Source organism: Pollachius pollachius (assembly GCF_949987615.1).
Source record: "Pollachius pollachius genome assembly, chromosome: 13".
Classification (NCBI taxonomy): domain Eukaryota; kingdom Metazoa; phylum Chordata; class Actinopteri; order Gadiformes; family Gadidae; genus Pollachius; species Pollachius pollachius.
In genome coordinates this window covers 18,756,210-18,890,746 of record NC_136946.1, presented here as the reverse complement: position 1 = coordinate 18,890,746, position 134,537 = coordinate 18,756,210, and the positions used below count along the sequence as shown (strand labels likewise).

At 44.7% G+C, this 134,537-nt stretch overlaps 4 protein-coding genes across 4 annotated transcripts; 1 reads left to right on the top strand and 3 right to left on the bottom strand.

The window, feature by feature from the left end:
* Positions 1–18,111: 18,111 nt before the first annotated feature.
* ctdp1 (CTD (carboxy-terminal domain, RNA polymerase II, polypeptide A) phosphatase, subunit 1) lies at positions 18,112–68,320 on the bottom strand. The gene is made up of 13 exons (XM_079749421.1): positions 67,830–68,320; positions 66,757–66,840; positions 65,257–65,350; positions 63,908–64,036; positions 63,412–63,562; positions 61,938–62,028; positions 60,072–60,229; positions 57,900–59,084; positions 54,829–54,970; positions 54,327–54,557; positions 50,509–50,641; positions 37,256–37,515; positions 18,112–18,758 (listed from the first exon to the last, which is right to left on the bottom strand). Exons 1-13 carry the CDS (start codon positions 68,129–68,131, stop codon positions 18,530–18,532), a joined length of 3,189 nt encoding a protein of 1,062 aa, XP_079605547.1. The 5' UTR covers positions 68,132–68,320; the 3' UTR covers positions 18,112–18,529.
* Positions 68,321–71,511: 3,191 nt separating this feature from the next.
* Positions 71,512–79,815, top strand: adck5 (aarF domain containing kinase 5). The gene is made up of 15 exons (XM_079748813.1): positions 71,512–71,638; positions 72,313–72,404; positions 72,495–72,641; positions 72,724–72,799; positions 73,118–73,318; positions 73,498–73,638; positions 73,757–73,870; positions 74,016–74,147; positions 74,407–74,490; positions 74,581–74,662; positions 75,104–75,182; positions 75,482–75,573; positions 77,723–77,975; positions 78,992–79,108; positions 79,213–79,815. Exons 1-15 carry the CDS (start codon positions 71,615–71,617, stop codon positions 79,313–79,315), a joined length of 1,737 nt encoding a protein of 578 aa, XP_079604939.1. The 5' UTR covers positions 71,512–71,614; the 3' UTR covers positions 79,316–79,815.
* An 82-nt stretch (positions 79,816–79,897) lies between these two features.
* On the bottom strand, positions 79,898–103,053 carry cpsf1 (cleavage and polyadenylation specific factor 1). Its single transcript, XM_079749094.1, has 38 exons — positions 102,919–103,053; positions 102,284–102,476; positions 102,111–102,138; positions 101,869–102,002; positions 101,569–101,649; positions 101,308–101,459; positions 100,969–101,115; positions 100,566–100,705; positions 100,011–100,121; positions 99,817–99,910; positions 98,972–99,059; positions 98,373–98,510; positions 97,136–97,187; positions 96,970–97,043; positions 96,800–96,874; positions 95,206–95,286; positions 94,220–94,315; positions 93,291–93,500; positions 93,061–93,202; positions 92,471–92,649; positions 92,112–92,254; positions 90,540–90,720; positions 90,178–90,384; positions 88,339–88,425; positions 88,092–88,232; positions 86,900–87,052; positions 86,582–86,698; positions 86,008–86,098; positions 85,810–85,894; positions 85,223–85,364; positions 84,584–84,736; positions 84,182–84,358; positions 83,541–83,607; positions 83,413–83,460; positions 83,010–83,165; positions 82,060–82,189; positions 80,249–80,387; positions 79,898–80,031 (listed from the first exon to the last, which is right to left on the bottom strand). The coding sequence occupies exons 2-38, from the start codon at positions 102,425–102,427 to the stop codon at positions 79,984–79,986; spliced, it is 4,431 nt and encodes a 1,476-aa protein (XP_079605220.1). The 5' UTR covers positions 102,428–102,476; positions 102,919–103,053; the 3' UTR covers positions 79,898–79,983.
* Positions 103,054–103,148: 95 nt separating this feature from the next.
* parp10 (poly(ADP-ribose) polymerase family member 10) lies at positions 103,149–114,708 on the bottom strand. The gene is made up of 11 exons (XM_079749803.1): positions 114,603–114,708; positions 113,958–114,140; positions 113,519–113,761; positions 111,936–112,166; positions 109,986–111,028; positions 109,351–109,563; positions 108,989–109,106; positions 104,581–105,438; positions 104,301–104,449; positions 104,038–104,212; positions 103,149–103,853 (listed from the first exon to the last, which is right to left on the bottom strand). The coding sequence occupies exons 2-11, from the start codon at positions 114,127–114,129 to the stop codon at positions 103,555–103,557; spliced, it is 3,501 nt and encodes a 1,166-aa protein (XP_079605929.1). The 5' UTR covers positions 114,130–114,140; positions 114,603–114,708; the 3' UTR covers positions 103,149–103,554.
* Positions 114,709–134,537: the final 19,829 nt, after the last annotated feature.

The following is a 134,537-nucleotide window of genomic DNA, read 5'->3' as shown; positions in this document are numbered from 1 at the left end:
CCGGCCTAGCCATGGCAATAAACCATGGCAATTTTCTCTCTGAAGTAACACAAGTACCACCTTTCAGAAACGGGGAAAGGCTGCGTCAGGTTTTCTAGAGGTCTATGTATACACGCTAATGGTACTTGTCCTTCACATTGAATGTGCTCAAACGCAGAAGGCTGTGTTCCTGTTTCCTCGCAGCCCCTCGCAGGATCATTAGCCCCGCTGCCACTGGAGACCCTAAGAGGGTGGACCCGTTTGAAACCATTATGAACTAAAAGGTCTGTATACATTCTAATGCATTGAGTTGGGATGCGAAGGACAAATCATGCAGAAGCATGCTGAGGCCTGAATGCAGGACGTGCGCATGATTGCGCTTTGTAGAGGACGGGCCCTAGCAGCTCTAGGGTCCAATGTTCATAAGAAAATAAGCATTTTTGGGTTTGATCAATAACCATGGGGAAAAGAGTTGTAGTTATACTTTCCAAGGAATGCTTCGGAATTGACATCATTGGTCCTAATTGGACCAATGGAGAAGGCCAATTCTAAAAAAAGGGTGTCAACTTTGCCAAATCTCTTTTGTATGTATTAGATTCTCCACAGCTCGATTAAGGCAGAACCCTCCAATATTATAAAGGAGCCGAGAGTGATGGTTTCTCTCAAGCTGAGAGCCAGGAGTTAAAGGCAGTGAGAAGGAGATAAGTGATCCTATTCAATGAATCCATCTCCAGAGTCTGAGCTGCTGCAACATTTCTGTCGGGTGAGTCAGAGCAGGCAAGCGCTTTCCTCTTGCCTTGATACCACTGATCATCTCATCGGGGAACTCACTGTTCCTGCCATTCTAGTAGTCATCTTGAGAACGGCCACTGGCAGTCAGCGGGCCGGTCGACTTTGAGTCCGTGCCTCGGTGTAATCCCTCAGATGTAAACTTGAGAGTGGGTTTGAGACTCTGCAGCTCACTATGCTCAGCCCCCCCTGCTGCTGTGACAACGAGCCTTTGTTTGGCCTTGGCTGAGATCAGCCTGAAGGCTCATCGCTAAGACTGATCTTTATAGAGTGACCCTGAACAAGTGGCTAACAAACTTTTGCATGCTGGGAGCTGGATCCCCTGCGGACCACCAAGGCCGTGTTTGAACACTGGAGGCCTACTTAACGTTTTCTGGACCACTTTGGATTGCACGCCCCACCATGTTAGTCACTTTAACCCTATATAATAAATCACTTCACACTTTTGTTCAGGTCTTTTCTTTGCTAAACTTATTACATTCCTCACAAGAGAGGACGTGTGGGTCTACTCTGACAGACGTCCACCATTATCTGGGATAATGAATCATAATGGCTCCCCTAACATTTACATAAAGCAGGGCTGGATGGCGAGGATTGTTCAATTTTGAATTATACCTTTTTATTTCTTCCAATGACGTTGAAACGTTCCAATGACTCTTTCAATGTGTGGTGCTTGGGGGTGAGGACTAATTCTCCATCCTCCACCCACCCACACTCCGACTGTGGCTGCAGGTATAGCTGTTGGTATCGGTGCAGGCCTTCCTAATGAATATAGAATACATAAAGAGAGAGTATAAAGATGGATATGGATTCACATTTCTATCAACTTTCTCCAATAACAAAAATTTTTGAATACACAATTAATTTTCATTTCATTAGTTAGTTTAACTCTTAAGGGCAAAAAATATGAATGATTAATGAATAAAAAAAAGCCTAATTCAACATTCTGATCCTCGATTTGAACCCCGGTTTGGAGAGTTAAAACGTCTCCGTCCTCTTTCTCCTCTTCCTCATGCTTACATTCAGCTGAATGAATCCAATTAGGTTTCAACCAAAACATCCTGCAAGAGAATTGTGTCTTTTTGTGTAAATTTTCAAATTCTCAATTTCTTGAAAAACATCTTTCAAATGGGTCATAATTACTGTGCTTGCTGCTTACACCTCGCATTCAACGTTGAGAAATTCAATTTTCCCCTTGACATGTTTAATTCAGCGAAAGAAAACGTGTGTCTGACAGGAGAAAGCGCAATGAACCTTTCTCCCTCTGTCGAGAACAAAGCAGCTGAACGCATCTGAATTCAAGGGGTAATTCCTGCTCCTTTTTAAAAGTCCTCAGAAGCCTCGGAAGCCTTTTCTTATAGAAAACACAAACGCACACACATCCGATACAATAATGAGGTAAATAATGTGATCAATCCAGAGCACGAAACGGTTGCTAGCGCAGGCAATGTGGTATGACCGAGTGTACGGTTGAGGTGACCGATGGAGTGGACGGTTGAGTCAGTGTGTGGGTGTGTGTGTGTGTGTGTGTGTGTGTGTGTGTGTGTGTATGTGTGTGTGTGTGTGTGTGTGTGTGTATGTGTGTGTGTGTCTGTGAGTGTGTGTGTGTGTATGTCTGTGTGTGTGTGTGCTTTTTGCGTGTGTGTTCATCAGATTGTATGGGCAGAGAGCCAAGCGGTGTCTGATATGGACAGAGATGTAGAGTGCCTGTCTTCAAAATGCATCAAATAAGCAAACTGCCTCAAGTATGTTGTTAGAAACAAGGGATAGAGAAATGTTTTTCTTTTTTTTCATTAATTATATTTGCATTGAAATACAACAGCAAATATACAAAACAAAACCCCTGGAAATATGCAAAATAGGACCACAGAACACGTGGATTGGAGACAAGCAGGTTGAGTCAGTGTGTGTGTGTGTGTATGTGTGTGTGTGTGTGTGTGTGTGTGTGTGTGTGTGTGGGGGGGGGTGGTTGTGTGTGTGTATGTCTGTGTGTGTGTGTGTGTTTTTTGCGTGTGTGTTCATCAGATTTGTATGGGCAGAGAGCCAAGCGGTGTCTGATATGGACAGAGATGTAGAGTGTATGTTTTTATTTTATGAAGGCCGTTTGTTATGAAGGTGTCGTGCTGAGGACAGAATCAGTTATCAATGGTCTCCAAGCAAGCAGTTTTTTCCATCCCTTCATGTTTTTTTTTTCTTCACTGAATCAGTGAGGAGGTCTGTCTCCCTCTTCCGCGGCCGCTATTACTTTGAAAAGTACACCTTTGATACGGTTTTGTGGTTTAGAAACAAAATAATTCATTTCCCTCAACATCAAGTAAAGAATTTTCCTCACTTAGGCTCTGAAGTGATCCAAAGGAGGAGGATATACTCAAATGTTTCATAAGTATGTTGATGACAATCTTATGATGACAATTATGAATGTTATTTCTGAACAGTCACACAAACTTAGCGTTGCCACATTTGAATAAAATGTGTAAACAAACAATGGCATTTCAATGTACCAGAGACCTGCACACCCCCTCAGCTGTCAATCATGTTACTCTAAAAGGTCATTGAAACCAACCCCCCCGCTCACCGTCGACTAGTCTGGATCGCTTACACTTCTACATGGAGGGAAAAGACATGTGATGTACCGTCCGTTTCGTCATCTTTACATTGCTAACAGAACAGGGTTCACAGAGAGAAGCAGCTGTTATATGTAAGGATGCATGTAAGGAGCCAGTAGAAAGAAGGTTTGCGGATAGGGGACTAGTAGAGCTTACTGTACAGGTAAATAGGACCAGTAGCTCGGTAGATGTGTAGGTACAGATCAAGAAATTCTGGAAGCAACCCCCTGTGTGTTCAACCCACCTGTAGGCTTAAGCTGTAGGCTTAACCTGTAGGTTCAAACGTTAGGCTTAACCCACCTGTAGGCTGAACCTGTAGGCTGAGCCTTTAGACTTAACCTGTAGGCATTACCTGTAGGCTTAACCCACCTGTAGGCTCAACCAGTAGGCTTAACCTGTAGGCCTAACCCACCTGTAGGCTCAACCTGTATGCTGAACCCACCCGTAGCCTTAACCTGTAGGCTAAACCTGTAGGCTGATCCTGTTGACTGAACCCACCTGTAGCCTTAACCTGTAGGCTTAACTTGTAGGCTTAACCCACCTGTAGGCTCAACCTGTAGGCTGAACCTCACTGTATCCTTGAGCAATATTCCTAGCCCATAGCCGTTCCTTAATGACTTGCAGTGTATTCTATGTCAGGTGCTCTGGCTAACAGCGTCTGATAGTTAGCAGGTAGGCATGCTCTACACTGAGGTGCTGGCATCGGCTAGTTAGCTCGGCCCTAGGCTCATATAGCCCTGTGTTCGATTGCCCGCGTGGAGGGACAGCTTGTCATTCTGCCACTTCACACACCCACTGGTTGCCACCAATTGTTGTGAAGACCAGAGCTATGGTCTGTGAATCATGTGCTCGCTTATCAACACCGCAGAGCTTGGGGAAGTCATGGACGTAGGTAACCCTTCAACTGCCAGGGGCTGGCTGATTGCCAAGCCCACCTGTGTGTGTGTGTGCGTGTGTGTGTGTGTGTGTGTGTGTGTGTGTGTGTGTGTGTGTGTGTGTGTGTGTGTGTGTGTGTGTGTGTGTGTGTGTGTGTGTGTGTGTGTGTGTGTGTGTGTGTGTGTGTGTGTGTGTGTGTGTGTGTGTGTGTGAGCGTCTGTGTGGGAGCTCCTAGCACACTGAGTACGATAAGCGGCCCCTGGCCAAGCATTTAATAAATTAGAACCTGGTGGATTAGGTGGAGGCCGGGTGTGTGAAGGACTCCTTAAGGGGTAGAGGAGCTAAGAAGGCTAGCCACAGCTAAGCCCCGTTCCATGGGTCGGCAGCCAAACTGTCGCATGCCTCACTCAAGGAGTGATTCCCCCATCCGAAGGAGATACCCCAGTCCGGGGAGAACCTTTCTTCTTTTTCCTCCCCAACCCCCTTGGTTCTGTTTGGACCTGGTTTGCATAAAGATTCCCTGCATGGGTTTAAACCATAGCTGTACTGTGATTGTGGTGTGTGGTGTGTACATTAAAGGATTGTCCTCTCTTGTGAGGGAGTCAGGCATCTCTATGTTGACTGACTGGCAGGATATGATAGCTATGATAGAGGTTCAAAACATTTATTACTTATATTTCTGTTGGAATTGTTGTTATGAGCCTGGATAAGAAAAAAATATTTAAGAATGATTAAACATCATTCCTAAAAAAAAATGATTTTTATTTAGACAAAAAATGTATGCAGGAGAAACCGAGGAAATGGCCTTTATGGTAGTTATCACATCAGAGCGACTTCAACCTAAAGCAAAGCACTGTTCTGTGTATTTGATGCAGACTGGAGTGCAAAGGGTCCTACTCTGAGTTCAGTCATCCATGTTCGCCGTACTGCCGACATAGTAGTCATCAGTCAGGGGGTTGCACTCTAAACACATGGAGCCCCCTCTTGAGCCCTGGGAGAGCAAGGCGAGAGGAGGCTGGTAATAACAGCAGCAGTACTAGCATTAAGACTGACCCAGTGCCCTCCTCCAGGGACACAATGACACCACGACATCTGTGGTGAAGGACGACCCAACGGCCCTCACTACGGTCACTACTGCAGAAGGTAAGTGGCTGACCGGAGCATAGAAGAGCACTTTGGGTTGAACCGAGCCGACACAAGGGTCAACAGGCGTGAGGGAACACCGGGTCCCAGAGCAAATCATTTTTATGAATGTTGTAAATCACATCGCCCGGCGGACGTGTTTTGATTCGGTGTCAAGTGGCGACTTGTATGATTACGCAATAAGTGGCGATTGAATGTTTCATCTGTTTTACTCCCTTTTGGATTTAATTTCATTGTATCTCTCTATTTGTATTTGTTTATATGATGTGTGCATTGAAGAAATTGTGTTTGTGTGTAATTCTGTGTGTGAGAGATTCCCTCTACATTATGAAGACTGACATCCCAGATGCTGTGTGAAATACCGATTAGTAGCAGACGCTATACCCAGCTATCTCATTACATTTTCTATTTTTAATTAAACCCTAATGATGTCTTTAGCATGCATGAATGCGATTCATTTGTAAATAAACCACAGTCAAAAAATGTAAAGGCTGACTGGAATGGAAGAGGAATAGGGCGAGCCTAATGTGTGACATCAATTATCCTACCAATTCCACAGGGATTTAACCAATCTTGCAGAAAATCTTAATTAAGAATATTAAAGAATCTTGCCCAATATTTTAAATGAAAAATATCAAAGAATCTAGCAGAAAATCTTCTAATTGTACTGCATTACATTTATTTTGCTGTCACTTTTATCCAAAACAACTTAGAATAATATAACTAAGAAATTGCAAGAATCGTGCCTGTCTTCAAAATGCATCAAATAAGCAAACTGCCTCAAGTATGTTGTTAGAAACAAGGGATAGAGAAAGGTTTTTCTTTTTTTTCATTAATTATATTTGCATTGAAATACAACTGCAAATATACAAAACAAAACCCCTGGAAATATGCAAAATAGGACCACAGAACACGTGGATTGGAGACAAGAGGGTGAAAATACTGAATACATTTCTAGAAATATTACATGAATAATTCATTATGGATGTGATATGGGAAGACTAAGGGCTATGCATAAGTATAGGGTACATATTGTGTACAACTATAGTTTACATTTTGTATTAATTTAATACTATCTAAAAGTAAAGTAATATTCATCCCATAATAAGAGGCCCTCCAAGGCAGCCACCAGATGTATCGGTGTAGCTGACGCAGGCCAATATGGTCTCATATGAAGTATTAGAGAAGATATGAGCTAATGAGGATGGGGAGTGTATTCTCTCCCCTGACCTGTCTGCCTATCTCCAGGGCAAGGTGTATGGAAGCTACCTTCTCTGCCCTCCACCACCTCTACGTCCAGAGAAGGTCCTTCCCACGCCACCAACGGTTCTCTTTTGGCTGGACACTTATTTGGATTTACTTCGTACCGTGGTCAACGTTCAGCTTAATATTGCTCTCTGCAAAGCGATGCAGGTCTAGTGTGGTTGTGGAATGGTTGTGGACAGTAAAAATGGCAAACCGCTATATATTTCAAAACGCTAGATTGAGGCTCATTTGTCTAATGCAAATGAGCAGTTGTGGAATGTATAGCGTTCGATTGAAGCTTGAACAAAGCGCTCTTCATGACAAGCGACCGGTCAATGGAGCTGAGGTCGAAACATATGAATATGGTACTGTTAGCATGCAGCTGAGCTTCACATTATTTATTGATTTCCTTTTCATCATGAAAATGAATTCATTAAATGATTTGTGTTTTGAAGATTTTGATCAATGGTCACAAAATATTAAAGGCGTGGTTAGCTATTAGCATGCTAACTAATGGATGAACGAATACATGGAGCAATTCATTCATATGTTGTAAACAAAAGTCGATTTTAATATGGTTTGCCCATGTAAGGTGTAATGTCTCTACCTGTCTCTACCTGTCTCTGCCTTTCTCTACCTGTCTCTACCTGGCTCTGCTCGTCTCTACCTGTCTCTACCTGTCTCTGCCTGTCTCTGCCTGTCTCTACCTGTCTCTACCTGTCTCTACCTGGCTCTGCCCGTCTCTACCCGTCTCTGCCTTTCTCTACCTGGCTCTACCCATCTCTACCCGTCTCTACCCGTCTCTACCTGTCTTTACCTGTCTCTACCTGTCTTTACCTGTCTCTACCCGTCTCTTCCTGTCTCTACCTGTCTCTACCTGTCTTTACTGTCTCTACCCGTCTCTACACGACTCTACCTGTCTCTACCCGTCTCTGCCCGTCTCTAACCATCTCTATCCGTCTCTGCCCGTCTCTGCCCGTCTTTACCTGTCTCTACCTGTCTTTACCTGTCTCTACCTGTCTCTGCCTGTCTCTACCTGTCTCTACCTGTCTCTGCCTGTCTCTGACTGTCTCTACCTGTCTCTACCTGTCTCTACGTGTCTCTGCCTGTCTCTGCCTTTCTCTAGCTGTCTCTGCCTTTCTCTACCTGTCTCTACGTGTCTCTGCCTGTCTCTGCCTTTCTCTACCTGTCTCTACCTGTCAGTGCCTGTCGTAACCTGTCTCTTAGCACTAACTCACTGGAGAGAGAGCCCAACCTTGAGCTGATAAAATGGAAAAGTGAGAATTACATTGCAAGGAGTTCATGTCTGCATAATTTGCCCACATAATGCAGAATTGGCGGTTAGCCCACTTATTTTGCCTTTGTCTATTACAAGGATTTCTCAAAACCTATTTGAATAATTTCCCTTTAATTTCTAGATGCAAACCTCACATAATCAAAGGCCATGTGTAAGCCAAGGATAGTGTTGTCTTCTTTTAATTAACTTTTCCCAAGTTTCCACCATTTTAGTTCTCTAACATGCAGTCCAAGGTCCATGGACTGCATGTTAATGTTCTTTAACATTAAAAAAGCCCTGTTTTTGCAAAATAAAAATCCACCTTTAGTTAAAGTGAGTGCAGTTGAGTGCAGCCTACGCCGCCATTCACATACATTTTTCTCCCATTTAGCAGCCGTGGTTATAAAGCGTCTTTAGAAAGCAGTTACACAGCTTTAAAAATGGGGGTTCATGAGTGAAAAATTATCCCAAAGGGCTTATTTTAAAAGGTGCATTTGGAAGTTTGGCACAGTCCCCACACAGCTCCCTTCGCTGGAGTACAAGCTCCTGTTGTGCCTCATGCACCATTACCACACTATCATGAATCCATAATATTAAACCACGATGGGATTTACTGCGCTGGTATTGAAGACGGAAAATAAAGGTGAGGAATGCTATAATCTCTAGTGTATACGGCCACGAGAAACTCCGCAGTAAATAACGTCAGTGCCTCGTGGATGACAGGGTAGGCATTTCCTCATCATATTTCATATTTCCGAAGGATAAAAAACGAAGATCATTGATATACAGCCAGTGTCTCCCCCCCCCGTCCTGTCAGCTAGACAACACACATTGAGCCTGCAGCTGTCCTCTGATCTATGGCCCTGTGGGGTGGTTCCCCCGCAGGCCTCACAGCATGGGGCCGAACGAGCAGGATCTAGGATTTTGGAGAGGCACAGCAGAGGAAATCACAAAGAAACACTCCTCCTGAGATGTCATTGTTTCCCCAAGTTTGCATGCCTAGGTTTATAGGCTAACCTTTTCTATAAAAAAATGTGATTCTGTGAAATGTGAAAATGTGAAGGTGGTCTGGGATTCAACATGAACATAAACGAACGTCCACTACAAGGCTGTGTCTTTGATTTATTTTGAAATTCTGTTTGAGGTTTGGCTCTCTGAGAACAAAGCCAAAGGAAACCACTGAGTGTACAATCTACATTTTAAACTTGACTTTAGTCCCGTTCTATGTATTAACATTGTTTGCAAACATTGACTCCTTTACATACTACATTCAACATTCTCCCAAGGATTTAATGCACCATTACTGAATTTATCCCAAGGAGAAAATAACATAGATATAATATTGAATATAACCGCAAGCGGTGATTAACGGGGTCCGAGCAAAATTAAAAGTCAAGAACAAACTAATGGAAGATATATAAATATAACATATAATTGTCATATTTAAGGAAAGATGGTCCACTTATAAACCTGAACTGCAGCCTCATTCACATGGTCAAAATTTCTATTGATAAGCACACAACATCCAGAAAACTCAAAGTACACATTTCTCAAGTGAATTAAGGGCTTTCTTCAAAGCATGTACCTGAAAAATCTTTGAAATTCTGGGGAAATTAAACATTTGTAGACAAGAGCACTAGTTAATGATGAAGGAAAAATGGTTAATGAAGAAGTTCCCATAATGCCTGTGTCTTGCCAGTCCGATTCTTCGAAACTAATGAGCCGGAATATTGATTGCCTGTTGAATTTCAGGTGCTGTTCAATGTTATGTTTCTTAAAGGAGTGGCAATGACACAATGTCATGTTCAGCTTGTTCATAATGCTCTAATCAGGTTTCAAATTCTCAATCTAAGGATCACCAATACACGGCATTATCCCGTTGAGCCACTGACATTCCTGAACTGCATGAAGCCTCATTCACATGGTGATTGATAATCACACAACATCAAGAAAACTCCAAGCACACATTTCACAAGAGAATTAAGGGCTTTCTTAAAAGAGTACAGATCTGAAAATTTGCACTTCTAATGGTATCCACCTAATGATAGCCGTATGGTAGTTATGCAATAACAAAATGGTCATATAGGCAAAATGGGTTGAGACTGTGGAGACCTACTTTACCCAGAAGGTAAAGGACATTAGCTCCTCTTTTATCCCTGCCTCCATCCTCCATCCTCCCATCGCCACCTCTGTCTTTACCCATTTTATCCCTCTCACCTCCGACGAGTTCAACAGAATAATCTACAACATCTAACCATGCCACCACCTGCCCCCTTGATGCTATCCCTTCCTCTCTCCTCCAGGCTGTCTCAAGTGACATCCTGCCATTTCTCACCACACTTTTCAACTCCTCCCTCACTTCAGGCATTGTTCCAGCGTCTTTCAAGACTGGCATAAAGCCTCTCCTCAAAAAACCGACCCTTGATACAACCGACATCCATGGCATCCGATGGCTCTGCTGCCAGAGCCATCGGTTCTCATTCTCCTCGACCTGTCCGCAGCATTTGACACTGTGAACCACCAGATCCTCCTTGCCACTCTCGCTGAACTTGGCATTGCTGAATCTGCCCTTTCCTGGTTCACATCCTACCTGACAAATCGCACTTAGCAGGTAACATGGAATAGCTCCTTGTCCAAACCTTGCACGCTTGAAATTGGTGTCCCTCAATGCTCTTTAATTTCATCACGGCTTTTCCTATCACTGCTATGCTGACGACACTCAGCTATTTCTCTCTTTCCCCTCATCTGACAAAGCCCTGATTGCAACATGCATATCTGAATGTCTGGCAGACGTCAGCACTTGGACAACTGCCCATCACCTGGCTCAACAAGACTGAGCTCCTCCTAATGCCAGGGAAAGATTGCCCACACATGGACTTACTGATCACTGTTGAGAACATCACTTTATCTCCTTCTCCAACTGCCAGAAACCTTGGTGTGGTACTGGACCATCAGTTATGCTGCACCGCAAACGTCCTGCAGCAAACAACCGATCCTGCAGATTTGCACTTTACAACATCCGGAGGATCCGGCCCTTCCTCACAAGGGAAGCAGCTCAGCTTCTAGTCCAATCACTGGTCATCTCCCGCCTCGACTACTGCAACTTGCTTCTGGCTGGACTCCCTGCCTCTGCGATTAAACCTTTGCAGCGCATCCAGAATGCGGCAGCGCGCCTTGTGTACAATCTACCGAAGTTCTCCCATGTAACCCCCCCTCTTCCGAGACCTCCACTGGCTCCCTGTAATAGCTCGCATCAGATTCAAGATGATGGTATTGGCATACAAGGCAGTCGATGGAACTGCCCCTGCCTACCTCCAAGCATTGGTAAAGCCACACACCCCAGCTCGATCCCTCCGCTCAACTACCTCAGCTGGACGTCTGGTACCGCCATTGCTAAGAGCAAGCAAAGGTCGATCAACAAAGTCACAACTTTTCTCTGTTTTGGGACCTCAGTGGTGGAACGAGCTCCCTGCCGATGTCAGGATCGCAGAGTCGCTCACCAGCTTCCGCAAAAGACTCATAACTCACCTGTTCAGAGTTGACCTCGACTCTGCATAGCTACCCAGCCCCTTCCGGCCACCATTGTATGTTGTACGTCCTGGCACTTAATGTACGCACTTATTTTACGCACTTAATCTACATTGCACTTATTCATAGTACTTAATTTTTTAGCATCAGCAGTAGCTGCTATCATTGCTGTACACAGGGAATGGGTTAGCCTAGCGATTGTTAGTACTTGCACTTGGTTCTATGAACATCTTTATTGTACTGACAGAGATATATTGTATATTGTAAGTCGCTTTGGATAAAAGCGTCTGCTAAATGCCCTAAATGTAAATGTAAATGTTTGGCTTTTCTATGAAATTGTGGGAAAAGTAAACATTTTTAGAGCAGAAGACCAGGGTGAAAAAGATGCATCTGATTTAAGAGATTATTATGATGAAAGAATTTTGAGTCCAAGTCAATCTCGTAAGGAGAAATAGGCTGGTTCATAATTTTTTTAAATAGCGCCACCTTTAGGTGCAGTACCACAATTTGGGTATATGAGTAGTGGGGGGTATTGGTATCCACCTAATAATAGTCGTATGTTTTTTTAAACAATAACAAAATGGTCATATAAGAAAAATGGGCTAACTGCTCCAACTTTATTGGCCAATATTTCTCATTGGCCAATAAAGAACTAAGTAAAACAAATTCTGTTCGATGATTTTTGTGAGGCTTGGCCTAAAGATTTTATTTGGCGATTTTGGTGAATTATTGATTATTTTTGTAGCCTGTGAATCTTTTTATCATGTTTAGCTTTAATATGAAATTGTGGGAAATGTAAACATTTTTAGGGCATAAGACCAAGGTTTTATAAATGCATCTGATTCTAGAGATTAATATTCTAAAATAATTTTGAGTCCAGGTCAATCTGGTGAGGAGAAATAAGACTAATTCATGATTTTTTACAATTGCGCTACCTTTGGGCGCAGTACCACAAATGTGGGTTTATGGCTAGAGGGGTTATTGGTAACCATACCTGAAAATGTCAAGAGTTTTCGACTTACGGTATAGGCTGCAGTATGACTTTTACAGAATTTGAGGGAAAAAAAAAATGTTATAGAAACAATAGGGGACCAAGCAGCTTCGCTGCTCGGACCCCTAATGATATAGTTTATTCATATAACACCTCCTATACATTAGAACACAGCTCATAGTGCTGTACAATACAGTGCACAACAAAGGGAACAGCAGTTAAGAAATTAAACTTATTACATCAATACAATAAAATCTGAGATACTAGCATAGATCAAATTCTAATTAAAAGCTATTCATTCGTCTTATAAAATGCTAATCCAAAACTTAATTGAAGAGAAAGGTTTTTAACTGGTGCTTAAAGACGATGACTGAGGTTGCTTCCCTGATTTCTTGAGGTTACCTATTCCACCGTTTAGAGTCCTAATTAATAAATGCAGCATCACATTTATTTTTAATGGTATCCTCCAATTAGCCCGCAGGAGAGAGCCTGCGTGCTCTTGAGGGCGTATGGTTGTCAGCCAGTTAGAAAGGTAGAATGGCCACAGCACATTTAGTGCTTTAAACATGAGACGACGGACTTTGAAGTCAATTATAAACGATACAGGGAGCTAGTGCAGAGCAGTTAAGACTGGAGTGATGTTTTTTCTCCTCTTCAATTTTTTCAGGAGCCTAGCAGCAAAATTCTGAATTAGAAGCAGCCTCTCTATAGACTTCTTAGGTAGGCCAGTAAAGAGTGCTTTGTAGCAGTCAGGTTTACTCAAAATAAAAGCACTGACTTAATCAGTTGGAGTTTGATTCCCAAGGCTGTTTAAAAGCATTTCCCTTTTGTTTTTGGGGTCAAGTTAGAGGATTTCAGTATCATCAGCAAAGCTATGGCAGTTGACAGTGCTCTGAAAATATCGCCAAACCGTAGCTTGTACAGTGACAATAGTAAAGGACCAAGATAACTTCCTTGTGCAACACCAAAACATATAACAGACTCATCCAATACATGATCTGCAAGACAGATATAGACAAGCTAAGGATCAGAGGTTCTTGTTATCAATCGTGTCAAATGCTGCACTCAAATCCAAGAGAACAAGAAACCAGACTTTATTAGCATCAATTATTGCTGAAGAGGTTTCTGTGCTAGACCTTAGACCTTAAACCTGATTGAAACTCTTCCAGAATCGTGTTTTCATGAAGAGTTTCATTTGATTATATGCTAGTAACAATATAGTATCTTGATAATAAAAGGGGTATTGGATATTGTTTCCAAACAGTTAGAAATAAGCCTGACTCTGGAGATGTGTTGGTGGTTTGCACGGTTTGCAAGGGTAATATGAGATGTTTAAGAGGAGAGGGGGATGTGTGGGTTTTGGATTTAGTATTTCTTAGGGTAACCAGTGTCACTTTGGCCTCCCCTGATGGTGGTGATTTGATCTTAACAATGATCTTAACAAAGACTACAACATTAAATTGTTGTAGTCGATTCATATAAATTGGGACACACATTGGTATAAATATCATACTGTATGCAGTAGAAAGGAAATTTGACGATAAAGTGAGAGCAAAGAAGCGGTTGTGGCAGCGCTGCTACACTGTTGAGCAGGGCCCTGTATTTGGGGCCTCCGAGCAACCAGTGAAATTAACATATTATCGACCTGACAATCATTTTGTAAGACTGATGTGTACAAAGCGTGTAACATTTAAAAAAGCCGTTGGTCGCTGAGTTAAGGGCCAATGTTTGCTTTTTGGTAGAGCGTTTAGCGGATGGTCTTCAGTAGACCATTGTTGGTTTCTTTGTGCGTCAATCACCTAAAAGAGGCACTACCTTGGGGTGGTGGACGAAGCAGGGATATCGTGCTTGTCAAAGCTGAGATAATAACGTTAAATGTTTCCATTGAGCATCGCAGGAGGGGCCAGCTGTCACTCACCAGTGAAGGCCAGGTATTTTATGTTATTTTATTACATTTTTGAGGTTGGCTTGGAAGCCAGCGGGGAAATAAAAGTATAGCAGAAGCTGTATGTCTGTCTGCAAGGGGATCAGCAAGCGATATTATATGGCAGCATGTAAGACGTTTGGTTTTAGTTTGACTCTGTGATCCCACTCTCCAGAAAGCAGGCGTTGGAGTTTGTCTGATGTGAATCAGAAAATGAACGAAGCGCAGCTAAATGTCTCCATCGGGCACCAGGTCCCGTAAGAATCAGCGGTGGTTCTTGAAACAGCAAGAATCTGGGAATGATGCGTTGCAGCCTTAAGTAAAGTGATAAAGACTACTGCACAATCATAGGTTCTGTGAGTTAATGTCAATTTGGGGGACTGTCATGCAAGCTAGGGATAAAATGAACAATGACAGTTAATTTGCTAAAATAAGATCCACATTTTCCTTAATTGAAGAAAAAAGCGTAACTAGTTCTGAAAAAAGAGAGCAGTCTAAACTTTAAAAAAGTTCTGCACCGAAAAACAAATGTGTGTGTGAGAAACCTCTACTTTAGGTTATGCATTAGGGGAAACCGTTGTAGAACAATCATGTTCAAATGTTCATCTCTTTTTGATAATTAAATCCACAATGTTGTTTCTACTACTGTGAGTGTACGATATTGCTGACACCACCAAAGCTCTGATTGGTCCAACTGACAGTGACAACAAATCCAGTGTGACAAAATGTCTACCCTAATGTCAGTTCTATGCAGAGCTAGATAATGCACTCTCTATGTTTGAAAATGTGCATGATTAAGAAAGGGGAAATGAAGGGAAGATAAAAGCTTTTTATGCAAGACTAAATTTGTAAACAGTAACAGCAGCAACATATATGTATTTCTCCTTCAGTTTATTAACGATTAAACTGGGATTAGAATCGGGAATACTCTCATCTCCATCATTTTAAGAGTAGAGCATTTTCCAAATTCCATATTTTATTATATTTCATTGTTTAATATTTTCATTGTATGCTAGACACAACTTTTTAGTCCCATTCTAAGAATCCTTTGAGATGTATCACACAAGATGTTCCACTGAATAGCATGCTTATGACGGGGAAACTGGATTGAAATTGGATGCATAAATGTACCGAATGCACAGGTATAAGGAGTACAATGTTGTGTTAGTTGTCTGACAAATTATATATGAGCACATTATATGATCTAATGCAAGGGGTATCATTGTATTCCAGTCGACAAAATCTAAAAATGCTATAGGCCTATATGCTATATAAACACTATCTTTCTAATGCAAATACCTTAGAACGCAATCTGTATTGTAAAGGCATTTAGTTCCCTTCGTTCATGCGTTTACATTATACATATATATGAATGACATTTGTATTGTAGCTTCGGGATGGGTGAATAATTTACATCTTGCATTGTACAACGCTGAATCAATCCATAAACCCTGACTGATCTGTGTTGCACACCATCTCTTTACGGTACCAATGTGGATCTTTACGAAAGGAGGCCTATTCTGTTTTCCCTGAACGTGCTCAATGTTGTTAAACTGCACTATAGGTACGATTTGAGAGGTATTATTTGAGATATTTGATTGAAATGTTACAGATATCCGTTCGCTATTAGTGAGTAAAATGCTCACTAATATATACATTTCGAGTTTACTTTTGCTGCCTGTTTGAGAATTTTTTAAATTCATACCGCTCACGACAAATTTCTGACTAATCAGGTGCGTGAATGCAAAACTACTCTACTAATAATATCGGAACCAAGGGAGCAGAGGAGATGTTTTACAAAATCACTCTCCTAATCTCTGGACAAAAATCGTACCAACAGTAACTTTAAACATGTCCTAATTGTGTTGGGAAAAGATGTGGTTTATGATGATGAAATGGCTCAAACTATATCATTTGAAGAGCATTATCGCAAATATGGCGCTGTGGCTTAGTAATGTTATTGAATCAAAGAAGGATTCATCCGATCGGAAGGACAACACTTTTCAACACAATTAAAGCGCATCATAAACATATTTTTATTCAATGGAAAACTATTCTTTCTCTGGTTGACATAGGAAATACAATTCCACATATTTGATATGTTGTCGAGTGAAACATATGACAGAAGAGAACTGACTAAAATTGAATTGTAAATGTAAACGTTGGTGATTGCTGGTAAAATGGTGAAGTCAAAGGCAAGGGTGACTGTGTTGGATTATGTAATGGCTGCAACCTGGAGCATAGACTTCACCTTTGGATTGTCTATCCTTTTCTTTGCCATTAACCTAAAATGTAGGTTAATGGCAATATGTGGGAAAATAACCTAGATGCATATGAAAAAAGACATTAAATCGTCATGGATTCTTGGAATGTTAAAAAAGACCATTAATATGCACAAATTCCCGATGAGAAGGATGTAATACACTAAGTCCAGGGCTTGCAATACCATACTCAAACGTCAGATTAAAATCAGACACATTCTGTGTGAGCACTAGATAATACACCGCTAAGGGAACAAGTGTGGGGGAATTCAGACATTAATTATGCACCGTAAATCTATTGGCGTGCCGTGCATTGGTCACATAAAGTAGCAGACGCGTTGGCGGTCACCTCCAGACCTCCATTAGATGAACTCCATGGCAATGACAAGACAAATGTAATTATTATAAGTCGCTTTGGATAAAAGCGTCTGCTAAATGCCCTTAATGTAAAAGTGAATGCAATGAAAACGGCTTTGCATCATATAATAGACTATAGTGAGAAATATGTGAACATCCTTTGTACACTTATTATATGGTGCATTGTGGTTATTAAGAAGTGCAGTGTATAGTGAAAACTACCATTTCAGACGGCACAACAAAATATTGACCCCAAGGTGGACCAATACACGTTTAGCAAAGGACTCCATGGCATAAATTAATGGTTTCTTCCACCAAAATGTATATGGGTTGAAAATTAAATGTGAGCAGCACCTGCCTTGAAGACCATGCCATGACTTGTAATGAAGCATGAGCACACAAACTAACCAATGGCCAACTATGTACAACAAACAAAAACACCACAATGTTTTTTTTTTTTTTAAAGGATGGCATGATTAATATCTTGTGCAAAAGCCGAATAACTCTTCTAATTGAAGTAAAGTAAACATTTTCCTGACCTAATTGTGTTTAGCCTAGGGCAGTGGTTCTCAAACCTTTTATACCATGTCCCACCTCCTAAAATATTTGTCTCCCACCCTTATGACCGATGTTATAAAATGACAAAATACAGTAGTGTAGGCCTGCGGCCCTATTCAGCTACACAGAGCTCACTCAGGAGACACATTCATTCCTGTTACTTACTTTAAACCCCATTTAATGACCTCATGGTAAATGTATTTCCATTAATGCTAGTATTTTGATCTAGTTTTTAAATAAATGTAATACACTTTTGGAGGTACCACTAAATTACGCACGCGTACCAGTTTGAGAACCAATGGCCGAGGGAAAACAGCCAGCAGGGGTGTAACATTTTTATAAAAAACAAAGCCTTGTCTTCCTATAAAGGTTAGAACAAGGTGAAAAGGTCAGATTTGCAAGTGAACCGATGATATTATGGAAAACTGACAAACATTAATGACCAAGAACAGACCAAAGTAAATGTATTTCAACACAAATTGCTGGTTATAACTTTGATCCGGGAAGATTCAAAGATTCTGAACTCTTCGAATGGACAGAAATCGAAATGACAGAAATATTTTTCTTACCCCATTTTATTGATCTTTTCAGTCATTTATATATAAATATATATATGTATATATATATGTATATATAAAAAGAAAACGAAATAGTAAAAAGCAAATTCAAGTGAAATCAAAATGTATCAAATGTCACAATAAAATGTCAATTTTATTTTCCAACCCCATCAAAGCAGCCGTATCTACCCCAATAAAAAACAAACATCTGGAAGGTACTTATTTACACAGAAACACAGGAGCTACCTTCTGTACAGTGCATCAAATGCTTACGGCAGTGCCCGTTCGTCTCACACACACACACACACACACACACACACACACACACACACACACATTACAAAAGCGAATGAAATACGTAAAAAAAATAGATTTTTTGGAAATTTAAGGGTTTGTAGGAGGCCCCTCGGGGCGTTTCAGTCTTGACTCCGCCCCCGGGTCACATGAAGTCGTTTAGTTCGAGATCCAGGGCTGCGGCCATCTCGTCCGCTTCTGAGCTGCTGCCCTCCTCTTCCTCGTCGTCTTCGTTATCGGCGTCCTGGTCGACGGGTTCGTCTTCCTGTTTGGAGGGCGAGCCGCTGGCCCCGCCCTGCTCTTCCTTACTGTCCTCCTCCTCATCCTCACCCCGCTCCTCCTCCTGGGCCTCGTCCAGCTTGCGCTTGTGACCCCTGGCAGAGTGAGACAGAGAGAGTGAGACAGAGGAGAGTGAGAGTGAGAGAGATTAGAGCAGAAAGAGGGGAGGCAGACAGATTTAGAAATGCAGCTCTCCTAGGCTTTTATCTTTTTGTGTAGTGTTGTCTTCTCAATTATTTGTTGTCTTGCGGTCTTAAATTATTTTGGTGAAAGCGTACTGCATTATGCAAGCAGTCTTATGCAAAAAAAAGAAAAGAATAATCTGCCTTCCATTTTTCATGGTGGAGTTTTAAACTCGACACTACCACTCGAGTTATATAATAGATATAATTCTTCAAGAGGTATTGAGGAGGAGCTGGGGTGACGGTTTCTTGCCAGCGATCATTCAAGACCCTATCCTTTACAAACGGCCTTCACTAAACACTGAGCCAGTGAGCGCTGCGGGACGTGCGTGTGCGCGGACAAGGTCTCAAACCGTTAATCTTGAAAGAGACGGCCCACGAAAAACAAACAGATCAGCTGCTAAATCCTGAACAAGGGACTCACGTCGAGTGACAAAAGCAAAGGGAAGAAATGACAAGAAGGAAATTCATTCGACGCGTACCCCGCCCCCACGGTCTAACCAGAGCTCTGAAGCAGACCACTGCCTTTCATATCCGCCACCAGCCCTTGTACTCTCCCCGTCTCTGAAGAGATTGGTGAGGGGGGCTCAGAGCACTGGAGACGGGAGGCCACCAGATACCAGACCTCTGGAGAGATCAGGAGGGCAGAGCTGGCTGCGGTGCCGAGCCACCAGACACAATAGAACGAGTGAGGAGACCAGGGTAAATAAAGCCCATGGCTGCCAGATGAGGAGGTGTGCACATGTACCAGCCAATTTCACAGCATGGACATTGTTCCGGAGGGAAGACCACCGGAGTGAAAGCATGACATTTCACTGCTGTTTACTTGTGAGTATAAATGATGCCCGGAGAGCTTCACATGTCTTTCCATACCAATAAATCAACCATTGTTTATTCACATGTCTCATCTACTTGAGTAGACGGGGCGGCATGTGGCTCAGGAGGTTCCGATCCCCGGCTCCTCCTAGCTTAGTGTCGAGGTGTCCCTGAGCAAGACGCCTCACCATAACTGCGTTGCATGGCTGACACAGAATGCATGTGGATGAATGGGTGAATATTAGGCAATATTGCAAGCGCTTTGACTTGCCACTGTATAGAAAAGCGCTGTATAAAGGCAGTCCATTTACCATGAGGCGCAAGACCAACAAACACCAGGGGTTTAATAAATGGACAATGGCTGCAAATAAGGGACAAGTTGCTTCACTGCTCATATTGTACCGTGGCACAGACCATAGAACAGGCTAGGACCCCCTCAGCGGACGTCTTGTTAGCACCATGCTAATGAGGCGGTCAGCTAGGGGCTGGGGTGATGGCGTGTTGCCATGGAGTGTGAGAAGGAGTGAAACCGAGGCCACACACTGCTCTCAATTGGCCTGCGCTTCCGTCTGAGATGTGGACACACACACAAGCGTGTACACACAATCCCTCCGGTTTGCTAACAAATCGACATACACACACACACACACACACTTAAAGGTTAGATGTCAGTGAAGATTGCACCCCCCCCAGTGTGATTGTGTACTGCAGCATGGACCAGCTTCCCTGGTTTCCCACCACGTGCACCTAGTGTCATACAGTCTCCCCTGAGCTAGCTGCAACAGCCTGAACTGTGTAAACTAAGATGTAAGCAGTAAACAATAAGTACCCCACATCATCTCCAGACTCCACCCGTAACTTGTAAACAAAATTAGACAATCAGTTATGAAACTGAAAATGCAGCATGTCTTATTTATGAAAGTGCAAAGTACACAGAATTAGCGCATTTCCACCGGAGGGTGTGGGTCGGTTCGGTGCGGCTTGGTGGAGTAGTGAAGGTGTGGTTTGGCGCAGCTCAGTTACGGCTCGCGTTACCACCGCCGACAGTACCCTTATGGTGGGGGGGGGGGGGGTGTCCTCATAGCAGCCCGACGCAGTGAAGCCTGCTAATAAATCCAAGAAAAAAGATCAAGGCGCACAATGAACAAAGACCAACAATGTAGGACGCCCAAGAAGGACGGCCAACTTTTCTGCAACATTTTCTACAATAAACAAAGCTTCCGCCGTTGTCCAGAAGTACCTTGCGGATAATGTGTTTGTTTGTTATTATCCCCCTGGCTCACGGAAGTGCGATTCTGTCGACCAATCAACAGACGGCGTGTGTAGCTCGAACTTGCTGGCACCCTTTTAGGCGTCTCAGTATCCCAACGGAGGAGTACAGCGAGACGAGTACGGCTCAGTCCAGGTCAGTCCGGGTCACGCCCACTTTTGGCGGTGGAAATGCGATCCATGCTGCACCAACCGACCCACCCCCTCGGGGGGAAATGTGCCATTAGTTGTCCCTGAAGAACCTGTGTATCTAACATTAGTTCTGCATTACAATAATTAAATTGCACGGCAGTTTTATTTAATTTTATACAGTGTATTCTGCGTGTAAATCCATGCACCGAACCGTGACGTCCGTACCGATTCGGTTTAATACTAATACATGTATCGTTACACCCCTACTATCGTCGCCAAACAGTCACCTGAGCAGGTTGAGGTTTCAGGGTGAGAAAGGAAGATGGAAAAAAAAAAAGAGAAATATAAAAGATAAAAGAAAGAGGAAAGTGTTTTGTGCATATTTGTCTCCATCTCTTGTCCATTTCCAAAATGATGAAGAGCCATGAAAGGAGGGTGAGGATCAGCTTAAACCTTCCCCCAAACGGCCATGTACACCCCTGCTTGTTGGAGTGGTGGAACCCGTAGGACTATCTCCCCAGAGGTAGTGGATTCCAGTACTTTACTGCATTTTCAAGGACATTACTGCACCTAAACATGGCGCCAGCTGCGCGCTGTCGGAAAAGTACAATTGTGTAGCTCAAAAATCGTATTATAACTGCAGAATTTAAGATGACCCTGCAATGAACTGTATTGCGATGGCGCAAAATAGGCCAACTTTGTGGCAAGTCCCCCCTTCGACAAACCCGAGATTAAAGCGCTTGGTATAATATACCAAGCCGTACCAAGACAAGGGTGGCCTCAGGTCTTGGGCGGAGGGGGAGAGGATGAGCACCAACGTCTTCTGAAAAACGTGGGCAGGTTTCAGCTCAGCAGAGGGCAAGCTGCGACCGGAATCATTTGCACCTTGCTCAAAGAAGGTGGATCAAAGTAGGCGTTGATCCTCGTGTGAAGTGTGGATGTGGGCTGAAAGCGAGGAGCTTGGGAGGATTGAGAGGTGGCGCTGAAAACCGTCTACACAGCGCAGATGGACAGAATGACAATGGCGGTCACAAAGGGCCACAAAACGAACAAGTGACGCAGGGGAGTGAGTTCGCTTTGTGGGAGGGTGAAGTTAGCAGAACTATAAGGAGCACAAAATTGTCTTTATTTAGAGAGGTACCCCCACCCCCCCAATTATATACATGCTGAGAGAGCGCCCACGTAATTGGACCACCCCCCACCAGCCCACACCTTCATTTAAATGTCCTCATTACCGGCCTGGAGGCCAGAGCAGCAGGCCCTAATGAACATGAGCCTCCCCAGCCCAGTGGGCCACCAGTACGGCCCTGATCCCCAACAACATTACACCTGTACTGTGCTAGTAAGCAGGTCATTAGAGACCTGAATGAATAGGCATGTGACATGCAGGCCATTGACCCACAGCCTCTCTTGACTCCTGGGGCTGGGGCTTTTAAAGAAAACGACAAAAGGAATTCGTACTTGAGTTAATTCAATCCAGACAAAATCTGTAATCATTTATTGTAGAAGACGTAATCTTCGTGTGTTATTATTAAGGTAAGTAATTAATAAACTGATTTTATTCAAAGATGTCTGAGGGCCTTGCTGAATAAACCTGTGTAGATGAACCAACAAGGTGAAAAAGTACATTAGGTTGGCAGATTCCTGGTGTCATTAAGTATAGAGTAATACCTGTAATTATAGGACATTAAACACAGTGACCTCACAACAGATATCAAAAGCAGCAAGACCAATGACTTGTAACGTCTTTTCCGATGTCAGTAAAGTAGAAACGAGTGGAAACACAGTTGTAACTGGAAAGGAGGCATTTGCAAGGTGGAGAAATCATCCAGTCAAAGTGACCACAAATCTATCAAGAATTCTTTCCTTCACTCATTCTCATAAGCACTAAAAGCAGCAGAATCACAGACACAAACGCCTCTGTCAGAAGGCCTTGTTCCAAGGATGTCGGGAAACAAATCTAATGGAGGCTAATCCATTCTGAGCAAAACGGGGGAATGCTAATGTGATGTGGCTTAACCCGATAGCCTGCCTCCATAAAGCACCAGCTTAGTAGCGCAGCACAACAGAAATTATCAGCATTTGTAATTGACTGCAATGTGAACATGGATCCTACGGGCATGGCTTCCTAATTCCATTAGCGTGATGTGATTGAGAGGAGTCAGCGAGCGGGATTGAGTTGGGGCTGCCATGGAGCGTGGGGCCGTAAACAAATAGCCTGGAGCCGGCACCCTTTTCCTCTTTTGTTTTCTTTAGCATTGCTAATTTGGGTCATTAAAACTCTGATATGGCTTAGCAAGATAGTCAGGCTACGACTACAGAAGGAGCTTCAGGACATTATTGAAACTGCTAGTCGAAGCATCACACATGATTATTGCTATGGGTAGGCCCCTGGTCTCTGATTGGACGAGCTGTATTCCTACCTGGGATTTGAATGACGTGCAAGTCTAGCAGAAAAACAACCGTTCCGTCAGGGAGACCAAAAATACTTTAAAACATGACTCAGCGGTGTCTGGAGCACGGCTATAAGCAAGGGGCTGAACCGAACGGATGTGGGGGGGAAATAAATTGCCAAAGCTAGTCATGTGTGCAGCTAGGGAGCAGGAGAGCAAGTGCGGTGGAGATAGGACACACACCACGTCTCCTAGAGGAGAGGACTGCAGAGCACACCAGGAGCCAAGGGTCCGTGTGAGGGGTGGGATCTGAGTATTGGATCTACTCTCTGAAGAATCGGGCAGGCAGTTTATAGAACGCAACAAGGTCATCTTAGTTCACAGGCATCAAGAATTTCATTCCATACAATTTAATTCATCAAAGAAACTAGTGGCCACTTTAGCAGCATCGTCTGACCCACCGATGACTCCAGTGGCTATGGGCCACTGAATCTTTTTTGGTTCACAAATTATCCGATGAAATATGTCAAAAGGCACTACCACGGAGGAGCGAATAAAGTGGACTCATTTAATTCGGCCCATGTGCCGATTTAGAGTATTCACATGTCAGGTGTTCATACATCCCAGAATCAAACATCAAAAAAAAATGAATCAGACTCGTTTATCATGCTGGAACAGGGATGCATCAACACAGATTAAACCTCCACCACGTTCATATCACTGATCGCTGCTTGGCAGTGCAGTGAAATGGTCCCCTGTCCTCCCAGAATCCTACGGTTTCCGTCAGTCATCGTGTTGGCGCGGCCGTGCAGGCTCAGGCGGTCTCAGGAGGGCCGAATGGGGAAAGGAGCGTCGGGGGAGGGGGAGGTTTTGTGCCAATTTAGGGAGGATATGACAGTGTTGCCGAGTTGGGTCAGAGAGGAACCAATAATCCCCTGGGTGTTCGTTAGGAAGTACACACAGGGGGGGCGGAGGGGAAGCCCAGTGGGGGGTCTTAAACCAGTGCCTGCATATTAAGCCTCAATTTGTTTTGTTTCTGGACATTTTCAAAAATCTTGGGCAAGTTATCTTTTCTACTTAGGAATAAAAGATAAAACAATCAAATTAAGTTTTTGAGGAGACACAAGCTGGGCGAGCGAGGAGGAAAGGAATTCCTGCTGAGACCCAGCAGGAGTTTCTTTCTTTCTTTGCTCATTTCCCTCCATCACGCTGCAGACCGTAGCTCAGAGGGGGATGGAGGGAAATGAGGAGCAGTTTGTCAGTGTGGGCTGAGATTACCGTCAAATGTCCATTAACCACCTCCACCGCATCCTGCCTACAAAGATCCTTTCCCTCTTCTCTGGCAGCACAGGGGCTTTGACTCTGAGGGGGCTCCTTTAAGGGCTTTCTTAACCTGTGCTTTGCTCAAAAAGCTTCCACCATTTGCCAAACAACTGAGACCAGGATGTTTTCAAGCTGCCTGTGACAAGAGCCAAAGTCAGTTCATTTATCAAGAAGCAGGTCATCCATAATCCCATTTGAAGCAAGTTACATTACATCTTTTTAGAAATGACTTCCATAACCAACTGAAAATGAGTTTCTGCTGGCTCCTCCAAAGAATATCAAAGTAAGAAACCACTCCTACTGCCCGCTTACTTTGTTGACACCAAATATTTGGTATTATGTATTAAGGGTAGTGGGTAGGTTGGCGTTGAGGGGCTTGTCAGATAGGTGAGCTATGGCCCGCTGTGGATGTATTTCTGCAAATATGGATTGATAAACACAATTCAAGACCTATCTAGATTTGAACACTGATTAATCACCAAATGTATTAAATTAATTCAATTATAAAAACAATAAATGATAAACAAATCATTTACTACACTCAATTGGATGAAGGATCGGTTCAACGGCATCATGATTTATGACTTGTAGGGTAATATTGATCGATGGTGCGCGCAATAAAGAACGATGGTGTGCGCAATAAAGAATGACCATCATCCACTGATAATCTCTTGCTCTTACCCTGATCGTCGATGTATAAAACACGGTGACATTTTGAGTGCTGAACCAACGAACGGCCTGCGAGAGGACAACCACCTCAGTCATTGTTTCACTCCCTCACCCAGTGTGCACCCAGGTCAGGGTGCTTGAGCTCACATCATTCACACCGTGGGTCGGTGCATGCATCTCAAATACCGCCCCGAAGGCAGTGACAGAGTCACTTCTGAAGGAAACGCCAACGTCAACAATGCACACACACACACACACACACAACTATTTCTGTCGCTGCATGGACAGATCTTTGACCACTGTGTCTGAACTGGGGCTAAACAATAGCCTCGGAACCAGACCAATCTGTGAGCTCATGTTTTATTTGCTCTGGCTTATGCATCTGCCCCCCACCCCCTCTCCCACTAAGACAGATTCCAGCGGGCCTGGCCTGGCTTGATCCCAACCGTTTGTCTAATATGGCTGGTTTACAGAGAAGAGTAACTGTACTAATGTGTACCGTCTCCTATTGATACAAAGCATTGCACCACCACTCCTCACCGACTTTCTCTCACACATTTCCTCTGTCATTCTCGCTCTCTCCCTGCCTTCCGGCGAATCAATCAGACACTGAAGCAGAACTAACAACAGAGTGAGGGCTTGCGTCACCACCCACTTGGAAGCGGGTAAAGTAGAAAGCCTTGCAAGAGAAACTAGGTCGCATTACTTGCAGTTTTGTTCTCGTCATTCAAATATACCCTCTTTGTTCTCGCCCCCCCCCCGTCATGAATCCACATCAAACCGGACCTGAGTAAGCACCGCGGCTCCGCAGAATCCTCAGTTCAAGCTCTGTTCATCAGAGACGTGGAGCGCTTCGGTCTGAGTCCTCCCCCTCTGTCCCACCGGTGCAGAGGGAGACAAAACAAGTGTTCCTGTTCATCGCCCGCCAGGCGGATCTGGGTGTACACTCAATCAAGGCAAGCACATAGATGTCGCCGTTTCAATGAGCAGGAGTCGATTTGAACCGTCCATCGCCCCCACCGCCTCCGAGCCCACCCCCTCCCACGCACTTATTGGATGTTGAACGTCCTGGCACTTAATGTACACACTTATTGTATGTCATACTTAGTTATAGTACCTAGTTGCGTAGCATCTTATCCTAGCCATCTTTGTTGTATACAGGGAATGGGTCAATCTAGTGATTGTTTGTGCTTGGCACTTGGTTCTATGAACATCCTGACTGTACCGACAGAGATACAATGTTGTTTCACCTTCTTCTGACAAATGTACTTACTGTAAGTCGCTTTGGATAAAAGCGTCTGCTAAATGCCTCAATGTAAATGAGCCAAACACCAGCCGCCCCGTGTGTTACATCAACCTCGACCGGCTCCGCCTACTTTACGCCACAATCAGACATCTCTGGGCCTTTCGCAAACTCCTCCTGACTTGGGTCAGTCGGTGAACCTCGTCAGACCCGCAAACGGTACACCTGTGCGCAGTCGAGTCGGGGGGTTGATTCAGAGCTGACGACAGGGGGTTTAAAAGGAAGAGCATTTCCACCAGCTTCCCATTGTTATTCTCGTCCAGAGAAGTTGCAAAAAAAATGAATAATCTTATAAAGACACGTTTTTCTGCTGCATGGCGCAAACCACGGCTAATGGTCGTCAGGAAAAATCAAGTGCCAGCCTGCCACCGTAACTCGGCTTTTAGGTGACAAGCTAAATTCCATTAGAGCTTGGCTTTTGCCTTCCCTCTCCCTCGCTTTCTGGTTTGATTGCAGACGCCTGCGGGAAAGGCTTGTTTGATAGAAAAATGTAATTAATCTGACACATTGCAAATGAAAGAGGGGGGGGAAATAAACAAACGCAGTGTAGCCTCAGGAGTAGACGCACGGCTATAGCCTGTTTATCTACTAGTGTAACCCCCCCACCCCAACAACTTTCATAAATGCTATTTGAGGCCTCGTATGAGAATTGCAGTGCCAGCAATTTGTTAAAAACAATTGCACATTATAAGCCACAGCCTGTGTGGGTCTCATACTCCTAAGCGGTAATCACTTTAGCAATGCTCACATTGTGAGAGGGAAGTCTAATTTCTCCGGTGCCAAACTTGTTAGCACACAAATCCCTCCAAACGTAATAAACCACCAGCAGTTCTCCCGTCTTGGTAATGCCTTAGCGATCGTAGTTAGCTTTTTAAGCCTCATACCCATCATGGCCTTTAAAGTTGTTAACCTTTTGGGAGCTTAGGTAGCAACTTTGAAAACAGTTAAGGCGTGAGACAGAAACCAGTACCAACCCCGCTACAGCTCCATTAACGTCCAAAAAGTCAAAGTCAAAGTCAGCTTTATTGACAATTTCTTCACATGGACCAGACATACAAAGGAAACAAAAGACGTTTCTCGCTATCCCCCCACGGTGAAAAAGATAAAGTCCACAGGCAAGACATTTCCTCACACTAAAGAAAGCAATAAAGTGAACAGATAAAAAAAGATGCAAATAAATTAAAGGGAAGTTTGCTCTCCTAAACAGAATTTTTTTATGTGGTGGTCCTTCTTCGACAAATAATGATTGCAGGAAAGAAGAAGCAGAGGAGTAGAACCAGCGTGTGAATAGCCTGGTTCCTCCCTGTGGTATGGACCATGAGGCCACATCCACTTCACCTCCAGGCACCACCCACCTCAGGTAAAGGAAGGGTTCCCAGCCAGGGGATGAATGATTCAAAGCAAGGGGAGGAAGGCAAGCACAAAATAAACGCAAAATCCCAATGCTTATACCAATATTTCATGAGCACAAGTTGTCTGTAGAAATGAGTCAGTGCTAAGCCACTTATGCAAGGAGGAAAGGCTGCGAGACAGGAACGTTCCCCTCGACCCCGGCCCGGCAGCTCGGAGGAGATTAATAAAATGTAGGAGGCCATAAGAAAGTGGAAAAATTAGAACGATGGGGAGGAGTGGAAATCCCCCACATGCTGACACCGGCTGCAATTTTCTAAATTTCTGCCTTTTTTTTATCTCGCTCAGAGCAAGAATTTAACAAAGAGCGGCAAATGGAGATTAGATGGGCGAGCGGCCCACTTTGTGTGTTCAAGCCCTGCTCCGGATGGGACCAGAAAGCAGACAGTAGGATTTGAATAGTCATGGCAATTGGGGGAGCCATTCTGCACTGCAACAACGACAATAACGCTGTATGGGGCATCCAAATGGAGCTCAACCATGCGCTTCAATCAAAAATACCTTGCACTGGGCTCCTTTCCACCCACCAACGCACATTTGCGATTGTGCAGCTGTAACTGGGGCAGTATCTATGAGGAACCACATGTATGGGCCGTGATGCAAATGTGCGGATCCAGAGAGCTGACGCAGTGGGTTCAGATAAGCTCTGCAGCTGGTGTCACCCCAGATGCTCCCCACCACCGGCTCCTACAGCAAACAGTAGGTGACACAGTAGGTGTGCGTGTCTGCTGGTAGGTCCGCTAACATGAATTGTATCTACATTTCACTTTCCTGAGGACACAGTGTTTTCTTGGAATTGTATGAATCGATTTCCTGGTGAACCAATTAAAGTCAGCAACTACTGGAAGACTGACAGATATAGTGAAACAAACAGTGTGAACAGTGCGTGCTCAAGGTATCCAAGAAAGAAAAGACAATGCTGCCCTCTTCCATCCAACGAGAGAAAGCTGAAAACCTTCAAAAAGTATTTATTTCACTAAATAGTTATTTGCTACAGCCTTGTTGCTAAAACTTTGGACTTGCATTTGATGTCATTTTGATTCTAATGGCAAAACACTACTGTGTACAGACAGATTAATACACTAGAGTCAGAGCACTCTAAAACTGAAGTGCTCCTTTACAGTGCTTGGCCTTTCTGCTTAGCATCAGAACAAGGCTAAATCACTCTTCTGCGACTGCTTCAACACTTTGGGGCTCTTTCTATTAGCTTTGGCAGAGCGGGGAGATGGATAAATCAGCTAAGTAGGAGAGGGCCTAGAGTCTTGTTGCAGCTCAAAGAGCAGAGCCCTGTTGTTATCACCCGTCATTCAGCTAGTCTTGCCTAGAATTCATATCTTCAACAAATAAAACTAAATATGATATAAAACACAAGCCTGCCTCTTTTAGTTTTAGTTTTTTTTTAATATATGAATATACATATGTATATATTTTGAGTGTTCAAATATCTGTAGCCTACATGTAAAAAGCTGGTGGCGGAAAAAAGGTTGACGCTGTGGACGTTGGTGAATAAGTGACCAAATTCGACTTCAGACAATAAAAGATTAGACTAAAAGCGTATCAATATATCAGAATTGTGAAAAAAAAGTTGTGAGTTTTCCCCTTGTACAGTACTTGGGCTGCGACTGATGCCTTCTCACAAGTACAAAAGAACAAGGACTACAAACAAGAACAATGATTGTGAAAGTAAATATCAGAATGAAGTTTGTCCCTTGGCCCCGAATTTACATTTCCTAAATTTGGTTCAAGCATAAAATTGAACTTGCAAAACAACTAACCACCATGTGGTATTTGGTTTCAGATTTATAAACAAATAACAAAATACATTTTTCTTTTTCATTTTCAGATTTTGGATTCTCAGTTGAATATGACAAGATTGAATAACGCACAGATTCTATTTACTCCACAGTGCCAACATCTCTTTAGAGAACTTGTTGTGTACCCTCCCCTGAGAAAAAAGGCTTGGAGACAAATGTGACAGATCAACACTACAAACGCTTTGCTCTCAACCGACAAGCTTTCAGTTTGTGTCACTGTCATGTTGTGAACCCTTAGCACTTTCCACTTTTAAATGGTATTCGAAACTACACCAATGTAACATTATCATAGCCCAAAGAGGTTAAGCTGGAGCCGTTACCTTAACTGTGACCCAGTGGGCTAACTGAACGATTAGATTGGGACGGGGACCTACAACAACAGGACCATCAAGGGGGCAGCGATGAGACGAAAGGATACAGCAACAGCCAGGGCTTCCTGTAACCATGCTGCCTGGTGTTAAACAATGTCAAGAAGATTTCACAGCAGCCCCTACTCTGGAAATCATGCCCTCTAAATTGAAATTCCTTTGATAGAGTGGAGAAAGTGTTATGATTCAGATTGGGCAGCGATCACTCTTGCCCTGGCCATGGGCCAAAACCTTGTTCCCCAGTAGCTTTTGAGAGGCTAAACCAAACAAAGACAAAGAGGTAATGGCTTTGATACATGAGCTGATCTATATCTTAAAGTGCTCTGTTGAACTGTTTAGCACATTAAGACCTCTCCAGACGCACTGAGATGGTAATCGTACTAAGATACATCTTTGCTATTTATATAAAATGTGTGTTTGCCCCGTGTGCATTTCCACAGGGATTTAGTACTTTGATGCTAGTCATGATGTTTATGAATTTAGTACCCGCAAAGATGTACATATTGAATTGAATATCAAAAATCGTAATGCTAGCTGATCCTACCATGAAGAAAATGACATGGCAACCCCCCCTTACACACAAAAAGGTTTGTGTTAACATTCATGACAAACGGTCAAACAACTTACGTATTTTATCGTTATCGCTTTTTTGCATTACCCGAGAATTCGGTCCATGGAGGAAAAATAAAACTCATTTTGTGAATGAGAATCACAAGTATATTCAGGGACAGAACAGCGACTCTAACAACGGTAACCACGGCCCAATAGAAACAAACCATTGAAAGAAAGAGAATGTGAGCCCTATTATTTCAGGCAGCGAGCAAGAGAAGCGCAGAGCAACCGTTAAATATTCACTGTGAATCTGAAACCCCGAGTGGGGACAGTGTTGTGGAAGCCTAATGGGATGTGTTCACTGCAAGGAAGAGGTGTGGGGGACCATCACGCAGCTCTGTGTGATAGGATCGGATCCGTGTTGTCCGCGCTCCTTCGCAGTTACCTCTCATTCTGGCTGCATGGCTGAGACGATTCTCCAAGGGTGAACACTAGTTTGGGGGCTATTGGAAGGCAGGGGATCAGCAGGGGATGTACAGCGAGGCCACTGCGCTCTTATTTAACAGTTAATTAAACGCTACTGGCCCGGTCGATACCAAGCCTGGCTGAAAACATCGGTCAAGAGCCCTGCATCCATAATTGTTCCATGTTATGGATAATATAACAGCAACGCAAGATAGGAGATCAGGAGGAGGAAGCGAGGGGATTAACAATCATGCACTGCAGTCAAAACATAACGATGGGGAGAGGGAGAGAGACAGACTGACAGATAATAGCAGCTAGAGCAGCATTCTATTAACCTCTTCATCACTAGGCATGTTTCTTCTGAATGAGCTTCATTCTGAAAACAACATTGCTAAAGTGAATAAAGTATACCTCCAAACTGCAAAGGTTATTATATGCAATCTTGGGACCAAAAGAAAAAGTACACCTGTGAGATTGTTGTGAAAGTAATGTATTCAATGTGAATACTACTTGGTTAGCATAAGTGGAAAATTTCATTTCCATCTGAAAATAAATGTCATGTTTTAGATTGAATACCACCAAGTGCATTATCAGTTGGTAGCCTTATAGTGCTATAGGGCCATAGCAAAACATCTGATGAGAACCTAGGTCGATATTTGTTGCCACTAGAGTTAAGTACAGCAAAGACAGAGGTTTTAGTAGATGAAAACCTCAAAATAAATCAAATCGAATGCAAACCAATGCCAAATTGACAATATAAACCGGTAGATATCTTGAGACACCATAGTACAATTGTAAAACTTGACCACTCAATTGAAAGGTCAGGGCAAAGAGAATTGAATGACACCAAGCCAAATAATCACAAAAAGTCTGAGCAAAGTAAAAATAAATTGGAAGGAATTATTTCTACACCTTGCCTTGAGGTCTGCCTCTCCCCTCATGACATTTGTAAACCTGGCAAAAATCAAAAGCGTATTCGAAGAAAATGCATGCATACATTTTTGAGGTGAAGGTTGGTGCATAACAATTTACATCTTGTGTTTAGAAAAAATAGATATTATTTTTTTCTGGTTAATTCCTTTAAACAGAGTTTTCCTTCCTTTTAAATCCTTTCCCATAAAAAAGTCACTGACCCTTTTTCCATAACGGGTATTTTTCTTCTACCACACAACCAAGATATTTCTTTCGAGCATATGTCTATTTTCAGATTTTTTCTGGTTCAATGAATTTTGGTAGTGAATACATGATTTAAGGAAGGTTTAAGCTTTCCCACCTTCCATTAATTCCGGTCGTCAAACAAAAATCAAGCGTGCAATTTTTTGCTTTCATTTGCTCTAGAAACCCATTTGCTGGAACACATGGCGAGTTAGCTGCGCTGGCTAGTTGTCAAGTGTTACCAAAGAGGACAGGAAATTGACGGTGGCAAATACAGACGATGGCAAGATGAATCTATGCACTGAAAGGAAATAGTATCTGTAGTTAATGGCGCAATAATGTGTAGCATTATAGATTAAGCAGAGTGAAGGCAATCCTTTGATTCAAACAAGGCGATTGAAGAACATGATGGTTGGCAACTCTGTATAATGCATTTCTGAAAATGAATATATAACTTGTCCGCCTGCTGTCCTAATCAGAGGTAGAATGAGCCTATTGTTCAGATGGGAGATCATGGATTTTTGTCTCATGTGAAATGTGATGAGTCTAATATAACTCCACATATTGCGATTGTAATATACTGCTACATAGTATTTTTTAAACAGACTCCTTCGTGGAACAGGCCTTCCTTGGCCTCTGTCTGACTGAAGATCGAATCAGGTTCCCCATTGGCTATTCACTGGGCACCTGGGCCGGTTGTTTTTCCCAGTGACGAGATACACCCAAGTAATCAACTAGATTTAACACACCACCACTTTAGTCCATGTCTCTGATGTTCATTAGAACATGGATTAAAGACTGCAATTTGCAATCAGCACTGTAGCAACTTACAATTCCATTTCAAGTGAGAAATAACTAAATACTTCAAGGCACAAGCTGTTGTTTCAATGGTAAGTTGGCTGGTAATTGCATATAACAGGGCTGCAATCATCAAACAACGAAACCGACATGAATGAAACATAAGACCATCCATCTCTTTATGCTCTTAACCCGTAGGACGACTTACAGAAAAGGATGGCGATGTATGAAAAATGAATTGACTTGAATTGATTGAATTGATCATGTAATTGATCATGTAATCAATGAATTGATTACATGATCAAAACACCTCAACTAAATCGTCCCAGAACTACATGATCTATATGAACTGGAACTGCAAGCCCAGGGTGACAACAACAGAGTGTTAGAAGAGTCCTCTTGGGACAGGCTGCATCCTAGACATGTGAAAGCGGGGGAGGGGGTGCAGTAATGAGAGCGGGTGCAGAAAGGAGATTGTACTGTAAATGTCAAGAAGATAGTAAGCCTTCTTCGTGTTCCCGGGTTGACAACTGGAACACGCGTTTTGGTGACATTTCACAACTTCACACGACGGAAATAAGATCACGCGTTGACAGGGCGGGCGGTCGGAGGGTTTCTTAGCAACATGATTGTGGAATTCCGCACGCAACTCAGATAATAGATCGGGGGATACTGATGATTAACCGGACGGTCGGCGAAGGAGACGGAAATGTGCAGAACTTAATTTATGTTGCTGAAAGTGTCTTGGTGGTGAAAACTTCTCCTCACGCCTGTTGGGGGAAGAGCAGCGGGAAAGAACTCCAGGAATCTCGTCTAAGTAAGCACTGCACATGCAGTCACAAATGGGGACGCATGTCGCCGTGTGTACCGCTGTTACAGACACCAAGGTGGTTGAAGAGATTATTCTTCAACGATTGAAGAATAATTGGCCGATCCTGAATTAAATGCAGTGTCCGTTCTAGAAGAGACCACCATTGGTCATAATTCGAGTCCCTCATATAACTTCCAAACATGGGGACTCATTGATGTGGTTCCTACTCTTGCATGCTCCCTCATACCCGTATCCTAGCTAGAGAGATCTATGTTACAGCTAGTGTCTGACGCAGGTCTCCTACACCAGGGTTATGTCACCTTGCAGTGAACACGTGAACTATGTTGTGGGTGTTACAATGAGCAAAGTTGAATATGAAATGTGCACCATGGCGTTGTACGGTCTCCGGGAAGCCTATAAACCTTGTTGATGCATCAAAATCAATGGCTGTCCAGACAGAGCTCCAGACATCCACAGACACCTCGCCGCCGGTGTCCCTTCACCGTGACGTTAATGAGTATACTAATAGTCACATCTGCGACATGAAAGTCCAGTAAAGTTCCTATAGTGTTTTGAGGAGACAGGCAAAAATATGATTCGACTCTGGTTTTCTCTTAATGGCGGTCTTGTTATAGTAACAGTGACAAATTGGCAAAGATGACCATGTTCACGATCATGTTAGACATTACCACGATTAAAACCAGAAAGAAAATACGGCTTGGGTTCCATTGAACATTAACATACGGCAAGATTAGTGGACGCACTGCCAGGAGGGACGTGTTTTAATCCCTGTCTGTTTACTTCACTGCTTATTTTGTTTGCAAACAAGCTCCATTTACGAGAATGTCTGGAAACAGTCCCGGTTCCGAAAAAGGGGGTCTGCTCTCTGTCCCCGCGGTTTATGGCAGCTGCCAGCCATAAGTGTTGCATTCCTGCCATCTGCTGGACTGTCCCTTGGCCCGCCTACTGCGGCATTGTTAAGCCATGGGTGGAAGGGCGTGTACGGAAATCTTCCCAGCAGTGTCTGCTTGTTTGAAAAGTAAACATTACTATCTGAAAGGTAATCCCAGTAATATACCTGGAAATGTACCTACCTTATATATACATTTGTGCATCTAACCAATTTACCAAACATTTAAATTTGACCTACGTTACTGCGATCAAATACTATCAGTATCTGAAAACCAGTGACTCTAACTGCTATATTTTATTATAACTATTTCACTTGACCTGGACAACCTGGACCCGGTGTTTAAGTTAAGGGGGATGTTAGGAACCCTTAATGAACTGTAAGATCAGCAGGATCAAAGAATTAACGACCAAATAGTAGAAATAGTTCGAATACTTTCGATTTCTACTTTCAAATGCTTAAAAAAGCTAGATCAGTCCAGGAGCTGAAGAAGGTTGGTATTCTTACTTTTCTTTTATTAAAAGGGGAAAATAATGGATTTTATCACCACAGGTGGTTCCCATGGAAACAGAACATTTCAGGGAAACCCATATACTCTGCCGATATGGGTTGCCGAATTAATCAGTTGAGGGCATGTATGCAGCCTGTCATCGACCATTTTGGGTGAATTCAACATAAAGCTTGGACATGTGCTTTATAAGACCAATGAGAAAACTTTTACTTGTATTAATGTTCTGTAGTTTATGAGAGGAAACATCCATAGATATATACATGATTCTGGGTGCTGGGAACAGCAGTGAAAGGAACATGTATTGACTGAATCTGTAACCAGACATTCACACCAGTTCTGTATCTTAGCAACGGTTCCATGAGTACTCTTTCAAAAGAGGAAATGGTGGCAGAAACAATGGCGACAGAATGTCAACCATCATTACACACCTAAATGGGTCTGGGTACCAGACTGGGGCATATGGGCCCAATGCTGAATGTCACGATAGGGAAATTGCTGACAAATGATTCTCTCATTTAGAATAAGATGAACTCTGGCTGACTTTTATTGGGTGCATTTCACTGATGTCTTAAATACCAATTAACACGAAACGATGAGGCCAAAGTAACTGTCGCTTTCAAGAGAAATGTTGAATGGCCTTTATAAAAATAAAAATAAAGATTTAAGCATTCTAATTATTGAAACCATACTGTTTAATTTTAAAAGAAAAGGGATTCAAATAAGGATACAGGATACTTGTGGCGTTATTTTCTATGCAATAATTGCTCCAGTAAGATGGAAGATCGTTTAACCCTTTCCTTTTTCTTCTAGTTAGGAAACAACTCTATGTTTTCCATAGAGGTATAAAAGATGAAAGACAATACTGGTGGGCTAAAGTACAGATCTATCTGGAACGCTCCCATCAAATCAACCACAAGGTGCACTCTAGTTGTGTTTATAAGCAGTTTCATCTCCTGTAACTGGTACAAACAGCATTGGTTTGATTGGATTGTGTCACTGGCAGGGGGTAGATCACCTCTCTCTCCCAGTTAACGTCCTGTACTGTGTTAGAATCATAGCAATCAGCGAGACGTGCTTCTTTTAACAGCCACTATTTTCGTTGTGTTTCGATGCGACGGCCCTGTTAAGTGCCACTAAAGAGGCGTCCTGACATATTGAGTGCACACCTAATCCGGCTTGGGAAAATGTTTGACGGTGGTGGATTTATTTTAATTTGGGGTGTAATGACTACTTAACTAGGACAGCAATGGAGATACAGACTGCATTCTTCACAACTGGCAGCTCAGACCAGCGGCGTGACCCCAGAAAGAATCTCTCACGTGTTGTCGAGACCCCACAGTCTGCATGCATTCAGCTTCCTCATTTCTCCATAGCAACCAGCTAGCCGCTCTTGTCTGGCTCTGGCAGTCATGTGAAGCATGCAAGCGTTTATGAAAAGGTGTTTGGAACGGGAACACAAGACGGGAAATAGATGCCTAACTTCAGTTCTAGAGGCCACACCATGGGTTACATCCCTTTTAACTTCCTTTCAAATTAATCATCACAATCATCATCTCTTTGGCTGTGCCATGGGCCGGAACGGCAGGCAATACGCAGAGGAGAAACGGTGCATATTCTACAACGCTGTGTACACTTGATGTAGAGTCAAAATAAAATATACAGATGAACGGCGCCCCTCTTTGGCATCCATAACTGGAGTTTGGGGTCTCACCTTTGTACACTACTCGTCAAACAGGCCTCCTTGCCTGGGGTCTGGAGTCCCGTGTGCTTGGCGACGGCCAGTGACGGAGCAGTGTGCTCTCCGCCCGTGCTGGCCCCCGCTCCTAGCTGCTGATGATGCTGCTGCTGCTGCTGTCGCTGATCCTCATCCTCTTCATCATCATCATCATTCTCCACCTCTTCCTCCCCTGGCCTCTCCTTGCCTTGCCCCTCACTCTCGTTGTCGCTCTCCTCCCCTAGGATGTCATCCACCTAAGTGAGAGAAGCCTTGGTTGAGTGACGGCGTTTGGAAGGGAGGGGTTTGTCATGATCAATGGTAACAAGGTCTCGCCGTCTACAGCGGCCTCCTATAGCACAAGCTGCCCTGTTGACCAGCTGCTGACCAGAGCAGTGTGTGGACTACAGTGCACACGCCTCGTCGGTCGCTACAGAATGCCTCCACAAGTTTCATTGGGTTTGTGCAACAGGTGCGCAAAATATAACCGCAAACTAGGTTGAACGTAGATAGTGAAATGTGTGACAGGGTCACAGCTTCTCCAAGCCGGCATATATATGTGCATATTTTTATATTATACAAGGTTTCGATTATACAGTGAGTTGTACTTTAGAGTAACTAAACATGATTTTGAACATAAAAATGGCAAATGATCCACGAGTCATGGCGTAAAAGTTATTTAAATGAAATAAATAAACCAGCGTCAATATAATCGATGACAATATTTGCGTTTATAAATTTTCCTTTAAAAACACATTGAGTGCACCTAATGTATCAAAACAATATGGTGTACAATGAGGAAAAGCTAAACTAAACTACTACAATACTCTCAATTAATTTTAGTTACCCAATTACACATTCCTGTAATAACAATTTGAAATCAGTTATAACACCTACTGCTTCACTGTGATCCAAGCATGGGTCTGCTTGAGAATCCCACTACATCCCAATCCCACCTCCAACATAAACGGGCCTGCCGTATGTATTGATCGTCATAAGTAAAATGGTGATGCGATCTCTAATATACCAAGGCAACAGCTGGGTTATAACTTGGATAAGCAGCAGTACTTCTCGTGGCGTGCATTCATATGAATGCTCGTATTAACCCCTCCAAGTGACTAGGAGGGAGCGTTAAACATCAAGCTTGTCCATGCATTGTTTGACATTTACATGCAAATGATTTCCAGTTTTACAGTGTAGAGGTATGTCTGATGTTATCCTGTGTCAACTCATTATTTGTCAAGTCTGTGATATTTTCAGCCATGCCAGTATTATTTACACCATAAAAACAAGTTCACTACGCTCTAAAATGAAAAGGTAATAAGCTGGCCATGGCAGATTTAAAGAAGCACAGAGATCCGCTGTTCATTTTAAACCACATAGTCTGGGTTGATCGGTCAGTGCCTTGACAGTAATATGTGTAAACAGAGCAAACGTCAGGGAAGCAACAAGGAATGAATCCCAACAGAATAAACATAAGCGGCCTGTCATTCGTCATGCCATTGAGCAACTAACACTACTTAACCCAGTGGCTAAGAGAAACCGATGATAAATGCAGATAGCCAATTATTCCCTTGAGCAATGAGGCTCCTTATTGGCGTGGACCTGGGCTCATTAAAAGGCAAGTTGTTAGCGAGATCCAGACAGAATACATAGCAACAAGGCCTGAGGATGAATGACTTGGAATCTGAAAAATGACTATTTTCCCATTCTTTTATTTAGAAAATATTGTAGCTCCCACAGACCAACTATATTAAAGTGTATTGATAATGTGGAGAACCAATTTTGGATTGCAATGTACAGACATCAGAGTAGACACTGGTATGCCTTGTCACACATGCCATTAAAGAAATGATCCATCTCTTATCACCAGAGCTGGGGCACTGTGGCAGCTGCAGGGTATCCTAGATGTTAAGCACGGAAGGATTGTTGTCTCAGTATGGATATTTAACGTGTGGACATAACCCACTTGGGTTCAAACATAGAGAATCTCCAGGTACAAAGGAGCATATACAACATATAACATTGTATTTATTTATATGCCCGAAGCCTTTAGGCTCGAATAGATTGGGGCTTTTGGAGAACTAATCTGTCTTTGCGACCTCGGGAAAGTGAGAAGGTTGAATCACATGCAAAACATGTTGAGGTGCTTAATGTGACAGGAAAAGGCATAGAACATTGTAAGAATGACCAGAGTATTGATGACGGCAGGCCATAAAAACGTTATGCTTTACACTTTATGCTCAAAAGAAGTGTTAGAAGCTAAAAAAAGAGCTGGTCAACGCTAGTTGTGTGCCACGTGAGCAGTGACAGCTTGGTGATGGCATCAGTTACACTTTTGATCCAAAGATCAAAGCCCATATGCTGTCCAGCGATTGAAGGAGAACGGCTCATCTGGTTTCCATGTAAGGTAGGGGTGTGTGTGTGTGCGCGCGCGCGTAGGTGTGTGTGTGTGTGTGTGTGTGTGTGTGTGTGTGTGTGTGTGTGTGTGTGTGTGCGCGCGCGAGAAATATCATGGCTTCAAATTCACACAGTTGCCATTCACCTCAGGAATAGTTGATTGTGAATATTCGAGAGAGACGTGATCTAAATGTCAATGGACATGCAACGCAGTTTACCGTTTGAAATAATATTCTGAAGTGCCAAGCCAACCGGGGTAAACGGGCAGCTTTTCTTAAGTCAGGTAATGGACAGGTTATGTAACATTTAAGTGAACACACTTAAACAAAGAACTTTTGCGGTTCAGAGACAGGGCAATATGATAAACAAAGAACTTTTGCGGTTCAGAGACAGGGCAATATGATAAACACTCAACTTTCCAAATGAAGGGCAATGACTTCTTTCCAAACTGACTAAATACCTCAAACGCAAGGATGGGCGAGACCCAGATACAGAGCCCCAGACAGCACTCGGTTTGCTGCCAAGCAACCCATTAAATTAACTATCTTCTGTCAAGCTCAGATAGGATATGTGCAAATGGCTCATCAGGGAAAACTGAGCGCCAGGTCTGGGGATAGAGTCAATAAGGTTGGTAAGGGAAGGATGGGGCCGGACAGGGGTGTTTTGTGTATCAAGAGAATCAGGCATAATCACTGAATGCTGCCTCTTTCCAGCATATAATCTGAGCCCTGCTCGAGGAAAGATGCACATAATAATAAACCATGTACAACAACTTAACTGTTCTCAATAACAGGCAGATGGCATGACTGGACTTCTTGACAGTTAATGCAGGACATGTTAACCACAAATATGCAGAACATAACAAAAGAAAAAAAATAGTATTCAAGGTAGGGATGGGCAACGATCGTCGAATAGTCTGAGTCACGTAGAAAATCGAATAATGAATGCGACTATCGTTTTTATTACACGGCTCTTCTCAATACGTTTAAACGCTCCGTTCACTTGCATGGGCCTTCACAACATCCGGTGGTGAATATTTTTTTGGTAATTCACCGTTGCTAAGCATATAATGGCCGCTGCGAAGGAAAGTGGATTTTTTTTTTTTTCTGTCGTATCAATCCGCAAGTAGTCTAGTAACTTCAACCCCAGCGTCCTCGGTTGCTAAGCGACCTCAACGTCTTTGGCGGACTATTTCTCTGCCGATCAACACTACGAATGCTGGTAATAAAGTGCAATATGCTTACGTCCTTTTATATTTTATATATTTATTATTCACCTCGCCTGTCCTTGTCTTGTTCCAAATGTTTTTCTGTAATTTCTGTCTTGTTTTTTTTACATTTTTTAAATTGCTTGTTTGTTTTTTTGTATGTGTAATGCACCTTCAGTTGGCACTCCCAATTTCGTTGTATAGGCGACTGTACAATGACAATAAAGGCTTATCTTATCTTAACAAACACATTGTAAAAAGAGACACCGTGTGAAGTTATTTCTTTGGCCATAGTTTCCATATGCTAAAAATGTGTCTAGTTCACATGCAGGCTCAGGTGTTCAGTAAAATAATTAGCGATCTGTTTTGGGCGCCTATGTAGGCCTATCTGCCTAAGCCCACGTTGAAATAATTTTGATGACGCAGTTGTTGAAGTAAACAGATTGATTTCATACAAATCATAAAAGCCTCTCCCTGTGTCGTTGTGTGTGCGTGTATACGAGGTGCGTGTGTGTGTGCGTGCGTGCGTTCTTGATTGACCGATTTTCGAATATTATTCAAACACTTTGACTAGTATTTTTGCCAGAAATGCACATCCCTAATTCAAGGTCAAATCCATCAGTTATCACCATCAGTGTTCAGGAGAGATCTGAAGTCCATCGTACAAGAATTAAAGCAAACTACATTGTATAAAAAGGTAAATCTCTGGATGCTTAGTACAATGTAAAATAAGGGTTTGAATTGAGAAGTCCAAGTTTATGATTACTACAGCCTTCAAGCCAAGTCAGACAAGTCAACTCAAATGAGCCATTAAAGCAGGACAGCTGGGTCCCCATTATGGTTGTAAGCTTTGATAGTACAGGAAACAGTATGTTGTTAAGAATACAAGCGGCATTCCGCTCCTAATTTAACAATAACAACAAATGCAAGAGCCATGGCCGATACCCTTGGCCATCTGTCATTCTGGAATATCTATATGGGGACCCTCCCACGATTCTTCATGCTCAAGCTGGCTAGTGGAGACTATGCCTGCTGTCTCTGGGAAACACCGAGTGAGCAGCATTCCCACTATAGCAACTTGAATGCTCCTCTCGCAAGCCACGGCAGGCCTGTAATTATTTTTAACGGCGGGAGGCCAGGGCTAGACTTTGGTCTTGGGACCAGATTCAAGGTAGAAAGCTGCTCGTCATTATGTCTAGGCTTGTAATGAGTTTGAGATGTGATCCAATTTCTGTCCTCTCTACCCTGCCAGCTCGAATTTGCGAGACGGTAAATTGATGTTCTCCCATACCCTCTGCTGGAAGAATGCCAGGAGAAGAAGAAATATTTTACCAATGGGAACACCAACACAACTTTTCTTTCATTTCAACCATAAGTAAACTGAACTTGATGTTGAAACTCCTCCTCATCCAGAGTACTGGAATAACAAGGCATGGTGAAGAATGAAATTGGCACATGTGCGGACCAAAGATACTGAGGTTTGTGACCAAATTTGGCCGTTCCATTTCCCAGAATGAACAGGCCGGCTTTTTCAATTCACCAAAAGTGCGAACATTGGTTATAATTGTTCGCCATTATTGGCTGGTAGCTTCTGGCTTCTTCCAACTGAACATCCCACTTTGTTTGTTTTTTAGGTCAATTAGGTATGGGACAGATGTCCCTACAGAGCATCAGCGCCCCTTAACCACAAAATGTTGTGCAGGAGCATTTATGGAGGGTGGAAAACATAGCATATGACTAAAAATTGTAATTGTAATTGTAAATACAGTATCTGCAAATTTTAAGATGGTTCCTGTTGGGCCTTGACAGAGACCGCAATGACCGCTAGCCTCAGCCAATGGGATCATTTGGAACTCTGAATACTGAGCAACAATTCAATAAGTCCCACGGGTAAGTCTAGGAGTGTACATTTTTTTTACTGATTTGAACGCTAGATAAGCATTCACTTCTGAATCAGAATTAAGTGCTCGATTCCTGGGAGTAAGAATGAACCTTGAAGTAAACTGTCAATTGAACACAACTGTCATTTTTTCCCCATTGGATATTTCCCCATCATGGCAATAAAAAAAAAATCCAGTTGGATTTAAATTCCCCACTGTGCTCATGACCAGGACATGTAACATTCAACAGTTCTAACTGCTTGCCTCTCAGTCTATGTCTCAGAGTCTGAGCATGAGCAGTGGTGTTTGAACACAGAATGCAAATGCTGTGTTCAAATCCGTAAAGAAAAGACTCACTCTCGTACCATTACCCTTGCAACTCATTGACATTATGCTTTGCATTCAGATTTACAACACTGCCTATAACGCAGCTACCATCTTTGCACATAATTCTAACTGATGGCCGTAAAAGTGTTTCATAAACAATCAGACTTTGTAACAAAGCCACTTACTTTACGTACCTGCTCACCTTAGACATTTCATTGATTTGTGGAACCAATAAATGGTGCTTTGTGAACTAACCCTCAGCCCAGCGGTGGTTCGCCCATGCAGGGAAACATGTCCACCAGGGAGAAGGACTGGGGAGTTGCAGGCTGTCCAGGGGGATCAATAGCTCAGGGAAAAGGGTTACATCTGAAGGCGTAATCCACCAAATGGGCTGCAATTGTAATCCAATGGGGCAGTGGTGCCCCATCATTGTACGTCCTCTAAAAATGCTTGTTTTCGGCTGTTTTATATATACTAACTAGGGCTGTCCCCGACTCAGAATTTAATGAGTTGAATCAGATCTACCTTTTCAGTCCAGAGATTCGACTATTCGGCGACCGTGCGGGGCAGGTCTTTTGGAGGTTTAAAAAATGAGTTTTCTTTCTATTAACACTCTGTTTTGGTAGGCTATAGGCCTTTTATATATGCTTGTGCGTTGCGCTCATTACGTTCTCACCCAAACAGTTTTCTGTCAATCAAACTCGTCGGAATTGTAGCCAACTTATTCCTGTCGGGTTTTAATTAGGCTCCTGCCCATAATGCGGTCCAATAATGAACACGGGGCTCATGTATAGGCTAGTGGATAATCCACTATATGAGCCCCCTGTTCACGATATGATTGCATTTATTGAGCCCGAAAGAATACACAGCGCTGTGTCGCCACACTGACTGCGCTCCTAGAGAAAATGTAGCAATAATGTAAGGGGAGACAGCCGCTTCCCTCTGCGAGATTCTGTCAAACAAAGTTACAATGAATCAATCGCCACTGGTAACCGGAAGATTGCTAGTTCAATCCCCGGTTCCGAGTGTCGAGGTGTTCCTGAGAAAAACTTGTGTGATTGAAAAAAAGAAAAAAATAAGCCTTGCGTGGTTGACTCCGCCGTCGGTGTGTGAATGTGTGCATGAATGGTTGTAAGTGGCATGGATGAAAGCGTCAGCTCTTGTATTGTAGCTTATACATTGACACAGCGTCAGTGTCAATGTAAATGTCCAACCAAGTCCCTCTCAAGGACAAGTCACTCAAGGGTTGAGTTGTTGCAGGAATACAACAGTGTTAACGTTAGTGAGAGCTCGAGCAAGCCGTTTGCCGTGTTGGGCTACAGAAAGCGTGGGTTGGCATCATCTAAAAAGTTTGGGTTAAGAGAGCTGGGATAATAATGACAAGAGGGAAACATCCTGCAACGAGATTTCAGAGCAAGACATGTCCTTGATGGTGACTTGGTTGGGCACATAACAAACTGAGACTGTTATCAAGTGAAGGTTAAAGAAAGCCATTTTATTTCTCTGTAGGGATCCTTGACATAATGATAGAATATAATCTGAGCCCGTCAAAAACAAGCACTTTTAGAGGACGTACATTGACTTGGATTACACCTCGGCCCGTTTTCACGCCTTAAGGCTGTGGCGTTCTGTCGCTCAATATTGTTCCAAGTTCAAATAAGTGTCGTCAACATTAGACCCCTTTAACAGAAATGATCAGAAGATAAGGTCCAGGTTGAAAATCTTTACGTTCTCTTTCAAATAAGTAACAAGCACCAGGAAATAAAGGTTATTTGCTACACTCTGGCTTTTAAGTCTGGGATGCTTACAAATGACTCTGCTTGAATTGTTAATAATGGATATGCTTTCACAGTCTAGTTAATTAAGTAATTAGTACTTTCTTTTTTAAGATGTCAATTTAGTTAAAAATCCAGATGGCAGTAGTAGACCGTATTAATTCGGTTTTGGAAATCCCACAATCTCTAGAAAGCATTAGCTGAAGTTTGAACTCTGTTGCCGAGCCGTTGCTAAGGTCTATCTAACTTATAATAGTTTGTGTTGCACAGGAGTTTATAAATGTTACTGATTGTTACTCATTTCCAGGTATTAGGGAGACCCCTTGTATTTCCAGGGAAAAGATAAAATTGTACTTATATCGGAATCGTACTCATAACCCTACAATATTAATTTTTTTTGTCTTTGTCTTTGTGCAGAGTAAGACAGGAAGGTATCAGAGAGAGAGAGGGGAAGACATGCAGCAAAGGACCGCGGAATCAAATCCCGGTCGCTGCGGTTAGGACTGGGACTTACAGCAGCGACCGGCTGAACTCGAACATCTCATGTCAGCTGTACCTTTTAGCCAGTGAAAAATTGTCACATTAACAAAGGTTCATTCATGAACACTTTGTGGCTATTTCTGTCCTAATGAGGCTGTTCCTGCAATATTTGGGACGTGTCCACACTCTCCCTGCAGGTCATCCATCAACACCTCCAGTCTCCTCTAGATGATGTGGACAGCTGTCATTAACAATAAGCTGTCATTAACAATAAACTGACAAACTGAGAGTTCCTTGCCTTGTAGCTTTAAATTCAGTCCACTCAGGTGTGAAGTGATATCAACCAAAAAAGCCACAATATCCTTCTTATCATCTTATAAGAACTGAGAAAATGGTGTTGCTCTGGCTCTTCCGCTGCGCCAAGAAATCTGTGATTTCCCTTTGGACGGACCAGAAGCACTCCAACACACTGCCTTTGCTGAGCCATCTTACATTGAGCAGCAGAAGGTCATCAGTATGAGCATCAACTAATCTGAGGAATTCCCAGAGTACGCAATGCTGATGGGAATGATAGGATGAAGGATGCCCTGAGAAAGTGAAATCATTCTGATCACCGGGTTGATCACCTCAGGATTCTCATCTGACAGGGAGGAGCACAGGATCTCTTACCATTGCATGAATTATGCAATGGTAAGAGATTACCTCAGGACTGTCCTCTTTCATTCATGCCACAGCTCCTCTCTCTCCATCTGTGGTTATTGAAACCACTTGATTCGGCTCCATTCCCCTCTTTGTGGACAGCTAATTTATAGCCAGGTAGATCCTCTCCTCTTGTACTGGTCTGAAGGGGTGCGCCACTTCACCAAACTCTTTCTTCTCCTTGTTGAAGAACCTCCCGTAAACTAACAGCGGAGCATACATCAGTGGTCTCGTCTACAGCTAAGCCTATGCATGCTGCTTTATGAATTGCTTCATCCAGCTTTTGCTATCACATCCTGGGTAAAACTTTTCAGTTTTCTTTGTGGATGATGATGCCGACGTACAGTAGTTACTTGCTGGATTTTTGTCACAGAACTCGTATTATTTTTGTTTTCCCTCAAGAAAGGTTTCTGCTCCTGCACCCAATCATATTGGGCCCTTAGATCGTTGATTTTGTGCTTCCTCATCTCACATTTGAATGGGTAAGCTTGGTCAAAGGTGTGGGTTTTTTTTAAACATACAAGACCCACTGGGTCAGGGCTGCCTGTGGGAAGCATTAACATAAGAATTCAGCATTCTTAATTGATAGCTTGTAGGTCGCCATCTACGTTTCTCTTTTTAGAGCAATCCTAAAAAGAAAGACTTTCCACCGACTGTTGCCTCTCGCCTCGTCTCGTGACTCCCTTATTTCTCTCATCTTCTCAATACACGAGTGTGTACATCACACTCACTGACTCTGTAAAGGCATAACCTAAAGTACATTGAATAACATAATGGATACACTTTGAATATAACCACACACAAACACACGCACACATAAACTTCAATACAATTTATAACTATATTTTGCCAATCTTTGCATTTTCAACACCAATAAAGGACTCTCGCTGTACCAAGTCATGAGCTGCCCTTGTGTTCCGACCCCGGCGCCTTCCTATCGGTGCGGTGATTAACGACGGCGATGTGTTTCTCTGGCGGACCGGGCCGGCCAACTCTGAGCACTCTGCTTAGAGTGGGCTGCTTTGAGGTAATGACATGCTTAGGTGGGCTTAGTAGTCCCCCTAGGGACAATACAATTAAAAAAAGGCACTATACTGTTGTACACTGTACTGAATGGTCCATTCATCCATTTCTTGTACATTTTTATATGTTAAATAGACTGCATTTATATAGCGCTTTTCTAACAGGTGGACACTCAAATCTCTTTACAATATTGCCTAACATTGACCAATTCATGCATACATTCACACATTGACGGCGGTGTCAGCCATGCAAGGCGACAGCAAGCTCGTCAGGAGCAGTTAGGGTGAGGTGTCTTGCTCAGGGACACCTCAACACTCGGAAGAGCCGGGAATCGTACTAGCAACCTTCTGGTTACCTAACAAACCGCCCTACCTCCTGAGCCACATAGCACCCCTAATCTGATCTGATGTCTCTCGATTCCTATCTGTGGTGCCAATGACTCACCCTTCATTCCCATTAGCATTCTCATTAGCCTATCTCTCTGCCTCGCAATTAATAACCGGTTCGCCATCAAGGGAAGCTTAAGAGTGGAAAACCCATTCTCTCTCACACCCACACACACACTGTCACCCAATGGCAGACATAACCTGCTCTTTAAGATTACAAGATTATTCACAGCAGTGTAATGTCCTGATGGTTTCCTGCTGTGCTCATTGATGACCTCCAACAGCATAAAGACAAGCGTTCCTGCTTGATAAACGTGTTGAGCTGTGTTTCTGTTGTCAGGGGCTGGTGAGTGAAAAAGGAAAAAAAACTAATCTAAAATACCTCAGAATAACGACGGGCCACAGGATGGATATGGCATGTTGAATCATTGAATTATATGATTCAATAATATTATTTCCATGTTTGTGTGTTCACCATCATCATCGTCAAGCCTGAAGCTCCCGTCCACTGCCACTAGGTTCGTCAGAGAAGCAGGCTCACTCCAATCAACATAACTTGACAACTTATACTGAGCAATCTGTTCAAATTGATAGAAGACGGGAAAAGATAAATATAAACGTCACCCTTGGTTGTGTTTCTGGGTTGCCATGGTGGAACGGCGGAATTAATAAAAACAGGGTTTAACTAAAGAGAAGACTACAGGGAGCTGAATGTCTAACTATAGAATTAAATTAATCCAAAGAAAATCATTTGAAAACATCCATCAAGGCTGACTGGCATCCGAATGGGGGCACTTCAGTTCAGTCATTCAAAGCCAGTCCAATCACACAATCTGAATCATTCATTCAAATAAGACCTGACCAGATGACGATATAACCATGCCTACTCTGCTAGCTGTAATGGAACATAGATCAAGGTTCGAAATATAAAAACAGGGTGAGCGGGGTCCCCGTATAATTGAATGTACAATATAACAACCCCAAGGTACTGGTTAACACGAGAGGTAGCAAAACATAGCGTTGCTCTTAGCAACAGCGGTATTTGCAGAGAGTGCACTGGCTGAACACTTATGTGATAATTGTGTAATCATGAATGAATAATTGTGATTCAGATGAACAGGGCAGAGCTGCGTGCACCATTAGACTTCGAGTTGGGGTTCCATCATGCCATTATGATGCATTACCCAGCATTTGAAGCAGAACAGAAACACTACGCTGCCTGCAAACCACACAAAAAAAAATAACTATTGTGATAATGATATATTATTATGCTCCGTCGTATCGGTTGTCGCCAACCGATACTCTAGAGATAATTCATTAATGTGTATCGCAGGAAATCTTTCACGTTTAATTTTTTTGGGGGGATAATTAGCCCATCTCTGTAAGGTGCCTAATGAAAAGAATCACAAACAAGGCAGGTCCTACCAGGCACAACGCTGGGCTCCCATGTGAATTCAGTCATCATCGGCCCACATCACAGACTAATGAAATCACTCCATTGCATTGCATGAGATGGTTCAAGCTCATTTACCATTGAGTGGGGTTCTGGGGAACCATCTCATTCTGTTTCCATACGTTAAATGTTCACAGTAGGATAGAAAATGCATGAGACGTAAAACTAGCACAAACATCCCATGCCCCGGTGTTTTCCCACATGAAGTAAAACACACACACACACACACACACACACACACACACACACACACACACACACACACATTAGCGGAGGCCAGACTTCATTAAATAACATTATTAAAGCTGGAGGAGGACCAGCTTGAAGGCATTACTGATAAATTAGGAGGAAATGAGTGTTGTGGCCAAAAGCTACAAACGATCCGTGAGTGCCTGACAGAGATACTAGGCTGCGATCGTAGAGCGTTTGGAGAATTTAATAACTAAATTGATGGTGGAGGATCAAAGAGATGCTGTGCGTTGTGTCCCTCTGGTTTATCGGTTTTATTGGACTCTGGTCTGTATCTAATGTGTGGCACGAAGACAGCGTAGCATCACACCCTGTAGAGCTCAGTAAGAGTGTGGGCGCATGCAAATCCCCATATTGGTGCGATACAGTACACACACATGCCGGATGGTATAAGTGTGTGGCCTTCGTCAACATGATGCAAACGTGAGAAATGTGTCAGAGAGCCTGCGTGTTCTGGGGGCAGACACAAAGATCACACCGCTAAACGGTAATGCCGATGGGAAGTTATGCAGAGATTTGAGCAGTTGCAAACGATATGACGATCTAGAAGTGTCATTGCGGTCTTCCTCAGAATTGTTAAGGACTCGCCATTGCTATTCCTTGTTTTTGTGTTTCCCTGTTTTTATGTTTTTATTGTTTACGTTGGTTTCAGCATGTTGTTGGAACATAAGTATCTCTTCTCATGTTGCACATTATCGGCTAGTCTTTCAATAGACTTACCTAATCCAACCTGGTTTAAACTGTATCGTTCATTTTGCCAACATTTGTGTTTGCCTGGTCTTTCTGCACACACATTCCTACAATTCACACACACATGTAATGCCTGGTGCGAAAGTTACTGCTTTAATGCCGTCTTTTTGCCTGCACATGTGGAAAAATATAAAGGCATGGCAATTGTTTTAAAGGTGACATATTATACCACCTGGTGTGAATGTGATTAGCCGTTACAGGCCGTTTTGAAAATCTGCCTCTTCTGACATCACAAGTGGGCATGTCCACCTAGATGTATGACGGATAGATGAGCAACATTTGCTACTGTCCACTGGGTAGGCTGGTAGACTGATCTATCCAGCACACATCTAGTTGGACACGCTCAATTGTGATGTCAGAAGCGGCCGATTTGCAAAACGGCTTGTAACGGCTAATCACACTCACACCTGGTGGTATAATATGTTACCTTTAATATGTATCTCTCTTGAATTTTATTTCCTGCCAAATCTACCTGCCATTGGCTGGTAGCAGGTTTTTATTTTGGACCTGATGCCCATGGCAGAGTGGGGGTGCACGTTTAGCACGAGTGCTTTGGTCGGTCACACTGGAGGAATGATTTAAGTGGACAGCGGTTGGCGGGCGGGCCCCGGGTCTGCTCACCTCTTTGTCCATGCTGTCCAGGTCCTCCTTGCAGAGCATGTAGAGCGGCATGGAGTCAGACATGCTGGGCCCACGCTTCCTTCTGGACGGGCCGGGCTGCTCGTCATCGGACGCCGCTGACGTCTGACCAACCCTGCAACACACGCAGACAGACGTTTCACACATTGCTCCAAGCCATTTAGAGACGGAAGAAAATAGACCTTGTTCACCTCGATGGCCAATCACATGGAATTATGCTCCAAATCAACAAAGTATGACAGAAAGCCTGAGTTTCCCGCTGAATTCTCGCTTGGTTGTGGGCTTAGCTAGCCCTACTTCTTTGTTCTTGAAGGGTTAACATTTTTCAAGCCACTCTACAGCATGGATTCATCCCCAGTGAAAGAGGCTAACATGCGGCTTGGTAGAGTGAGGGGAAAAAAAAAGGTACAAGATGTGGATGGGTCCTGTGATAGACCATAAAACAGAGATAACACAAGATAACTGTTATACAGAATAGGGATGGGCAACTATCGTCGAATAGTCGGAGTCACGTAGAATATCGAATAATGAATGTGACTATCGTTATTTATTACACGGCTCTTCTCAATGCTGTTGAACGCTCCGTTCACTTGCATGGGCCTTCACAACTTCCGGTGGTGAATAAGTTTTGATAATTCACCGTTGCTAAGCATATAATGACCGCTGTCAAGGAAATATATATATATATTTTTTTTTTTCTATCATATCACTCCGGAAGTTGTCCGGTAACTTATCAACCACAGCGCCTCGGTTGCTAAGCGACGTCAACGTCTTTGGCGGACTATTTCTGTGCTGATCAACACTATCAATGCTGGTAACAAATAAATTGTAAAAAGACACACCATGTGAAGTTATTATTTTGGCCATAGTTTCCATATGCTAAAGACATGTCTAGTTCACCGTCATGCAGGCTGTGTTCAGTAAAATAAAGTGATCTGTTTTCGGTGCATGTAGGCCTATCTGCCCAAGCCCACGTTGAAATAATTTTGCTGTTGAATGTTGATGGCGCAGTAGTTGAAATAAACAGATTGATTTCATACAAATCATAAAAGCCTCCCCCTGTGCCATTGTGTGTGCGTGTGCGTGTATACGAGGTGGGTGGATGCGGGGTTCTTGATTGACCGATTTTCGAATACTTCGAATACTATACTTACGAATATCGAATAGTATTTTTGCCAGAAATGCACATCCCTAATACAGAACACACATGCATACTCTGTGGTTTAAAATGGAGGCAGACAAAGCTAGAAATTAGACATTGAAGAAGAAGAGACTGCCTGATCACATGCTTCAGCTGTTAATTGGGTCTTTAGTGTTTTAGGTTTCATTTAAATGTCCTCCAATGCTCCAGGATGTTTCCACCGTATAATGAAAGTAGGATGGTTTAATGGGTTTGATGCTTATGATAGTTCATCATATTCTAATTCAAAAAACAAATGAAAAATGGGTAAACAAGTTAAATGTCCCCAGTTGGTAAACAAACATATTTCCCGTCGTATAAAAGCCTTATGGGAAAGTACTTTGATACAGTTGCGGCTAATTCTTTATTTGAAACCCTTGGGGGATGGCAATGTCTGACGATTACAGTGATCTGACTTAAAGTTTTTCCATTCAATCTGAGAAGAGAAAAAGGGTGTGCTTTTAAAAAAGTGAAGATAAATTGCATCATGAAAAGGATATTTTTCCTGCATCTTTAAAGCTTTCATATTAAACCGTCTGAGTCATTTATTAAATAATAGGTGCCTGTCTGTTTGACAATAGCAGGGCTTTTCATTGCACAAATTGAAATGAAAAAGCAGGGCTACAACACAGCCTCTAATAGATTATTGACTGGAGTTGCGAGCCAGGGTTGCTGCACAGTGTACATGCGTTATGGTTAGCCAGAAATTCTTTCTCGAGAGGATTTCAGAAACAGCAGAAACATTAAACCATGAACATCATAAAACAATGGCATCTGTCTGTCTGTCTGTCTCTACAAATAATGGCTTGCATCAGTGCATCCAGTGTGCTGTCCCTGACCCAGGGACAGCAGTACATGTACACTTGGGCAGGTACACATGCTGAGAGATGGATCTTTGTTTTCTACAGATCTTTGCAGACGCTGCCTGCTTTTCTACCGTCACATCACGTTAACGTGAACCCAAGGGTGCAGGATGAAAAACCAATACATCCATGTGAAACGGTGTTGACATACCCTTCGAATGCACCGCAAAAATAGGGTTCTGCTATACTATGAAAACCAACTCATGATGATAGTGCAGGTGGCATAAGATTCGGAATGGTAATGAGACCAAGTGAGGAAAAAGTGGAAAAACAAGTTAATAACATAAAGTATGTGATGGTGTAGAACAGAAGCAACAGTATTATAAAACCTTGACAGGGCTACCGCCTGCAGACTGAATACTGCATTTCTTCCAGCATTAATGGCAAACAACTTTGCTGGTGCACATTTGTTGTCACGTTGTGATGACATCGGATCAACTACAACCACTTACAATTACAATTACCATTAAGGCATTTAGCAGACGCTTTTATCCAAAGCGACTTACATCGGTTAATACACACATTTGCACACCGACGGCAGAGTCAACCATGCAAGGCGACAGCCAGCTCGTCAGGAGCAGTTAGGGTTAAGTGTCTTGCTCAGGGACACATCAACAGCTCCCTCAGCTAGGAGGGAGCTGAGGATCGAACTAGCAACGTTTCGGTTGCAAGACAAATGCTCTACCTCCTGAGCTAAGCCGACCCAACTGAACCACTTCAGTTGGGTCGGCTTGTTGGCCCTCTGATCCCATCAGAGCCTCTGATGAAACATGTGTTTGTACCTGGAAACTGTATTTATACCCGGGAAACTGCTTGTTTGTACCCTGGCCAAATAGCAACCACCAGGAAGAGGTTGGGGGCTTTGACCAGCTGGCTTCCTGTGGTGTGGTGCCCAGAGGGGACTCAGGCACACTCATTAAAACAGCAAACCTTTCAGAGTACAGCGCTAAATGCTTTCGTTAGCGCCTCTGGCGGGTGCTCAACCTCAAGTCAATGGTAATTGGAAGAAGGCAGTGGCTCTGAAGTCACCGAGCACCATGGGAGCTTGATCTACGTCTGATGGTATTGTCAAACCAGAGGGGAATAATGGAGGATTGGTGATGAATTTCCTTCTATTTTTTGTATTGCAAAACAGCAATAACCAATTTGTTGCAATGACGCCTGCAGGAAACAAATTGTCAAAACAAAATGAGATGGCCATTTTAATAACATATGTGGCTGTGCAAAAGCAAACTTCAAATTGCCAAAGTTGGCTAAACTAATTGTGACACAAACACACACACACACACACCTTGATTTGTACCCCCTCATTCCAGCCACCATTGTCTCTCACCCACTAACTCCAGTCAGACGGGATCCATTTAAAAAGGGAGCTGGTCAGGGAGCTGGAGACAACAGACAGCCTGCTGCGTGTTAATCATGTTTCAAAGGACCAGCCAACTATGTTCCATCCAACCGTTTGGAATCACTAATGGGAATGAAGCCAAATAATGATATGGAAATGATGCAGACTGTGTGGGCATATCTCCGGCACGGAAGAACATTTTAATTAAATTCAGCGCTTCGCATCCGAGAAGAAAGCACTTCAGCGCGGCAATTGCATCCCGTATTGTCCTTCGAGGAGAGGGCCTGTGGCGACAGCGGTCGCCGCGTGGGAGCGGAAGGCGGGTGGGCGGCCCGTGGAATAAATCAGCTAAACGTTCACAGAGCCGCACTCCAGAGAGAGCAGAGCGGGGGAATAAGGAGTGACGTCCTACCTGGGAGGGGCCGTGTTCCGGTGGTCTGGCTGCGACATGGACCCCGGGGCCTGGAGGTAGGGGGGCGGCCGCTGGCCGTGCTGGCCCCGCCGGATCAGCTTCCCCGTGACCGGGTCATAGATGCGCACCTCGGGGGCCGGGGGCGGGGGTCTTTGGTGGAGGTGGGCGGGGTGGAAGACGGGGTGATGGAACACCCCCTGGGGGTCGGGCAGCATGGCTGGGCTGTTGCTCCTGTGGCGGGGGGAGGATTTAAACAAGTAATTTAATCTCTCAGCGGGCGGCTGGAGAGTGCTTCTTTACATTTAGTTTGACAGCAGGAGTCGTGCTTCAAATGGACAGCAGGAGTCGTGCTTCAAATGGACAGCAGGAGTCTGGGGTAAACTGATTATTTAAGGGGAAAGAACAAGTCACCGGGGACTGCAATGTCTCTCAGTGAGAGACAAAGTGCGATTTGGTTTACCTCTTGGTCTATATATTAAATGCCTCAGCGAGAGTCCCTTACCGGGGGGTCTTGGAGTATTCCTCCTTCAGAGGGTACAGCTGCTCCTCGACTTTCTCCCAGCGCTCCAGACAACACCACAGCCAATCGGGACTGGTGATGTGGAGGTGTTTGCAGCCCAGTGCCTGACGCACTTTCTCAGTGCCTGGTGGAACGGAGGAGGGAAGAGACCAGGTTAAGAAAAGGAGTTCATGCCCAAACAAGACACTTGCTTGATCGATCGCCACATTTACCGTTAGAGAACGGCAGATCAATGACCCGACAACATCAATCTATCTAAATAAAGAACGAGACCACACTCAACCCTTGGTTTCACACACTGGGGGAGACGGGCGAAGAGGCGGTAGCTTTGTGAACTGGTGATAGTTTTTTTGTGCACCAGTCTGATTGTGATTTATTGACGCTGGACACAAAGCAAAGCTGTAAACTGAAATTGGGACAAGAAGACCTCATTCACCCCATGAACACATGAGAGGCCAAGCAATCACCGCTAGCCCAGATATTGATCACTTCTTGGGGTAGAGTTCGTGCCTGATATTGGTGTGAACTGTGAAGTATGCTGTTGCTCAATGTGTGGTCGGGCAAGGATCAGTGTTGTTTTCATGATTCAGGACGTTCTTTCAGAAATTCGCAAATCAATAGGACTGTGATGTTGTCCGCTTTGAGATTGTTCTACGTGGCAGCAACCCCGCCCTGTCTCTGAAAACACCTCAGACGGTAGAAACTTCAGCCTGAAATATGAAGTGAAACCTCAGTTTGATTGTGAAGCTAGTTCAGCACAGTTGAAGAGAGGAAATCTGGCAAACGTTTTGTACGTCCATCAAACACAGAGCCTGAACCAAAGGGGGGCATTAGTCAGCCAGAGGCGTGTGTGTGGGGGGCGAGGAGGAGTGTGTTAAAACACCACCATTAAATAATCAATCTGCCATGTGAAATGCGTACGCCCGCGTGCGTGGGCCTGACGTCAGCGATGCGTCGAGCTTCCTCAAGTCGGTTCTGGCTCGGGGGCTGAAGTGGCCGGCTGAGGTCTCGTCCTGAAGCACGCTGGTTGATTGTCTCCCCGCCGTTGACGTAGCGAGGCCGGCTGATTGGTTAAGTGTTGCTCTAAGTGAAGCTGTCTCCCACGGCAACAAGGGCCGTGCTACCAAGCGCCGACCCGGGTGAAGGAGGCTGGAACGGGTGGGGTGAGGGGGTGGACGCACACACACACACCGTGTTGTGACGTTTTTTTTCTTAATAAACTCAAATAAAGATTAGTCTTACTTCTGTCTCAGTATAATAGAGGTAAAGATCATTTTTCAATTACCAGAAGAAACATGTTGGCACTTGATTGGCTTTTCTTATTTTTATTTTATTGGTTTTTATATTGATGTTTTAAGTTGTTTTTTGAAGATTCAATATTTGTTCTCATTCTTTCTCACATGCCTGGTTCAGTGGCATGCCTCCAGGCAGCAAGCCATGTTGCGGCCTCTGTTGGCGCCCAGGGGAACAACCCACGACACATGATTTGCTCAGCGCAGGCCCCACAGCCACCATCGCCGGCAGGTGTCATCATTATCCTGAGGGCTTGGACCATGAAGACATCGCAGTGACATGTGCCGAGCAGACAGGCTCGTCTCCACGATCCACGATAAGGAATCACACGAGCGGGTATAACTTGAGCAGCTGGGGTCTTCAGAGGACGGAACTAGACACCTGCGACAGCCGTACTGTTACGCTGTTGTTATGCTGCAAACGTTTCTGTTTCAACAGTAAAATAAGGTTACGGTTGTATCAAATGGGGATCAAAGCGTTGAAGAAATATCATTCAATGTTTACGTCAAGGTCTGAGAAGGGAGGCTGTGCTGCATACTTATGTTGCATTCGTTCCAATTCAGACGGATGCAGCAGAGCGAGGAGGTAAACACCCTCACCGCTGTTTGGCCAACTTAGAGTGTAAACAGAGTAATTAGGTTAACTTAAATCAAGCAACTCATGCATGAACATCCGTCAGCCCCAGCCCGGTTGTTTTGGCCGCGAATTTACTGATCCCCATCGTTACTACTGTCGCATCAGGAGGAGATTTGATTGCTTTAGATATTGAAAAGCAGAAGGTAAATGCACGTTTCACTCAACTATTCATGAGAGCGAAACAGAGGCTCTCCTTAGTGGAGGTCAAACAATCTCCCGAATAATCTTTTCCATGCATTTCTCATGTCACCTCTGTGGGTGAGGATCATGAACTTCCTCCCGACTTATTAGCATGAAAAGGACGGTAAGGATGGTTATAACAATCCCTTTGCATAAGTACATCATACGTGCTTCGAAAAAATACATTTACCATTAGCACTCTTTGTGAAAAAATTGTCCATGTCAATTACATTTTAGAGAATGGCAGAAACATGCAAGGCAGCATTTCGCCTCTCATCATTTAAATGCTGCGAACAGGATAAAGAGAGCATTCGCAGGGGAGGGTGTGTTTGTGTTCGGAGTTCATGTTTACGTGTGTGTGTGTTAGGGGTAAAAAAAAATTGGGATATACTGGAATCCATCATTAGGAGACAAGCCAATGATTACTTCAACATTCATGCAACAATATGGTATTCGGATGAACTTAGGCCCACCCTTCTTGACCTCCTGCTCCATTATATAAAACAGCCTTTGTGTTGAGCCCCAATGCTGCGCTAACACTGTGCTCATGAATAACTGCTGATCTGCAGTCATGAAGCATCTAGCATGATGGTTTTAATTTGGTCACCACATGAGGCAAATGAGAAAGGATTTGCCTGCACCATGTACGCCTAAGGTGACATGATGACGGCCACAATTCAAAATCAAAGCAAACTTATCACAATAAAATAGTAGATCAGTTATGAAGCAATCAATGCTTGGTACATTATTCCATTACGAACACAGACTGTACATTCGTAAGCGTCAGTGAACTGTTGCAGATCTGCGAGAGTTTAGAGTTTATCAACAACAAAGGAAGAGATTAATTTGCAATTGCTATGACCCCATTATTTTTCATCGTGCATTGCGAATAGTTTCAAATCCCGTCGGCACAGAAGATAACTAGGGGTGGTTTGTCGACATACCGGCTCTGGCTGCGATGAGGTGCGTGGTCCGACAGGGGTCCTCGGCATTGAGCACCAGACCCCGGCCAATCTTGGCCCCCAGCACCTTGGCGTGGTAGTACTCGCGGGTCCTCTCCATGGGGTAGTTGGTGGGGTACAGGCCGCTGAACACGATGGTGGCCCCCTCCAGCACCTTGCCCTTCAGCTCCGGCACGATCCGCCGGATGTCGGGCATCTCCGGGGCCTCCTTCCTCTGGTAGACCTCGTAGCGGGCGTAGTACTCTGCGTGGATCCTCTGCAGCACCTCCTCCAGGTAGATGAGGTGGTCGTCCTGGTCGGGGTCCTCCTCCTCCTCCTCCTCCTCCTCTTCCTCCTCCATGCTCTGCTCCAGCAGCTCCTCGCCGGCGGTGACCCCGGAGAGCTCGCTGTTCTGGGACTCCGTCTCCGGCTCCCGCTTGTCCGAGCAGCCGTTGCCCAGGTCCTCGGGGCCCGGGGGGCCCACCGGAGGAGGCTCCACCGCGGGTGTCGCGCTGTTCCCCGCTGCGTCCGTCTCTTTACTTTCTTCTTCTGCTGCGGCGGCGGCGCTGGCGACGACGGCTTCTCCCTTCCCTTTAACGGCCTCTCCTTCCTCCCTCTCCTTACCCCCGTCTCCCTCCGGCGCATCCCCACACTCGGGGTTCTGCGTGGGGCCGGCACCCTGCTGATCGCAAACCCCCGACGGACTTGTCTTGGGGTCGCCGCCGGCTATGCTGTCCGCCGTCGAGCTGGGGGGCTTCTCTGGGACAGACTCGCTGTCACTGTCGCTGGACAGGTCAAAGTCCAGGTTGTTGCCTGCGGGGGGCTCCGCCGGGGAAGGCTGCTCTGAGCCGTCCGCCTCTGCCGAGCCCGGTGGCCCGGCGCTTCCCTCCTGGGCGCCGACACCCGTCCCCTTCCCTGTATCCTCCGCCTGCGTCAACCTAGACTCCCCCTGGCGCCCCGGCTCTGGGTCCTGCTCCGCTTTGTCCTTCCCCTCCCCGGTGGCGTGTGTCCTTTGCGTTTCCGCTGGTGTTCCCTGAGTGGATGAAAGTGCGTTGGGCTCCTCCTTGCCTCCGTTGTTGACGTTGACGTGTGTGTTGGCGTTCTCCCTCCCTCTCCTTTTGAAGCCGTTGTTCTGCTCCTCGGCCCCCGATGTCCCCGTGGGTTCAGAGCTCTCAGCAGGCCGGCTCGCTGGGGAATGAGACAAATCGGCTTTAGGATCATGTTGAACGCGGACATCAGTCAGAGCGGACTGTGCACGCGTGCAAATGGAAATCTTCCCTTACCTTCAGCCAAGAACGCTGCAGTTTGAAGGGATACTTGGACTAACTGTTTTTAACCTCTACAGCTCAGGATTAGCAATGGCAAGGCCAACACACTTTATTATATCATATTGACCCTAAGAAAGCTCTTAAATTGGAGGATTTTTAGAGTGTTCAGTGTTCCAGAGATGAACACTGTCAACCAGTTTTACAGTGTAGGTTTAACGCATAAGTAAGTACAAAAAAGAGCAAGGGGTTCATAGGTGTGATGATCTCCCTGTGGCCTGGAGGTCCAATGGAAACGAGGCTTCCCCTTACGAGAAACATTGACTAGACCAATTCAATTGGGGAGTGTTAGGGACCGGGAATTACTGCCCTAACAATCAAGGGATCTATATTATACCTTCTCCAAGTGGATTTCCCTTGCAAGTGGCTGATCAACCAGCTCCTTCTGAGCCCAGAAGGACATTCAGGGGTGGTATGGCTGACCCTTGCAATATGACCCCTCTGAGTAGGATTCTGAACTAGGTTTGGCAGGATTACAGGCATCAAGGCTCATCAACACACAAGCTGTCAGGACACAGGTTAAGAACATGAATACGGCGGTGATGATGAGGATGACCTCTGCGCTCCCTTTGTGTCTGAGACTATAAGACAATGAGGCACTAGTCCAAGAATCATGAAACAAGAAGAGCTGGATTTTCTCACAGAGTTTAGGAATATGAAATATTTCACGCAGGAAAATTAATAACTTAAAAAATAAAAACAGCATTTCTTGTGGCAAGGATGAACCTTGTTGTTCCTGTCATGTAATACACAATTATCTAAAGTAATACACCACTTTATAGAACAGTAATAATAATGATATCTCAACGTTGGTGTAGCGGCCTGCCGTCACTATTCAACTGCACTGTACCCTTCTTGGCCTCCCGGGAGCCGGGGGGAGCGTTGATGTCGCCGGTGCCTTGGAAGTAGATGTACTTCTTCACAGTGATGAGGTTGGGTGCAAACTTCCACACGTCCTCGCGGTCGTCGATGATGCACACCATGGAGTCCCCGCACGGGAAGAGGTTGCTGCCAAACACAACGCGTTCAGAAATAAACACTTCAACGCATGAATTACCAATCTGGTTTGGTTTCAGGGCAGTGGAATGCAAGCAGCGTCCTATGAATCTACAATTGGTTTCATTGTTACAATTATAAATCCCTCCACTCTATACAAGGCCTCTGCCTACTGGCCTAACTACACCATATTATATTGATGCACTGGTCCATCCGCCACCGATTGTTATCGGCCAATATAGTCCTTAAACACGTGATTGGTGAACTTGACATTTGCCGAAGGTAGGAGCCAATCAGGTGACTCGAAAACAATGAGTATTGTGCATGTGCACAGAACGAGTGGTGGACAAGATCGTTATGCTCGGTCACTGAGACCATGAATGTTTGTTTCATTTATCTTAGTTTTGGGATGCAATAAACGGCCTGCATCTCACTCTCTCTCTTTCCATTTTAATATTTATTACCTTTGCGCAAAAAGAAGCAGACCTACCTTTTTAGTTATTCACACACTCCTTGTTATCGATGTCCTCACTGCTAACCCACCGCTAATTCCTTCTGCTCCTGTGAAACTAACTGGCTATACCGTTGCTTTAAATGGAAGACGAGCGAGAGACGCATGAGCTGGAGTTGTCACACTGAATATCATTGGTGAGCTATATTGGAAATAAATAAAACGAAGGAATTGATTGAAGAGGGAATTCAGTCTACAGCCTCTGTTTCGCAGCGGCAGGTTTTTTAACGTCTTTCTAATAATAGTTGAATGGGTTATAACTCCAATCAAATCATCACCATAGGCCTATACTTACAATCATAGACAGTGAGACCTGCAGTCTTTAATGTGATAGCATATGCATAACGCAGTAATAAGCCCACACATTGTCACAGGGGGCAAAAAGTAGAAAAGACACTAAAAGATTTGTCATTACCCAAGTTTGTGAATCAAACCATTAATAGCCCTTTTAATAACAAAACTAATGTTTTATTAACGTTTTGTTCCTAGAATGCCAATGAAAATCATATGAAAAGCCTTGTCTCAATAATTGTAATGATTGAAAGATTTATTTTATTATTCCAAAATGATTGTGTTTATCTTCCATAGTAAATTAATACCTTTTATCTCAGGAATGTGGGGCGCACTGGGCTTATAAACCTTGCTGCCACCGTTTCAAAGGAATTTAAAAATGTGTTGATCGGTATTTGCCTAACACCAAAGTTAAGCTGCTCTGGGTAAGACTTCAGGTTAAGAAGATTTTAAGAAGAAAATACCCCAAAAACGTTTCCTCCCTATATGCTCCCTCCCACCATATGTTTCTTCAACACTGAAAAGTATTGCATTCACTTTGATTGACAGGCAAGATGGATTAACAAAACCATTCAGCAAAAGATGATCAGAAATCAGCCATCTAAAATCAAATTTTATGGCTCATACATAAAGGGATAGACACAATCAACCAGAACCGATAACCTCACATGGCATTTCTCTCTAGCTAACTGATGGCTATGGCATTTCTAGCAAATTGCTCTCAATTATGGCTCTAAAATCTTACCTAAAGCACCTGTAACATATTGAGATCAATTACTTTCAAGTAGCTCCATCTACCATCAGTTCAATCAGTTCTAACCTTCTTATTCCCAGCATTAGCTTTGAAAAGCAAGCAAGTGTGGAATTGCCTATAATTGTTTGAGCCATCACTTTTATAGAGAATATAAAGATTGAAACCTTAGATTCCCCGTCTTGGAGAAAGGATCGATGCATTCGTCCCTGGAGAGGATGCGGTGGGAAAAGAGTTTCTTTTCAGGGTCCAAAAAACCTGCGGGAATAAAAATAAAAAACAATTGAAAATTAATCAAAAACACATGCTCTGACCAGAAACGTTAGAAATCCATTGCAGAAATCCCTTCATAAACAACATCTGCATAATAACCCTCTCCCTTTTCATTTCTTTTAATGCCATCTCTCCACTGGAGTCTTTTAGCTAGATGTGCTTTTTATTATATTTCTGGATCTTGGTCATGGGTTCCCTTCACTTCTCCAGCCTCCCACTTTGTCTCATGAAAACATACAAGATAGTCTTATTAATGCTATTTCTAGAAACTCTTCAAGAAAGGCTGCCACACACAGCATGTAACGTCACAACGAAAATGAATGTAATAATTCATGACATGACATTTATTTAGCCAATGCTTTTACCTAAAACAGCCTTCTATAGGGGCATTCAACAATGAAGATACAACCCAGAAAGTGTAAGAATCCTGAGATTATATATAATTACTTGAATAACCCAACTACTTTAAGTGCCACATGATAGAAAAGAAAAAAAGCAAGATGCAGAAGAGTTCTCAGCCTGCAGCGGAAGACAGAATTCAGCTGTGTTGATGACATGTCGTCCTCATGGTAACCCCTGGCCTCTGCACAGGCACAACCAATCAGACGAGCGCTGACCTCAGTCGCCCGCGGAAGCTTCAAGCAAACTACAAAAGTGCTTTCTCAACTGCATTACTTCCAACATACTTCCACCATGAGAGGCAGAGCTGTCCCTGCACTAGGGACCAGAGACTCCCTCATGTATGCTGAAGGTGTTTGTTGTCAGAGTACATTCAGGGCTATTCTTCCTTCCTCTTCAGTCTCTTTCAATCCACTGGGTGACAAGTTAAAACTCAACAGGGGGAGTTAAGCGAACTCAAGTGTCTATAGTCACACTATATTTTTTAATTCAAGGGATCGACAAAAGTTAGGATACCTGTCTATGTTTACTTATTGATTCACCAGCAATTGCAAATATAGTTCCTACCATGTCGGAGAACATGCTAGTCGAAAATGATCTGATGAATAAAATACACTTCAGAATTGAAAAAAACGAACAAATTCTGCCCTCCTCTGTTCTGAATTGAGCACTACAATAACAACCAGGTGTTTTTCCCTGCTACAGGGTTTTGACCTGCTTCAAAGAGGATCCAGACATGCACCCACTGCTAGAGTGTAGGTGGTAATAGGACAGCAGCTGGCCAGGTTGCGAGGTGCGAGAATGATTTAAGCTTTGGGAAGCGTTTTACTCGAATTCTATAACAAATGGCCAGTACACCTATACGTAATGTGCCTCTTGTATGTCACCATTACAAAGTTTATACAGGAAACGTCACTTTCCAGTAAGAAATGTCCTTTAAGACCTTAAAATGTAGGATTAGTGCAATACCTGCAATAGTATGTGCATAGGGACGGCTTCCGAACGTGAACACATGCAGCTCGTACAGCTTGGCTATCTTCTCCAGGAACTCCTTGCAGTGCGGACGCAGCCGTGTGTGGAGCATGGGGTCGCCTCGGCCCAGCTGGAAGTGGAAGATCCCCTGGGGGAAAATAAACACAGGACTCCACTTTACCATGATCCTATAAAGAAGAGAGATTGTAGTTTGACTTATGGTTTCCATCCCGATTTAGATATTGGCTTGGGTTTCAGTAGTTGAAAAGAAGAGAAGCGGAACATTCTCTGCCTCTTGAGAGCGGTATCGCTAGTAAAACAATTGTGTGAACCACCATCCCGGAACTGAAAACAAATAAAACGACTGAGGCATACAAAACTATCCACAGCAACCAACGTGTGTACAGGCTTATGACTGGTACGTTGTACACAGAGGTGCCCAGGACGGCTGTTTCGAGTGCTCGAAGGGCTGCGCTGGCTTGCGTCAAAGTACCTTGTTGGACATGCGTGGGCAGTGCTGCTCTGTGGTGTGGATCAGCGTCTGATCCAGGTCCACCATGAGCACCAGCTTTTTGTTGCGGTGCAGCCTCGTGTGGTCCTCTCGGCCCAGCTGCTCTGCTTGCTGCGGCAGGGTGTGCGTTCATGGGAAGAGAGGTATAGAGGAGAGGGGGACATGGATATTAGGAATCTTTACAAGATGTCAACTGCTGGCAGGGCAATAAATGGATGGGGATTTCCCACCATTGTCTAAAACAATCGAGGGTAGCTATTCTTACACCATTCTTCACATTCAGACAATTTGAACTCGTATTATAAAATAGTATTTGGTGCAGAACTATTTAGTCCAGATTAAAATAAATCCCAGATGAAGAGTGGAGGGAATTCAAAACATCCACATAACCAACCACCACAGTGCACAGTAAAGTGGAAGCCAGCGATGGCAACGGTGTGTAGAAACGTGTTTATTTTTAACTACAAATACTAAAACAGATTACGTCAGTTTCTTCTAGGGATCGACCGATATGGATTTTTTAGGGCCGATACCGATATTTTTTCATCAGCCTTAGCCGATAACCGATACGCCGATACCGATTTTCTTGAGCCGATATTTGGAGCTGATAATACCCTGAAAGTCCAGAGTTCTCGCAAGAGCACAATTTGAATTTGCTCAGTAAGTCACTCTGGGAACGAGCAATATACTCGTGTATATTCTGGGCCTCCCCTGGCCCAGAACATTAATCAATCACATCGATGTATCAATATGGGCGGGCCAAAAGCGTTGCTGTTTTACCGACTGGATACGGCAAGAGTCTTATCTATTGGTTAGCTCCACTGGTCTGGATACGTCACCCCTTGTATTCTTCTGATATTTTCAAATGCATGCTTGGTGCGGCCCCTCGAGTTGGGCCATTTTCATTGCTCGTTGCCAGACCCTACAGTGTTCTAGATGTGGGTCTGGATTTCCAGGCTAAGCCTCCCTCAATTACCATCAAAAAAATGACACAATGATGATAACAAATGTTACAATCTCTCATCTTAAAAAGCTGAACATTTATTGAACTGTCTGTAAATCATGCCAAAGAAAATAATTTAAAAAAAATAATAATAAAAAAATCGGCCGATAATGAAAAAAATATCGGTCGATACTGATACACGTAAAACGCAAATATCGGCCGATAATATCGGCCGGCCGATATATCGGTCGATCACTAGTTTCTTCTCTATACCATTTCCAAGCAGTTGGGCAAGGACATTGGTCTGCAAGGGCTATTAGATTGCGTAACAGACTTCACAAGTGTCATGTCAACAGACAACAATGTTCTCTTCGGAGACGTGGCTTACCTCTGAGCTGACCATCAACTCAGGCACACTGTGCACCATGGAGACCGTTGCCGTGGTGAAGGGCACTTGCAGATTCCCATTAGTGCCCTGGAGCCTGAGTAGAGGATAAAATCGTAAGGAAAGAAATTGAGTGTGAAGCAATCCTATCATTTAAATGATCTTTAGATGCATCTAGCATCTGTGATGGTCAAGAAAAATATATTTATATCTAATACAGGGGTATAAATATATCTAAATAAATCTATTGACACTGAAAATAGATTTGGACTTTATGCTTTTGTCAATTCCAATGTTATCCAATCATGTGCACTCTAAACAAAAGTTTGTTGATTCTGTTACTAACTGGCATCAGTCATTATGGTAATGGGACTTCTGGTCAATAATCCACAGCAGTGGATTTGTACACCTCTGCTTATGCAGTTGTCCAACAGACTGTTGTAAACAATAGCTGGCCCATGGCCATACAAATGCACCAGAGAGAAGTGTTTTATCTCTTCATATACAAGCAGCCTGCCATGTCAAATTGTTTTCCAAATGACCATTTGCCAATGAAGGAAATGGTAAGAGGTCCAACTCAGAAGCACAATCTCTGGTGCCACCTGCTGGTTTTACTGATATAGACGTGCACACAAATTTAGTTTTAACTGTAAATGTAGGGCTATTCTGTAAATGATTGGTTATTGTCTCTAAGTGGAATTGTTTAATATTAAAGGAAATTGTTTAGACTAATAACAAGATAATAGACCTCTTCTAATTAATTATGATGCAAAAAAACATTATTTAAACACAACACTATATTTAAATTGTAAGCAGTATTAGTCTGGTTAACTTTAAATGCCCACATGATTCAAGGTTTTAACCCCATTCAGAATCACATCTTTAATTCATAGGAATTGACTTGTATGAGAAGATTCTGCAAAGGTTCCCATTTGTGTCATGATGCCACCATATCTTAGTTTACATATTTCCAAGCCCTATTAGACCAGGGACAGGGTTTTCATCATATTAACAATGAATTGAAACTCGAGATAAGGTTACCCTTTCTCTTAAAATTATCATCTCATATATGCCATTTATTTATAAATGAAGATGCAGACATCGTTGACTGATCGGGGTTATAAAAACATCTGTAATCCATATGGGATGTGATTCTCTCCACTCAATAGGCATATGGGGAATGATGGCATGCATGTTAAAGTCACTAAATTCTAGCGAATGATATGACATTCCAGATGTCATGATATACATGAACGCAGCTTTAGCCCGCACTATGAAACGCATTGCATCGATTTTGTTCAAAATGTAAAATGGATGCATCTTCTTATGATCTAATTGATTTAGACAGACAAGTTAAACCCTTGAGTTTAATGGTTTATCAAAGTGAAGGTTTTGGATACAATGCAATATATTCATTGATTAGATTTGTACACTTTGCTCTAGAGATTGACGAAGTGTGTGGAAATTGCAGGACACCCTGAAAGTAATTTAAGGTTTCCTTACTGTGTCAAATCCTGTCCACATTCAGCACAAAGTCCTTTCATCACTATAGGATGGCTGCATTCTTCAATTCGGACAATGATACCCCTGTTATTGAAAATACAAGTGAGTAAACAGACTTGACACTGCATCAGGTCAGTTGAACTTACGTGTCATACAGAAGAAAGAGCAAAAACTGAAGAAATATTGTAACAAGTAAAAAAAACATGCCAGTAGACTTAGATCAGAAACATACAAAACACAAAATGAATTTAACAAATTGACCAATGCCAATATAAGTTAACTGAACTGCAGCAGGTGTTTTCTGCTCTATAAAGAGCAGCTCGAACACACCCCCTAATGTGGGCAATAGGAAATGAGAACACCAATGACCCGGATTTTTAACAAATAGTAGTTTTGCTCTAGTAAACCCAGCTGGTTACAATGTGGTACTAAACTTTCAGAGAAAGCACGTTGGTACACATCGGAGTAAACAAACTCCCTCTGTGCACTACGGCCTGTCAGCGTTACGCACGTTAGCAGAGTTAGCCTGTGTTGTTCTTATAGTGTAGATAGATGAGAAAACAACCACCAGACGTCATAATCTAAATAATGCATTTTCAAACCTAATGTTTTTTATTCTCTGGAAGCATTATTGACTGAAAGTGTATTTTTGACGACGGGGGAGCAGTAACAACGGGTAGCGTTACGACGCGGGACGGTCTACCTGCCTGGTGAGTGACTCGAACTGCCTTCACTTTAGACAGTCAACTACTACGGCCGCCGAAAAACAACATAGTACTCATTATAGCAATTCGTAACAACATGTATAAAAGTCTGTCTTTAGCAAATAACGTTTTTATGAACCGCCAAATAAACTATGAAAAAGTTGTGAGCCCACCGGTGTGTTGCTTGCACCCATCCCGACGCTGAGCAGATCTGCGCTCTTCTAGCTAGCAGACTAGCTGCTAGCCTACAAGCTAACGCATGTTATTCATTGGTTGTCGGAAACAACTTTAAGTTTAAGGGTTGTGTGAGTCCATACAGCGCGAGAGGAGAGGGATGGCGAGAGGCTAGACAGCCTAGGTTGAACTCACCCAGGGGGTATGACCTGCCCGAGCTGACAGCAAAGCTCCCTGATCACTCCGGCGCGGTCCGACTTCACCTTCTTCTCCGGGAGCCTGTTGACATGTTTCTGGGGCTTCAGACCGCTCTCTACCGCCGAGGAGATCGGGGCACACAAGGCCAGCACCGAGTCCACGTTGACTAGAGACCCGGGTTTGACTTTCCACTCTAGCAGACGCAGAGGCAGAGCTCCGATGGGCCAGCGGATGTCTGCCACCTGCACCACGGGGCCCTCTGCCGCGGAGCCGCCGCCAGAATCCGCGGGGTCCTCCATCTGTTTGGCACTCTTAAAATCCCGTCAACGTGCAGTAGTAATGGTGCAGGTAAAATACCATTTGATTTTCGCACAGCTTCGCCTGTCATATAAGTGCAAGTAAAGGGTTTTCCGATTACCATTCACGGACGCGTAGCCAATAATAAGCTGATATACAAAACACTAGCGTTGCGTCGGTCGCTCTGTTCGCTCTTCCCGCCCGTAAACAGGAAGGCTGCAGCCACAGGATCATACAGCATCCAGTGTTGCCAGATTGGGTCAGAGTTCCCGCCCAATATGACAACACTGGCTGTAGCGCGCTGGAGCCAGTGTTGCCAGATTGGGCGGGAACTCAGACCCAATCTGGCAACACTGACAGCATCCGGTAGTCCGGTGAGGAGAGCTGAGGTGTTTGGTTCCTCGTGCTGCGTTAGCGCACGGGAAAAAAAGATATAAACAAAAAGGAATAGTACTATGTTATTATTATGTAAATTCTAAAGACAAGTAAAAATATTCTGTAACTCTAGGTTGCCATATCTAACCAATGTTTTTAAGCACCACTTAGTTTATTTACATTATATATCGTCATTGGTGTAGTTTTAATGTTGTTCAATATTGAAACATAAAATAATGATTGTCTAAATTATTTATAAAAACATATCCATCCTAATTGATCTAAAATGTATCATAAAATATAAAAAACACAGAACTGCCATGGGACCCATTGCAGACTTTCTGATGTAAGGTGATGTAACATAAACTGAGACATGCTTTTATGATCTCATGGGTGCCTTTTATTTTTTCTTTGTTTCCATGTTGCCACATGAACATACGTAACCATAACACTGGGTCTAATGCGCAGTTGCCCAAATGGCCTGCCTGCACCATTGTGCAGATTTTCTAGCAAAAAATTGTGGATGAAGTAAACCTGGAGGTAACCTTGAAAAACCTATGTTATGTTCAACCCAATTATGCTTATAATTCCTGAAAGTAAAATGAGTAAATCCAACAATTTATTGTTTACATATATTCAATAGAGAAAACACAAAACAAAGTTTTATAAACAGCACTGATTTTTTTCAAACAATCTTGAAGCAGCAAGATTGAACCAACTTTAAAAAAAAAAAAACAGACTCAACCAATGTGATGTAACAAATTGCAGACCTGTCTCTCTTTATTTCGAAAACACTTGAGAACTCTTAGCACACAAATCTCGACCCTCACCAGTCACCGGTTCAAGGCAATGCCAGTAACTTCGAACTGCTAGAAGAGCCTCCCTCTCTGTCGCCTTTATGCTGGACCCTTCTGCAACATTTGGCACAGTACTGAGAACTGGGACTCTCAGGATCTACACTCTCCCTCCCTGTTCACAAACAGGACTGTTCCCTCAAGGACCGCACTTACAGGTGTTCCCTGGAAAGTATCTGTGTGGGAACCTTGTAGTCACACACCAAGAGGCCCTCAGAGTGCACCAAGTCACTGGGATCTGTCATTCGGTCAAATGGCTTTTCCTACCACTGCTATTCAGATGACAACTGATTCTGTGTTGTCACGGTGTAAAATGTCAACACACCACCTGGAGATCCGTCTTTACAAGGCTGAGCTGCTCTTGGGGAGGCATGTGGCCCAGGAAGTAGAGCGGGTTGGCTGGTATCCAGAAGGTTGCTAGTTCGATCCCCGTCTCCTCCCAGTGTCGAGGTGTCCCTGAGAACGCCACCTCTTACCCTGAATGCGCCTGACGAGCTTGCTGTCACCTTGCATGGCTGCCACCGCCGTCGGTGCGTGAATGTGTGGATTAATGGGTGAATGTGAGGCCATATTTTAAAGCGCTTTGAGTGGCCACTGGTTAGAAAGCTCTATATAAATGCAGTCAATTTACTCTTCCTTCAAGGGAAAGTTCCTTCATCCATGAAGTCTCCATCCATATTGATCACTCTGTGCAACGGAGTGATCACTATGGATGGAGACTTCATGGATGAAGAAGCTTAGCAACCCTCAGACACCACAGTGTCTGTGGTGTCTGAGGCTCGGACAGCATGGAGACTAATGGGGACCACTGCCCTGGGCATCCATCCCCTCTGCGACCACCCACTCCAGCAGAGTCATGCTCCAGGATATCAAGGAGAAGACGCCTATACCTCAGTCTGAAGGCCAAGCCAACTGCTGCGACTCCCTTCCGGCTGGTCTGCCTGCATGTGCCGTGTGTCCTCTACAGCTCACCCAGAATGCAGTAATCTGGCTAGTCTTCAACAAACCCAAGTTCTCCCACACTACACCACTCCTCCGCACCCTGAATAGACACGCAGGCCATCCACGACACTCTGCCTCTGCCAAGCAGTTTGCTGCTCCCTCAGTGTGAGGAGGTTTCAGCTGCTGCTGCTCAGCAAAATTCAGATTGTTTGCTGTCCTGGCTCCACAATGATGTACCGAGCTCTACAGTTGACAACAGAAGCCGCATTGATCTTCTGTCTCAGGCTTTATCTGATCTGCTCAGAATGCATACATTCTGAGACTTCCCATGAAAATATAAATGAATTAATCAATAAACCCATATTTACGATCTCTTGTTTCTAAGATGTGGCTCCCGAAGCCATTTATCACTTCATTCTAACTCATAAATTGTATATACTTGCTAGATTTTTTGCTATTTCTGATTTGTATGTTCAAAGTAGAATATAATAGAATATAAAATACTTATCTTTATTGTCATTGCACATACAGCGTAATGTAAATGTCATCCAGACGGTGCGATTCACAGATTTCTTTTTTATATATACAAGAAAGGTAAAAAATATATGTTTAACAAATAAAGATAAAATATACTAATAACAAATGAAGATCAAATTTACAGATAAATAAGAATAGCAGCTGAGGTAAGCGGTATTGAACAGTGGTGTTTTTGTTGTATTGCAAATTGGTACATTCAGGATGTTTTTTAAGGTGCTTGTAAGATGAGACCTAGTTGAATGTGAATGCATTCATCCTTATTTTGCATGGGGCAGAGCCTGTCTCCTCAGCTGAATGCATCAGCTTCAACCTTTAATTGAATGGAAAAGCGTCAATGGAAATACTTAATGTAATGTAGCGTAATGACATGCAATGGGACTATGAATGAATAGCTAAACAGCTGATTCTTCTGAATGGGCCTGGGCGGGACAAACCGACCAATCAGGGACGAACAAGCTCATTAAACATGAAGACGAACTTATATTATTATTTTTTTTAATGGATTAATGATTGAAAGACTGGTTGTTGCTTGACATAAAAGGGTTGGAGGTCAAATTATTTTCTCAATATTTTTTACAGGGGCGAACCGGGGGACGGCTTCCACGTGACCCACTACGTAGCCGCCCGTGATACGCGGTTTGGGAGGAGTCTCACATATAGGGGAGGCTCGAGACGGAAAGATCAACCGCGTACAGAAGGTTATATTGGTGCCGAGACGAATAATACATTAGTTGAATCATCTACCGCAGTGACAGTTCTGCTCGGCGTCCAGGAAATATGGCTGTGGAGGCATCTAAAGTGGTAATGTCTCATTGTTTTGTGTTGTTTAACTGTATTTTGAGCGGGAGTCGGCATACTAGATCAGTCCAATGTTCTCAGTGGTCGCCAACAGGACCAGCACAGGAGTACAACCTAGCAGTGACCCCAGTCCGCTTAGACTGAAAAGGCTCTCGAAACATAACCAACCTAACAGACGAGCCGTTCAGTTAGACCTGTTTTACATCGGCAGCGCAATGCTAAGTTGTTGGGTAGAAAAATGGAAGGACAATTGTATCAATTTTTTTAAGACTCCTATCTTTTTATGAAAGAAGTGATGTTGTGAATAAAGAACGCCAAAGAATGTTATTTAGACCACTGAAGCCTTGGCATCACTTAGGGAGTTTCACATTCCTTTAAATATTTAAGTGGTGTAGAAACCAAGACTACTAACCTGGTACTGTGGAAGTCCCTGACCCAGGCTAAGGCTAATCAGTAAACCAATTTGTCAGTGTAAAGACATTTTGTCCCTTACACACACAGGGACTGGTGGTAAAACAACATCGTTTCTAGGCTGGTCACAGTGGCCTTGACGCAGACCCCCACCCAAATCAACGGCTATTGCTATCACGTCAATACGTCTCCAATGCTATTCCTGGCTAGGTGCTGCAGAGTGGTTCCCCATGCAGTTTGACTTGAGCCCTTCTTCCTTCCTATAGTTGCGCTTGTGCGTGCGCCAAACGTCCCTGTTCTCCAGATGTGCACATCTCGGCTCACCACACCACCTGAGATCGCTAAGTACCTCCCTGAGGTGTGAATTGTACATCAACAACATGTGTTCACCTCATCTGTTCCCTGTCTGTACCCACTAGATTCAGGCTTGACTCATTGTCCTTTCCAGGGACGGGAGGGGCATGACGCGGAGACGGAAGGTTGTTTTAGGGGTCACGGCTGCTGTTGCGATGGGGGGGTTTGGATACGCCCTGGCCGACTTTCAGCAGAGAAGGAAAATCAGGAACATTGTGGCTGGCAAAAGACGGCTCTGCAGGTCTGATTACATCATCATCATCAAGTCACATTACAGTGTACTGGTTCTTTTAAAATAAAAAGTGTTTATTGACTCTCCTCAGATCGCTGGCGATCGGGTGCCTCATCTCGGCGGACTACTGGTGGACCACCAACGTGGTTTTACGCCACCTTGATGAGGTATAATTGATTTGCATTTTTTAAATCAATGGGCTTAGGTATCATGCCAAGTGTTACAGTTCCAAACTTTCATATTTTCAGCTGACTTCTGTTCAAGCTCAGAGACCGCATGTCTGTGCAAAAAAAGAAATTGACATCACTAGCCCTTCCTTTCAAACGTGCCCTCTTTCAACACTCACGCACACACACACGTGAACTCAAATTTCGCCTTGCTGCATAATGCACCACAAGCACAGTTGTCCGCACAGCGGTGCCCACGGCAAGGCTTTAACTCAAGTGGAACTAAACTTGTGTCACAAATGTGTGTCGCTCCGCCAGAGCAGCCCACCCTACCTGGCGGCCATGTCTGCGTGCCATCAGAGGGCGGCGGACCGCATGGTGAGCTGCGCGGTGAGGAACGGGGGGATCTACATCAAGCTGGGCCAGGGCCTGTGCTCCTTCAACCACCTCTTCCCCGTCGAGTACATCCGCACTCTGCAGATACTGGAGGACAAGGCGCTGATCAGGGGCTACAAAGAGGTGCGTTTCAAAGTCACCGCCGTTGTTTTAGCGGGAGGGGTAATATCAGCATAACACGGTCCGTGTTCACAGGGAGAGGGTTAAAAAAAGAACTGGTTGTATTTGGTTGTTACACTTGTTGTTGGGAGAAGATGATCAGTGGTGCACTTTTGCTTGTACCCCTGTTTCCTGAATGACAGGTGGACGCTCTGTTTCAAGAAGACTTTGGTAAATCCCCAGATGAGCTATTTAGAAAGTTTGACCCAGAGCCGATAGCCGCCGCCAGCTTAGCCCAGGTCCACAAAGCGGAACTGTTAGACGGCACACCTGTTGCTGTGAAGGTGGGTACTGTGTGTGTTGGTGCGCGTTCGCCGTGACTAAAGTATCAGAGAGTCTTCTTCTTGCCCACATTCTGTTGGGTTTGAAAGCCGTGATGTTTGTTGGTTTATTTCCCCACAGGTGCAATACATAGACCTCAGGCATCGCTTCGACGGCGACATCCAGACCTTGGAGTTCCTCCTGGACATTGTTGAGTTCATGCACCCCAGCTTTGGATTCAGATGGGTTCTCAAGGTTGGCATTCTAGGTTAGGGACAAGCAACAATCCTTCAATTTGTTTTCGATAAAATTGAATAAATACAATGACGTGACCATATGTTTTTTTGCTTTATGATGGATGGTGATGTTCGACTGACGCTGTGATTCTTCATCAACTCAGGACCTGAAGGAGACGTTAGCCCAAGAGTTGGACTTTGAAAATGAGGCCAAGAACTCAGAGAGGTGCGCAGTGGAGCTCAATCACCTGAAATTTATCGTTGTTCCCAAAGTCTTCTGGAAGGAAACCAGTAAGGTGAGGGGAAACAGAAGCATTGATTTCTGGGGGGTAGCCTTGAAGGCACATGTTCCCACAGAAATGTGATTGGCTACTCCTGATTGCCATTCCTACTAAATCTTGCATAATAATAAAATAAGTAGTAACATATGCGTTTTCCATTTGTAAGGCTGGGTTGGCTCTTATACTCTTTGCAACTCCTTGTCTACCCTTCTCAATGTGTCTGGACATGCCACTGATGAAGTCAACCTTGTTTTGTTGTTTGTTCTGCTTAAAGAGGGTGCTGACGGCAGAGTTCTGCGAGGGTTGCAAAGTGAACAATGTGGCAGAGATCAAGAAACAAGGACTAAGTTTGAAAGACGTAAGCGATGATGATGATGATGGTACCAGCCATGAGCACAGTGATGATCACCACAGCATTATAACACAACACACACTATGTGCCTTGCAGACGGCTGACAAACTGATCTGCACGTTTGCAGAGCAAATCTTCAGCACAGGCTTCATTCACGCAGACCCACACCCAGGCAACGGTGGGTAACGTGTATATCAGGTCTTCACCGCAAGGAACGGGATCAATGGATTAAACCTGAGGGGCAGGATAGATGACTTGATCGGGTTCCTCACTCGAGGGCATGCCACAGAAATGTTTTATATGTGTTAACATTTCTGTGCATTTGTATAGCTTTATTACTAGTGAACGAACACATTGCACATTACCACTATAGACATGCGCACACACACAAGAGATAAAGGTGTGATGGTATTTTGGCATTGATTACTCATTTTAGATTTTCCTAATGCAGGTGCATGATTTAATTATAACACCCTGATTAAGACTACAGAACCATGCTGACATTGTGAAAACACTGCAATAATGTAAGAGGTGTGCGTGTACGAGTGTATAATTGCTGTTGACCGCCCACTATGTCACACTAGAAGCGCAAGGCTCTGATTATGTGCTTGTGCTGCAGTTCTGGTGAGGCGAGGTCGGGACAACAAGGCAGAGCTGGTGCTGTTGGACCATGGCTTGTATCAACACCTCAGTCAAAGGTACAGCATCCATCTCCCTTCAATGTGCTGATGTCATGGGTTTGTTTTGCCCAGTTTAGAAGCAGATTAGCACGGCTGCTTTTAAAGCACAGGGCTGCGTGGTTTCACACTTTAAAATGTCTGCATTTTTGGACGGGTTATTCATAGCTGTTGATGACTATTGGCAGAGAACAAAGTTCTGTCCCAGAAGACTTGGCCTGTCCACAATTGAACCCTTGCCTTACCTAATGTTTACAGTGTACCCGGAGATGAAGAGGTGATCCAGGACTCTAACTGAGTGTGAACTTTGAACTTTGCAGCGACCGCGCGTCCCTCTGCAAGCTGTGGAGGGCCATCATTCTGCGTGACGAGGCCGCCATGAAGAAACACTCGGCCGCGCTCGGGGTCGAAGGTGAGGACAGTTTGTCCTGTATACAGAACAGCTTGATGAACGACTGTTTTCCTCTGTTTTTATGGCCAAAGCAATTATTGTAAGTTAGAATTTGTTGATACGGAACTACGAAGGACAGCCATGTTTCTGTTCAGTGCAAGAAAAATGATATTATAAAGTGTAAGTGACCGCGATTCAGCTGCAACTCAAACTCTGACATTTAAGAAACTTGTTATTCCCCTGGTTAAGTCCCATGCTCACGTTTTATGCCTTTTTTTGTAAGCGAGTACCCTTGTTGTGTATTAGCGTTATAATGAGTAACACTGTGTATGATAAACCCCACACCCTGTTGTTCTATTTTCAGAGTCCAAGAGGCTTAAAAGATGTGGCTTGTTTGATAAGACACTATGTTCATTGTTAACATCGTCCAACCCGAGATGTTAATCAGCCATGATCAACTCCCCCCCTCCTGCAGTGTAGACGCATTCCGAAATGGGCAGTGAGCCATTGACATCCATTATATTCCAAACAAGTGTATTGAAGCTACCGGGCTGTATCTTGGTTTGTAAGCTTCAAGGCTAGGAAGCTTTTTCCAGTAGAGCCCACAAACGATCACATCCACAAGGTTGGATTCTGTGTTCGCACTTCACTGCACATGCTCACAGAATTAGAGCCAGAAACTGAGAGGCGGGCTGTGTGGATTCTTTGATGTTAAATATCCTGGTCATGATCACAGTGGTTAACTTTGGCTTGATTCGACCCACCAGTTGCAACGGACTGGCCCGTTGGTAAAAAGTGAAATTAGTGTTCCGTTCACTTCAGTGTCACTGTATGGACATTCTCACGTCTGGGATCTAAGGATGCATTTCAAGGACAGATTCAGGGTTTTTCCAGGCCCAAATGAAGGCTCAGGCGGCAGCAGCAGAGGTGAAGCAAAATAAATGTGCATGCTACTGTGACGGACTTCCGCTCACAGTAACTGGGTCGGAACAAAATAAATTACATTATTATATACATGTATACACCAAGGAAATAAGGCTTTATTATCATAAACTCTGATCTGGTCTGGCTGGGTGGTCGGAAGATGCCGTGGGCAGTGATGGAGTGTATTTCTGACGTAGTAATGTGTGTTTCAGCAATAAAGCCGCAGCAAATGACAGATTAAAACTAAAATGTAATGACCGCAGCATCTTAACACATCGTTAACACTCATTATGTCAACAGTGAACACACGCATTCATTCATTACTTTCTAGGGCCCCCTGGGCTGGGTGTGCCCCTCGTCCCGAACCAGAGAGGGAGGAGGGGGGCTTAACGACCAGGGTTACATAGACAACCAGCCACATATTTGAGCTAGCCAGGATTTATTCTAGCGCTAATGCAGTGATACTGTAGCGAGGAAGAATGTCTTATCAAGCTTGGCCCAGCACTCCAGATGTATAAAGATTGGATCATAGGTGAATGTTGAGCTTACGGATAACACAAGGCTCTAACTCTCATCCTGCTAGGCTAAAGCCAAGCACTGTTGAGGACCTCTTTATTGCTCCAAGCACTTTCAAGGTCTTTATTTTATTTTTAATTATTTCTTTTAATCCAAGAACTCTAGTGAATTCTTGGGCTGCGTTCCAATCAGCATTGAACACCACAGAAGTGTCACACTGCTACCGTCTTTGCTCAGAAGACTCACTTAGCCCTCAGTCCCCTTGTCCTGACGTCAAAGGGCCTTGGCTTTGACCAACGCGACTTGTATTCAGAGCAGTGGAGAACATTCACTCAGCGCTGGATGGAGGACGGCTAAAACGACAGAATTACACCAGTTCTCCCTAAATAATGGCCTCATTTTGATAAAATGCCATGGGTAACTGTCGAAGATGAAGTGTCAAAGGGCTTAAAAGCCCAAATATTTATGTCCCCGCCTGTCCCTAGCCCCCAAGAGGGCAAGAAAAAAAACACTCTTAATTAGCAAGGAAGAAATCTTGAGGAACAAAGAGTGGGGGGTCCCTTCTTCCAGGCATGATCAGGGGTGCAAGCGGTGTCGTAATTGACATGTGTACAATACAGGCCAAACATATTAAAGGGGTTCTGGCCGGTTAACCATAAGGAGAGTCCAGTCGCAGTCAGCGCAACACGCTAGGACAGACAGAACAATGAATCCCCCCCTCCCTCCGCAGAGTACTTCCTGTTCAGCGAGATGCTGCTGCAGCGGCCCATCAACATGCGCGATCTGGGCCTGTCCAGCCTGCTGAGCCGCGAGGAGACGGCCTACATGCAGGACATGGCCGTGCACCGCTTCCAGAGCATCATGTGGGTGCTCAAGTCCATGCCCCGGCCCATGCTGCTGGTGTTCCGCAACCTCAACACGGTGCGAAGCATCAACATCTCGCTGGGCGCCCCGGTGGACCGCTACTACGTCATGGCCAAGAGGTGAAGGCCGCGGGGGGGCATGTCGAGGGTTAAATCGTTGGCCAAAACGGTCGCTAGGGAATGCGCCATTTACACTCGACTCACACACGACTACACACGACTTACAGCCATTCAGGCACACATTCACGCTGTCAACCACGCAGGACCGCATTTCTAGGACCTTCGTTTTTTTTCTTTTTTTAGATAAACTACTTTATGTGTTTTAACGTCGTAAAGGTACTTTTATTTTAAAGGTTTACGCCACCCAAATGCTATTGAAAACGTCCTTCTCCTCTTTTGCGGTCACATGCTACTTCCGTTGGTTCTGCCTCACAAGACGGCGCCAGCGTGACCTGGACTCCACATTCCCTAAAGAAGGCCTTTTGTGCTTCGCTGAAATACTTTCCAAGGCATAGCATCAGCGCACAATATAAACCCTAAAATGGAATAATATCCACACTTTCCTCTGAAAATGTAAGGAAGGCTGATCCAGACACCTTTCACTGCCAAACGTTACCGGCTGTTTGTTTTAATCAGCAGCGCTGGCCATAACGCGAAGAGCCATTATGGTACAAATGGATGTGTAATGTGGCAGATATGACCGTTTAGAGCAGGGGTCACCAACACAGTGCCCGCGGGCACCAGGGCGCCCGCAAGGACCATATGAGGCGCCCGCAGGCCTGTTCAAAAAAATAGCACAACTCATTCTTGAACAACTCTTTCCCACCTTTTTTAAGTCATTGTTGATAATTATTGAGAAATCATTAACATGATCAGTGTCTTCGCATAGATTAGTGCCATTAATCATTAATAATAATATTTAACTAAAGGCAAACTGAGCAAATTCTTTATTTCAGCAGAGTGTATCAACCTGGGTGCCCGGTATGACTCAGTACCCATGAAGTAGCTCTCAGGTTCAAAAAGGTTGGTGACCCCTGGTTTAGAGAGTCCATAAACCAAGTGTAGTTACTTTGACGTGTTCAATCAGTGCACTGAATGTGTATGCTTACTGTTTAAAACGCTGTTCTGTCCTTTAGTGCGGTACGTGGGTGGGGACAGTTCCAGGCGGAGAGGACAGGGGTGTTGTCCAAACTCAGAGCACTGTGCTGGATGCGGACGGCTTGGGAGAGCCTAAAGTTTGAGCTGGCCTTGCGGTATGTATGGAGCAAATCTGTTTGGAGTTCCAAAAAAAACAACCTTAGAGTTCTGATTCTAGATGGCATTTAGATAAGATTGGAATTATGTTTATTTTTTTCAGTTCCGAGATGGCAATGATGAGTCTGACACGATCCTTTGTGAACCTGCTGTCCTATTTTGGTCTGGTGTCCCTGGATGCTGAGGCATACGAGTACCTGAGGTAGAGGGAGTGAATACCACTAAAGACCAGAGAATATCGGTCACAACGCAAGGACAACACTGCATGAAGAACAAGGCAGAATTGCTTTGATTTTTCACCAGATCCCATTGTGATAGTCCATGGGCATCGCTAGGAATGTACTCAAGGCTGTGAAGAACTCACTTTTTTTATATTATAGGAGAATTGCTCCCAGACGTTTAATGTTTTTACCATAATGTACAATTTTATGTTTAGCTAATCTATTTAACTTTATTTTGTATTTTAGTCTCCAATTCTAGGCAAACCATTTTTTAAATAAAACTTCAGGAAACTTGTCGTTGGAGAACATTTTCTCCAGTGATATTAGTTATGTTTTATGTCAGATATCATTTAAAACCTTGATGCAAATAACAAGAGGCAATGTTGTCATTTCAATTTGTATTTGAACATGTGAAGCCTTTCCCTCGATGGCACTCATCTGACTATGCACATCATACAAATAAAGAACAAAATTCAGGATTCTGAGATTGAGTTTAATCATAAATTTGTGTACAAAATATTGAAAAAGAATTAGTTTGCACAATAACACAATTTATGTTCACAAAAAAGACGGACTCTTTTTTTTTCATTTCAAATTGTTTTACTATAAAATAAATGGCTGGTGGGACGATGCGGACATGGGAATGTTGTGGCTCAGAAGTGAGCCGTTACTCTGTCAATCTCCAGGAGGTCATCCAAGATCTGGAGAGGAATGACAATTATAAAAAAGTCAAAAGTTTCAAACTCTACACACCCCCTTTCTCCACTATTGTTGTGTTCAAGTTGAACAGAACTATGTTCACAGAGCACTTTCCTCACTAATGGCTGATAGGATCGGTATGGCACTTCTAACAATTCCTTACAGTACCTATTTAAATAGACCCCCAAAACAGGGTGCTGGCCTCCAGCTCATACTCACAATGTCCTGCGTGGTGCCGATCTTCTTGGCCAGCTCGCTGCGCTCCATGGTGCTGAGGTACAGGTACTTGTTGAGCAGCTCCCCGTCCAGGACGTTGCGCACGGCATTCTGCAACGTCCGCCGGTCGCTGTGGAGCATTCTGGAGCACACCACACGCCTCGGTGAAACACTGTTTTACAGTCATTGGTGTCAACTGCAGATCACTAAGATAAAGTGTGGGAATGCACTTTGCTGGGCTGTAACACTGCTGTTTAATATAAAGCACTTGTATGCGCACACTGCTTGGTTGAACCATAAAAGAAAAAGACTAATCTTTTCCAATCCCTATGGTTATTCTGCACTCGGTCTTGTATTTTTTTTATGCAGCTAGGTTGTGCAGTACAATAGGACTGTACTATTTTAATATGAGGGTTCACATAACGGCGGACCAATTCACAAATGTGTTTTGGTCAGGAACCTTAAAGGTTGTATCAGCGATGTTGTGTGACGTCACTTCTGTTGGTATTTGAAGCAAGATCCCAAACAAACAGAGCCAGCACACCCCTCCCTTCCGCATTTCGTGCATCCAGTAAAAACTCATGATCGCAGCGCAAAACCCCAGAACACCCACCCCCCGTCGGTGATCTGTTGGAATACTATTTATTTGGGTTTTGAGTGGTTGGTAGTACCATTTGTTTTTGCGTGGGATCTCGGGGCATAGGCTGCCTACAGAGACGCGTTTTTTTGACGGCCTGCTTATGGGGTGGGCAGCTAGCGGATCATGAGGAAAGATCAGATGAATGTGATCATTTATGTTTCGGCCTAGAATCGCTGATACAACCTTTCATTCATTTTAGATTGCCAAGGGGCGTAATCAACAGGTGCTGAAAAATGCCTCTGGACGCAATCGGATAGCCCTACTAATCAGAGCAGCAAGACCTCAGTGCTGGCATCGTCAGGTTCCCAGACCAACTACTAGCCTGTGAACCAGACCAATCTCGCAAGCTCATGTTTCATTTGCTCTGCAGATTAGGTCTGGCTCCCCTTCCCAATCAAAAAGATTTCTGCCCAGTACAAGACGGACTGACCGATCACAACCATTTATCTGATAAGATCTGGGATGACGAGGAGCGCCGTAGAGGCACGTTCACCAGCCGGGGGGCTGGCCACGGCTGTGGAACGCCCTTTTGATTCCGTTCTTATTCCGTTGATTCCGTTATAAAATAAAAACTGTATGGTGTATTTTCACTCAAAGAAGAACAACCTTGATTGCACTTAAAGCTTTTGTTGAGGAGAAAGATGGCCGTGATTGGGGTAGGCCTGTCCAGGGGCCTTTTGTTCTGCCCGTCGGTGAGGTGGAAAATCGGAAATGAACCGAGAGGGTCCAGACTAATTGCAGTTTGCAGTTAATCTGGCGATGCCAGGCCAGCTAACTAGTAGGCCCTCTGTTGATGAGACACTGAACTCCTTTTAGGAGTTCCCTATATGAAGACAGCTGCACAATTTAGTGATTTGACACAACTCTGCATTACGGCTAATAATCCAAACTACCCTGAACTCTAACTGCACGCCAGAGTCTCTGAGTCAGTGAGGACTCACAGTGGGGTGTCAACACAGAACCAAACGTGTGGCTCTGATCATTTGTGGGCACTATTTGAGGAAGCTACCTAGCCAGGGCAGTTGGTATGTACGTACTTGTGTTGGACAAGAGGGGATGAGCTAAAAACAAAAAATTGCTGATCTGAGAATAAAAAATGTTAATAATTAATAATTAATTGGTCTTAGCAAAGTGGCCGAATCCTTTAATAAGTTGATGTTTCATGTGTGTGTACCTGAAGGCCTTGGGGTTGAGGCCGGCGTGGTGGGGCAGCATGGTGTTCAGGGCGTTCTGCAACATGAGCAGTCGGCGGTACGTCTTCTCCTGCATGGGGAGCAGCAGCCCCAGGCCTCCGTCCAGCGTGGCTGAGGAAGCACAGGGACACTCACAGGTTACACCTCCATAGTGCGGATGTTTGGGGAAGCACTGGAGAATAGACTTTAACGTAAGGTGGGCATTCTTCTACACATACAACTTTCTTTTTGGGGTCAAACGTTTGGGTTCGATCAGAGCGAGAGCAAGAGAGAGAGAGAGGGCCAGCCAGTGAGGGAGGGTAGCTAGTGAGAGCCAGAGAGAGAGGGAGCCAGAGAGAGAGAGGGAGCCAGAGAGAGAGAGGGAGCCAGAGAGAGAGAGGGAGCCAGAGAGAGAGAGGGAGCCAGAGAGAGAGGGGGAGCCAGAGAGAGAGAGGGAGCCAGAGAGAGAGGGGGAGCCAGAGGGGGAGAGAGAGAGAGAGAGAGAGAGAGAGAGAGAGAGAGAGAGAGAGAGAGAGAGAGAGAGAGAGAGAGAGAGAGAGAGAGAGAGAGAGAGAGAGAGAGAGAGGGGGAGAGAGAGAGAGAGAGAGGGAGCCAGAGAGAGAGGGGGAGCCAGAGAGAGAGGGGGAGCCAGAGAGAGAGGGGGAGCCAGAGAGAGAGAGGGAGCCAGAGAGAGAGAGGGAGCCAGAGAGAGAGAGGGAGCCAGAGAGAGAGAGGGAGCCAGAGAGAGAGAGGGAGCCAGAGAGAGAGGGGGAGCCAGAGAGAGAGAGGGAGCCAGAGAGAGAGGGGGAGCCAGAGGGGGAGAGAGAGAGAGAGAGAGAGAGAGAGAGAGAGAGGGGGAGAGAGAGAGAGAGAGAGAGAGGGAGCCAGAGAGAGAGGGGGAGCCAGAGAGAGAGGGGGAGCCAGAGAGAGAGAGAGAGCCAGAGACACACACCGAACCAGGTGATCTGCTTGTTGTCCCAGGTGAGGGTCTTCTTGCTGGCCCCGTCCTGGGCCCCCCTGCAGGGCATCCTCCAGAAGGTGTTGACGTTGGCGCCGGCGTTGAAGTCGGCGCGCCGCAGCAGCCGCATGCCCCCGAAGCTCTCCTTAGCTGGCAACCCCACAACCAACCCACTTGAGTGGCACGCAACACAGGGCCGGGGTGGGCAGCCCGCGTGTGTGCATGTGTTTAACAGAAGCATACAACTAGCCAGTCGTATGCAGACTTTCCTTAACTCGGTTTTAGCTTTTATTTTCCAAGCATGTCTGATTAATGTATGCTTCTGTTCATTTTGCTTAGCAATAGTAGTTTGGTTATTAAAACAGGGATAGAGTGAGTATCAGCCTCACCGCCTTACCTTCAGGTAGATACATGTAGACCGAAAGATTCTTGTCTCGGTCCGACACTAAAGTCAGAGAAAGAATCCATGAGGACACTCGTACTTCGTGATAGTTAACTTAGCTCTATAGCTGAGTACAACGTTACCCAAGAATCCCAGCTGGTTGTTGTCCACCATGAACTCAATGCTGTAAACCTCCAACGGCTTTGCGTCCTGTTACAAACAAATAAACAGGAAGTAGGTCAGGAAGACTGAAGGTAGACCTGGGCTCTGGATTTGATTAGAACAGAGTTAACACAATCTGGAACGGTCAGGCTTTTCTGTTCAGGACCATTGGGTTTCAGTTCAGCTACGATGTTCCCGTGTACACTACCCTTTTTTCAATGAAGATAACATGAAATTAATCGGAAATACAGTCTCGACATTGTAAGTGTGGTAAAAGAGAATACTAGCTGGAAACGGCAGATTTTTTATGGGATATATACATAGGTGCACAGAGGCCCATTTCCTGCCACCATCACTCCTGTGCTCTAATGGTAAATTGTTTAGCTAATCGTGTTAAAAGGCTTATTGATGATTAGAAAACCCTTCTGGAAACCTTAATAAAAGTGTGAGTTCTCATGGGTAACATGAAATGGTCTGGGTGACCCCAAACCTTTGAACGTGAGTGTAAATCATTCAAATAAACCACAACAGCTCGACGTACCCAAAACGAGGAGGCTACGGATGCACATTAACAACGAGTACACCTCTTCAACACAATCTAAACAAGTGTGTTCCCACCCACCCGGCTGACGAGGGAGAGGGTCTTGCTCTCCGTCTGGTAGCGCAGCAGCGAGACGCTCTTCATGAGGTCCGCCGCCAGGATGAAGTTCTTGATGCTGAACATCTGGTGGATGTGGAGCTGCGTGTCGATGAAGGCCATGCCCGTGAGGTCGTTGTCCTTCAGGCTCCACAGGAAGATCTGTGGGAGGAGGACCGGGAGGGTGGAATCGGTCGGAGCGCAAAAGAATAAAAAGCCCACAACGGAACTACGCAGTAATAAAAAGCTTGCGGTGAAATTCAAGGGACTAAAACGAGTTGCTGCTAGGCTTATAGACGACCACGAGAGCATTGAAATGCTCCTTTTTTGTGGTGCATGGCACCTTAACACATGCAGGACTCAGAGCAAAACAAGAGGTGGCCGGACCTTCTGGCCGATGGCGGACACCAGGAAGCCGCTGCAGTGGCACAGCGCTGTGACCGGGCCCTTCTGCTCCTTCTCGTACAGCGTCTTGAACTTGTTCTTGGTCAGGGGCTGGCCCGGCTCCGGCACCACCTCGATGATGTCCAGGATCAGGATCTACAAGGAGGCAGAGGTACAGTGTGACACACTTATCGTACATCTGGGGGATTTTGGCCTACTGCTAAAACCTTGCAGTGGTGCAGTGGGGTGGGGTAGGCTTTAGGGTAGGCTGTGGGGCAGTGAGGTGGGGTAGGCTTTAGGGTAGGCTGTGGGGCAGTGAGGTGGGGTAGGCTGTGGGGCAGTGAGGTGGGGTAGGCTGTGGGGCAGTGAGGTGGGGTAGGCTGTGGGGCAGTGAGGTGGGGTAGGCTGTGGGGCAGTGAGGTGGGGTAGGGGCTGTGGGGCAGTGAGGTGGGGTAGGCTGTGGGGCAGTGAGGTGGGGTAGGGGCTGTGGGGCAGTGAGGTGGGGTAGGCTGTGGGGCAGTGAGGTGGGGTAGGCTGTGGGGCAGTGAGGTGGGGTAGGCTGTGGGGCAGTGGGGTGGGGTAGGCTGTGGGGCAGTGGGGTGGGGTAGGGGCTGTGGTGGATAAGCAGCAGCAGGGACTCACCCTGCCCCGGCAGGTGACCTCCTCCCCCTGCATCAGGCAGGTGCCGGCGGCGATGTAGCCCTTCAGGCCCGACACCGTCTCCTGGCTCTTCAGGGCCACCGTCTTCATGCAGGTCACGTGCTCCCACTCCTCCAGGTCAATCCTGCCCAGCCGGAGAACACCCTCAGTCATATACCTTCTATGAACAAACGCTAGGATGCCCAATGACATCGCTCTCAGCCAATCCACTGCAAAGGGAACTAGCCCCGGTTTGTACACCGAAGCTAACGGTCCTGGGCACATATTCTGTAAGCAGTGCATGAGTTGGGATGCCACTCTTTAATACAACACTACTGCGACAGGCTCTACCGTATGTTGTCAATGATGGCCTGGGTCGTCTTCTTGTGTTTGGAAGTTCAAATATTGTTCATCATAGGTTTTTTTGTTGAAACGCTGCAAAACATGTACTACTCTTTTCCGTAAGAGGACTAATTGCGTATTATTATTATCATCATAGTGTCCTCCCTTCACTTGTAGATAACAGTGAATCCCCTGGCCTGACGGAGGAGGTCGAGCTGTGCTGGGGCGGTGGCTGGGCCCTCTCTTACCGCGTGTTGGGGATGGTCTCCCAGCTGACCGGGGAGATGAGCTGGATGGAGAACTTCTCCTGCTGAGGGTTGATGTAGCGGTCGTCTACAGGCGGGCAGACACAAGCGACAGGTTCAAACCAAAGACTTCTCCGCCGCCTCCGGCCTCATCCTCCACAGACTATGCTGGGATGAGAGTGACGAGTGCCGTGGTCTTACCTCTGTCTATGGTTTCAAACTCCTTCTCCTCCCCTGTCATCCGGGGGATGCGTGTGGTGGGCTCTTTGATGCTGGTGCATATGGCGTACACCTGGGGAGCACGCACACAACAAGCAGGAAATTCAACCCAACGGTTCGTTGGGAACGGCTCCCATACATGTGTCTTCATCTTCCTGTCCAACACACTCAAAACAGCCTCAGTCTTAATTTGTGTGCATTAACACACAGCAGACAAACAAGGAACAATTTAAGATTTATCTTTGAAGGTTTTCTCCTTTTTATTGCAGAGTGAGTAAGACAGGAGGATATGGGAGATAGAGGGGAGGACATGCAGCAAAGGACCACGTGCAGGAATTGAACCCGGGTCGCTGCGGTCAGGGGCCTTGATGGTAAGCTCTCTCCCCCGTTAACCACCAGGGCGCCCCGCGTGTGTTTGCTTGAATGCATGAATGAGTGAATGTGTGATTGAGTGAATGTGTGAATGAGTGAATGAGTGAACGAGTGAACGAGTGAATGTGTGAACGAGTGAATGTGTGAACGAGTGAATGTGTGAATGAGTGTATGAATGTCTTGCCTTGGACTCCACGTGGTAGGAGACGTAGTGCACGGTGCACCTCAAGGGGATCTTGCGGACGGGCCAGGGGGCGTCGTAGGACAGGTAGGTGGGCAGCACACTGATCCGCAGCTCTCCCTGTCGAGAGGGGGATTACACACACACACACACATTGGACTTGCTCCAATGACATACCTAGTACTTCCTCCTGAGTGGAGATAACTGTATATTGTTTGGCACAAAAAGATATAATAAAAGTTCAATGCAGAACTAAAGTATCCCTACCTGGTACAGTGAAGAGGCAGGTGCCTGCAGACTTCCGTGTGTGCGTGCGCTCACCTGCTTGTTGAAGTAGAGGAAGCCTTTGGGACAGTTGATGTTGTGGAAGGGGGAGAAGGACTCGATGGAGCCGTCGATGGTCATGGGGTGGAGCCGGAGGGCGCCGCGCGACGTCACCAGCATCCAGTGAGGGGACGGCCCGCAGATGAACACCTGGAGCCCAGGGGAGGAGCCGACGGCGGAGGAGGAGAGAGCAGGTCAGCCAGGGTCCCTTTGTCACGCGAGTGAGCGAGACGTCGTGGTTTAAAGACAAAGGGACTGTGCCGATTTGCGTTTCTTAAATGAGCATTCCAAAAGTTGATTGTAAAGCAGTGATGATGACTATGTGGTCATGCTGTCCACTGTTGGGTAGTTCGTTGTGATTGAAACCTGTTTGTGCCTGATATAGGGCTGGGCGATATATCGATATTTAAAATATATTGATATTTTTTCAAACGCGATATGGAACGAGACCATATCGTCAACATCAATATAATTTAATTTGCGTTGAAATTACAGCACATTTGTTGCAAATAACAGCAGTTTCGAAACGCGCCTGCCGCCTGCTATTTCGTACTCAACTCTGCTTATGTCTCTCCCGCTCTGCCTCCGGCTCACACACACAGTCTCTGCCCCCCCTTCCACTCACGTCACTTTTTGAATTCACAAAACATGGAGTCCGCTGGCACGAGCGGCTCCGAGGAGCTTGTTTGTAAGCGTAAGATCAACGGCTCCATAGTATGGAAATGGTTTGGATATAAGGTGTCTGACGAATTACAAAATCACGTAATTTGTAGAGAGTGCTTAAATACTGTCGCAACCAAAGGGTTGCAATTCTGTGCATAATATTCCGGAGGCGCACACAGCTTTTGGCCGTGATATCATATATTAGAATGTTCTCAAATACGAGGTGGAGAGAGTGTCTAGTCCACGGTTTATTCAACCATCAAACTGTATTCAATTCTGAACGGTAGGAATAGTAATGGTAAATCCAAACAGTAGCTAGGTATAGTAATAACGGTAACTCCACAGTAACTAACTTCAAGGTTTCTCACTCCGTGAGACCCAAACATAAAACATAAACAAGTAACTTAGCAACTCACATCACCTCACGCCTCGGCATAATGAACATCACCGTCAGATACGCCGGTACAAACACTTTCCCACTGTTAATACATGTGGTGAAACGGCATGGCAGGAACCCAGCCCTTACCCCAGAGTACCCCGAGATGTCCTCAAAGTAGCGGAACCGGGCCACTCGGCTCTTGATGACCACGCCGTCCTCCCCGCCGTCGGCCCGCCGTTCCTTCCTGACCTTTGACCTTTTCTCCCGGAAGTTGATGTTGTGGGGCATCTAGGCGGAACGGTGGGGAGGTTTTAATTACGACGGGAGGGGGTGAACCATTCGGTCTCCAGCGGTGGCTGTGATCCGAGACGCCCACGGACTGGAGGGCCCTTACCTTCTTGAAGCGCACTTTGAGGTTCTGGGCTTGCTGCTGGTCGTAAGGGAAGGCCTCGTAGATGAGCAGCTCCTGGTCCACGTGCACCTGCGGCACAAAAGGGGAATGCCTTACAATGAGAAGCATCAGGGTCCTTCCCACGTGCACTGTTGGGGTGATAACTGGTCTGAATCAGCAGACTCTCTTTTGGGTTCCCCCTCATTCTGCGCCTGCACTGCTGCACCCAGCTGGATAGTGTGATTTGTCTCTACAGCCTAATAACATCAAGTCCCAAGTGATCCAAAGGTCAATCCTCCTGTATTTTCTTCCCATTATATAGCATGCAATATAGATCGACATATCTATCTATCAGAGATGGGACAAAGTCACTGTTTGGCAAGTCCCAAGTAAGTCCCAAGTCTTAGCAGTCAAGTCCGAGTCAAGTCCAAGTCAAAGTCACACAGAGTCCAAGTCAAAGTCCCAAACCTTTTCAAGTCTTGAACAACTCACCATGTATTTTTACTTAATGTCATTATTAGGATATTGATCATAATTTCAACATATCACTCTAATGTACAGTGTCACTGATTATCAATACAGTTATAATATGTTCATTGTTTCTGTCTTCAAATGTGTTATGATATGTGCATGTGCCGAAATCTTATGTTGTCTCAGAGGAGAAGTGAGAGTGGACGGTGGGTTTGAATTGTATTAGTAGGCTACGGAAGGCACCACTGTGACCCTAAAGTTGGTAAAGCTGTGCCTTGACTAGTGTGGCATATGAGCTATGTATGGATGTCTGAAAGGACTGCTTGAGTGGATGTCAGTTACAGTATGCCACGACTTTCCTTAAGGAAATTGTCCTTTCAGTAGCTGAAGTAGAAGTAGCTGATGTAGTAGTAGTAGTAGCAAAAGTAGTAGTATTAGTAGTAGTAGTAGTAGCTGAAGTAGTAGTAGTAGTAGTAGCTGAATTTGTAGTACTAATGGTAGTAGTAGTAATAGTAGTAATGGTATTCTCTTTAAGATAGCGTAGCCGGTTTAAAGTAGCCCAATAGGGTGGGAAAAACCGCCTAATCTGGGAACACTGCCTGAACGTCCTCAAAATGTAGCCCAACAGGGCGGTAGAAACCACCCAATCTGGCAACACTGCTGAATCTCCTCACGCTCCAGCGTCAACGTGAATCAATGAGACCAACTGAAACAAAGCCGATGTGCAACTTAAACTCTGACTCTGAAGAAAGCATAAATGATATCGAAATTCCGGTTAGATATTATTGAAGATATGAGTGTGTAGATTTGTGACATTTTTTGATTAGTTCATGAGGATTTGTAGCGCGACAAATTCGCTCGAGTTTAATGTTTTCAACTTTGCATCATTCGCGTGATGACAGCCAATCAGCGTTCAACAGCGTGGCCACTGAGTGACATGTGTAACGTAACATCCAATCAGCGTTCAACCGGCCAACCGTTCCCTGCAGTGCAGTCCAGGGTGAACCGCAGCAAATTCGCCTGACAAAACTTGCACAGCGACAGTTTATGATTTGTCGCGCGACAAAACTTGGGCGACAACGCGAACGGGCGACAAATGTGTCTTTTGGTGTGAACCCACCTTTAAGTGTCAGGGGCTGGCCAGACGGCTTCAATGGGACCAACTCAAAACGCAGCCGATATGAAACTAAAACCGTTACTCTGATAAAGTATAAATGATATCGAAATTTTGTCAAAATCATGACTAGAGTCTGATTCGAGTCCAAGCCATGTGACTCGAGTCCACATTCACTGCTATCTATAGATATACATTCTAATATATAGAATTTAGTAGGAAGAGTGTTTGCTGTTGAATCCTATATCTGGACTTACCAGCAGGTAGGGCCTGGTGTGGTTGTTGCCGAGCGACACCAGGGTCACCTCCTTGACCAGAGGGATCTCCCCCTGTCGCGTCACCTCCTCTTTTTTACCCTCCCCCTGTGTGGCCGACTGGCCCGAGGAGCTGTCCACCAACACCCTCTGGCCGACGGGGAAGTTCTTCACTAGGAACACCAGACGCCAGTCGGGGAGCTGGTAGATCTAGAAAACAAGCAAAGATTACACGGCATTTAGATCCAGGATTCTCTTTAGGTTGTATGATCAATGATACATGGATTTCCATGATCAGTAGTGATCCGTATCATGCCCCCATAGCGATGGTTCAAGGCGTGCGAGTGTGTGTGAGTGGGCGGTACCTCCATCACGCCGTTCTCGCGGACTATCATGCACCAGTGGGTGGGCTCGGCTTTGTCCCTGCCCCCCTCGCCCCCGGGCGGCGCCGAGGTGGAGGAGCCGCGGTTGGGGTCGTCCCGGTTCGCCGCCATTTCCGCGTTGCAGTCTCCGTACAGCATCTCTTCCTCGTCATCCAACGAGTGGCTAGGAACGCACACAAACACACACACTGAGTGAATGTTGTGCACTGTTTTGGTCACCCCGTTGAGCTTTTCTAATGGGAGACGATTCTGGTTTTGAATTGACAGATAAACACGTACACTCTGTACTACACACAGAGTTTTATTGTACGGAAAGATTACAAATGTATGAAGGGATAGTCTGGTCACACGGACCGGCAATATATTATCAAACTGATTACACATGTGAACAGGGATTTCAAATGTACACACAGATCTTACTCTGCTGAGACAAATCCAACCCCATATGTTCTATACTTAATCAGACCCCCAAATATTGTCATCAACACAAATCAATCAAACCATAAACGACTGGTTTTCAAGTTTTCTTTGTGCTTTTTAATATGTTGATATGAATTTTGGCCTAGTTTTGAATAGGATATACAATTAAAATCCAAAATAAAAGCATTTACCAAGGCATGTTGTAAATAATACTAAAATAGGGTTGCTTTAGTACCCTAGTCGTGTCCAAGCAATGTTGGATATGAAATGCGACTCTGGCACCACCACCACCACCGTGGCATTAACCAATGACTGTCCGAGAAGCTTAAAGATCTCCTTTTATACTACTTTTCTGGTCTTAATTTCTTATCAATGACTCCTATAGAGCAACCTGACACGAATCACAGCACAATAAACTGTCGATTTTCGGGAAACTCTTCCTCTCATCTGGGCGCTTTCAGCATTCTCTGTCAACGCTCGGCTTCGTCCTTCTCCGCCCCCTCGCCCCCCTCCTGCCAACCCCCCTCCGTTGTGATTGGTTACCTTCCGGAAGACCTGCGAAGGGCATTACCATACATGGAAAATCCGGATTGTTCTACGTAGATAAATCCCGGAAATTTGAACAAGTGGATGGCGACCGGCGTCCCTAGTGTTTAGGTCAGCATGGAATACGTCTAAATACATGTACGTCATTATTTGACATTTTAGTATGGTTAAACATGACTATAAATCATTATAACAACGTTTATAGGTCATAAAAGTCGAAAAGCATGATAGGTGCTCTTTAACTCTCTCTTTCGGATGCGCCATCAACATCAACCACATCAGACAGACCGCTACACAGACAACTCGGCATGATGTTGAAGTGCCTATCCAGAGGCACTTCAACATCAGGCTAAGAACGCCACTTGAGTTTGCCGAAGAGTTAAGAGGTTGCAGAGCTTCATAAATTGGTTGCAGAGCAAAACATAGGATTTTTCACCCGCTTTCTCCAAATGTCTTAATTTAGTCACGGCGATAAAATGGCGCTATGTTGAAAATCATATAAGACTTATTACGACGCTCAAAAACAAAACAAAGATGAGTGTGGGTCCTCCGCTTTAAGGCACAGGCTGACTTAAGGCCTGAACTCACCTCAGCTCCTGGAAGACGGTCTCGGACTCAGACAGGCTGCGGCACACCGTGTCGTCCCGGACCGGGCAGCTCACCATCTTGTTCTCCGTGGTGAACATCCCACTCACATCGCGGTACGCACACAGCGAGATCACGCGGGATTGCTGCAGAGGAGGAGGGAGAGAGAGAGAAAGAGAAAGAGAGAGAGAGAGAGAGAGAGAGAGAGAGAGAGATAGAGAAAAATTTAAGAATAATCATAAGAGAATAATAACTCATAAAACTTGTAAAAAGGACAGTTGGAGTGAAACTCTATTGAATTCATAATATCAAGAGATGATATGGAGGTGGGGGCCGACGAGAGGAGACGCCTGGGGACTCACGGTGGAGATGTGGGGCTTCTGCAGGGCCAGCCTGTGTGTCTTGCCCAGGTACGAGTCGCTCTTCAGCACGAACATGGTGACCGCGCCGTCCCCCGTCATGATGACAACGTGGGGGTCGGCCACGGAGCAGTGCACGATGGGAGAGCCCAGGTCCACGGGGATGAAGTGCAGCTGGGTCACTGGTGGGAAACATAAGACGTTTCAACTTCAAAGATTGATTGCAACAGTCAAAGCTGCTGTGGGTGAGATTTGAGTTGTAGAGAGAGAGAGCAGAAGAGGTAGAGATCTTTCAGACTAAACTAAACTGACTCGGCTCCCTCCCTGTGTACCCCACCAGGGTTGCATTTCACACCTGTGATTGACAGGCAAGATGGCTTCCCGGACCAATCAGGGGAGGGACGCCCTTATTGGTCTGAAATGGTCGGGAGCCATCTTAATTGTGTATCGTCTCATACAGAAACTCGTATTGTCACAGAGCATATCACAAAGTAAAGCTTATCGATGGCTATATCATTTCTAACAAATGGCACTAAAATGACAGCTCTCAAGTATGAGGTCTTTCCCAGGTTCAGAACCACGTGTGGACTTGCCTCCTTCCAGCAGGCGTATGCCCATGGGCGACACCTGGATGATGTACTTGTTGTCCCCGATGTTGCCCGCAAACACGGTGGGTCCCTGCGTGGCGAAGCCGCTGGTGTCCAGCTCCATGATCTCCTGGCCCGTCTGCAGGATCTGCAGGGAGGAGGGTGTGCGCGGTTGGAGTGACAGATTGCGAGGCCAATCCAAACGGTGGACATGTCTCCATGGTGCGCGTGCGTACCATGGTGGAGTCCTCTCGGCTCAGGATGAGGAAGCCGTGCTTCTTCTTGTCCTCCTCCGCAGCGGGCTTCTCCTCCTCCTTGGCTCCCTCCTCCTCCTTCCCCGCCTGATCCTTCTCCTCGCCGGCCTCTCCCTCCTCCTCCTCCTCCTCCTCACCGTGCTCCGACACCTCCTTCTCTCCTTTTTCCCCTGAATCTTCCTTTTTCGCCGACTGGTGGGTTTAATACACGATACATTCATACATGAATATGAGTCCTTGATCAAGTTGTCTGATTATACATGTAAATATACTGATATTTTGGTATTTCTCTACTAAAAGGCTTGACTAAAACCAGTTTCAATTCATTCTTACTCTTTTCCTTAATCATGGGTCTGTCCCATTATGTATCAGGGCATAGGAACTTGCCTAGGTTAGTGCTCTACGTGTGCCCTGGTGCATAAATGGAACAGATCAATAATTTGTTCTATGAGTGACACCTTGATTTGTCCTGATGCAATAATAGCAAATCAGAGATATTGTGATCCTTTTCGACCCTCAAACTAACTGCCCCCCCCCAATAAACGATAGGTCAGCTCTACTGTAAAATTAAACTTTAGAATACATTTACATTATACTTTTACATTTAGCAGATGCTTTTATCCAAAGCGACTTACAAAAAGTACATTTGTCAGAAGAAGGAGAAACAATATATCTCTGTCGGTACAGTAAGGATGTTCTTAGAACCAAGTGCAAAGCACTAACAATCGCTAGGTTACACAACAAAGATGGCTAGGATAAGATGCTGCACAACTAAGTACTATAACCAAGTAAGACATACGATAAGTGCGTACAGTAAGTGCCAGGACGTACGACATACAATAAGTAGGAGGGGTATGAGGGGGAGAAGGACTCAATAAATCGTGTCAAGAAAGTGATCCAAACCCGGCTACCTTTTTGTCGTCTTTGGCCTCGTTGGAGATGACCGTCCACATGTCGTGGCAGCCAGGCAGCTCGAAGGTGGTGACCACCTGTGGTCTGATGCTCCTCTGGGGGACCCAAGGAAGACCACAACATGCCCACGTGGACCAGCAGGGGGCCCCCGCAGGAGAGAGAGGGAAATCAAGAGGCAGGCAAACAGGTTTTGGGGGGGGGGGTCAAATACCACCAGAGGAATACAATTTTACAGAGTTAATTTGCGTCCTTATTGGAACAAGTTAACCTTCTCTACAGCTGAAGTTTGTTTTTGGATTGGATCCTAATTCCACCATGCTTGCAAGCATCTTTGATTACAGCTCTAAAAAGCAGGCTCCCTCTGTCTAGCCTGTAAGCCTACAAACCACACAACAATACTAAGCTGCCTTGTGTGTTTTGTTGTCCTCACAAGATCAAATACAATCCTTACATCTTTCTTGCCCTCATTACCTTATTAACTTGTTAATATGTATATAAGACAGATTGTGTTGCTTTATAATAACCACCCACGTGCCAAGAGCAGCTACCACCCAAACGAGTTTTAATCTATTCAGAGTTTGCCACAAAGGAACACATTGGCTTTGTTAGTAGAATGACATAACCTGCTCTCCTGGTCCAGTGAACCTCCTTTGTGTTACAAAGACAGTTGATAAGTGTTCCAACAATGAAATGACGGGCGTTATTCATCATGACTGCATCATTGAAAAAGCATATTTGGTGGCAGCCTGCCCATGCTGTCCCTGGGGTGTTACAAGCAGGCCCGTCGTTCTCTGAGCCTGCCCTGGTAAACCCAGGCTTTAGCTTAGTGTAGCACCAGCATGGCTCAACCTGCAGCGGACGGCCCTCGCCACTGCACGTTGGAGCCACAGTGCGGCAGCACCTGTCTATACACACACACACACACACACAGAGACACAGACACACACACACGCAGGTGCATATTGCAGTGCGGTACGATGTTTACCTGAAGCACAGACAGAGCACCATTCTTGCCGAAACCAGAGCACACCACGACTTCCAGGTCAGGCTCGGGGTTGCTCTGGAACTGAGGACAGATAGGGGCGCGGTGAATTCCTTTGCACAGTAATAAAATAAAACCGTGCAGATGACCTCAGCACTGCTGCGGAGTGAGAAGAAAATAATGAGGTGGTGACACGCCCCCCTCCCTTCCAAGTACTACTACCACCTGAGTAACATGTCAAAGCAATACTAATCAACCGTACAGAGAAAGACTGCTGAAATGGTTTCCGTTGACTTTGTTAACATGTTTCCGTCAAAGAGTTGATTGCTAATAAACATCTCAGAGTACTTAAGTATCCGTTCGTCAGTTAAACACATTTAGACAGGGGTCTTCAACGTTTTCCAGGCCAAGGACCCCCAAACTGATGGAGAGATGGAGCGGGGACCCCCTACTTATATATTGTATAAAATTGTGTTTTATATTAAACTGGTCCTATAGTGCCATGTATAAATGTACCTTGTTACTTTGCATTCAATACTAAGATATTCAAATAATACACAGGTTCCTAAATTCATGTTTTTATTTTAAACATGTGCAAGGTACAGTGAGTAGGGTGGCCATGCCACTGCCATACATAAACATAACATAATAAACTGATACCTGCCAAGATCACCAATGTCGGTCAATTGCATGTAATCATGCATAAAAGCTATTCAAACTGACATTTTTTTAACATAAATGTGGAAAACGAAAATTAGTGATGTTTGTTTGCCCCAGGGTGTCCGGTTGCTAAGCGACGTCAACGTCTTTGGCAGACTATTTCTCTGCTGATGGCTTATTTTCCCGATAATGACCGGCGTTCTGTACATTATCCCTTGCATAACAGCACTCTCTATCTCCCAACAGTCTTGGCTGTGCACTCTCATCCAAATACGTATTGTTTGCGGCGGAGGAGGGGGTAGATGTAAAGACCGGACGAGAAACTGACGTCGCTGTGCTGTCCTTCTTCTTAATTGAAGGAGAAAGCAGAGAAAAGCTCTCTCCTGCTGGTCTTTCATTAAAATCAAATACATAAAGATGTGTCAGGTGTGTGCGAGAGACATACGAACGTACGCTTACCACTTTCGTAAATGCCATATATGTATAGTACATTCGGATCGCATGATAGGAATAGATCTAATCCGATTAGATATTGGATCAAAAGTGTCCATGTAAACGCGGATAGTGTGTTGGATTCATGTTAATGTGTATTTAAAGACATTTCAATTTGTGGAAAAATTTGCGGGGGGAATATAAAAAAAATGTCTAATCAACCAAAACTTTCGCGACCCCCTGCAGTACCTCCGTGGACCCCCTGTTGAAGACCTCTGCATTGAGACATGATCATTGGGTTATTTATTATGAAACTTTCCAATATAATCTGTGTTATTCGACAATAACTTTGAATAATTACACCGATTATATTACACAGATTGTATTGAAAAGTGTGCAACAACGCTTTTTAACAACTCATTTCCAGTCAATGGGTTAAATCACTGCCTCAGAAGTCTGTGGCCCTACTACAGTGACAAACACACATTCTTAGAGTTAATTGTACCTCTTCAGACAGGAAGGCCGGCTCGCCCATGGAGGCATTAGCACAAGGTCCAATGTTGAGGATGCTGTCACACACCTGTGGACGAATGAAAGGGGAAAATTAGGTCCATTGCTATGAGTGTAATCCAGACGATTTAGGTGCATGACAGCCAAGTGAACCAATTACTTTACCTCAAAAGAGTAGGTGGCCAGTTGAGTGCCTGACTGGGCCTCGCTGCCATACACTTCGATCTCATCCACCTCATCTGAAAGGAGTGAAAAGTGAATGACGGGAAACTCATAAATTCTATATTTAAGAGGCATCGTTCAAATACATAACAGGATCTCATTTAAATACCAGTCCAGTTGGCCGAAGTGTCCAACCTCTTCTTCTTGCTCGGTGGCTCCTCCTGACAACAAACAAAGTCACAACAGATTCAACATCAAACCCAACACTGCTTCATGCAATCCTTTCAAAGGTTTGGTACTGCTCAGTGGTGGGAAGGGGGTGTACAAAAACAATATACGAATAAAGGTAAGATACATGCCTTGATTATTCTGACAGATTATCAACACAGACAGAAATCATCCTTGTGAGCCCTTCCAGATATTAACCTCTTCATCACTAGACCTATTTCTGAGTTTTATTCTGAAAATATCCAACCCAAATTAAATAGATTAGCCTATATCTACAAAAAAAAAAGCTATCACATGTAATCTTGTAAAAGGAAGAACACCTGTTGTTGTGCAAGTGAAATATTCAATGCGGATACTACTGGGTTAGAGTGAATAAAGCTACAATAGCTTTAGAATGCAAAAGTATAATAGGGCCAAAGCACAACATCTGATGAGTACCTGGGTCAAAATTTGATTCCAATTAAGTGAAATAGAGAAAATATAGGTTTAAGGAAAGGTTTAGGCGAAATCACTAAATAAATCAATAAATCCAATGCAGAATTGACAATATAAACTTGATGAGACACAAACCGGTAGATATCTTGAGGAACCATTGTATAATTTTGATCCCTCTATTGAAAGGTCAAGGTGAAAATAAATGTCTGACACCAAGTCAAACAATCACAGTTGCACTATACTGCCTCCAGATGGCAACGAAGAAGGTGTAATCTGATAGCAATTTACCCATTTCCTCTGAAACCCTCTCTTAGCTCCTAATTATTGATTGTAAACACCATGGTTATTTGCTAAATGGCGTCCAGACAATGGATTATCCGTTTACATTTTTTTTTTTTTAAATCAAACAAACTAATGAATAGTCGTCTGTGCTAATTTCTGTTTATCTTTCAACATCGTTGTCTATTTCATCTCAAATAAATTCAGATGAACGCTGAACTTCCCTCAGGCCGTTGTTTTGAAATCCTCCCTGTGGCGCTTCTTGTTCGTCCTGAACTAGAACTCACTGTGTCAGTACATGAAGCTGAACCCCTCCCCCTTGTGCTGATTGGTCCCATCTTTTCCTAATTTCTAGGAGAGAATTTAGAGGGGCCGGACCGAGAGAAACAGAATGGGAACCGAGATCCACTTGAGTCCACCTGAGCTTTCCGAAAGAAGGACCCCACATAAGCCAGGCGTCCTACCGGCTTGTCCTTGTCCCTCTCCTTCTCCTGCTGGCCCTCCTCGGCTAAGGCCTCCTGCAGCTTCTCCGTGTACTTCAGCAGCAGAGAGTTGCCCAGGCGGGACCCCAGGAACAGATAGCCGGGCTCCATGGTCATCATCTGGTGGAGGCGAGAGCGCAACGCTGCAAACCACGTCCTTCTCACACGTCTAGTGGACCTGACTATTGGCTGAGCATCAGCACTCATTATTCTCTTTGAGCCGAGTGTTGCCTTAAGAGGTGCAATACAGTGCATGTGATGTACACATAATTAAGTCCAGGTGAGTCTCAACGTTTTTTCTGAATCCTGTCATTCAATGAGTACGGGTGCACATTTACCCCAGTCACCTAGACTGCACTTGACTGCAATAAATATCCCAGTTACTTACAATGTTTTGTCATTTATAGCTATAAGACAGTTCTACAATTAAACCGCCCCTTACAGTTCAAGCGGTCTATTAGTGATGATGACATTGTGTGCATAGTACTAAATATGAAAGAAAAACTGCATGTTTGTTGATTCAGATGGACTTGTATCCCAGCAGTCTAGTGACGCTGGGATCCAAGTGGTCAGTCACTCACGCAGGTGGTCAGCACGCTGGCGGCCGCCTTGTCAAAGTGGAAGGCCCTCACGCTCCTCATGCCGTCGGTGATCAGGGTCAGCACGTAGCTGGAGGAAGAGGACGTCGGTATGCATACTAGTATGTAGGTATGCATGTAGGTAGGTATGCCTGGATGAATATATTGGGCTTGTATGTACATGTGTTTTTCTCTGTTATTAACTCGTCTCTGTAAACGCACCCTTGACTGTGAGAAAGGCGAATTATAAAATATGAATTACTATAGATAAAATGCATACAGAGTAGGGATGGGCACGAGTAGTGAATTCCAAACTCGAGTGATCGAATGAATTCCTTGAGGATCAATGGAGTACTCGTTTAATCTAATCTATTTTTAGAATGCAAAGCATCCGAAATTTATTAGATTAAACTTCATTTTGTCTGTGTGTGTATATGCAAACTCGAGTTTGCCTGTCCACCAACCGAGTTCATTTGTAACGAGGAGTACTCGAGTAATCGATTCCTCACGCCCATCCCTAATACAGAAGTAGATGCACCGTATGCTACTTATTGGAGCATAGAGAAAATAATCCCACCCCTCCCTTCAGGCCTTCCTTAAGACCCTTAAGTGTCCTAGAAGCTTAACCCTCTCTCGGACATTACGTTTCACTCTTATCCATGTTAGACTAGTGTCGCTACATTACAAGAGAGGTATTAATAAGGGACATCGATCTTATTGAGACGTTCCTTTATGGTGTTTGCAATCTCCAACATCACCGCAGGACTTTTAAGAGAGCTATATTTTTCCACAGCATTGTTGCTGAAAAAGATTTCTTGCAGCATTAACCCTTTTGGCACCAAACTCACATTTCACCTCCCTTCAGCGAGATCACCATCTTGTCATGGCCGATGAAGGAGGACTGTGAGCAGTCCAGGGAGATCTTCACCTCTTCCTGCACACCTGGACAATGAAGATATGGGCGCAGTATTCATGGATGGGTATTCTGACACCGTGCAGACGGACAGACACAGCCATGGTAGATGTAGGCAAGAGCACTCACGCAGTGGGAAGGCTGTGGTCCCGGTCGTTTGAGAATTTAGGGAAACTCCGAATGGTGGAACGCTCTGGTTGAGATACAGCAATGAATTCACAGCAAACACCACCACGCCACCTACATGGGATGCATCATAATGAAGACACTGTTGAACGATAAACATGACAACTTCTTTACCCAAAACATTGGAGTTACATTAATGTAACAGATTCTATCTTGCACTGCTTTTGCGTAAAATAACAGCCATTTAACTCTTTGTTTCAATTATTCAAAGCATTTGAGAGTAGTGTATTTTAGATTTGCATATAGTTCTTTATAAAGAAACAACACAATCTCTAAGCAATTTATGTCTTGCTGGTGAAATAAATTAGAATAGTTTCTTAAAATGTTCCTCGCAAAATCCAATCCTTGCTAAATCTGATCAAAGATCAAAATAGTTTTTGGTTACATAATGTGAAGCGCCTCTTAGATGTAACTGTGTTTAAGGGGCTATTAAAGTTTGGTCCCTCGATCCTTTCTTTATTCCCTACCCTCCAACCACAGGGCTCAGGGCTCACTCACCGATGGGCTTGGGAACAGCCATGACCTGGGTACAGTCAAAGGGCAGGTTAGTGAGTGACCAGATGACCGGGTGCACCTTCTGCATGATGTTGAGGGAGATGGCCACAATGCTGCAGGTGTCCTGGCGCACAGCCACGCGGCTGCCAGACACACAAACACACACAGTTTGACCATGAACTCATTACAACCCAGTGTCAGTTTGTTTTTTCCTTCTTCTTGAAATGAAAGTGTTGTTGAATATGACGATTTTAAAAACACCATGTTTTCATATTTAATATACTCAAATTAGAGTTTTCTGTTTTCATGAAATAGTCATAAATACTGCACTCAGTAACACATCAGCAACAAGAGACAAAAAGAAAAAACGGACAACTACTTTGACTGGAAGCACTGCAGAACTCACCCAGGCCACGTTTGGTTTGGCTCAAAGAGGATGAGCAGGGTGGGCTCATAGTAGCCATGGAGGAACTTCATGTCGATGATGTTAAGCAATTTCTCATCCAGCTCGCGGACATCAATGAGGTAGCTGGGAAGGAAGCTGGACTTGGGCCTGGAGAAGAAAGAGAGCGAGAACATCGGTTTGAAATCCACCAGAAACATCTATGCAACAAAATATATCCACTCTTAGGAGTTGAGACCTGTGTGTGCGTGTGCGTGTGCGTGTGTGTGTGTGTGTGTGTGTGTGTGTGTGTGTGTGTGTGTGTGTGTGTGTGTGTGTGTGTGTGTGTGCGCGCACGCATACCCTTCGCCAACGCCCCCCTCCTGCTCATCCGTCAGAGTGTCCTTTCTGAACGGCAACACAACCAGTTTAGTGCCGTAAACCAGCATCACAGCGCAGCGGTTCTCAGGGTCCACACGTACCATGGGGGTGTGGACGTTTTGCACAAATCCATCCTGAGGAACACAAGGCAACAGCAAGGCAATGTAGCAGCACAAGCTGGTCATAGCTGGTCAAAGAGCGCCAGAGCGAGAGAAATGGAGCGAGAGCAAGAGCGCCACTTACCCTGAGCTCTGGCTCCTCAAAGAAATGAAGAGAAAGAGTTTTCAGGTCATGGGTGCCTGGGTCATACTCCACCACTGACAACTATAAAACAAGAGAAGATGTAGGTGCATTTAACAAATATATTTTAATTTATGGTATGTGACGACAATATTTTGTCTTGTTTTTTGACAATCTGGACACTCTTGTATTGACAAAATAGCATTAACATTAAATAAATGACATGACTATGTTGTGAAAGTATATTAGTGCACATTACATAAAAGCCAACCCTTCAGTGTACAACTGCCCAGATGCTGGTACCTTAGCGTCTTTGAAGCTGAGCAGCAGTGCATCCCTGTTGGCCCCCGACAGCTGGACACTGGCCATGGACATGATGTTGCCAAAGAGAGAGAAGGATGCCACCTGCTCCAGCTTCTCCTTCCGGGTCTTGGCATCTGTTACGAGACAAGAATCAACTCAGCCCAAAAGTAGACATGACATCAAATCATGGCCGTTTACATATGACAATAACAAACTTATCAGAGGAAGACATGTGGACGTACCCGGAGCCTTTTCAGCCTTTGAGGTCGTCTAAAAACAATGATACAAATTGATTAGGATTTAAAAGGGATACTTTTATATATATATATATATATATATATATATCGTATCTCAGGGGAATATATATATATATAATTCAATGTAAATGCAGTTATAATATAAGTGGCCTTTTCACCTCCACATCATGGATTATCCTGTAGACATAGAGCTGAGATGTTCCCGCAACAACCAAGTTCTTCTCCTTGTTTGAGATGAAGTTGCAGTAGACAGAGAACTCCACTGCAGTGGGAGTGTGTGCTTGCCTGTACACAGCATACATACTGGACAGTGGCCCTCCACACCCGACAGGCGAGTCACCTCACTATGAGCTACAATGGAGAACACCAAAAACTGTGAAACATCTTTTATATGCATGTATTCACGTCATCTTACATAAATCTAGTCACATATACGTCGCATTCGGCCAATGGGTCGCCATTGCAACAACCAAACGATGTTCTCATACACCCACGAACCCATTCATCCTCAAATGCAGAGAAAAGTGACCGACACCTGCGTGTGTGCTAAAAGGAAACACAATTTCTTAAAGCCTTTGCCCTGAACGAGGATGTATACATTATATTCGTGTGCAGCAATAATTTAATAGTGAAATAGTGTAAATAACCCATGTGTGCGAAGAACCGGTAGCTTGGCTTGCTAACCTAGCTAATAAAGCTAGCTTATGTAGCCAGCTTTTAAAGTATGGGTGCACCACACCAAACGGTTAAGGAACCTTTACGCTATTACTACACAATGCTTGCTTGAACATACCTAAGGTAAATTCCTTATTTGACTTTCCAGGCTACGGTTTCCTTTAAAGACTGCACATCTCCTATGAGTCGCAGGCTAGGTTAACGCTGTTTTCATTATTAAGAGGCGTGTTGTGTATTGAAGTGGCGCCGTTTCTTCCGGTGGCGCCGATTTCAAAATAAAGGTATTCAGGAACAATTTATGAACGCATACACACACACACACACACATCAACGATTAAGAGAGGCACATCTTATTTTATTGTTCTTTTTACATACCTTTTGCTATTGTCATATTCGCTTTGAGCTTTGATTTACGTCGTAAACACAGTATTGAGACTCAAATCAAATACTGATTTTCAAAATCAGTATAATTGCGTCCAATCATTTTGCACATATGAATGAACGATTTATGTCTGAAGGTGCTCATAGCACTGTCAAAGATGGCTATACCCAAACAGGTATATAATTAAGTTTTAGATTTTGCTTAAATAGGTTGGTACTTCTGTGATAAAATGAAGGTTGGGATATATCTGACAATGTAGTGTGCACAATAATTCCAAAGTTGTTTCAGAAAATGTCAGAAAATGAAGGTAATACCTATTTGCCCTTTCCCCATTATGTAATGGACCATAGTTTCTCCTAGAATCATGCACACTTAGCGGGGGATATTCTGGCATGTAATCAGGTACTCGGGGTAAGCCTGTGTATCGTTAAAAATTACAAACATGGTGGGCTTGCTGAGGTTGTCCGTCACACTGTCGTATCTCAGGGGAATGTCCGCACTCTCTTTGAGGGGTGCGGCTTTCATACTGCTGCAGCCCAGTGTGAAGTCCCCCGTCAACACTTTTGCTACGAAAACAAACTTGTGTCCATCTGCGTTTGGTGGCGAGTATTGATCTGCGACCGACAGCGCCGAGTTCAGAGCAAAATACACCCCCTGGCCGTATACCGTGGCTGTGAAGAGAGCACAACACAACAATAAGCCACAATAGAATCTAAAGTATTCATCTTGAGATGTCCTCTAGGTAAATCCAAAGGACTGATTCAAAATATCTGGGAGGATATTTTGACTTACTGAAAGACTGTAGCACAAGAGCATTCCAGATTGAAAGCAAAAAATGTAAAAAGTTCCACATACCGTTCTTTCCGCAGAAACTCCTGTTGAATCCGTGAAGGTAAATGTCCTTCACGCTGGACTCGCTGGTGCCGTGGTAGAGGGTTCGCTCCACCTCGTTGTGTACGCCACTCTGATAGAGGCTGGCCTTCTTCAGCTTGTACTGACTGTAGAGCAGGCGATTCCCCAGTTTCTCCACCTGGAGGACAATGCACAACATCGTGAGACAATATTGGTCAATTGTTTAGTGCGAATCAAAGTGTTTTTGTTGGGTTTTGCTCTCCAACCTTGACAATCCTTATTTTGCTGTGGTATCCTTTGATGCTGCCGTAGAAGTTCTTCACCACCTCCTGGAATTCCTCAGCGTTCTCATCGATTCTGGAAACCTCCGGCATATTGGCCAGCAAAGAACACTCTGGCGTCACTCGAAGGGAGGCTAAAAAGGACATGTTAATGATTTAACACAAAATACCAGCTTAGACCCATACTGTATGTATCACAACTAATTTCTATCGGTCCAATTTCCCCCCACACACACACACACAAAATAGCAGAAAACGTTTCTACCTTCAACATCAACATCCAAGTCACTGATCACGGTGCGAGCGACCATCAAAGACTTCCTAGAGAGCACGTCGTAATCATCCATCTTCACGAGGTCAACGATGTGGGGCTGGCCGTTAAGCAGGATGGCCACTTCCTTCTCCTTCATCCTCCAGGTGTTCTCGAGGAACACTATGGTGTCCGGTTCATACGGCGTCATGGCCGCGGTGTCCGGGTCCTGCCTCGCCCACTGGACGTTGCTCAGGAGCTCGGCCTCATCACGGCGGGAGGACACCCTCTGCAGCAGCAGCCGCACGTCGGGCAGTGCCTCGGCCACAAAGTCCTTGAACCCGGACACCGTGAGCATGTTGCCCTGAACCCGGATCTCCACCGCGTGCTTCCTCTTGATCACCTGCATGCACTGGCGGTGGAAGTCCGACATGTCCGTCAGCCCCGTCTGCTCCATGGTTTCCTCCACCTGCCGGAGGGAGACCTTCTTCTTGAGGGCGATGTCGGCGCGGATGAGGTCGCTGCTGAAGCCTGCATACACCTTGACGTGGGCCACGTCGGCCGCCCGCATGTCCTCCAGTAGTGTGCTGAGGCACCTGGGCATCGAGTGCTGGGTGCTCATCGCGTACGAGATGTAGGAACCTTCTTGCCTGGACAGTTCCAGGACCATCTGCAGTTCTTCGTCCTCCGCGGTGGAGAACAGGGAGTTCTGGATGGCCAACGACATTTGTTCCTGTTCCTGCAGGCCTATGGCTCCTGGAGAGAGTTTCAGCGAGGAAGGGCCGGCACTTGCTTTGTCGAGCATCATGCCTTCCTCGGGGTCTCCGGCGTCCCCCGCTGTGTAAAGATCCTCATCATCCTCTTCCTGGCTCCCTGATGACACGCGTTGTTTAAGGGAAATAAAAAAAGATTAACCCTCGTTAGTAGGAGTGAAACAATTCATAAAACACACTTTTTGACTTACCAAGTCAAAGCATTAACTCAGTAAGACAATGTCTTCTAGTCTGCTGTACAGAGCATTTAAAGCAGGGTTATAATCCTGGGGTTTGTTTCCGGAAAGCATAGTTGCTAACTTCCTTAGCAACCTACATCTTAGTGACTCAACAGTTAATAGGAAAGTGTTCCCCAAAACCACTTCAACTACATAGTAAGCTCATAGTATGGAGGAAGTTATTAAACTCCATTGTACTAGCAAGGTAAGGCTCCCTGACAGTTTCCCAACAACATAGTCTGGCTGAGTCCTTATTACCCACATTGTAAAAATGAAAATTATTTACAACAGCTCTAGGGCTGTTTTAGGTCCATATTAGGCCACATGCTTCCTGGATATTCATGGTCACATTTCAGTCTTCTTTGTCTTTTTTACACAATTAGCATTCCGAGTTAGTGCAGTAGACCCTCCAAATGTTAGGGTGTGGAACATCACTGGACATTTAATGGCTCACAAATATTTTCTTTAACAACCCTGTTAGTTTTACATATGTGATAAGATTCTGGGCAGTGGGTTTTAGAGAAGTGAATTCATTGATAGCCTACAATTTAAAATAAAATAAAAAAAGTATCAAGAAACATGCATCCAATGCAGCGACAACACAAGATGCTGCCCCCCTGTCAAAATGAGTAGGCTATCAAAATATTATAGGAGGGAAATATACAGCCTAGGTACTGTTAAGAGATCGACAGACTTCAAACATCAAAAATCCATCATTAGAACTGAGGAAACAAGACGCATCTGGCAGGGCTTGAACCGGTGAAGAAAAAAAGAAAAATGGTAAATTTCAGGGCGAGTGCTCTAACCACTCAGCCATTAGGGGAGAAAATTAATGTATTTACTTATCCATATCCTAGAGAATAGAGTAGACAAATTTCTCCCCAAATTCATTGTTTGAATTATATTTTTTCCATAAACGTGTCATCCGTTTGCATCAGCTATATTGAATTGCATAGATAGTGCCTATGCTGATGAATTCGCCCGTGTCATTAAAAATTTGTGTGAGGTTTTTTCCAAACAAACAATTATTTCCGAAAATTGTTTCTACTGTTGATACAAAGGATATGTAGGCTATACACAATCAAGTTGGCAGTATTATCCACAACTGTTTAACAAACATGTAGTCCAAATATCAAAGTTTGTGAGGCTTCCACCTGTGAATGATTGAATGCCTCAGAGCAACTCCAAACTCCGCCTTCAGAAAACATCTGTTCACTATGTATTAGTTGATAAGTACGCAGCTAATCAAAGAAGAGTTCAGCTACGTATTGCTATGTTAGCTGGAGATTTTTGGGAAACACTCGTACTTCGGCTGCTGCATAGTACAACTGGGCTTAGTAATAAGTCAGCAAAATGCTAACGTCCTGACTGTTTTGGGAAACGCACCCCTGTAAGGTTGCTCTGATATCAACTGTCGGTAGTTGTAGCAAGAGAAGGCTTTCCTGACAACTTCATCAATCGTCAATTTGTGTGCTTGCTGTGCAATGCAGATATTACTGGGTCAGGCACTTAAAACATGTTTGTGAACCACAAAAATGGATGCCCATATCTGCCCGAGAATTTTTTTTTATGTTGATAAAATAACATTTATTTCCAGACTAGATTTGTTTAGCTTCAAGATGACAACCAACACCCTCAGTCACAGAACATTACCTTCTGCCAGTACTCCACCATTTAGGGACTGCATTTAGTGAGTTGTATTCGTCAAGAGGAGGGTCATGCATTGAGATTTGCATGAGGCTGTTCAGAGTGTCATTGGCTAGGCATGACCTCCAGTCCGAGTTAACCCGTTTCATGCAGGAGAAACCACGCTCGCAGCAGGAGCTGCTCACACCTTTTTCACGGCACGGTCAGCGCGTTTACGCTGCCCGAGATAAATTGCCTGCTTGAGCTAGCACCCCAATTTACCCTTCCGGACCCTACACACATTGGCGGTTTATTGGGTTTCATTCTGATATAAATGCGACGGCTCCGCGGTTCCGGGGGGATGGGCTTGGGTAGAGGTGTTGCGCTCTCTCCACAGAGACAACACAGTGATATCATCATGAGCAGTACTAACTGGAGAGAAAGTGAAATCCGCGAGCAGCTGATTATGTAAGAGAAGGTGAAGCAGTCGCATTAAACAAAGACGTTGAAAGAAAATTTGACATGTATTTTTCTATAATCTCCCTGCGTCTGAAATGCGCGAACCTCTCCACCCAGCGCTCGTCCACTGGTTTTCCACAAGCATTCCACTGTGCGATCATCCCTGCTGCGTATGCCCTCACACACATTGTTGAAATATGCTGGATGCTTTATTCTTTCTATGTGGCTTTTAGTTAATGATCGGGCTATAATAAGACCACGTTGGCTATGTAATCACTGACAACAGGGGACATTTCATAGTGGTTGGACATTTTAGCGTGTCCACAGCCTTTTGTCGGGACGCGGAATACGCAACCCAAAATCGGGATGTCTGGTCACCCGATGATCGGGCGGGTGCGGGTATCAATTGTTGCAAAAAACATTGCTTCGGGTGGATATTGATATTAAGCAGCGCGTACGGATGACATAACAGCTCATCCGCGCATCTCATATCTAGTCTAGACTCCGTGCGCAGCCCCAACTTCTCCAGTAAACCAAGAAAGCCCGCGCCGTGACGAACGGGGGATTTTACCCCTTCAGTTTTACACAGGAAACTTGAGATAAGACGGTCGGATCGTCAGCGTGCCAAGCTGCGACCGAACCGGCTTGGCAGTGTAAAAAGGCCGTCATCATTGTTGCAAGCAGTCTCTGCGTCTCACTGAACAACACAAACGCGAGCGTGCCAGCCAATTGATCGAAGATCAGTCATTTTTCCATTTACCTTTTCAAATAAGTATTTTCCATTAACCGCGAACCCATTTGGGTTCGCAGAAAGTGTTGAAAACTTGCCAGTGCCCACAAAATTCTCTTCGTCCCGAGGTCGACCCGAGAGAGAATATTGATCCTCCTCCCGATGAAAATTAATTACGTCCTTAATTTTAATCCCTGGTCTGGACAACTTGCTCGACCAACTCCACTGTGTACCTTGAGAAAGTGCCTTGGATATTCAAATCAGATTCCGGAAGGGCTCTCGATTTGAGGAATTGCAGTGCAGTCTAAAAAGCCTGAATGTTTTCCACTGCAGCCAATTGTGTGTTAAACATGCCGTGCTCAGTGCCGACCGTGTCTCTGTCCCTCAGATTCTGAGAGCATCACTTGACTTTATGTGGATATTTTTCCCAATTTAATTCAAGCATAAACTCAATTAGTTTATATCTGCACATCATCTTTTTGATTAAATTAATTGAATCACTTATGATTTGTTTTTTTTACTAGCTGCAGTGTGCACCGATCCATGCACCGTGTAGCGTACAGTTCAATGAGAATTAACAAACTGTTTCACTCCTAATAGTCAAAGCAGTATACTACCTTTGTCCAAATCTCCATTGTCTGTTAAAGCTGACTGGAGGCTGGCTGTAGGGCGAGCTGAAGCCGCCTTCTGGAAGTTTATGTGGGACAGGAGTTTCCATGCAGCTTCAAAGATGTCCTTGAAAGAAAAATGTGGATTGTAGTAAGAAGAGAATCCCCAAATGTAGACTGCTGCATTTTCCAAGGAGTATCCAAACCCCTTCCCCCACTCCATCACACCCAACCCTAACCCCAGCACCTAACCCAATCCCCACGACAAACTAACTACCCCCTATCCTCGACTCCCTCAGATCCCACCCTAACCCCTTACCCTAAACCACCTCCCACACCCGGGAAAATAATAGTGTCCCATTGATCATCACCTGACTCTGCAGAGGGGCCCAGTGGATCTTCTCCAAGCTGATGCAGATCTGGAACTTGGCCCGCATTTCGTTAAGGATGCCGGTCCCCTCCGTCTCTACCAGGAAGCGGGCCACACCCGACTGGTTTATGGTGAGGGTTTTGGTACACACTGATGAGACCATGCTCTGTAAGAGTTCTTGTGCATTTTGACAGTGACCAGCCAAGCCCTGGATCTAGAATATGCATTCAGCAAAAGAAAGCAGAAATTGGTTTGAGTAAAAAAAGAAAATTGATGATGATGCATCACTAATGTACTAAAGATCATTTGACATTTACATTTACATTTAGGGCATTTAGCAGACGCTTTTATCCAAAGCGACTTACAATAACTGCATTTGTTACAATAAGTACATTTGTCATAAGAAGTGAAACAATATATCGCTGTCGGTACAGTAAAGACGTTCATAGAACCAAGTGCAAGTATTACAATCGCTAGGCTAACCCATTCCCCGTGTAAAGCAGCGATAGCAGCTACTGTAGATGCTACACAATTAAGTACCTTGAATAAGTGCAATGTAAAAGTGCCAGGACATACAACATTCAATAGTGGCTGTGCATTTCGTTTTGTGTTGGATTCAATCAATGTGCAACATACCCTTAAACCGCAAAGCTCTTTCCCATCTATCGGAAGAATCACAACTTGGTTCATTTCGGCCATCAGCTGATGGAAATACATCTGGACGTATTTCAGCATGCCTGGCTCCATGACGATGAATTTCTCCTGCTCGATTGGGGTCAGGAGGAACTCAGTCACCTTGCTCCGCTTCTCGTCCTCCAATCCTTTCAGCGTCCACAGGTCCACACTCGCCCCGTCCTCAGACACCCTCGCCGAACACAATCCCAACATCCGGAGGAACGCCGACCACTCATCACAGTATAGCATGCACTCGTATTCCTTCTGCACCGGGATGCATATTGTACACAGTTGGGATGTCAGCGAGACACACCCCTGGGACGCCATCTCCTGAGACAGTGCAGTAACCACGATATCCTTGTTTAACACCGTGTAGATGGCGGTAATCCCCAGTTGGGTGAAGGTTTGAAGAAGTATTTCTCGCACGTCATCACTTTGAAGGAACTTGGCCATCTCAACGTCAAGGGTCAAAGTTGACTGAGCCATTCCAGCCAATAAGTCGACAATGGTGCTCTTCAGAAGCTCCAGTACTTGTTTGTCAGGTCCAGTGAGGTGAACCTTGTCATCTACAACCTGCATGTTTACGTTTGGATGTGTCTGGTGGATGTCCTGGGAAAGGGTGCTCAATTGGAACAATTTGAGTTTCACTGAGTCCTGGATTGTGATGTCAACCGAATGTGTGTCTGGCATGACCTCTGTGACGTCCTCCATGGCTCTGTCCACTATTTCAACAGACCTCATGTTGGAGTTGACGGTTGCTAAGGCCGTCTGCTGCGAGGACCGGATCTCAATACTATCAACAGTCAGAGGACTGGCCTGTGGTTGAACTGAATCCAAAATGTCTACCTCCCTCTCGGGCCCTTCGTCTGAGGAGACACTCACACCGCTCAGTGATAGATCGCTTTGTGCTTGACAAGCTGAAGGTTGGTTGAATACATGGTAGGGAGACACGGTGAGGGTGGCATCGTTCAGTATGTGTGGATGCTTCAGGACATGTTCCACAGCTAGATATGGAGAAAAGAGTTCATCAGAAGAAAAACTGGAACTCTGAGTGATCAAAGGCAAATATACTCTTCCAGTGTTCATATTGCTATCAATGAATAAGAAAATTATGAGTTACCCAACCTGTAGAATGATGGCTCGTCCAATACCTTTATATTAATAGTAATAAAATAAAATAATAATAATAATAATAATAATAATAATAATAATAATGTGAGGAAGGAATTCAATTTCTATCCAATGCTAGGGTTATCTTATTTTAGTGGTCATTAAACAATGTTTTGTGCAGTTTAAAAAGTCATGAAACACCCAGTGACTTTGGGAGTAAAAACATCATTTTATTATAAACTCCAACATCCCCGTTATCTTAATGTCAAAGGCGGATTCTAAGGTAAAACTTTCTGCATATGGATAGAAAAGAGAAGGTCTATTTCACAGCTTAACTCCCTTGCTGTCTAGATGGTGTGAACAGGTGTGATTTATTTTTTCTTCAATATAGCCTAGATAGAGCAACATTTCTTTATCAGAGCAAACATCAATATCTACTTTGTCATTGACCATTCACCTTTTCACTCATTGTTGAATGGCGTGTTTGACATGTAATACATGTTTTCATATTTTCTTGTTTTTTGTTCTCATTTATTTAATGCAACCAAGTAAGAAACGACCAACGGGGGCAGGTACTAAGAATTCTAAATACATGGAACACAGGTGATCCCATTAACTAATCACCACGGGTGACAAACACTACACTAAGAACACAAAGGAAAAAACATTAAAGAACTGGGCTGGGGCTGGATCATTACAAACCCTGGGGGTAAGGTTTAGTATATTGGAAAGATGTACATAAATATCAAGAATAATTGGTCATTGGAATTCACTATGAAGCGGTGCAGCAGAAAGGCTTACCTTCAGGGTGGACAAAGGTCACCCGGGCAGTGCTCTCCGAGAGCATGACGACCTCCTTCACCTTCAGGTCTGCCGGCTGGCTGCCCTCGAAGTGCAGCGACAGCATCCTGACGGAGAGGCCAGGGTGGAGGTTCTCCACCAGGATGGAGTCCGTCTGCTCGATTTGCTCCAGGGTGAGCCTTGAGCCCTCCAGCGGCTTCTTGGATATCTTGGAGCTCAGGCTGAAGAAGTCTGTGCACCCCGTGAAGAAAAATAATTCATATAAATATGTAGTACAAATGGCCGCCTATATTGCCGGACAGAGATGGCCTGGAGACAGTCCTGATCACGTGACTTCCACATTCGGTTTGGCCAGCGGGCGGTAGTACTTGCCTTGACAGACAAGCTCCTTCAGCCAAACAGTGTAACAAAAAAGGTGGGACTCCATTGCGGTGTGCCGTACAGATACACTTTATCTACCGGAGACTCCACTAGCACGCACTCTTCTTGTTTGAAAATTATATTAATCTTGTTTGAGTATATTTCCACAATAACTACACTTATGGTTGTTTTAAATACTATAAATGTTACCACTCAATGCTTTGAGAGACGCCATTGTTTTTGCAGCTGTGCCTGTGTTGTACATCAACTACAACGACCGGCCCCTGATCGGCCCCGATAACATTGTCACTTCGGGACATCAATTTGGGTGACAAGAGGTCCAGACTGGTTGGTGTAGTGTAACAGTGTGAGGTCACCTGATCAGGACGGTCACCAGGCTAAGAGGAGATGTGCTGAGAAAAATTTCTTTCCTTCTTCCCTAAACTCTTAAGGTGTTGGGGAAAGAAAATCCAAATCGCACATGCATCCAGTAATGGATGCTGGCTAATTATGCTTTGATGGATTGAGGTCTCCTACTTGTATGTACCAGGGCACGTGTAGCAGACTTAACAAGTGAAGATAAGTTTCCTACCCATACCCTGTTACATTATAGGGGTGATATGCTTTTTCGACTTTCCCTTTGCTTTAGACTGTTATATGACGTATGTCTACATGTTTTACGTCTGCTAAGCTTGAGAAATCTAAGTCCGAGCCAGGGGGAGTATTCGCGCCAACCGAGAACGGCCCTAAATAAGTGCATGATAAAGCTTGCTACACTCAGACTTTACTTGTGTAACAGTGTGACATCACTGTGTGGTGGGCGGTGCTGAAGTGCAGAAGCCGCGCCTCCCGGCTACCCTCAATGTTTACAAATTCTAGTGAATTTACAGACGCACGTGCAAAGCGTTCGACCAATCGCAACAGAGTGGGCGTGCTGACCATTAATGCGCCTTAATGCGATGTGATACAAATCAGAATGTTTTTGAAAGAAGCCTAAATTGTTTTTGCAGAAATTAACAGTGCGAGAATAACAAGGGGTATTTCTAACATACAGGCATCTAACCCTATTCTACGTTTCAGTAGTACCCCCAAATGTAATTATTAACCCTAAAAAAGCATGATATGGGATCTTAAGAGCAGACCCATAACTAGTGCCGTGAGTGACCCCTGTGTTTTTCCTACAACAGCGTTTCTGTGAAAAGGGTCCATGAGCCATGTCCAACCTGTAGCGAGGGGCTGATGTAGATGGACGAGGAGAACGTCCCGGCCAGGCAGCGGGGTCAGGGTGTATTCGTCCACGTCCACCTCCATCATGTTCTCCACGTACAGCTCCACCAGCTCCATGCAGGTGTGGGGCTGGAGGCCACACAGCAGCAGCCTTCGCTGGTCCTTCAGGACGGGTCTTCTTACGGTGATCTCTGTGTTGTAAACAACATGCCGCTCTTTGGACAACACCCGCGCGGCGACTGTTTGGGAGAGGAGGTAGGTTAGAAAGGGTCTTACATTTGTGTCTATATACATACTATTGTTTAAGGATAATTATATTTGAATGCATTTCTGAGATAAGTCTCACTACTTTCTAAAATTAATAATAATCGATCATCATCATTGTGGGTCAGACTTTTAAAAGGCTCAGTCCTTTGATAGTTCATTTCTGCTTGCCTTCAGCCTCTTCAAAAACCAGAAAGGCATGGTCCCCGTTCTTCTCCACAGATACGAGTGGACCTCCGCCAGAGCGTCGCTTGTTGGCGAAGTACAGCAGCAGTAGCTCCTCGTCCACACCCTCAGGTACACCCCGCACCTCCACCGTTCTCTTCTCGATCTCAGCAGACATCCTGACGTGATCTAGGTACAAGTCTGGGTTATTATCAAGAGCTGTGCGAGATACACGTGACATGAACAAAGCATTCAAAACACCCTGGTGCAATCCACAACAGCAATCGATCTGCATTCACTGTCATGTAAAAGGTGTTGTTGTTTACATGTGGTAGGCCTACTTTTTTCAAGGTAACAGTGAGGCCTACCTGGAAGGATAGTCTTTATACCTTTAAAACGAAATGTTTAATTTACGTGGAGAACATTGGCCATATACCGGTACATATATATTACACATGCAGCGGAACAATTCTTGTTTAGTTTAACTCGTTGGAGAGGATCAGCGTTTATTCGAAAGTGAAACCAATCCCTTGCGTCGATTTGGTACATTTCGAAATAAGAGTCACTTTAGAGACACAATATTGACTTCAAAATGTGGTCTGAAGATTGCAAGACTGTCTATGTTTTGGCAATAATTTGAGGTTCACTTACTTGAAGTTCACATCGTCACGTCCAGTAGTCTTACTTCCTTGTTATAGCGCAGACTCGTCGATAGGTGTAGCGTGCCTTCAAGAGGACAAACAGCAATCAGTGCGATTGGGCGGGGGGGGGTTCCCGTGTTGGAGCCTAGCGGTATACCGGTCTGTCACTTCAGTTTCCGGTCTCGTGTTGTGTGTGTCAGTTACAGAATCCGGAGCGAAAATAATATCACCATCACACGAACAACAACAAAAACGGGGAGAATAAATATGGAGTTCAAAAAATAATAGTTTGTAGAATATTTTTTGATAATAATATCCGAAACAGACGTACCTCCTTTCAATGAAGGTCCCTCCCCTTTCCCCGCCCTATTACCGGTGGCCGTTTGTAAACTTTTAGCAGTTAACAGTTTGTGAGTGCTTGCGTGTGTTTGTATGTGGGAAACAGTGAGGGAGAGGGAGACAGTCAGTGAGAGGCTGCGGGCGCACTGGTCGAATTGAACATTTCTATACGAAATATTTTGTTTGTTGTTAACCCGCAGTAATCAGCCCGGCGGCCGGTGTCACACATGAACCTATTAAAGAACACGCCGTATTCTGTTACCCACCGTACAGTGTGGCCCCATGGGTCGCTGTTGCACATTTTCTGCAACATGCACGAGTTTGAAGCGTAGCCACTCAGCATAAAGTCGTTCACGTGCGGTAACATGCACGAACTTGAAGCGTAACATTTGCGCGTGTCTCTCTGTTCCGAGGTCATTTTGACTACGTTTGGTGTGATGCTGGGGCGATCTGAAGCCCGTTGCCCGCTGCCCACTGTGGAACGAGAGCTCCACGAGCGCGCAGAGCCGACAGTATTGCGCACTGAGTGGCCACTGAAACGGCAGCAGCCTGTAGGTCCATTGGAAGGCTTCCACTGGAAGCACGGCGGGCCTCGGGACGAGGCGCCCGACAGCAACCTCTTTTTTAAATTTGTCTATCTCATATCTGTATATATACGATTATTCATGTCTGCGATCATCAGGTCACAATCCATGATAGCTGTCCGTCGTATTCTGTAAATGCGGGAAAAATGAATGAATCATTCATCAAATGTTTTCAGGTCATTTGTCATCCTCATAGCTGTATGTGTACACAATAATTAATGCCTGCGATCATTACAGAGTCAACAAGAAGCATCAATCAACGATGGGTCACAATCGACATAACGTCATACTGTCTGGAGGAATCCACCGGTCTCTTGCATGTTATTTTGGGACAGTCGCTCATGATTGATAATAACTGGTCAATATATCATATTCCGGTGTGTTTGGTCTCTCAGCTTCGACCTGAAACCCAGGGTATTGATACGCACTTTATGTAGCACATTATGCAGCCTATGTATTTGTCATACACACACACTAACCCACCGGCCGTGACTTCATTGACAGATTGCTTAAAGCAGTGGTTTTCAAACTGTGAGGCGCGCCTCCGCTGGGGGGCGCCAGAGTTCTTCAGGGGGGGCGCGATGTGAGAAAAAATAAACCAGAAAAAGTAACAGAAAAAAAGTGTGTTGAGTGTTACATTTCCTTGATCAAGTTTTTTTAAAATTAATTTTGAATGTGACATTTTCTATGTTAAATCCCAAATACATTTTTGACATTTCTAAACGAAAGCCGGAGACTCCATCATTAAATGTATACTTTTTCGCGGTTATTCAGCTTCTTCTCCTCCGGAAAAACACGACCGCATTGCATTGTGGTATACGGGAGTAACATGTAGGGAACATCGTATTTTCACTCAAAATTTGGGTATTTTAAGTCTACTTACTGAATGAAATTTACCACTGAGAATTCGAACACCACTACAAAATGGCGAGCACGCTATATAGTGCACTATATCCGTGATAGGGAACGATTTCGAACACAGCTAAAGACGCAGACTCATTGCTCCTGTGAGAATAGCGTGTTAGATAAGTACACCCCCGCCCCCATTTTACCATAATTTGTTTAACAGTCATTCTTCTTGTTTTTGTTTCATTTTGTAAACATTGTGCTCCATATTCCTTTACGCCCATATAATGTAATGCATGTAGTACCTAATTTCCGCCACAGAGTGGCGTTGGTCTATTGGTGCACTCTGTCCGGTGAAAGCTACACATTCTGTAGAGCAGTGTTGAGACATGGCGGACAGAGCGTGTCGTAACCAGATGTGTACCTTGCCTGTGTATGTTTACAGGTAAGCAGACAGTGTAAGAGTCAGGAATGTACATGGGATGAGCTGGGCAGGGGTTGGAGATGTGGGGAAGAGTTGGCAAGTTGACTCAACCGTGGATGTTGTATTGAAAGGTTGTAATGCCGTCATAAGCAACTTCTACTAGCAGCTAAGCTAATCTTCTTGCGTCGCCATTAGGGTCCGGTCGCGGTACATTTATGTAGATGGTGTTTGTTTACTTTGTATGCCAAGGTTAAGAACTGGGAATAATATCAGGAGCCACAATATGCTTTTATTTTGTGTATTTCCATTGCCGATTACTAAGTCTATTAATATGTATTTTTGCGAATGGTGTAATACTTAGATTAGGATGTAAACAGACCGAAAGCTACACATTCTGTAGAGCAGTGTTGAGACATGGCGGACAGAGCGTGTCGTAACCAGATGTGTACCTTGCCTGTGTATGTTTACAGAACTCATTAAAGAAACTACTCTTCAAGTCACGCTTGAGTTTATTTTCAAGTGTGCAACACTCCCACTAAAGTAGAGGTGAGCTAAAAAGGAGGCTAAACTGGCAGTTTACAGATTAAGATGTTCAAATGTATTTAAAAAAAAGTTAAACAAAAACATGGTTAGATGAAGATGTTAAAATGTGTAAAGAAATGTGTTTTAAAACCCACAAAGATGATTTGAATGTTTCAAAAATGTTTAAAATGTTTCAAAAATATATTTAAAATGTTTCAAAAATATGATCAGAGATATTAAAAATGTTTAAAATATTATCAGAGATGTTTAAAATGTGTAAAATAATTAAAAGATCTTTCAAAACACAGGGATTTAGAAACAATTTTTTTTGGGGGGGGGGGGCTCAGCTCAAATTTGTTCTCTGAGGGGGGGCTCACTCTCTCATACTTTGAAAACCCCTGCTCTAGGCCTATGTTAAAAAGTGACATGGAAATTGCAGTTTGGAGGGGTGTTTTGTTTTGATATTGTGACGGACGGTTCCAGTGAAGGCACGTGTGCCATTAAAGCAATGGCAAGTGACTCACTGGACACGGTTTTGATTTATGTTTTTCAATATACATGTGATATAAGCGGTAGCATATGATTATTTTCCACTAGATGGCAGTGCTCTCCTTGAGATAATTGCTCAGTTTTCACACAACGTCTGATCAACACAAGGCGGCAAACCAATCTTTATTAATGCTGGTGATGTTCTCCACATTTTTTTGGTTTGTTAAATACACAGTAGGCTGCAACGTCTGAGTAACAAAGGAAAGCCATTACAGCAATTACCTGAAAAGAACAAGGCACAGGGAACCATCCAACCGTATGGTCTAGAAATCTGCGTAGAATGGGCATCAAACACTTTTGTCTCGTTTCCTAATGTTATACAAATATATACAAATCAATCAATATTAAAAGCATTGCGCAAATCAACTAAAAGTATATCCCAAAACATAATGTAGGCTACATCATGAAATACATTAACAAGTTTACGTGTAAAATGTTTGAGGCACTTAAAAATCGCAAAAAAAACAAAAATCGCAAAGTGGTATAAGCGAAACGGCACTTGAAAGCGAAGAGAAATACATGTCTCGTGGTGAAGCCTTAAACTATGTTTGTAATTTCATATAAAAAGCATTCCACATAGTGGCGAAGTCACGCCCCTTTCGGTAAAGCCCATGGGACCTATGAGATCGAAAAATATGAATGGATTTCAATGGAGAAAAAGTAATTATCTTCTGGTCCCAGTCTTTGTATGCCCCGGATTACGCTGTTCGTGGATTTTAATGATAATTTTTCATGTCAAGAGTGTAAAGTATTTGGTTACTTATAATAAAAGACGTCCACACATGAGTCCAAGTTAAATCAACGTCTTTACTTTCGGTCCGCGTCCGCGCATGCCCCGTTCCGTCACGACGTATCCGGGTACGTCATTTACATATGATCATACAATTCTATTACATCTTCCCCTTGAGATTCTTACGATCTTAACACTGAAATTATCAACATTGGCTAGGAACATCACTTAAGGCTTATTAAAGTACTATTCTGTTAATTCAATTACCAAACCAGGAAAATGTGTACGGCCTTCTGGAACTCAATGTAAAACCAACCAATACATTCCGACACGGTATGATAGACATTTCTGGAACCCTTTTCACATTAAAGATGAAACACTTTTCAATCCAATATTACCAATCTCGTGTATCACAGTGCACAGTATGATAGACATTTCTGGAACTCTTTTCCTTTTTCCAAGTGTCAAGGGTAACACGACCGCTCACAGGTCCAGTCTCTGAACTGGTCTACTGACCCTGCCTGACCTGGTCTGAGTCAGGCCATCAGCAACTGCGCCCGTGCTGGTGTCAACCATTGTAGTACTTCTCCCCGGGTCACTGGACGGCTGCTCTGGTTGAGGCCCCAGTGTACCTGATGGTGTAGATCTCACGCTGGGCACCACCTAAAGATGGCGACGGTTGCGGCTTTGGAGTTCATTAGCGGGAGTAACGGTTTGTGATCTGTGATCAGCCTGAACCCCTCTAGGCCGTGTAACTATTTCCCAAATCGTTCGCAGGTCCAGACGCTCGCCAGGCACTCTTTTTCTATCTGAGCGTACCTGGTTTCCGCCCCACTCAGACGCCGTGAACAATAGGCTACAGGTTTCAAGCCCTCACTGTGCAGTTGCATCAGCACGCCCCCGATTCCATAGCTGCTGGCATCTGCAGAGACAGCAGTGGGTTTGTTGACATCATAAAACGCCAGAGTGGGTGGGGTTGTAAGAAGTTCTTTGATGGATTGGAATGCTGACTGCTGTACTGGGCCCCATGTCCACGCGGATTTGGACTTCAGTAGTTCGTACATGGGCTGCCCCACAGCAGCTAGGTTCGGGATGTATTTACCTAAATAATTCACCATCCCGAGGACTCTCTTCAGCTCGTGGACATTAGTGGGTGGAGTCAGGTCGTTTATAGCGGAGACCTTGGCTGGGTCAGGACGTGTGCCATCTGCGTCTATCAAGTGACCCAAAAGATTTAGTCTTCGCTGTCTCAAGGCACACTTTTCTTCATTTAGCTTCAGCCCAGCTGTCTCCAGGCGCTCCATGACCTGCCGCAGACGTTCGTCGTGCTGGGCCATATCTTTTCCATGCACTATGATGTCGTCCATGTAAACAGCGTTCCCTGGTAGGCCTTCCAGCGTTTCCTCCATCTTTCTCTAAAAAATTTTGGGTGCGCTAGATATCCCAAATGGGAGTCGTTTGAAACAGTACCTGGCAAATGGTGTGATAAAGGTTGTCAGTCTCTGACTATCCTTGTCTAGCGGTATCTGCCAGAACCCTGCTGCCGCGTCTAATGAGGAGAACACCGTGGACCCACTCAGCTCAGCTGTGATCTCATCTGTTGTCGGCAAAGCAAACCTCTCTCTCTTAACGGCCTTGTTTAATTTTCGTAGGTCAACGCAGATACGCACCTGTCCTGATTTCTTGGGAGCGGGCACCATGGGAGCGCACCACTTCGTGGGCTCCGTCACCTTTTCTATGACGCCTTTGGTCTCCATTCTGTCCAGCTCCAGCTTGACAGACTTCATGAGGGGAATGGGGACTCTGCGGGCAGTGTGGACAGCATAGGGTTGGGCATCCTCCTGGAGCGCTATTTGCACCGGCTGTGTTTTTAGCAGGCCGAACTCTCCTCCGGCGCCACGGACCTCACAAATTCTCTTCACGAGCCCCATTGTCTGTGCCACTGCTCTGCTAAGCAGGTTGCTCACACTCTCTCCTCCAACAACGTAGACTCTGAATGAGTACTTTTTGTTCTTGTGCCACACGTTTGCTGTGAATTGGCCAATACAGTTCAATCGCCCACCTGGACTACACAGCATGGCTTTTGCTGGGTGTAGTTTAGTCGCTTGGCTGAGACTCTTGAAAGTCTCTTCACTCATAATGCACACATCCGCTCCAGTGTCTATTTTGAAACTAACTGGCGTGTGGCAGATATTCAACTTTACTGTCCATTGCCCGCCACTGCTTGAGGATGTGCATTTTACTGAGCCTAGAAAGTAAGCTGCATTTTCTTCATGCTCGCTGACTTCATTCACTGCCATTTTACTTTTGCACATTCTTTCCCAGTGCCCAATCTTCTTGCACTTGTTGCATGCAGACTTAATTGCAGGACAATGTTCTTGAATCTTGTGCGTCATTTTCCCACATCTGTTACATGTCTTTCCCCGTTCGCTGCGTCTGTTTTGTTGGTCCGTTTCGTTATACCTCCGTTCGTCCATTTTGAATTTGCTAAAGCCCCGCGCGACCTCCTCTACAGCACATGCAGCGGCCTCGCCTTGCTGGCTAACCTGAGCTCTCACTTCCTCCTGTTGACGGGCGCGAATAAAAATCTCCACCCTCTCCCCTGCACGCTGCACACGTTGGTAAAAGCAAGCCCTCTCGTGGATGACATTCCGTTTCGGTATAAAGTAAGCATCAAATTTGCCCGTTACTACATCAAAATACTCTCCGTCATCTTCTTCAACAAAACGGAATGACCCGAATATATTCTCTGCTTCCCCGCCTAAGGTCCGCCTTGATCCAGCTTCATAGCCGTTCTGTACCGCATGAAGCGTTTCTTCCAATCGCTCCATTCTGCAGGCCTCTTGAAGCAGAAACTGTCCGGCGGATTAAACTTCGGCATCGTCGGCTCGGACCACTTCTGACACCATGTAAAGTATTTGGTTACTTATAATAAAAGACGTCCACACATGAGTCCAAGTTAAATCAACGTCTTTACTTTCGGTCCGCGTCCGCGCATGCCCCGTTCCGTCACGACGTATCCGGGTACGTCATTTACATATGATTATACAATTCTATTACAAAGAGTTTGACCGTTTAATGTGCAATTGTTCAGTTAAAGGCTGTAGAGAAAACACAATGAGAAAGACTACACGTCTCGTATGTGACGTCACGCTCCCTGCGACTGGCGTGGACAAGACCGACAATCTCCTCATCGTCATAACTGAAACTCTCCACATGCCCCGACTTATAATGGTTTTCACCTCTTTCGATGCTTTTATCCTTGGAAAAACCATGGAAAAAGACGGTGAAGTGGAGCAGAGAGACCGCCATGTCTGTACCGGAATTCCAAGTGCGGTCGGTGATGTATACCATTCGCGTCGAGAGCAGCGAAGAGCTGTGTTTCACAAAGCAGCAACACAAAACCTAACATTGTCAAACTTCTTGGCGAATTTTTTTAGTTTTCTTTGCATGAAAAATTATTATTTAAATCCACAAACAACATATGTGTAATCCAGGGGATATAAAGACTGGGACCAAAACATGATTACTTTCTCTCCATTGAAACCCATTCATATTTTTCGATCTCATAGGTCCCATGGGCTCTACCAGAAGGGGCGTGACTTCGCCACTCTATTGGTCGCTCACGTGAGTTTAAGTAGCCTAGCCCAGAGCCATAGAGAGAGAAGAGTTGCGACACTCTCTGTGTTATGGCCGACTAACGATAAAGGCCATATAGTTTGTAGGTTGTTGTTATTCGAGGATTTGACGCTTGTGTCGTATCCAATCTTATTCCAAAAGAACCCATAGAACTCACGAGGAAGCAGGATAACTTGTGCGGGGTTTATACATCAGGTAAAAAAACATCAGGTAATCCAAATTTACATGTTCTTCGGTCCAATACCGAATAGATGTTCAAAGTTATGATCCCTTTTGCTTTCACATGTTCATCCAATAGAACATGCCATGGAAACACGACGACGACGACGACGACGACGACGGTCAAAAACTTATTTCGATCCACACCTACCAACTTCTCCGTTCTCAAAAAACCAACATAGAAACATTACTCTAACAGTCATGCGCAGAACCACAAGTTACGGCATTAACCGGTCGTAAAACAACAATAGACAACGCAAACTGACTAAATGCAAAACTAAAACATATTAAGTATTATTCAAAACGCTTCCTTACTTATAGATATAGCACTAAAAATAACACACCTTTACAAATTGAAAATAAACTAAAATTGGCTCTTACACTCTGATCTCGCCAGCAGGGTGGTCACGTGGTTCATGTAAGCCTTTATAGTTCCAAAACACGCCGCACTGTCATGTTCTTCTATGGGACTGACGGCAGCGATTGCAATATTGAATGGTAATTATAAATTTAAAAAACACATAACCAAGTACTTTTCTGACTATTGTTGCATATTTGTAAATCAGTTTTACATTTGGAGTGGTAGGGTGACAAATGAAGTTTGAGGGAAAGCTTCACGTTCGTGTTTGCATGGGTAGCACTAGGCTACTGACTTTTGTGACTTAACCCTACTACATCTGTTCTGAAATCAAAGACGATTCAAGATGTTCATTTCTGCACAACTGACTATTAGATTTCCTTGAAATTCCGATTCACTTACCCATGGTCAGAGAGTGATTGAGAAAGCAGAGTAGCAACAGTCCATTTAGCATTTAGTTTCCAGGCAACTTCTTCTGATGAGGCAGGAGCTGACCACACAACCATAATACTTTTAAGACTAAGCCATACACAAAGTATCAAATATATTAAAGAACAACAAATCATTAAGCTTGGATGAATGAAATAGTATTTTTATTTATTAGACAATGGGTGAGACAACAAGAGTGTGTGTGTGTATCCAACTTGAAAAGCAAGAACAAAGTGAAGGAACATGGATGAATATTGTATATATAAGTGTTAACAAGAGAGGAATACGGTGAGGAAAGGAGACAATGGACCACTGGTTATAAAACCCGTGGTTTTATAACCAGTGGTCAGCAAATGCAGATTTCACTGCCTAACATCTGCACGCTGCAAAGGAGGATGCACCATGCAAAGTTGGACCCAGTGTTTGAGATGCTGAGTGTTTAGAAAAAAATCCTCTCCACATATATCAGGCTGAGGTTTGTGGAACCAAAAACAAGTGGGAACCAGTATGACTAAGAACAACGAAGCAAACATACAGTAAGTGTGAACAAGAACAGCAAAGTAGAGCCAGGGGGTATCAATAAATAAAACAAAGTTAGTCATGTGTGGAACAAGAATAACAAATGTGTAAACAGGTGTGCTTTTATATCTAACTTGTAAAACAAGAACAAAGTGAAAGAACAGGGAGGAATATTATAAGTTATTAATAAACAAAGAAAATACTCCACATACATCAGGTTGAGGTTAAGGATAGCAAAGTGCATCAGGTCGAAAGGAAGGACAACAATCGCAGCCGTCGCCACCGCCACTAGCAGCAGTCGCCACCACCAACAGCCGTCCCCAGCACAAGCCGCTGTCACACCAAATTTGTACCGGGTACGTAATCCATACGTAATCCATTCCAAACCTGCCTGGCAACAGATGATCGCGGACGATCGCGTCGATTGACGTAGGAAGGTTCAAGAACATTCGCGGTTAAACACTCGGTTTACTACACATTAAACACAGAGGTTACTAGCTAAATTCGATTAAACAATTAAATGCAATACAAATATAAAGTTAGGAACGCTAATAAATGTAATTTGTAAAGTTAGGGCTATCTGTCTTGGTACGCTCAATGAACGACTTCGCGAATGTTCTTGAACTCAATCAACGACTTCGCGAATGTTCTTGAACTCAATGAACGACTTCGCGAATGTTCTTGAACCTTCCTACGTCAATCGACGCGATCGTCCGCGATCATCTGTTGCCAGGCAGGTTTGGAATGGATTACGTATGGATTACGTACCTGGTACAAATTTGGCACCCGGTACAAATTTGGTGTGACACCGCCACCACTAGCAGCAGAAGTCGACACCACCATCCAGCTCAAGCAGCCATCGCCTCAAGCAGCAGCGACCTGCAGCAGAAGTGTTTGCTGGCACCAGCCAGCTCAAGCCACCACCATCAGCAGCCGCCGCCATCAGCACCAGCAGCCACCACCTGCAGGAGAGTGAAAATATTCAGACAAGACCTTGAATAGCCTGTAGGTTAATGAGTTTCCCCACACATGGCCAAATGGCTGCCAAGTTGGGGAATGGGTGGACAGAAGCTTACATTATGAAAAAAAAGAATGACACCACTTTCTGTGTAATAACATTTGAAAGCTCGTCTTTATGGCTTATATTTTTTGTGTGGAATAATTTGTATTCATATATGTAATTCAACAGGCTTTTCAAGGGTATAATTAAATAAAAGCAACCTTATTTCTACTAGCTATAGCATCAGACACACAGTACTCCAACACTGTATCTAACACGTCAGGTTCAGCAGATTAAACCCGTCGTTATTCAACCTTATTGATCCTAGTAATCCTACATCATTAACTAACTAAATAAAAGTTGTCAGAGATTCACTACTTAACATCTGGTGCAGTGATACCTTCACAGCTGGCGAAATCGAACTGACTAACTAGCAGGACAATACAAATAAAGATCAGTATATGCATCATAAAGGGCCTCTGAAACAATATAGACAGTTGACAATTCAAAAGGTAGCTATTTAATGCACTTCCCTCAGAAGTTATTCGATGGCCAGCAATGGAAATGAATGATCTCCTACGCCGTAAATGGATGTTTTGGAACTATACGAGGCTCCATACCCCGGAAGTAGGCGGCAAAAAATGCTACAAGGAGTCCAATGGAAGTGTCGCCACTCTGTTATATCTATCACTCTGGCCTAGCCTACAAGTATTGCAATCGGTTCTTACAGAACCGTGCCATTGAATGGTGCGGAAAGACAACTTCTCTGTCTTTCCGGGGTTGTAGCCTGGACATTATTGCTGGGGGGGGCACTTGATTGTCAAAAACTTCCATTTTAAAACTCACGCAACGCGTCACTCAGCACGGCCGTTTTCCCGCAGCCCGTCAGGCCACAAACAATGGATTGAATAAACGTTCTTGTTATGTCTGAAAACATGCAGTTTGTTTTCATAATGTGTCCTGTTGGACTCTAGGTTATGCACTGCTATTGACAGGTTACTGTGTCTTTAAGGTTTTCAGCAGTGTTATACGGCAAGGTCGTAAAATGTAAGTTGTGTGTCAGTTCAGTAAACGCAACGAACGAAGCAACACGTTGTGGTCATTGACTCCTACACGAACACAATATTTAGCGAACGAGGATGGCTGAACTCGCCTTGCCGCCTCCTCCACCTTTCCTACCGGTTCCCGGCGACCCAGCTGTTCCCTGGGATCGGTGGCTGCAGTAATTATCTGCTGGCGTTGGGACACACGGACCTAGCGGAGGCCCGGAAGTTTGCGCTCCTACGCCATTGTCTCGGGCAGGAGGGACAGCGAGTCTTCGCCACGCTCACCTTATTGGACGATAAGTACGCCACAGCTACGGCCGCTTTGAAGGCGCACTTCAGCTCCGGGAGAAGCCGGCGGATGTACCGTTTCGAGTTTCGTCAGAGGACCCAAAAGCCGGGTGAGACCGTTGCCCACTTCGTGTCAGCTTTACGTGAGCTGGCTAGGCTTTGTGACTTTGGGGCTTTGGAGGATGGACTTGTAGTTGACCAGTTAATAGAGAAAACGTTATGCAACCAACTGAGGGAGAGACTTTAATTAGAGCCAGACTCCATGACACTAGCAGATGCTGTAGTGATTGGAAAACAGTTGGAAACGGCCCTAGCGGAGGCGCGCAAGTTTGGCCGCGCAGTGCACGACCCGATGACGTCATCACCGCCGTCAGTTCATCATACAGAGACTGCAGGGCCAAACGACGGGGTGAGTGACAGTTTGGTTGTACAGAGAGTGGGACAGGGTGCCCAGGGAGAGTGGGGCCAAGAGCTCTAGCAACTGTGGCTCTTCTCAACATGCTGCCAGAAATCAATCATGCCCTGCTCGGGGAAAACGTTGCCGCAACTGCAGCAGATTGAACCATTTTGCACGCTGCTGTCGCTCTTCCCCTGCTTCCCATGATACTGCTGCTGTCCCCATAAACACTGTTCAGACCTCACAGCCTGCCTTCAAACATTGCACATGCCGTGTGGGCACAGCTCTAATCCCGCTCCTCGTGGACACAGGAGCCAAAGTGTCAATCCTGAACGAATGCACATATGACCGCTTCTTCAGTCAGGTGCCTCTGGAAGCAGCAGTTAAACCCCTGTTGGGCTACGGCCATTCTCCCATCTCCACTCTGGGCGTGGCTTGCCTTCCCGTCAGATATGGGCGACAATGTGCGCCTAACGCCAAGTTCTGCATCACCCGGAGGGGAGCCAACATTATGGGCCTAGACTTGTTCCTTGCCCTGGGTTTTGCTGTGCGTGATGCTAGAGGCCAGCATGTCCTGCAGGTTGCCACCTCCTGGCCTGACCGCTACCCACAACTGTTCAACGGGCTGGGCCGCATGACATTTGTACACCAGCCTACGGTTGACCAGTCAGTCCGCCCTGTCATCCAGCCTCTACGGCGCATTCCTCTGGCTCTCCGTGACGCAGTGGAGGCCGAGCTGCAGCGCCTGGTGGGGGCAGACTTCGTCGAGCCTGTCGACGCCTCGCCATGGGTGTCAAACCTGGTGATAGCTAAGAAAAAGGGGGGCGGACTGCGACTCTGTGTGGACCTCACAGACGTGAACAAAGCCATCATCCCCGACAAGTACCCCCTGCCTACGGCTGAGGAACTCACTAGCCATTTCTACGGCTCCACTGTCTTCAGTAAGATGGACCTACGAAATGGCTACCTGCAGGTTCCTCTGGCACGACCCAGCATGGACCTTACAGCGTTTGTCACGCACATGGGGGTCTTCAGATTCAAACGCATGGCATTTGGACTCTCATCAGCCCCGAGCTGCTTTCAGAAGATAATGTCACTCATACTGGCCGGTATCCAGGGTGTCTCCATCTACCTGGATGACGTGGTCGTGCATGCACCCTCCACCACACTGCATGATGCTCGTCTGGTGCAAGTCTTTCAGTGTTTCGAACAGCATGGGGTCACACTGAACGCTGAAAAGTGCATGTTCGGGGTTGAGGAAGTTGAGTTCCTGGGCTTCAGGCTCTCGAAGGAGGGCGTCACCCCGATTATGTCCCACACTGAAGCCATTCTGTCCCTCCCAGACCCGCAGTCACCATCCCAGCTGTCTTCCTTCCTGGGGATGGCCGCCTACAATCTCAGGTTCATGCCACACTTCTCTGATTCAACAGCTCCCTTGCGCCGGCTGCTCAGGAAGGAGGCTGCGTGGGACTGGACCCCGGCCTGCCATGAAGCCGTGCGCGTCATCAAACAGCGGCTCACGTCCCCGCCCACACTGACCCATTTCAGCCTGACTGCGCCCACCTTGGTCACCTGTGACGCATCCGGGGTGGCGCTGGGCGCTGTCCTCTCCCAGACTCAAGACGGGGTGGAACGCCCGGTAGCTTTCGCCTCACGAGCACTTACTCCAGCGGAGCAGAAGTATTCGGTGGGGGAGAGGGAGGCTCTGGCCTGCCTGTGGGCTTGCGAACGCTGGCATGTTTATTTATACGGGAGGGCTTTCACCATTCGCACAGACCACCAAGCGCTGACGGCACTGCTGGCGACCCAAGGCTCGGGGCACAGGCCTATGAGACTGCTAAGGTGGGCTGACAGGCTGAACCAGTACAACTTCAGCCTGGAGTTTGTGCCTGGGCGGGCCAACACGGTGGCCGACCTCCTGTCCAGAGAGCGATGAAGACTGGGTCCACATCCTGCATGGGCCCCTCAGCTCAGCAGTCACCCTGGCGGAGCTGCAGCAGGCCTCAGATGCTGATGAGGCCCTCACGACTCTCCGCACCTACGTCCGGGACGGCTGGCCTGCCAAAGTGGATGATAGGCTGCTTCCCTACTACCGCTTCCGCAACAAGCTCTCCTGCTGGGGGGCTGTGTGCCTAGCTCGCGGTCACCGTGCGGTCATTCCAGAGACTCTCAGGTCCGGAGTACTACACATGGCGCATGAGGGGCACCTTGGGGTGGTCAAGGTAAAGCAGCGCTGCCGGGATACAGTTTGGTGGCCCCACATAGACTCTGACGTTGAGGAGCTGGTGCGTAACTGCGCCTGCTGCCTTCTGAGTGGGAAAACAGGCCAGCCCGCCACAGCCCCTCTCACCCCAACCCCTTGGCCGTCTTCACCCTGGGAACATATCCAGGTCAACATCTGCGGTGAACTTCACGGGGCGCCTGCTCATGCCCGTTACCTGCTGGTGGTGCACGATCTTCATTCGAAATGGCCAGAGGTTTTCCAGTTGAGCTCCATCACCGTGCACTCCATCGTCGACCGCCTGGACAACCTGTTTGGGCGCTGGGGCCTCCCGGGTGTGGTCACAACAGATAACGGGCCCCAATTCACATCAGCAGAGTTCGCAGAGTTTCTCACGCTGCGGTCCATCAAGCACATCAGGACGGCAGTGTATCACCCAGAGAGTAATGGAGGGGTGGAAAGACTGAATAGGACTCTCAAAAATGGTATCCGAGCCTGTCTGGAGGAAGGGAAGACCTTCAGCGACGCTCTCAACCAAACTCTCCTGACCATCCGGGCATCCAAACATTCCACCACTGGAGTGTCACCTGCATTGCTAATGATTGGACGTGAACTAAAGCAACCACTGGACTGCTTGAGAGCTGAGCCACCTCCTGCACGTGGGAGCCCAGGGCTCCAGAAAGCCAGAGCTCAGGTGAAACATTCGCAGGCTCGGATGAAAGAGAAGTACGATGCCACACGTAGGGTGCAGACCCCCTCACTTTCAGCAGGGGATTGGGTCAGGATCAAACGCCTCCACCGCCAAAATAAGCTGCAGTCATACTGGTCAGAGCCTCTGCGGGTGACTAAGCAGCTGGGGCCGGCCACTTACAGACTGGAGAACGGGACTCGTTGGCACTCAAACCGCCTGCACAGAGTTGCAAGCCCCACTGTACCGGCCTCACATCTGTCGCCGGCAGCTCTAGGTTGGCAGCCCCGGCCAGGGGCTAATCGGGTGGCAGGGGACCCACCAGCGCCACACGACGCAGCTTCAGGGCCAGCACGCCCTCAGAGAATGAGGGCCCCGCCTGTCTGGCATAGGGACTATGTGACAGGGTGACATTGACATTGGGGGGGGGGTGCGAGGTGAATGTTATGTTTCTGTTCCCTGGGGGGTGGGGGGAAAATGTTATGTCTGAAAACATGCAGTTTGTTTTCATAATGTGTCCTGTTGGACTCTTAAGGTTATGCACTGCTATTGACAGGTTACTGTGTCTTTAAGGTTTTCAGCAGTGTTATACGGCAAGGTCGTGAAATGTAAGTTGTGCGTCAGTTCAGTAAACGCAACGAACGAAGCAACACGTTGTGGTCATTGACTCCTACACGAACACAATAGTTCTTATGGACACTAAGTGAGGGATCACCGAGAAGCAGGGCAATAAACAGTTTGATACTCGGCTCGTGGACATTTTCGTCTTGGGCTGTAACCTTCCACGAGCCGGGCATATCAAACTGTTTATTGCCCTGCCTTGAGGTGGTTATCCTGTTTATTCTAATTCTTGCTTGCCAACATAAAACAATTAAAATACTTTAATAATCATGCTTTTTCTTACTCGTATTCCATGCTCATGTTACGTATTTTAAGCACATAAGCTGCCCACACATAGCCACAAGGAAGTAGGATCGAACATACAAGCTGCAATAATTACTCCAGCCACAGATGGGAGCACCTTTCGACGGGTGAGGAAGCCGGAGCAAAAACGTCACATAGGCCACGCCTACTTCACATATGCCACGCCTACTTGATACAAACGGGGAGCAGGAGTCAGATGGAAAGCCCCCCGGGGCTGTAAGATAGCTCTGCGGTATATCTCTCCACGCGTGTTAAATACTATTTTTTTGTATTTAACAAAAGACTTTTGCATTGTTAAATACAATACAAAACGATTTAACTACTTTCTTCAAGAACACGACACTCATTAAATGTATACTCTGTTTGAGTTCATCTCCCTCAAAAAGTAGTCCCCTTTAATTACGATCGATCAAACATGTTTTGGACACCTCGAAGGGCATTATCACGCTTATACCATTGTCACTTGCCAAAGAAAAATTAAGACCATTAGTATTGTGGCGACCCCTCCGGAGTCGCACAGGGGATCCTGGGAGTTAAGTGTTTTCGGTTGATGTAGGGGTTTTTTGGGGTCTTTGTTGCTGGGTTGAGTGGGGTTGATGGGTTCGGGGTGTTGTTTGGTTGTGTGTTGTTCAATGTTTACATGTGTTTATTGTTGTCACCACCATCACTGACTGTCATGTTTGTTCATTGGGTGTGCTGTTTTCTCGTGTGTTTGTTTTGGAATAAAAGTAGCCTGCGGTCGTGCGGTGTATGGGACGCAGTGCTTCAGTTGTCTATGTTAGTATGTCTATGTCTATATCAGTCTTTGTCCATACATCTTCATCATTTGCTTAGCTGTGTCTGGGTCATAGACTGTGCAACAGGCTTTGTAAAATCAAGCTTTTGTTGTTTGGTTGGAGTGGCTTCTCCTTTAGCGTCCGCGGAGCTGACGTTAGCAGCAGCATCACCTTTGTTACCTTCAGGGTCTTTTTCAACTAGCTTGGTAGATGCCTGTTGTTTCTGAAGATGTTTCATCAGATTAGAACTGCTAGTTTTTGATGTGGCTGGAGTTTTCGAACCTCCACATTGATGACAGGTCACCAAAATATTCCTTATGTCTTTTACCGTCAGAAAGGAAAAATAATGTGCATATTTCCATGAGAGAAATAGAACGCCTGGACCGTCGTCGACTGCCCCCATTGTTTTAATTAATTTACTTGCGCGTCGCTGCGTCACGTGACTGACGTCCGCTTCACGTCCACCACAGAAAATAGTCCTGGGTTATGCACGTGAAGTAACGAGTAACGAGCCTGTTTTAATCGCAGTAACGATAAACGCGTTACTGATTTTGACGAATTAGTTAGTGCTTGTTACCGCAAAAGTAACGTAGTTACTGTAAGGCGTTACTTAATAACGCGTTAGTCCCAACACTGGACTCAAGACACAACTTTTATTCAGATCAACACAGCATACCTACAGATCGTCCGAGGGAGATAATGCCCCTGACTAGTTATTTCAGTGAAGTAGCCTATACGAGCAGACAAGTGGCACACGCGGTTTGCACGCCCTTCTCCAGTGCAGGAATGTTGGTCGCTCCTTCGTACCCTGCATCCCGCTGCTCCCCTACAGCTGCAGCAGCCTCCCGCATCAGCTCCGTCGCCGTCTTTTCCACCAGTTTCACGTAATTACTATATACGTCAACCCAGTCAAACCTGGCACACTGCTAGGCATAGAAAATTAAGTTCCAACTACTAGGTCGTGGATGATCAGCTGGTCTGACGAGGAAGTGACGTAGTTCCCGCCCAGACGCGATTGGCTGATATAATCTTTTTTTTTCTTTTGCATAATCTTTTGCAAAGCGTTTTGCATAATCTTTTGCAAAATGTTTTGCAAAGTGTTTTTTTTTATGGCGTGTAAAACCACGCCATAACTTTTAATCATGGTCCTACCTCTTTTTATCTCAAAAGGACCGAAAAAGTCCACGCCGACGCTTGTAAATGGTGGCTCATCTGGTACAATTCTGTCCCTGGGAAGGTTTGCCATGACTTGACTTTCTCTTTTCCCCCGCTGACGTCGGCAGGTAACACATTGCGACAGGACATGTCGGGCGGCCACGTGGGATCTTGTAATCCAATACTTCTGCCGCACCTTTGACAAGACATGATTTCTGCCGCTGTGACCGAGTTCCTCATGAGCAGATCTGAGAATGAGAGAGGTTATATGCAGGTCTTTAGCAAAGATTTCAGGATGTTTAGACTCCTCTGGCATGGCTGACTTAATCAGCCTGCCACCAACTCTTAGTATGCCATCTTGAATGGTTGGTGACAGCCGGTAAACAGGGCTGCTTTTTGGCACTGCTTTTCCTTACTGAAGCATGGCGATATCCTTACAAAATCTTTCTCTCTGACTGAAGTGTACTACCTCCAACTCTGCCTTTGCAACATCACTTACAGAGAGGGGTAAGAAGGGAAGTGAAGCTTTTAAGCTTTTCTTTTGTTTGTCCAGCTCCAACCTTTGGATTTCTTCATCCAGCTTCCCAGCCTTGAAAGATGTTCTCAACTCTTTTCTCTTTTGAACCAGTAGCTTCAGTGTTGACTTCAAACTGAGAACCCATGCAACACTTCTTTTAAGGCGATACCAACTTGAGTAGTGATGAATGAGTTGGGAAGTGGCGTTTGTGCTTTTGTAACCCAGGTTTACATAACACCTTTTCATTTAATTAGATTTAAATCACAACCCATTCAAATATTTGTTACTAATCAATAAAAAATACATGGCTTGTGTATAGTGACACAGAATGAGATAAAGGATATAATATAATGGAAAATATTGCAAATAAATACATTTAATCTATTTTATCTAAATGATATGGTGTGATATGTTAAACCACCTGTCAACCAACAAAGTCACATGGCAACTGTTTTGGCTCAGTTAGCCAATCAGAAATTAGACCCGCCTTTAACCATCAGCAGACGGCGGTTACAGAGATTCATTCTTTTCGGGACGAGCCACAGATGAGATTGAATGTTAGCAACTGTTTTTGAATAGTAAGCTACAGAAGAGAGATTCCCCCGCCGCTAAAAGTCCCGAAAAGCCCGTGCAGTAAATCAAAGCCCTTGGTGAGTCTCCATGTGAAAAGATTAGGAGTAGAATTGTGTTTTTGGGATGAGAAATGACGTGCTAAGACACTAACTGGCCGCAGCTAATGTTGCTTGGTAACTTGTAGCATAGCGCGTGGTGTCGCTAAACTTGGCGTGCCGTGACTGTTGTGGGGGAGGGGAGGTGAGGACCGTTGCTGGGGCTGCGTCTGCGGGCAGACTAGTTTTGACGGTGGGTTAAGCATTTTATTCATTGTGTGATGTTGCGGTGTGTTGATGTGTCAGTGATGCTGCTAGTTGTGTTAAATTGCCTTATGGTGAAAAGCAATATGAGCTGTAAAGCTTTGAGTTAAAGGTGCTAGCTTTAAAATGATCATTCTTTCAGTAACTAAACTATAGCTTGCTGGGTATAACAACACAAAGAAAATACAATTTGAATGGGTTTTGAAGTGTTTTATTTGAACAGATTTATATTGAGAGTTAAACGTGTTAATCATTTATGTTTTACACTGTTCAATTACCTAAAATATGATTTATAGAAAAGTGTATGTATTACATAGACAGACTACTAATTAGTCTTTTGGCTTTGTTGTCAAGGCCGGATTTTTTTGTGTGGATTGGAAAAGATTTGATCCTGGATCGTCTGCATCCCGCTCGCTCTCCCTGGTGTTCAGCAGAGGTGTGCAGACTGGCGAGCTCTCCCCATCGGAGCGACCCTTTTGAACCCTGAACAAAAAAGGCAAACTCTTATTGTTTCTGCAGTGGGGTAGGGACAAGAGACTTTGATATATATTTTTCTTTTCTTCACACGGACCAAACAGGAGTAGTTTCCGCAAGGACTGAGTCAAACTAAATCTTTAGAATAGGCTGTTCAAAACGTTTACTGTGTACTGTTAGTGTTATTGAAATGTGTAATGGAGGGATGTTTTAAGTGTTAGCCAGAGGTATTTTAAAATCTATTAGAATTATACAATCTACTAATAAACCAATATATACATAACTAAATCTTAGTTAGTGGCCATAAATAATAAACCAAAATATATATAATTTGAAATAAAATAGGAAAAGTGGCCATAAATAATTAAATACTAAATAGATACATAATTAAATTAAAAGTACTGGAAGGTAGAACAAACCTGATGCAAA

What these genes read in the sequence shown, in the direction of transcription:
- ctdp1 (XM_079749421.1), bottom strand. Translation starts at nt 68,131, where the DNA reads ATGGAGGACCCCGCGGATTCTGGCGGCGGCTCCGCGGCAGAGGGCCCC. An exon ending in AGTTGATGGTCAGCTCAGAG is followed by an intron (nt 64,037 to 65,256) that starts GTAAGCCACGTC and finishes ACCCTGCCGCAG; the next exon opens with CAAGCAGAGCAGCTGGGCCG. An exon ending in CGGAACACGGCCCCTCCCAG is followed by an intron (nt 50,642 to 54,326) that starts GTAGGACGTCAC and finishes CGTGTGTTGCAG; the next exon opens with GGTTGGTCAGACGTCAGCGG.
- adck5 (XM_079748813.1), top strand. Translation starts at nt 71,615, where the DNA reads ATGGCTGTGGAGGCATCTAAAGTG. An exon ending in TGATCAGGGGCTACAAAGAG is followed by an intron (nt 73,319 to 73,497) that starts GTGCGTTTCAAA and finishes CCTGAATGACAG; the next exon opens with GTGGACGCTCTGTTTCAAGA. An exon ending in TACTACGTCATGGCCAAGAG is followed by an intron (nt 77,976 to 78,991) that starts GTGAAGGCCGCG and finishes TCTGTCCTTTAG; the next exon opens with TGCGGTACGTGGGTGGGGAC.
- parp10 (XM_079749803.1), bottom strand. Translation starts at nt 114,129, where the DNA reads ATGTCTGCTGAGATCGAGAAGAGAACGGTGGAGGTGCGGGGTGTACCT. An exon ending in GGGCCCCTCTGCAGAGTCAG is followed by an intron (nt 109,107 to 109,350) that starts GTGATGATCAAT and finishes TTTTCTTTCAAG; the next exon opens with GACATCTTTGAAGCTGCATG. An exon ending in CAATGGAGATTTGGACAAAG is followed by an intron (nt 105,439 to 108,988) that starts GTAGTATACTGC and finishes GCGTGTCATCAG; the next exon opens with GGAGCCAGGAAGAGGATGAT.
- cpsf1 (XM_079749094.1), bottom strand. Translation starts at nt 102,427, where the DNA reads ATGTATGCTGTGTACAGGCAAGCACACACTCCCACTGCAGTGGAGTTC. An exon ending in TCCTCTACTTCAACAAGCAG is followed by an intron (nt 86,699 to 86,899) that starts GTGAGCGCACGC and finishes CCCTCTCGACAG; the next exon opens with GGAGAGCTGCGGATCAGTGT. An exon ending in TCGGCACCACGCAGGACATT is followed by an intron (nt 80,032 to 80,248) that starts GTGAGTATGAGC and finishes ATTCCTCTCCAG; the next exon opens with ATCTTGGATGACCTCCTGGA.